The sequence below is a fragment of the Sprattus sprattus genome (assembly GCF_963457725.1).
Source record: "Sprattus sprattus genome assembly, chromosome: 6".
In the NCBI taxonomy this organism is placed as follows: Eukaryota; Metazoa; Chordata; class Actinopteri; order Clupeiformes; family Clupeidae; genus Sprattus; species Sprattus sprattus.
In genome coordinates, this window is record NC_137925.1 from 32527789 (window position 1) to 32671967 (window position 144179).

The following is a 144179-nucleotide window of genomic DNA, read 5'->3' on the forward strand; positions in this document are numbered from 1 at the left end:
AGGCTATTGGCCTAAGCAATAGTGGCCAGTATAGGCCTACTTTGTACTGAACGTTTCCATTGAATCTTTATAGTAAGATTAAAACAAAGTGCATGTAGTGGCATTTAGTCCAGTGCTTATGTGGCTTTCAGTGGTTCTCTAATGTACTTTCAGAAGATAACTCAAGTGTTAAAAAACTTTCTTTTCAATGTTTGTTCATATGATAACGCAATAATGATGAGACATTTTTTTTTTCCTATGGCCACATATAAAAATTAAAAAACGTTAACGTTACTCAATTGTAAGGAATATTATTTTGCATAATGATCAGCTAGATATCCCGATGTGTTTCAAATTTTTTGTAATAGTTATTTGCGAAGACATACAGTGCCCTCCACAATTATTGGCACCCTTAGTGAATGTGACCAAAACAGGCTATGAAGAAATATATCTTTGCTGTTTATCATCTTGGTCTTTCCCTCAAAATATTCTCAAAAATCTTACCTTTTCATCAAAGTAAAATTCCTGAAAGAAATATTTTTTTTGACATTACATAAAATATTTTTCTCCAAAACATGGGTGCACCCTTAGAAAATCCTATAATTAAAATCTAACTGAAGGATATTACCAGTCATGTTTTACATTTTTGAGTTCACCTGTTTCATTAGGAACTCTTAAGTGGTCAACCATGGCTTCCTGCTTCACTGAGGTATAAATATGAGGTGACACAGGCCAAATACCCTTAGTCATTCATCAAGATGGGAAAGACAAAAGAACTCAGTGCCAAAGTGCAACAAAAAGTTGTTAAGCTGCTGAAATCTGGATTTAGGGAAATAAGAAAATATCTAAACAGTTGGAAATACCCACTTCCACAATCAGGGCGATAGTTAAGAAGTTAAAAGCGACAGGAGATGTAAGGAATCAGCCTGGAAGAGGACCTATCTGTAAATTAACCCCACGCACCGTGAGGAGGATAGTTCGACTGGTAAAAGAATCTCCAAGGATCACACCTGGATAATTGCAGAGGTAAGTTAAGTCCTGGGGTCAGAAAGTCTCCAGAACTACCATCAGACTGCACCTACATCACCACAAGTTGTTTTTGAGGGTTATCAGAAAAAAGCCTCTGCTGTCAATCAACAACAAACTAAAGTGCCTACAGTTTGCCAAATGTAAGTCAGACTTGAGTTATATTGTCAGATGAGACCAAAATAAGGCTTCTTGGCAACAAACATCAAAGGTGGGTTTGGCGTAGACAGAAAGATAGCCATACAGAAGAGCACCCCATACCGACATTGGAGTGTGGTGGCGGATCTCTGATGTTGTTGGGCTGTTTTTCTTCCAAAGGCCCTGGACATCTTGTTAGGATACATGGTATCATGTACTCCATCAAATACCAGCAGATATTAAATAAAAACCTAACAGCCCCCCTCTAGGAAGCTTAAAATGGGCCGTGGTTGGACCTCCCAGCAGGACAATGATCCAAAGCACACCTCAAAATCAACACAAAAATGGTTCACCGACAGCAGAAAAAAGGTTTTGCCATGGCCATCACAGTCCCCAGACCTAAACCCCATAGAAAATCTGTGGGAAGAGCTGAAGCCGAATCTGCAAATGTGTTGACCTCAGAATCTGAAGGATCTGCAGAGATACTGTATGTAGGAATGGTCTCAGGTACGTGCCATGTGTTCACCAACCTCATCACGCATTATAGGAGAAGACTTGGAGCTTTTATCTTGGCAAAGGGAGGCTGCTCAAAGCATTAAATTAAGGGGTGCCAATAATTGTGGCACACCTGTTTAGGAGAATAGTATTTATTTCATGAAAAAAATTAATGTTTTCTTTCAATCATTTTATTTCAATGAAAAGGTAAGATTTTTGTAAATATTTTGAGTGAAAGACCAGCAAAGAACAGCAAACAAATATTTTTTCATAGCCTGTTTTGGGCACATTCATTTTCTGCACTGGCAGCCATTTCTTGTCAGTCGGTTACCAAGGTGTTTGCAAAGGCATCCTGGGAAATGTAATCTAATAATTCACGTCTTTCATATCATTCCGAAAGAAGTCCGGTCATTTAATGTACGCAACACCTGAAACTTTAAAGGTCTATTTGCCTGAAGAACAATTTTTTCTTAGCGGTAATCACGAAACGGCAACAAAATAGTTGAAGAGGTATTTTGGAGGAATGTCTTCTATCGTTTTGGCGAGTAACTGTATAATAAGCCGGACGATGTATAGTTTGGAGGTCATTATCTAAAAATAAATCGAGTGGAGCCAAAACGGTGGAGCCAAATCTCTCCCGGTAGACACATTTCTACCGTTGCTCGGTATATACCGGCCAGCCCTAGTTCACGTGCTGTATAGAAGGCAGCAGTAAACAGCAGCTCCATCATTAGCAGCACTCAGCCTGAGCTCGTGTTGAGCAGGGTTCTGTGCTCTAATGTTGAGCAGGGTTCTAAATGTTGGTTCTGGAGGGGGGAGTTCGGTGTTCTAATGTTGAGCAGGGTGGTTCTGGAGAGGGGAGTTCTGTGTTCTAATGTTGAGCTGAGTTCTGGCTGTGGTTCTGGAGAGGGGAGTTCTGTGTTCTAATGTTGAGCAGGATTCTGCCTGTGGTTCTGGAGAGGGGAGTTCTGCTCCAAAAGGCGTTGTGTTGGTGCAAGAAGACTGAGTTGCATACTGTTTGAGAAAGATACCTGCCAATGTGCTGTGATCTTCACTCTCTTTACCCCTTTTTCTCACCAGCTACCCCCCCCCCATCTCTCTCTCTCTCCCTCTCTCTCTCTCTCTCTGTCACTCCCTCCCTCTCTCTCTCTCTCTTTCTGTCTCTCTCTGTCTCTTTCTCCCTCTCTCTTTCTCTATCTCTCTCTCTCTGTCTCTCTCTCTCTCTCTCTCTTTCAGTCTATAGACTATAGTATAGATACATGTATTTCTCTGTGTCTCTTACTCAATGGCATCTCTCCCTGTGTCTTGTGTGTCCCTCTGTGTGCAGGAGGCAGCAGCATCAGCAGTGGTGTCCTGCAGCCAGGAGAAGGAGAGTGTTCCAGAGAAGGGCCCGCCCAGCCCTGTGCGCTCCGAGAGGGAGGCCCTGCTCGTGGGTAAGTGGCCATGGGGAGACTGGGTGGGAGGACTGGTAGTGGGTGAGGGTGGTTGATAGTTTGTTTGTTTGTGTGTTTGTTTATTTGTTTGTTTACCTATGTGTCTGGGTCCGTCTTCTGGCTGGTAGTGTGTCTGAGCCGCCCGGGGCCTGCGATTAGAATGACAGCTGTGGTGATTATTCATCTGGGAGCTTAAGCCTGCCTCCACACTCCACCAGTCTACTCAGCCAACCCTATCCAGAAACACAGGCAACCACAGAGAGGGCTGCTCACACACACACACACACACACACACACACACACACACACACACACACACACACACACGCATACATACATACATACATACATACATACATACATACATACATACATACATACATACATACATACATACATACATACAGACATACAGACACACAGACACACAGACACACAGACACACAGACACACAGACACACAGACACACAGACACAGACACGCACTCGCACAATAGGACTACAGCTTTTCTACACACCCCCTGTCTGTCTCTTAGTCTCTCCTGCCTGCCTATTGCCCAGTCTACTTGCTTCATACTTGAAGATGATTTGAATTACCAGTGTAAGAGAGGACGAACATTTCCCCTTAGCCGTCTCTTTCCAAAATGTAACCAATTTCACCTGAGAAGGCAGGAGGTCAGGTTCCTTTTTTGACAATAAGGCCGGAAAAAATAAAGCGGCGTGCCGGACCAGGCAGTGACGGCTCTGTGGTTTTGGCGGATGACAGAAAATTTAACAAAACGTTTTTAAGTCTTAAAAATCCCACAGAATTTGCCCAGATAGTCTCATGGCCTTACTTGTGTACGTGTAGACTGCTAATGAAGAGAGAGACATTGAATTTGTGATGCTCAATTTGAGGAAGACACTCAATATGGGTGGTTGATCCCAACCTTTCTCTCTCCGTGGACCTAAACAGACAATTATCTCCTAATGAGTCTCAGATTAGCCCTCATGCATGAAGACATCGCGTGGAGTGGAGACACAAATGATCTCTGGACGAGACGAGACGCATGTGTCTCTGACCAATCAGAGTCTCTCTGCACCCCTCCACGTCACAGAGCTGTTTCCTCTCGAAGGTCACCAGAGGGGAAACTAATTAGAATCTGCCAAAAGCCGGTGCTGTCTCTCTCTCTCTGAGGCACGTTTAAAAAGGAAATAAAGGAGAAACAAAGAATAGCAATAAGACGCCAGTCTTCACAGCTGTCCACAGAGCCCTCTTAGCAATGCCATGTGTTAGCAAGTTTTTGAGAAGCCCGACAACGGGACTTTTTAAGTGAATTAGGCTCAGCCAGACACCCTGTTTCATTAAGCCTGATCAAAGACTGCCAGAGCTTCCCTCTCCTCTCCTCTCCTCTCCTCTCGTCTCTTCTGTTCTCTTCTCTCCTCCTCTCGTCTCCTTTCCTCTCTCTCCTCTCCTCTCCTCTCCTCTCCTTTCTTCTCTTCCCGTGTAGCTGGCCATTATCAGATGTTATTTCATTAAAGTACAACACTAACAAACAAGTCCCACCGATGAAGAGACTTGATTAGCCTGAGAGGCATCAAAGCACCAATTGAGCCCTTGGCCTTAAAGTGTTTCTTCAACTCCAGCACTGGTGCTAATTGGCAGAAATGGTGATTGCATCAGCGGGTTTGACGGGCAGGGACTCCTCAAGTGTTCAGAACCACTCTCTTGAACCAGGAGCTGGAGTTTCACACTCATTAGAAGCTCGTGGGACGGACAGTGGGGACACCAGCAGCTGTGAGCGCTGGCCCGTAGTGCTGTGGTGTGCTGCGGTGCTGCAGGTGACGGCTGTGTTTAACACTGTGCTCTTCTGTGTGTGTGTGTGTGTGTGTGTGTGTGTGTGTGTGTGTATGTGTGTGTGTGTGTGTTTGTGTCTGCAGGTATAATATCCACCTTCCTGCACGTCCATCCGTTCGGAGCCAGCATTGAATACATCTGCTCCTACTTACAGTGCCTGAACACCAAGGTAAATACTGGCCTGCACAAACACACAGACACACACACTCACACATACGCCCAGAGATCCTAACACACAAACACACACACTCCCACATACGCCCAGAGATCCTCACACACAGACACACACACTCACACATACGCCCAGAGATCCTAACACACAAACACACACACTCACACATACGCCCAGAGATCCTCACACACAGACACACACACTCACACATACGCCCAGAGATCCTCACACACACACACACACACTCACACATACGCCCAGAGATCCTCACACACACACACACACACACACACATACGCCCAGAGATCCTCACACACAGACACACACACTTACACATACACCCAGAGATCCTCACACACAGACACACACATTCGTACATACGCCCAGAGATCCCCACACACACACACAGACACACACACTCACACATACGCCCAGAGATCCTCACACACACACGCACATACTCCCAGAGATCCTCACACACACACAGTCCTATGTCATGCCCTCCACAGCTCTGCTATTGCCCCTCTAGCTCTCCCTTGCCACGCTGGTAAAGTCAAGCAGAGTAACCTCCCTTCCCTCACACACACACACACACACAGACACACACACACACAGATGGGAAGCATATGGGTATTCCTGGATGGCAGGGCCCCCTGGTGCAGACAGAGCCCCCTCCTTGTGCCAGTTCAGACACCCGCTGACTAATGGGCCCTCTCCTGGGGATGATTGCTCAGGGTGTGTGTGTGTGTGTGTGTGTGTGTGTGTGTGTGTGTGTGTGTGTGAAAGTGTGTGTGTAAGTGTGTGTGTGTGTGTGTGTGTGTGTGTGTGTGTGTGTGTGTGAATGAGTGCTCCCACATCTGTTCACTAGACTGCATTGGGAAAGGAAAGTGACATTGGTTCCATATAACATGCATAGAATAAACCTGAATCCAGCAGAAAAAAATGGCTTCTTCTAGCCTAGAATGGGGAGCTCTCTCTACCTTTCCTAGCGGAGCTCCCTGAATCGCTCAGCACGCCCCCTGCTCCCAGCCAGCTCTCTCTCTCTCTCTCTCTCTCTCTCTCTCTCTCTCTCTCTCTCTCTCTCTCTCCACTCACAGATCACCACAGTGGTTGTCCACTAATTCAATCCTCTCCCTCTTCCTGTCAATGCTGTGACTCACTCCATCTGAGAGGAAAAAGCCAGAGAGAGAGAGAGACGGGAAGAGAGAATGAGTAAAGCGTAGTGTTGTGTTTCTCTCCTGTCCTCTCCTCTCCTCGTTATGCAGAGAGGTGGCCCTGAGGGTCTGCCTTGCTCCCACGCCTCTCCTCTCCTCTCCTCTCCTCTCCTCTCCTCTCCTCTCCTCTCCCCCTCTCCTCCTCTCCTCCTCTCCTCTCCCCCTCTCCTCTCCTCCTCCTCCTCCTCTCCTCTCCTCCTCTCCTCCTCCTCCGAGTAGCACCAGATGCCCACATGGCTTTGGCTGCATTCATCCCCTTCCACTCCAGCCCTTAGAGCCAGAGAAGCTGTATTCAGTGCTATTGATCATCCCACAGAGCTCAGTCCTTTAGCTCCAGAAGTGGTTGTTCATTGCACTCACGCTAATGTGACATGCTTCATAAAACACCACTGAAAGCTCTTTTCCACTCGCCAAAAGGTAACTTGTTCATTGATGTTAGTATTGTGTTATTGTGTATTTTACTACAACAGTTGAGGGCAGTCTGTAGATCGTTTGTGCGTCATTGAAACATGTAGGGATTAAAGTCTGTATAAACAGTGTACGCAGTTCCCAATTCCCCTCAATACAAACAGATTTGCAACAGAGGTTGTGCATCATCTGATTTCCTTGAAGTAGCGGTATCTGACATTCCTTTTCAACATACTAGCCCCATTCACTCCATCTTGATGAAGATGGCTGGCACACTCACCAACATGCAGTATCCACCCAATGGATATCTGCCCAAAGTGATGAGATTGGACATCATCCAAAATGATGAGAATGAGTGAGAAGTCACTGTAAGCACTAGTGTATTGAACTAATCACACTTGTTGCTTTGGGTCTTTCATGAACTGCAGCACAGCTAACATGCTGTCATCATCCAGAGTCAGGCTGAACATCCACCATATGTTATGTTGAGTGTGGGGGTGCGGTGGTAAGCTTAGCAAGCTGCAGACCGGGGTTCCATTCCCAACCGCTGCAGGATAAAAGCATCTGCTAAATAACTGACATTCACGTGTCCATGTTGTGGTCACTGTGCGCACCAGTGGAATGAACTGATCCCAGGGTTGCTTTGGGTGTTTGTGTTCCAGATCAGTACCACAGAGGTGGAGGTCCTGCTGGGGCGACTGCCCTGCACCTTCAGACAGGAGTTGAGTGGCGTGGGCGCCAGCCTGGAGAAACGCTGGAAGTTCTGCGGCTTCGAGGGCATCAAGACGGCGTAGAAACCCCATGGTCAACAGGAGGGTCGGAGGAGCGTTGGGGACGGGTCATAGGTGCTTTGAGTCTGCCTCTGTTCTGTTCTGTGTGTGTGTGTGTGTGTGTGTGTATGAACGGTGTGTGTGAATGGTGTGTGTGTGTGTGTGCGTGCGTGCGTGTGTGTGTGTGCGTGTGTGTGTGTGTGTGTGTGTGTGTGTGTGTGTGTGTGTGTGTGTGCACACACGAAGTGTGTCTGTGTGTGTTTCACACGGGGGTCAACCCGACACCAATGGCAGGCCGCCACCAGGCTCCGGGGGGAAAAGACTACTGCACAGGGGGGAAATCAAGGTCTACTGAGAACTGAGCAACTTTCATCCAACTTCCTGTCTTGCTGGCCTTCTCTAGTTTCCTTCCAAGACTTTGTATAAACGTATAAATACATGAATATATTTCTTTCTTTCTTTTTTCTTTTTCTGTATAGGCTGGTAACGGTGGCATAGGTTTTGTTTCCATAATCTGTAAATGCTTGAATAACAACATGATATTTTGAAATAAAACTGATGAGAACAGCTGAGTTTTTTTTCCCCCATTTATTTGGAGTGTGTATGTTTTTCGGCCCCAGTTCCTGGGTCAATCATTGAACAACCATACTGAGTGTTTGCACTGCGCAAGTTATGTCCACAAGTCCTATCTAGCGTGTGTGAGCATGGAAGTGTATACAGTACAGCCAGGGATCTCCCTCCTCACAGAGGCTCGGAGGTAAACACAGGAGCTCCAGCAGTGTGGACAGAGGAGCGGCCTGTGGTCGGACGTACACGGCATGGATGCAGAAAGCCCAGCGCAGCACTCCATCTCAGCTCTTCCTCCAGCAGCCTCTCTTTGCCTGACAACAGCAGACACGGATTTCCACTGGATTCATGTCTTATGTGTATGTGTGTGACTACGTATTTGTTTATGAGTATGTGTGTGAGCATAAATACACACACACTACCACACCACACACACACGCACACATGTAACCATCAGGCTTTATTTAATGCCATCATTTCAACCCCATTTTATCCCTGTCATCTCTATCGTGCTTGGAGTCCTGTGCGAGGCTGTATTACATGGGAATAAATTCATGTAGAGAGGGACAATTACCAGGGCTGAGGTTCGATGGCAGAGGTACATTATATATGAGTGTCGTGCCTGTCATGCAGAGGGAATTAGCACAGCAGGATGTTGTGTAAGAAAAGGAAGGTTTCATACCTCCATCGCGCTCCTCTAGGCAACACAGTCAAGCATTCCAAATGTTTCTAATGTGCTATTTGTATGTTAGTGTGTGTGTGTGTTTACGTTCTTCCGTGACTCTGAGGAAACTGAAGATTTATTACACACGGTTTGTCCCCATCAGGCTGCCTCCATCTCCTAAGGCTACATGTATGAAACATTAGTTTCAAGTCCCTGTCACAGTCTTTCCCAACCGCTGTGTATTAGTGAGATGCAATGAGCGTGTGTGTGTGTGTGTGTGTGTGTGTACACACTTATCTCTCTCACACACACACACACACATTTTGAAGTACGCTTCTATACATAAACATTTTAATGGTCGTGCATTTTTAATACCACTATTCCACAGTAAACATGCACTTAGTTAGTCACACAACATGAGCATTCAGGGAGGATCCTGAGGGTTGCCTGTAGACGGGTATGAACTGCTCCCTCAGCTTTGAGGACATGGCAGCACAGAAACATCAACATGGTGCAAACCCATACCCTTCTGTTCTCTCCTGCTGCTGGGGCCAGGTGTAGTCCATCATGTGTGAGATGTTCGTAGAAATGTCTTCTTGATGGGGTCCTTCACTTCATGTAGGCCTTGTTGTTCAGTTTAGGCCTTGTCTTTTCATTTGACTATGAAGGTGTGGGCCTATCTGCCTTAAGACTAGTGTTATTACTGTATCTTATTTTCAACCTGATCCACATAGGCTGTCCAATAACATGAAAGAGGGGCGCTGTCCTTCAAATTCTACATTTACTTGGGTTTCCCCAAGTCTTGAGAAGGTCCGTCTTTGCCTGTTACCTGAATACATGTAACAAATGATGAGCCTTTCTGATGTGAATAGAGCATTTACATAGAACACAGAATTCTACATGTTTTGCCCTTTATTTCCGCCTTCGGTAGCAAGCCAAGTGTCTCTTGACATTTGTTTTTTACCTCATAACTTAGCACACTTCAAGTCATCCATTCTGAGATTTGTGTGTGTGTATCAGAGAGGGATGTTTTTTGTATGTATACGGCACTAATTAGGTCTTCCAGTCTGCCTCCCTGAGATATGCTTCCATTTGCTGTCATCTCCTCCTCTTGAAGCCACTCAAAGATTTCTCATTTCAATTCAAGGAGGCTTCGCATTAAGCATTTTCAAAAGTTGTGATTCATGCTGCCATCACTGCTGGAGGATCAGCCCCTGCTGAAGCACTCCAGGAGTGTCCTTGAACACCTGGTCTTATGATTGCCTTCCAGCATTATCTTCAAAGAGGGGGAAAGGGCACAGATGTCAAATTCGGCTAAGCGGAGTCTCGATCCCTGTGCTAAATCCCTCGTTAGGTATGTACCTCACGCTTAAAAGAAGTAATTGGATTTGAAACGCAACTCAACAAGGTTCATTTGGGTGATGTCTTGATGCCTGAGATATTTCTAATTATCTCACTTTTACCTGAATTCCTCAATCCGGACTGAATCCCGTTAATTACAAGCTGTGCTCCCCATGGGTAATCAGATGAGTGCGTGTGTAGGCCAAGGCTACAATAAAGCCCTCTTTTCAGACTTGGGGGAAAAATAACTTGATTAACAAAAAACGACTACTTCCATCTCCACTTGTCTCGGTAAGACACAGTGACACACACCACTCATCACTTTGTGGAACAACTATAGAAACGTGTGTGAGGGGCTTCCCTTCCCACGATGCGCCGGAGAAGATAAACTAGAACATGCATTGAGGCCACAGAATTCTGAGCATGTAGTGCAGTGATTCCCTAGCTCCCCCTTCTGGATTGCACATGCATCATCAGACCGGCTGCGGATGCCACCTTGGTGAGTAAAGATTTTATTGGTGTGTGTGTAACATTAAGGGATCAGTTTACATCCTCACGCTAACTAACGTCCCAGCGAAGCTTTGCAAGCCTCATTAAGTTATGTATCTGTATAAACCTTTACAATGATGGATTTACAGAGGGAGAGACAGAATATATGAGCCGTTTGGCAGCTGGAATGGCATAAAATAACAGATAATAGACTATTACGGAAATTGAAAGCCTTACTGAGGACCTTCATTGCTCATTAGAAATAAAAGAGCCACTATCACAGGGGAGAACTGCGCCGTCTCCACATTGTTCCTAAGGAGCTGCTATAGCCTCACTATGCACAGACAAGGGGGGGAAGGGTTTCAAACTAAAAAATGTAAGGTACTTGTGTTGGCAGTGATTGTATGTTTTTAAGTGGAAAAAATGACTTTTTATACAACAATTGTGTTGGGCGTGATGGCTTTGTACAATAGTTCTTGACTTCCTTTCTGTCTTTCACAGAGGAATGTGTGCCTGAACAAAGAACAGACATCTCAGCTGAACCATTTCCACAACTAGCCTCCTTTTGAAACATGTTGTTGAGTGTTACCAAAGGAAATGTCTCTGTTATGTAAGGAAAATAAAGTGGAACACTCTCCCCCTTCATGGAGTGTCCTAGATGGACCTCAACCAACTGAAAACTTTTATGGTTATCACTTTCCCCACAATCTGCATCTAATCTCTAACAGTAGCATTTCCACACAAGGCCAAGTAGTGCACACGCATAACTACCAAACTTCCCACCTCATCATGCATGCTATTTGAGCACACAGCGGCGTCATTTTTATTCTTTGCCCTTTTTCTATTACTTGTGGCAAGATGGCTTCATTTTTACTCTGATTAATAATGAATTCAGCCGATTTCCTATTATTTGCTTGCAGTGTTGACAGACTTCTGATCTTTATCGCACACTATGTGACAAAGGGTTTTGTATAACTGTATGCTCCAGAGAGCTGAGCTGAGCACTCTGAGAGATTTGCATGCATAAAAATGTATTGTTTGGAGTTTAATAAGCGAGCCACGCGCCACAGGGTTGCTGTAGCACTTCCTGACAATGTTGCCCCGAAGTCATTCATTAAATCTGCATGGGCACATAAAGTCCCCCCCCCACACACACACACACACACACTCCTCCCTCCTAATAGCTTTTGATCTGAAGCTGTTGTGCTTAATAAAGACCCCATGGATGTAGGGAGACCAAATCAACAGTGACGGCTGGAGCGCACCCACTGAACGCATGACTGACCCCCAAATGAGTCCTGACTGATGGGCTGATAGGTGCAGCGCTCCACAAAAGGCCACTCTTCAAATTTGAGTCTTTCTCTGAATCTGAGACTAGATCCTCCCCCCTCTCTTCCAGAGGTCCAGAGAATGCCAAGAGACACTTCATCATTGGCAGGAGTGTGGTGTTGGTCCCTGCCCATCATCACAAGACAGAGATGTTGTGTTTGGAGATATTGTTTCATTTGCCTTGCAGTTGAACGTCAGCGGCCTTTTCTCTGGTGATAAGATATTGTTGCTGGCTGCTTTGTGCTGGGAGAAGGAAGATGATAACAGGATTAGCACAAACAGTGACGTGTATGCTAATGCGGCCTCTCTTGCCTAGCTCGTATCAGCTTGAATAGAATTGGATAGTGTATTGGATAGAAGTCTTTCTGCTGTGTGGAAGATTGCTACTGCAACTGTATAACTGTGAGGAATCAGTGAAGCAGGTGATGTCTTGCCATAGGGGTTGACAGTTTGTGTGTACGTATGCGTTCATCCTCTGGCTCACCCCATGGTTGGTGTCCATGGGTGGACACACTGATCAGGAGATCCATCCTGTGCTATTGGCAGGCTGGTGTAGCGGTTTAGTACTCTGTCTTGTGTTGTGATTTTGATACCGACACGGTGATTCTTTTGGCACCCAGCCGTTTATTCAGGACATCTGACACGTAATACAAAACACAGAGCAAAGTGATCACACATCCCCAGATCGACAGCCTCTCTCAGTAAGGGTAAACGCAGACTGATTATAGATACACCGGAGAGTTGCCCTCATGGTGTTCATGGTCACTGTTCTATGCTAACCTGTGCTATTCAGCAACATTGAATAGAAAACGTACTCTTATAAGAAAAATACAAACTATTTCATTTACATGGCAATGAGTTGGTTACATACCTGACACGTAATACAAAACACAGAGCAAAGTGATCACACATCCCCAGATCGACAGCCTAACATGAGAAAGAGACAATTAAGCTGAAGCAGCTTTTCATTGAGATATAACAGTAGCATAGAAGCAAAACCGCATGGTTAGCAAAGCTAGCAATCCTAAACTCTCAAATACACTTTACAAATATAGATATCAACTCCGAAATACACTATACTGTTATACTAATTATCAAATACACTAAAACACTGTTACAGCACTCAGACTCATGTTTAAGCTATACTAAAGTGTACATTATGATCCACCTGCTCTGGGTACGTACCTCTCTCAGTAAGGGTAAACGCAGACTGAGGAGAGGACGCGGCAATGCCAGGTATACTACAACTGCAGTCCCATAGAGGGAGCTCTAACACACCAAACTCACCACTACAGCTACAGCTACCAACAACAAGCAATGGCAAGTGGGAAGAATTAAACCTGTTACACTGGCACGCTATCTTGAATCTGCCAGGAAATTGATATGGAAGATTGGATCCAGGCCATCGATTGCCCTCTTTCAGCAAATTTCTCAGCTCAGTAAAGGGAGACTTCTAAAAATGTTTTATTTTTTGTCTACGTGATTTTCGAGTGTGTGTGAAGTTAATGGTTTTCTGCCAACGGTCTACTGTGAAAACATGGCAGAAGAAGAGAACATGCTGAGAAACCTTATAGCACAGCAATCGTGACCCAGAGCAGCTAGTCTATGTGAGGACACGAGCAAAAAACTAAACTCTTGTACTTTTCCTATTTTTTCCATCAGATCCGCCTGAAAAGCATAAATGGAGTCAACACAGTTATGATTTACTGAATGCACTGCATTGTGCAGATAACAACCTGCCACAACCTGCAAATCAAGAAACGTTATACAATTTTTGAGGAGTTGTTTTTGGTGAATACAATGTATAATTATGGTCAAGGCGAGATTATTTTCTGAGATAAAAAGGCAACTTTGTGTCTCTCAACACCTTGTTATCATGTTTCAAAATTGAAGTTCCCCATCCAGCAATGTGCTTCTCAAAGCGTGTATTATTCAATATCATTTTAGCATCTCAGATCAAAACAGATCTACAAACACAAATACCCCTCCCTCCTCCCCCCCCCCCCCCCCCCCCCCCCCTCCCAAAAAAAATAAATAACTCAAGGGTGCAGTCCTTGACTAAAATCAATGACATGTTTTGTCAAATGCAGCTAAATTTCCTATACGTTCCTCTGGCAAAGCGTCCAGTGTGTGTGCTCAAAAAAACTTCTGATGAATGGGAAAGGAACAAAGTGACTAAGACCAAGCAATGCATTATTCCAGCCAATCAACAACATTGATTCAGGAGCCATGAAGGGAAGCGTGTATTTGCATTTCTAAGCCCTGGGCTCACATTAAACTGGGACTAACTAAGCCAGGGCTAACTCTACATATGTAATTATTCACTTGTGGCTTCCATTAAGGCTTGTGCCAAAGATTCACAATTGAAGTACAAAGCCCAGAGTAAATGTCTTCAGAATGTGCCACTGATTTGACAATGTACGCTCCGAATTAACTAATTTGTCTGATTCTCATTTTGCCTGAGCTAGGATTAGTAAATCCAGGGCTAAAGGATACTTTTGGCAAGGTGCTAAAAACATCAAGCTTAATAAGAAGAGAAGGTTATTAAAACATCCGAGACATGTCGAAATCAAATTAAATGACAAAGGTATTGTGACCGCCTAATGTTTTTGTATCCGTTCAGGGTTGAATGTATAGTTCTCTCTCTTGTCAAGAGGTAAGCTCTTTCACAACGCTGAAATGTGTGACAACATTCTAAGGTGTTTTGACAGTCAAAGGAGTCATGAGTGAAATGCACTTTTTTTTTTTTTTTGCATTTGTTCACAGTTGTGAAACTGGTTGCTGTTTGCTGCATACCCCAAAAGCAAATCAGCACCTGTCAACACATATGTCGATACTGAGCAGGAGGCTAGCCTATTTGTCAGGACCTTGAGCGCTTTTAGGAGCACCAACAGAGGTCACTACAGTACAGTTCTGAAGCGAGCACTCGATGTCATTAAGATATAAACAGGCTTATTAGGGATTGATGCTCGATAGAAGAGAACAGGTATAAACACTCAGTTAAAAAAATCGACTTATACTGCATGCAACAGTATAACTTATACATGCAACATACACCTCTTGTATCTACATTTACCTCACTAGTTCAAGCATACGTGCCTTACTTTTGCTCTAATTTTCGTCTAAATGCACTGAATGCATTTGTTACAACTGTCCTTGTGCCCGTCAGGTTCAGCTGTAGTGGACAATTGTAACATGCCAGTTTGAAGGGGTAAAGTAAAATGAAGGGCAACAGCTTTGCATTATTCAAACCACAATATTTGTGGATAAGAGTTGTAGTCTTTACAGCTTTTCCTTTTATAATGCCAGTGAGTGCCAGTCACTTACAAATCAAGGGTGTCACATTTTCGCAGAATGGCGAGCTTATTTCACTTGCTAGCTACTCTTGCTGTTGCAACCGATTGTATGTAGGCCTAATGCAGGTTTCAATTGTCCCCTGCCAACCTCTCCTAATGTTTGATAAGAGAATATAACACATTGTATGTAGCTAATAGGCCCGCTATGTGTCTCGCCCGGGCCTCAAGTATTCTTTTTTGATTCATTTTTGTAGATAAATAAGACCCACAATAATTCTGAAGCCATTCCTAAGCAAGTATCCTGTTTTGTATTGCACATTTATGACTTTTTTTTTTACTTGTTCTATAGAATATTATTTCCCCATTAGGTTTGCATTCAAATAAATAAACAGGCACCAAGGCTTAAAATGTCAATGATGTCATAACACGTCATTGAATCGTATTTTCGGTCACTTTCAAAGATAAACCAAAAACTGCGGGGTTTTTCTGTAGGCAACGTTCCAGATTTTTTGTCTAACCTCATCAACCGATGTCATAAAATCGTTTGTCTCATGACTACATATACATATAGGGCGTAGACCCTGTGGTCTGGAGTTAGGAGAAAACAGAATGCAGTCACATGCAAGAGATCTTCGTGCACGTGCGCGGTGTCAAGCAACAACAACAGCAAATTGTCTCATCCTAAAATTTGAGGACAATCTAATGACGAATAACGGATTGAATGTTGTGCTGTCAGAGCTCTCAAGAACATTGGATTTGTCCTCTGCCGTACACCAAAAGCAACTTTCACGTCGGAGCCCTCTGCTGCTGTCTACTGCTTTGTCATTGCCAGATCTGTAACTATGGAGACGGTGCAAGCAACGCTACGGTTGGTTGAAGGCTCATGACGTAAGATGAATATGGGAATTCCGTAAGCAAAAGCCAATGTGAAACAGCTGAACTCGATAGATGTCAGGAAGGCTCTTGCGCATGTTGCGACTTCACACAAAGTTTTTGAAGCTTTACTTTTTTTTTTAACGTTTTTTGAAGAGTTTTTAATTGTACTTTCCACAATTTGTCCGAAGCGACTTTGTGTGTTTTCTGGAGTCTTCACGGAGGCAACAAATGTCAGAAGACAACATGTTGACATGTGTAGAGAGGGATTTGAAGAACACATTTTAAATGAAGACCGGAATCCAAACAAGCGCGCTTGTTTTCGTTTGTTCACTATTTGCAGGCGAAACAGTGAAGACCTTTAATTTTAGAGTGAATTTCATACGTAAGTACCCTATGTCTTGAACTGTTTTAGGATATGAAACTAAATATGGCGAATACGGGAAAGTATAGGCCACTGTTTTCGATATGTTTCTGTTATAGGTCTTGTACTACACAGGGCTACAGCAAACTGAATATTAATGCCTTTCTTAGAAAGAAGTAACACATCTTTGAATGTTGTGGGTTCATAAAAGGAAGCTTACAGAGTAATAAGGGTTTTCTCTATGCTGCAACTGAAGTGTGTTGGCCTTATTGCAGGTGTATCCTTTACTTGTTGTTCTTTAAATGGCCAAGGGCAAGTTGACCAATGACTGCTTTAAAAAAGGGAAAAGGTTGGGGCCCTCTGAAGGTGTTTTTATTTCACAATGGATGGATTTCTTTCACTGTTTTTAACAATGTCTCTGTAATTGTAACTTACAATTAGTAACTAAATATGCATGTCATAGTGGCATTGATCACAAACGGCTCAGGTAAAAACAAAATATGGTAGTAGCAAAGGATATTAACAGGTGCCTACTTCCGTGTCTGTAATGAACTCCCTTAGCTAATACAGATTCCTACTCCTTGCAGCCCTGCACTGTGTCACAATAATACGTTTATTGCTTAAAATTTTGGGCTACCTGGATTGTGCCTCTTGGTCTCAACCCCTGGGCAGATTCCTAGACCAATGTGTCTGAATGTACTGTACACAGCAACATGGTTGACCTTATCGTGGGGCTATGCTATGCCAAAGGGGGATCAGTGACACTCTATAGACGTACACCCGGCTCATGTGTCAGACCTCTCAGTGTCTCTGGGCTCTTGAAGCGGCCAGTGACCTTCTTTAAATAGACAAGCACTTCATGTTTGTACTCAGGGCCTTGGTCAAGGGGTTTTACTGTGGAGGTATGTCTCTTATTTACATGCATTTCTACATTGGGGAGGGTGTTTTGGGGGGGTAATTAGTGTGGTCCTGTTTCTGTGGAGCTTTTTGACAGAGGAAGTTGACTTTCTTATGCGCCTACTGTGTTTGCCAGAGGGCAGCCATGCACCCTGATGTCCTGGAGGTTACCAGCTGGGTGGAGGGCATGTCCATGTCCTCCCCCCCAGCATTACCAGACCCAGAGGAGGAGGAGGAGGGGGAGGCCGTGGTGCCACCAGGCCTGAAACGGAGGGGCAGATATCGCCACAGTATTCAGATGCTGAAGCCTTTCAGGATCACACACAAGTGAGTTCCCAGCGTTTAAATTACTTGTTGCAGTTCAGATATGCTTTGCCTTTTCTGCTGACTCTTATGCATGAGAGTGTGTGAGCCCATGTGTATATGCATGCTCTGTGTGTGTGTTAGGGGGGCAGGGGGAATAGAATGCAGAAGGATGGCATGATAAGGGAGGTCACTTATCCCCCAGCCACAGACATTGCATGCTGACTGATAAATTGGCCCTGAACTTACATTTTTTTTTTCGCCACTCGGCAAGATTTCTGTAAAGTACCTGCAAACTGCTGTTCAAACACCAGTGCATGATTCATCTTTCAGCAGGAGCCCAAGACAACTAAAGCCCTCTCAGTCCTGCATGCTTTTCTCCAGGCCAGAGTGTTCCCACCCTCCCCACCTGGCACTCAGGGGCCTGGTTCTTGACTCTTGCTGCTCCTCTCTCACAGGCATCAACACCCTGTGGACAATGCTGGTCTATTTTCCTTCATGACCCTGGGGTGGCTCTCCCCGTTGGCGTGGAGGGCCTACAAAGCATCCAGTCTGAGCATGGAGGACGTATGGGGCCTGTCCTGCCATGAAGCTTCTGAAGTCAACTGTCAAAGGTGAGACCCGATACACCAGCCTGAACACCGTCAATACACACACACAGACAAACACACACACATAAACACCACCACCAATTGATACGTTCTCTAAGGTTTTTTCTCACTGACTCTTGAAATAGGGTTCAAAAGACAGGCCTTAACCCAATTTCTGACCAGTTTTGTTTGACCAAGCGTGAGCAAACAGAGACTTTGAAACAGAAAGCATTGCCCCTGGCCAAGGTTGCCAGTGCAGTTCTTGTGTGGGTAATCTGAGCGACCACACGTTTTGTTGTTCATGTGGGATTCCCCTGTGTCACGTTGGGACCTCGTGGATCCACCACCTCCTGTTCTTGCCCAGGCCAGAGCGTTCTAGCAGCAGGGTGTTATTCATAGCAGGGATTAGAGATTAGAGAGAGAAAGGTGACCAGGCACAGGCTCCTGTAGAGTAGTTATGTCATTAAGCTTCTTCCACACCCACGTTTGGACATCCAGTCCACAGAGCTGCCTCTATGACTGGAGTCGATTTAAAGAGATCCTGCTAGCTCCTGGCATCCAAACACATTTGAGGAACTTAATCTGCAATCCTGCTGTTTACCCTTGACAGTGCAGGTGAGGTTCCCATGAATGGATGGCTGTGCAACGGGAGACTGCAAGGAGCAAACGTTTGCTGTGTCATCTGCTCACTTTCAAAAATATTTTTCTTCGCTCCAGGTGCTGTTCCCATAATCAGTTTTATCCCATAATAACTTACTGTTCGTTACACTTGGCTGTGGCTTATCAGACCCCCCCCACCCCCCCACCATGAAGAAGGCTGCCTTATCTTTCTCCCTCTCTTTTTCTTTCTCTCTCTGTCTCTCCCCCCCCCCCCCATCTCTCTCCATGAAAGAGCAGTGTTACTTTTCACTGCAGTGTGTCTGACTGTCTCTCACTCTCAAGTGGCTGGCTCCCTGCCAGAGTTGGCTGAGATATGTTAGGAAGGCATGTGTGTGTGTGTATGTTCGTGTGAAGCAGACATTTCTCTTTGAGTTCCAAGTTTCACTTGGAGTTTGTATGGCTAGAACAGTTATGTAACTCACCGAACCTCCTAACAAAGACTGTTAATGGGGACAGATACCCGTACGCCCATGTATGGCTGGACTGCCCTTGCTAAAAAGGTGGCTAGTCCTGTAATGCCAGATGGTTTAGCAAGAGGCTTTGAGGTATTTGAGTGTCCTGAACTCTGCAAAGACAAAATAATTTCCTGCACTTGATGTGAATATTTCAACAACTGATGTGTGAGAGATTACAACGGCTAATAACATGTTGTGTAAAGATTACTGATTCATGTGAGAAAAGCATATTTTTAATAAATATGGTATATTATAAGGTCTTTACCTTGTATCTTTTTTCTTTCGTTCTTTCATTCTTTTTTGCCTTTCTCACATCCTGTCTGTCTCTGGTCTGTTTCTCTTGAGCAGGCTGGAGACGCTGTGGCACGAGGAGCTGAACAGACAGGGGAAAGACGGTGCCTCTCTGGCGAGGGTCTTCTGGAGGTTCTGTCAGACACGCACACTGGTCGCCATCTTCTCCCTCCTCATCACCATGGTAGCTGGGTTTGTCGGACCAGTAAGTACCCACATCCACACCCCCCCAAGATGGCCCCCGAGATTACCTTGCAAAATCTGCTGACACAACATGTTCCTTATCCCGTGGACAACTATTAGACCAAATCCTGATTTCATTCAATAGATTTTATTGTCTGATTTTGAATTAATATTGGGATTGAAAAATGCAAGGCACCACATGGCTTTAGGTAATGAAAACAATTTAAGCCACACGATTATGGTTTGTGCCAAATCCGGAGGGTTATTGTTCTTTCTTATTGGCATATTTGCTCTCTTTCACCCTGCAAAATAAGTATGAATCAGAATTAATGCCAGGAAAGGCTCCTGCAGATTTTATGAACTAATGGCTTTTTTATTTTTAACCAAGCTCATTTTCATTCAGCCTCGTAGAGTATTTTCACCTGATAGAGTTTTGGAGTGCTTCAGCCCTGCTCATTTATCTTCCCTTACATTCAAGACCAAGCTTTGCATGGAGCCATACACGCTCGCAGCTTTCCGCTAATAGCATTAAGTGGATATACCTGTTACACAATAGCACACTTGTTTCACCTCACTGCCTGCCTCTGGGCCTCATTGATTTAGTTTGTATTGATTGATGCTTATCTGTCCAAATCATCGTAGAGGAAAAGATGGCTTTGGGATCGATTTGATTTACAGAAGCCTCTGATTATCGTTGTTTATTTTCTGGTCCAGTTGCTATCCAACGACGGTCTTCTCTGTGCTTTCTCACAATCCCCCTGTTTGTTCTTTTCCCCCTCTATGGCCCCATAACACGTTACTCATAACCACATGCTGAATATAACATTTCAGATCCCCCCCCCCCCCCCCCCCCAGTCCTCTTGTCCTCTCTCACTCTCACTCTCGCGCTCAAATGTTCTCGCTTTCAGCTCCATCTTTTTTTTTCTCTTCTCACACCTCACCTCTACCATTTCTTTCCCCCATCCATCTCTCCTGCTCTCTCCCCACATCTCCTCCTCTCTTCCCTCCCTGTGTGGCGTTCCCAGGCGCTCCTGATCCGGGCCTTGCTGGAGTATTCCCAGAGCACGGAGAGCTGGCTGCTCTATGGCCTGGCCCTGGTGGCTGGGATCTTTGTGACGGAGCTCATTCGCTCCTGGTCGCTGGCGTTCATGTGGGCCGTCAACTACCGCACGGCCTCCCGTCTCAGGGGGGCAGCTCTCACCTTCGCCTTCACCAAGATCTTAAACCTGCGCAACACCAGAGACATGAGCACTGGAGAGGTGAGACAGTAGTTCGGGTCTGGATACAGTGTGTCCTCAAGATGGGTCTCTCAGCCTGCCCCCTGGGACTAATGTCCTAGCTAACAGTACAATGGAAGTCAACCGTTCAATTAAATACACTGGCTTTGTTCTTTTGTGTGATTTTGCTCTTGTGCCCTCAGCTGGTGAATATTTGCTCGAGTGACGGACAGCGCATTTACGAGGCTGTCTCAGTGGGTTGTCTGCTGGCAGGAGGGCCTCTCATTGGCATCCTGGGTCTGTCCTACTCCACCTACTTCTTAGGGCCGACAGCACTTGTTGGGTCGGCTGTTTTCATCATCTTCTACCCAACTATGGTGGGTGTCTAGACAGCAGTGCTGTTCCCATTCACTGCTCATGACTCATAGTTAACACATATTACGAGAAAGCATTTATTATGGGAAAGCATTCTTAAGTGAAATGTCAAGGTAGTGGTCATGGTTATATGAATCCTGTATAAGTTTTCTTCTGTGACTCAGAACAAGCTGAGGAACCCCACTGTTGATATATATTTATATAAAGATGAAATATGCTCTTGTGTCCTGTAGATGATTGCGTCTCGGCTGACTGCGTATTTCCGGAAAAGGTGTGTGGTGGTCACCGACCAACGAGTGCGCCTCATGAATGAGATTCTGGGTTGCATCAAGTTCATCAAGATGTACTGCTGGGAGTTGGCCTTCTCCAGTAACGTTCAGAGTGAGTATAACCGCTCCTCTTTCTCACTACAGCAAGTAATGCTGCTGATTCAAACCACAGTCGGGTGGAACTCCTTTCCCGTCCTATGCCCAGGAAACGGGTGGGACAGCTTGTCCTTGTTTTTTCATTTGACTGAGTAATCGTCTCCTCTGTCTCCTGGCTGATGTCTGACTGTTGGCACGTGTTCCCTCCTCTCCGGCCTTCCAAACACCAAAGCCTCCCCTTAATCTCTCACTCCCGCACAAGGGTTCATTTTCAAAATGGCGTTTAAAGCTCTTTGATAGTGAATGCCCACGGAGGGCTGCTCCACTTAGTCAAGCATAAGATGAAAGAATTTCCTCGCAAGGTGAGCGCATAAATTGTGGATAAGGATCATTTTACACCTCGAATCACAGCTCTAATTACCTATCGCAGAAATCCATGACCTGCCAGAGAGGCTATCGCCCCGTTATTTGAATGGAACATTTAGCAATAGGGCGGGCTTGTGTCTTTCCCCAGTGCCAGCATTCTTTTGCTCCAGTTTATTTTGGTGTTCAATTATGAAGAGACTTCTGTCAGTGTATAACCACGCATAAACAGCTGCATTCTGCTGTGTAAATGTGTGTTCTGTTATGGGCAAGCACTGAACATTTGTTGGGAGTTTGCTTTTAAAAAATGTATGCATGTTTGAAAGCATAGACCTCTGGCTCCTTTATTTAGCTGCACTCACTTTAGCCCAAAAAGAACCATATTGGCTGGGAGCGACTCGGTGTGCTCTCATGCACTCAGAAGACACAAATACAGGGGGCATGGCGAGGCCAGTAATGGGGTCGAGGACTGCTGCCAGCATTTTGCCATTTCTGTCAGCTTTTTACCATGTATGGGCGCGAGGAACATGATCCCCAAACTATTTTTGTCCCGGCTCTTCACTGGCTCCAGTGTTTATGGTGGGCTGAATGGGGTGTAGGTGGATCTTCAGTGCAACAAAATACTCTGTGCATGAATCATAGAATCATGATTTCTGTTTTTCTTTTCTCTTTCTCTGTGTGTTTCGCCCATATCTCTCCTGCTGCTCCAGAGGTGCGGTCAGAGGAGAGAAAGATCCTAGAGCGCGCTAACTACGTTCAGAGCCTGACTGTGGGAGTCGCTCCCATTGTTGTGGTGATTGCGAGTGTATGTACATTCACCCTTCACATGGCCCTAGGATACGACCTCACCGCAGCACAGGTTGGTAAACAAGGCCCGCTGTTATGGTGACAAGTGGTGTTTAACCGGGTTTCTAAAGTACACACACACACACACACACACACACACACACACACACACACACACACACACACACACACACACTTACAAACATACACATTCGCCTTCTGTTATCATGATATATTCAGGCCAAGGACAGCAAACACTGGGCAATTCCATCCTCTGGGAACTGAGTTAGTAGGCCAGACTGGTGAGGCGATATGTTGCATTCATGGCACGGGCACTTGAGCTCAGAAGCCTAAATTCAGACTGACGATCAATCACTGTCCTCCCTGTCGTTCACCTCTACAGGCCTTCACTGTGGTGGCTGTGTTCAACTCAATGACGTTTGCCCTCAAAGTCACCCCACTGGCGGTCCGCTCGCTATCTGAGGGGTCAGTGGCAGCCAAACGATTTCAGGTGAATTTGAATTTCAAGAAACAGCTGACACTCTTTGGCACAATGTCTGTGGGAAACGCAGTGTATGTGAAAGAGGAATTATAGGTCATAAAGCAGAATTTAATTGTGATTGTGCAGTAAATACACTGAATTTGTTTTTTGCAAATACCTTCTGGTTTAAATCATTAAAAAAGCTTAGCAGAACCTGATGGATGGGAAGATAAACTGAGAAGTATACCATTGATCTTTACAGTAAAAAAACTCTTTAGACTTTATTTATAGATTATAGATATGTAAGGTACACTCATATTCTCCACTTGTATATTCCTCCATGTGATGCTATGCCGGTCCCACTCCCTCCCCCCACAGAGACTCTTCCTGATGGAGGAAAGAGAGCTGGTGTCGTTGAAGGTGGAGGATCAAGAGAACGTGGTGGAGTTCCGGGATGCCACCCTGGCATGGGAGAAAGCCCGCCAGCTTTCTGCCACGGCCAGTGGACACGGCACCCAGAAGCCACGGCTCAGAGGCAGTGGCATCAGGCGGTTACTACGGCGGGAGAAGCTGAGCCTTTTCATTGGCAAGGATGAGGGCAAGGGCACGGGAGGCAGTGGTGGTGGTGGTAACGGCGAGAGCCCCAACGAGGACCACCTCCTCAGCCACATGGAGCAGGAGAGCCCCCAGAGCACCATCTCCTCCACCCAAAGCATGCGCCCACCGCTGCTCAAGACCCTGCACCGCATCGACCTGCGGGTCAAGAAGGTAGGTGGCCTCTGTGACCTTTCACCCCGATGCCTTCCAGCTCTCTCAGGTCCAGGGGCTGACCTTCAATGAGACAGTTGAAACCATAGAAACAGTAGACTAGATAACCAATGGTGGTGTCAGTAACACCTTTTGTGCGATTTAGAGCATTCTATAACCATTTTATTTTTTTGCTTTATTTTTTTTAACCCAACAGGGCTCACTGGTTGGGATCTGTGGAGGTGTAGGGAGTGGGAAAAGCTCGCTCCTGTCTGCTCTCCTGGGTCAGGTGAGACGCTCCTACCAGGCAGAGATCACAGAGACAAACACATCATTCATTTGATTCTATTCATTCAGTAGGTCATCTGTAGTATGAACTGTGCTGGAAGCATTGCTGCAATGCAGAAGCATGTATTTCTCAAGGGTCAGAGCAGTTATGTTAACCACCACACCTCTCTCTCTCTCTCTCTCTCTCTCTCTCTTTCTCTCTCTGTTAGATGACCCTCCTGGAAGGCTCAGTGGCGGTCAGTGGGGGCTTTGCCTATGTGGCCCAGCAAGCCTGGATCCTGAATGACTCCTTGAGGGAGAACATTTTATTTGGGAATGAATACAATGAAGAAAAGTAAGTCAATAATGGCAGACGCTAAGGTGTCAATAAGAGTAAGTCATATGTGTATCAAAGGAGGACAAAGTGTTGTGTCTGTTCCCTCCTATCAGATACAATGCTGCTCTGAAGGCCTGCTGTCTAAACCAGGATCTCTCTGAGCTCCCCTATGGGGACATGACTGAGGTAAGTAAGGAATAGCCACTCACCATCACCATAATTATTCCCTCACTCTAAAATGTGTTGGATTACTGAAACATCGAGAACAAGTGCATACCAAATCTGGTGGAAACTCGCTTTCCATGGCCTATGCTCCACTACGGAGTGAGACGCAAACCACAACATAATGTGTTTGGCTGTAAAATGCAGAGTTCTATCTGTGGTTAAATTGTGCCCATCTGTAACTTGTTTGTGAGCACATTGCTGTGGGCCCCACTGTAATTTCATGGTAAATTCACATTGTAACTCAGCTCAAGTTCAAGTTTAGTAATAACTCAATGTTGTCCCTTAATTCATTTTGTCAAGTCACCATTTGATCCACACGAACAGAAATAAACAAAACTAATTTTCCAGTGCACTCCATGATGCTATTCTCTCAGTGGCTTAATGGAAACTCAATACCTTCTTAAACACAATATGTAATGGCATAGTGCTAAACACTGTGATTTATGTATGTATCACTCCTGCTCATGGAGTTCATTAGCTGTACTCGTGTGACTTTGGACATTTGTGGGAGGCTTTATAAGCACACGGTCTGGCTGAAGGATTCAGTTTGATTTGATTTCTTCCTCATTTTTCGCTGAAGATTGGGGAGCGTGGCGCCAATTTGAGTGGCGGGCAGCGGCAGCGGGTAAGCCTGGCCCGCGCCTTCTACAGTGGGCGCCCCATCCTCCTCCTGGACGACCCACTGAGCGCGCTGGACGCCCGCGTTGGCTCCCACCTCTTCCACAACACCATCCGCGGGGCCGCCAGGGAGAAGACCATCCTCTTCATCACCCACCAGCTGCAGGTGCGCACACACAACTATAATCATGATGAATGGAGCCCTTTTTAGTTTTTTTTGTTTTTGTCATTGGAAAGCTACATTGCAGTCATTCCATTTATTGATCTTGTGATAGATGAGTGTAGCGGAGGGTTTTGGTACAAAATAGCTGAAATGATGGTGTGGGCTGACATTGTTTTGGCAGTACCTGGCGGAGTGCGATGATGTGATCCTCATGAAGGATGGGCAAATAGCGGAGCATGGCACCCATGCCCAGCTGATGGCCAGGGAGCGAGACTACGCTAGCCTTTTCAACAGTGTCCAGCAGGAGGTAATGGGGGGCTTTCTACAGGGAAAACATGCTCTCGCTCTCTCTATCTCTTATATATACACTGTATAATATATATTTACGTATATATATATATATATATATATATATATATCACACACACACTCACATCATAGAAACACGTACTCAGACACAGAAAATAGACCACTGTATTTGTCTGAATGATTCATTAGCAGAGAGGGGTCTCTGTGAAATGTTCATTTGTACGGTCATATTAATTATTAATGCAGCCAGTGATTTAGAGTCTCTGCTCTCTCAAAGACCAGCGTCAGTGTATATTATTGAAACAACGTGATGGTTATTGTTCCTGCTGACATGGCTTTTGCTGACCTTCCTTTGTGGCCTCTCTGACTCCACAGAACCTGGTCCGCAAGAACCTTCAGAACAAGCAGAATGGCAAGAGTGAGACGACCCAGGCATCCTCACAAGCTGTCAAGGCTGCCAAACCTCCCAGCAAACCAAAAACAGGAGGTGAGGAGTCAAACCTCCATACATCATTTGGTTCTGTGGCCAATGTCAGGATACATTTCTCATGAAGCTCTCTCTCTCTTTTCTCTTTCCCACCCTATTCCCATTGTGTCATTATACTTCTCTCTCTCTGTCCTGTCACCCCTTCCTCTTTATCTTCCCATGTACAACCCTATAAATCCTCATCTTCCCATGTGTTACCACATATATCCTCATCTTCCTATGTATTACCCCATATATCCTCCTCTCTGCCATTGGCATCTCATTTAATTGGCTCCTTGAAGACCAGCTCATGCAGGCTGAGGAGAAGGGTTCTGGTGCGGTGTCCTGGTCCGTGTACGCGGCCTACATCAAGGCAGCAGGAGGGCCCCTGGCCTTCTTCCTCAACCTCCTCCTCTTCATCGGCACCACTGGCAGCATCGCCTTCAGTAACTGGTGGTTGAGCCACTGGATCAGGCAGGGCAGTGGGGTAAGCTATCCGTCAGGGTCGCCTCTAGCACTGAGCCTTACACAAATTGTTATTCTGCGACTGTCAGGCTCAGTAAATGTAATTTGACTAAACCCAAGCAATTCTGCCATAATGTAAACTGAGATTGATAAGAGTGACAGCCGGTGAGGGAGGGGGAAACAGATGTGCTGCAAACCTGTTGTGCACTAAGCCACAGTTCAGTGCAGCAGCAATGTCTCCTCACTCGCTCGCTCACGGTTCTAATCTTTCCTCTTTGTCGAGATGAACTCTCAATTCCCTCATTGTTAGTCAATTGATACGGGTGTCTTTTATCGTCTTTGCTGACAGGAGGCAATCGAATTTATGGGGAATGAAACCATTGCCAGCTCCAGCATGAGACTCAACCCTCACATTCAGTACTACTCCAGAATCTATGTGCTGTCCATGGGAGTCGCTGTCATCCTGAAGACCCTGAGAGGGCTGGCGTTTGTCAAGGTAATCAGCCTCCTGAACTGGTCATGACTGTTGCACTGTCCCTCTGTTTGTGTAGGTTTTTTTTTTTTTTTTTTTTAACTGTGCACATTTTAAAACTATTGAAGTTCATGTTTTAAGCATACAGTTCACAGTTCTGACTAAGATCATTGTAGCCGTAGGGAAGGTGTTTCTCCTAATCCATACTAGGTTGAGTTTGCTCAACTCTCCTTCCTGTATGGCACAATAAATGTCACCCTTACAGGAAGGGCCTCAATGGGGAAATGGACATAATCTCCTCGTCTCAATGTACCACTATTGTTCTGTCTCCGCGGCTCCTTCTAATTGGCTATCCTTTCAGCCTGCCTTCCTTCTTTGGGTCCTCGGTGCTGTAATTGAAAGTGCCTGTGGGCTAAATCCATTTATCTGGCCGGTGCTGTGACGCATGGCTTAGGGCTCCTCAATGTGTGTCCCTTTGGGTGTGTGTCCTCTCCTCTCCATTAAGTAGGCCTGACTGAGTTGTAAAGGAGTTAGGTCCCTCCGTAATTGTGTGCCACTTGTATTCGCTAATTTTTCAGCAATGGCTAATCTCTTTCTTTTCTTCTTTTACCCGGAGGTGAGATTAGAAAGTTGAGGGAGGGAGGCGTTCAATATTCATTAGCAAAATGAATTTGTCCTTGTGCCTTAAGCCGTTTTGTCCAAATATGATATGGCTTTTCATTGTGGGCCTGTGCACCGGTGTAACAGGCCTTAGTATACCCCCTATGTGAATATGGCCTAGGCCAATTCATACCCCCTCGGGCCAGATTATACCCCCATGATATCAGTAGTGTTCAGCTTTGTCAGGTAAGTTAAGTGAGAAAGCTAACTTACTTACATCTTAAAACTCTAAAACATAGACTTTTATTACGTCAACCAGAAAAACAGAAAAAATATTAGACTTCCACAAAGATCAAAGATTACTACGTCCCGAAACTTCAACTTCTAAGACTAGCAAGTCCTCGCTACAATATAATTGTTCAAGGTTAAACACTGAAAACAACATAAAAACATCCACAAAGATCAAAGATTACTTTAACACTTAACATAACATTGACAGTTCCTACCGTATGTGCCGTAGCATAAATTACAGGGTTGTGCGCTTTCAGGTGCCTCTCGAGGTTTTTTGTGTTCTCCAAACCTATTTTTGAAGCCACACTGTTTATCTCCCGTTATTGCAGTGCATTGTGTTTTTATTTTTTGTCAAGTTATAATAAAAGAATGTCCAGATATCTATTCTTTTTCTTCCAGTACCAGGAAATTAAGAGACCACTTTTTAATCAGTTATCACAATTATCTGTTTCTCTGGTTTTGCTATTTATTTGTTTTAAAGTAAAATTAACATTTTTGTTTTATTCTATAAACTACTGACAACATTTCCACTAAATTTAAAATACAGATATTGTCATTTAGAGCATTTATTTGCAAATAAATGACAATACGAACATGGCAGCCAAGCCTAGCCTGTCGGGCAAAACCCTCTGATACCTCTCTCTGCCCCTCTTCAGTGGATGGTAGAGTGATGGCCCTCCCCTTAGTATATTGAGATTGAAAATTAGCCTCTTGGGCACATTCCAATGCCAAGAGGGCCCAGGTAAGACGTACTGCTGGCCAGCCAAAACAGAAACTCCAGGACCATCCATGGCACCGCTCCTGGTTGAGCAGCTGCAGCAGACAGACTATGGAGGATCTGATGAGCTGGAAATCAGGGCGAGTGTCTTCCCCAGCAAAAATAATACCGGAGAAGGGGCACTTCCATGTTCAGGTTGGCATACCGTACGCCACCCTGAAATTGATGACATGTAAATAATGTTAAACAGTTGTTCATCAAAGATGTTAATTATTCATGAATTATTCCATCCATTTGACATAGACAGGGCACATTAATGAACATCACTGTAAATATCCCATAATATGTAAATGATTGTACAGTGATAATCGACATTTTACTAAAATCACGGATAGAATGAAGCTACCGTGAGCGACCACCTGCCAGTTAGACACTCTACCATGCAGGGACGTGCACAGGAATTTTGAAGGGCAGTTGCTCTGCCCTGGAAAAAAGGGGCAACACATTATTTTTTGTCACCGCCGTTGCCACGCCCTGTCATCTGATCGCAAATTTTGCCAATACCATTTCAAACTCTCTCTAACCATTGCTGCCACGCCCCCGTCATCTGATCGCAAATTTAGCCAATTTCATTTTAACCTCTCACTTACCGCCGCTGCCACGCCCCCGTCCCCTGATCGCAAATATATATATTTCCTTCAGAGGGGCAACTTCAGTCGAGGAGGGCAAAGGGCAGTTGCCCGGGCAACCTTAGCCCACTCCTGCACGTCCCTGCTACCATGCAGTATTTAACTCAGGAAGGTCGACGGTAGCTAGATGCCGCACGTGGTGAATTATGTCTCCAGGATAACTACATACTATAGCAGAATTATGTCACATACGGTGATAATTAACATTTTACTAAAATCATGGATAGTATGAAGCTACTGTGAGCGACTACGTGCCAGTTAAACACTCTACCATGATGTTTTTACCTCAGGAAGGTCGACGGTAGCTAGATGCTGCTAACAACACGATAGCCTCTACTATCCAACGGGAGAGGCTCAGATTTGACAGAGGTCTGCCATTTGCTCATGCACCGAAGCACACAAACGGCTGATCCGATTGTCTGAAGGCCCCAGTGCGCTGAAGTCCATCCCCATTGGCTCTATGCCCTCCCCCCACTCTGAGAATAGCGGAGAGTGCGTTTGGGGAAAGTTTATTCAAACACTCCTGCTCTGCTGACGCGAAGGGAGGAGGCGAAAAACTGCCAACTCAATCACCTGATTACAGAACGGGTTGCTACCACCTTAGGTGTGTACGCAGCATTAGGTTGCAAAACCACTTTGTCACCAGCGATCGAGAACTGAAGGCACGATGGGCTGACGGACAGGGCTTGCATGTCACCAACGCGCTTTGCTGACACAAGTGCCAGCAACAACAACAACAGTGCAGTCTTTAATGAAACAAATTTTATGTCTGTCGTCTCAAGGGGCTTGAATGGTGGCCCTGTAAGAGCACGTAACACAATCAGCAGATCCCATTTGGGTATAAGGTGCCTGTCAGGGTACCCTGAGACACCTCACACCAGCCATAAAGCATGACGCTAGAGGATGGCTGCCCAGGGAATTTCTATGTAAAACTAAACAAACCACGGTTAGAGGATGTACAGACTAAAGACATGAAGCTACCTTGCTGTGTGGCGTCAATGGAGGGCTGCTTGCAGTCCTGTGCAATGTGCCAGGTGGTGCCGCAGTTGTAGCATGAGATGTTGCCATTCTTCTTGTTGATGCCCCCCATGCCCGCCTTGGCCACGCCGGCACCCTGCATGGTGCCCATGGTGGTTGGGTACACCTGTGGGTAGAAGCCCCTGAAGGCCGACATTTGCTGGAACCCGTAGCTGGCAACAGCCGCGGCCTGTCCAACCAACACGTGCTCTGAGTGTGTGTGGCCGTGGCCGTGCGTGTGCGTTGATATATCTGCATAATTAATGAAAATGCATTTGATAATGTACTTATGAACATGAACATGAGAACATACAGTATTTTACCACAAGGAAGTGCACTTAGTGCACATTACTGGTATTGAGAGAGAGTATAGAGAGGTTTTGCCTTTAAGAACGATAACAAATATAAGTTGATAAGTTGATATAAAGTTGCTCAGTTGATTTAAAAGTTTGAAATTTGAGTTGACACAAACATATCTTAATAAGTAATAAAAATGCATTTGATAATGTACTTACCAATATTGCTGTCAGTGTGAACATGAGAACATACAGTATTTTACCACAAGCAAGTGCACAAAGTGCCATCTCTGTTCTTGACAATGAGAGACGAGAGCTGGTAATATTGCCAATATAAAGAGAGCGGTTAGTTCTTTTGTAATCATCACTGGTATTTAGGACAAATTCCACTCGAACCTGTATGTGCTGACTGATCTGGGAGTAGTGCTTTAATTAAAAAGAAAGCAAATATTTCAGACACAAGGAAGTTCAAAGCACGCAATAAAGTGTGTGTATGTGTGAGTGTGTGAGTGTGTGTGTGTGAGTGTGTGTGAGTGTGTGTGTGTGTGTGTGTGAGTGTGTATGTGTGTGTATGTGTGTGAGGGAGATTTTGCCTTCAAGAACGAGTACAAAAGGTATAAGTAAACTATAATATGAATTTCCTGGAGGAAATACCAGTGCATGAAATGCAAATGTTAAGAAAGGAAGAAGTAAGGAAGAATAAGACAAGAGTGGCTATGGCTAAAGACAGTAAAGAGAGAGTGAAAAGTGAAAAGTTTGAAAGAAGAAGAAAAAATGGACTGAAACAGAGAGATGGAGTGTGAGACAGAGAAGTGGGACGGGGATAGAAAAAACACTTGTATGGAAGATCTACAGAGGGAGAGAATAAGTGAAAGTAGGAAAGAGAATGGACATAAGGGAGGAAGGAGATGTTTCAATGATCGATGGATAAAGTAGAATATGTAGACATGGCACGGAGACATGAAACGGAGGAAGTAAAATAACGGAAGGGAGGATAGGGGACTGAAAGGTCAAAGAAGGCTGACAAAAAAGTTTTAAAAAAGTGTAGGAATAAAGTCAAAGAAGGCTGACAAAAAAAGTTGAAAAAGGTGTAGGAATTGATGGACAGAGTAATTGAAAGAAGAATGGATAGGAGAGTGAACCAGAGTGGCTATGGATAATGAAATAAAGAGAGAGTGAAGTGGGAAAATATTGAAAGAAGGAGAGAAACATTAAGTGTGAGAGAAAGTAGAATGAGAGGGATAGAGAGAAGTATGGAGAGAAAACAAAGTACAGTATGAAAGGTGTCTCTTAATATTCTTAATTATACAGTTGAATTGAGAGGGACAGAGAGAAGAGGAGCCTTGTAACCTTGGCCCAGGTGTCAGTGAAGCTCAGGTGCAAGCCAGATTCATGACCCTATGATGATGTCGCAATGGCACAATGTAAGCCAATGGGAACATTAAAAAATAAAAGGTAAGCCTACTACTTCTGTGCTTTCAGCCAGCTGCCTGTTGACATTTTCAGACAACAGTGAAGCTCGCTTTTTTTTTGCACATCACACCTTTTAAAAGTAAACTTTTCTATTCAGAAGCTTTTTATCATCCATTTCGCCGTATCACGCTCACCATTCACTCAAATGTAACGTTAGCCTACTACAGAGTTTGCGAGGCCAAAAAGAACATTAATCGCATGGAATTTACTGACTGATCTGGGAGAGGTGCTTTAATTCAAAACAAAGCAAATATTTGAGACACAAGGAAGTTCAAAGCACGCAATAAAGTGTGTGTATGTGTGAGTGTCTGTGTGTGTGTGTGTGTAGTTCTTTTGTAATCATCACTGGTATTTAGGACAAATTCCTCTCGAACCTAGTCTGGGAAGTCCCGCCCCACTTCTTCCGGCCAAATTGATTTTGCCTCTGCAGTGGGTCTTGCCAACTTCGGATAGCCGTTCATTTCAAGATTTCCAGAATCCTTGGAGCCAATCACAAACTGGCTTTTGGCTACCTGGCGCGCCATTGGCGGATTTAAACTTACCACGGCTACGTTACAAAATCTACTGCACGGAGAGTTTTTAAACATTGGACATGGTGGCCACCGAAGCACCGCAAAACTTCGATAAGGCAAGTTTTATTTGAAAACAGAACAGAAACTTGCCCTGGAACAATTCATACAGAAAAAATATGTGTTTGCTTTATTACCGATCGTTGTATAGTATCGTTGGTCTGATTGGTTAAAGGCGTGTCCAATTACGTGAGTGAAGTGGATCGCTAATGAGTAGTTGGCCAGACTAACTGAGCAAATGGAATGCAGTGAAGGGGCAGGGAATTCCCAGACAATCTCGAACCTGCATGTGCTGACTGATCTGGGGAGAAGTGCTTTAATTAAAAACAAAGCAAATATTTTTCAGTGTGTGATTTGAGTGGGTAAAGAAAGAAATGTGTAAATAAACACTGGAAAGTGTGTGTGTATGTGTATGTGTTTTTGTGTGTGTGAGAGAGATTTTGCATTCAAAAACAATTACAAACATTATGACAAGTATTAACTCATATGGGAAACGAGAAATAAGGACACCAGTGCAGGTGATACAAATATATCTGAATAAGTAATGAACATGCATTTGATAATGTATTTAACAAAATTGTTTACATACAGTGCACAGACAAAGCCTTTGGAAGTAGGTTTCATAACTAGTGCCTTCAAATGCATGTTAACATACTAACAGTTTATAAATAGCCTTTAACATCCAGGAAAACAATTAAGAAAACAATTTTTATGCAAATGTTTAGACAAAGAGAGCAATTAGTTCTTCTGTAATCATCACTGGTATTTAGGACAAATTCCTCTCGAACATGCATGTACTGACTGATCTGGGAGAAGTGCTTTAATTAAAAAGAAAGCAAATATTTCAGACACAAGGAAGTTCAAAGCACGCAACCCTGTAATTTATGCTACGGTAAATAAGATAGTAACTGGTCAATGATTTTGTTATGTGATGTTGTTATGTGAAGTGTTGTAGTAATCTTTGATCTTTGTGGATGTTTTGATGTTGTTATCAGTGTTTAACTTTGAACATTTATATTTTAGCGAGGACTTTCTAGTCTTAGAAGTTGAAGTATTAGGACGTAGTAATCTTCGATCTTTGTGGAAGTCTAATATTTTTTCAGTTTTTCTGGTTGAAGTAATAAAAGTCTATGTTTTAGAGTTTTAAGATTTAAGTAAGTAAGCTTTCTCACTTAACTTACTTGACAAAGCCGAACTCCGAATAAAATGTTGAAAAATTAAGTAATTCTTATGTATATCACTCAACACTACTGATATCATGGGAGTTTAATCTGGCCCGAGGGGGTATGAATTGGCCTAGGCCAATTTAAACCGCGGAGTATGAATTGGCCTAGGCCATAATATACCCGGGGTATAATCTAGCCTAGGCCCCTTTAACCCCAGGTATAGTCCGGGCCGGGGGTATACTATGGCCTGTTACACCGGGTTGCTGCGGGGCCATTTTGTGGGTTTCTGCGAGATCATCACCCATGTGTGAGAATTTTAGGACATGGCTGTCAATCACTAAATGAATATGCTCACATTTCACAACAGCTGGAGATAGTCACAGACAACAGGTTGCTTCCCAGCGCTGACAATGTGGCACATGTGCGATAGAGTGTGTACATAGATAGCTGTGCGCTCTGATTGCCATGAAGGCCTGTGTTTGCATTGCATGAACATTTGTGTTTGCTTTATGACTTTTGCTGAGAAGCAGGGCAGCGTGTTCCCAGAAAAGCTTAACCAGCATTCTTTCCGCCCTGCCCTGCCCTGTCATGTTCAGCTATTTGTTTATTTCATATTTATTACCGCTAATGAATTTACCTGTGCCGTTTCCCGTTGCATCTATTTGTTTTATCTCCCAGTGCACCGTTAAGGCCGCCTCAACCCTCCATGACAAACTGTTCCAAAAGCTGCTGCTCAGTCCCATGCGCTTCTTTGAGACCACGCCACTGGGCCGGATCCTCAACCGCTTCTCACGGGACATGGATGAAGGTAAGGCCTCAGGACTAAAGGTGACTCTTTCCATTAACTCCTAGAACACCAAACACAGGTGACCGTCAGAGATGGAAAAATGTCACGGTTCATTCCCCGGAACCTCTAGACAGGAAAGTGTGAAGTGGAAATGCAGTCAAGTATAAACTTGATTTGGTTCCTGGTCTTAGGGGATCTGTGGCAACATCACACTGTAACAGGATGGAATCAGTGTGATGTAATCAGGATAAGGGCAAATAGGATGGAGGTGGCCTCTTCTAACCCTGGGTGTCTGCCTTTGTCTGCCTCCTTTCAGTGGATGTCCGGCTGACCATGCAAGCAGAGATGGTGCTCCAGAACCTGTCCATGGTACTATTCTGCATGGGCGTTGTCAGCATGGTATTCCCCTGGTTCCTGTTATCCATCCTGCCGCTCGGTGCATTTCTCTTCGTCATCAACCTCATCTCTAGGTGAGAACCGTCTCTCTTGGTTCATCTTAAAATTTGAATTATAATTTAAAAACTTTGGATACATAAACAGCTTACTAAGGTGAGGTAAGATGTACTGTCATTTGACTGTTGTGCCGCCATGAAAGCAGCTACAGTAAGTGATGACTTTGTCCATGATGATGAATATGAATGGAACTGAATATGCGTCTCTTCTAATCGTGCTAGACTCTTGTGAAAGGCTCGCTTTGTTGTTTTCTCAGGAAATTCAGAGAATAATATGGCGTCTAAGAAGTACAGCTAAATGAATTCAGGATCTCTCCCTTTTTTATGTGACTGACATAATCTCTGCATTGAGCTGATAGAAACCACACTGGATGGCAACAATGTCTGTGATTCATCTTTTTTCTTATCAGTGAAGTTTTTTATTTTATTTTATTGAATTCAGCTTCAATGTAGGTATTGAGGCTTGTGCATAATGCACATGTGTTTTCTTTGTGTGGATGCCCACTTCACTGAGCATGGTGCCATCTGTGCTCCCACTCCCACCTCCTTCTTATTTATGAGAGGAGGGATGATTCATATTGGACTTGGCATTCTTGTGCCCCGTCCATTTGAAGTCTTGTACCTAAAAGTAGAAATCACCCCACGTTTGTCAATAAAAAGCTGTGTTTCTCAAAATCGTTGGAGCTCCAGCGTCTGGTACCCTGTCGGCTTAGCACTGAGGTGTGATGGGGGGCCCACAAAGGTCCTCATAAATCAGCCACGGTCCCAGTTATGGCTCCAGGAATGGCTCTGCCTGGAAGTGTTGGTCCTTGGCACCGCCACACGATCCCTTTGGTGTACTCAGCTCCTGGGAGCCAGGTGCTGTCAGTTTGAAAGCCGTGAGGTGTACTCAGAAGTAATCTGCTTAAAAACGTTAAGCGATAATGTGTTTTATGCCATAGCACTGTAGATTATTTGTTAGTTTTTTCTAACAGTGGTTTGATGTGAGTATTTCTGGCCGTAATTAGTAAATCAAATCATGTTGTCTTTTCAGGGTGCTGATTCGTGAACTGAAGCGTCTGGAAAACATCACGCTATCTCCATTCACCTCCCATCTGACTAGCAGCTTGCAGGGTCTCTCCACCATTCACGCCTTTGGCAGAGGTGGTGACTTCCTGCAGAGGTGAGCCCACAAATATTTAAGCCTAGTTTACGCGGAGTCGAGTTTGTCTGCGTCCAAGCTGAAACTAATACAGATAGCCCTATCATTTAGACGAACACTCTCTATCCGCACACAGTATCTGCAACGATTCGAATTGGGGGTAGAAAGTGAGTAGATTTGAATCGGTACGGGGGCTGGTGTTCGTGTGCACGGATTCACACAACCTGATGACGTCATTGTCCCACGTGATCGCATCGCGATCTCCAACCAATATATAGAACACTTGTTGTCTCTCTACATCTCACTCATGGTGTGTCTCAAATTCACTCTCATTAATCCAGCCTAATGATTTTTGTTTAGCCTCCTATCTTGATCTAATTCTTTTTATTCAGACGTTACATAACTTTCATGACCACAAATATAAATTGGCCAGCGATGTAATTTGCTTTTTTGTTCATAAATTAATATAGAATGGTCGGAGCAAAGCCTCATCGGAAATGGGATGAAGGCTATGCGGTTAGGTAAACGTTGCTAATTGTAGCTTGTCTACTGGCTGTTCTCAATCGGATGGGTTCGTCTTTACGCAAATCTCTTGTTACCAGGCTCCATCCTTACGCAATTAAAAGATTCGAGTCGTGTGAAAAATAGGCTCCGTGTAAACTTGGCTTTAGAGAACCACCACCTTAATGACTGGGGTGCTGAATTTAGAAACAACACCAAAGATAATCCAACACCTATAGCATATCCACCAGAGGCTAGCACCCTTTCAAAAGATAACTTACAGCTTAGTCATTGAACATTGATTATACTTTGTGATGTCTGTTATTATCACTTGTGTATATTGAGGCCGTCATTACATCTTCCTGGGTGACAAAAAAAGCAAGATATCAAAGATTTATTAAATAGCTGCCAACCATACACATGGACCTGTGTAATAATGTCTACAAACTGTATGATACCTAAACTAACCTAAGCTACAGTGAGTTAACTCTAATCAAAACCTCAACCTAATGATCACCTCAAACAAATCTCAACCCTTTCTTCAAGCTTGACTAGCACCATAAGTTAACCAAAACAAAGTGGTGGGCCCTTGCCATATTTGATTTTGCCCTCTCCCTTTGATTCTCCCCTTGGCCTGACTGACTCCTCTGCCCTGCAGGTATCAGGCCTTGCTGGATGCCAACCAGGCCCCCCACTTCCTCTTCAGCTGTGCCATGCGCTGGCTGGCCGTCCGCCTAGACATCATTAGCATCTTCCTCATCACCCTCACAGCGATGCTCATCGTCTTCATGCACCACCAGATCCCCCCGGCCAACGCCGGCCTTGCCATATCCTACGCCGTGCAGGTACTTGGATGACCCTAATAGTGCCCGTGGTCTAACTGTGTCTTACATGATCTTCACGGTCTAATGGTCTTCTCTATAAAGGGATGCAACCTCTACCTGTTATCAGGAACATTCTTTACATTTCTTAAAAAGTATCAGGTGATAAGCACAAGTAGCTAATTGTGCAATCCAACCTTGCTTTTCACTTCTCTTTCACCCAGCTCACTGGACTGTTTCAATTCACCGTCAGGCTCCTGGCTGAAACGGAAGCCAGATTTACCTCAGTGGAACGAATCAATCATTACATAAAGGTAAGGTAGGCCAGGGTGACAGGCCCTCTTCGTGTGTTAGGAGGAACAAATGCAGCAGGATGGGGAGGGGGTAGGGGTGACGGGAACAGAGCTCACGCTATTCAATTGACACGGCGCACGCAGGGTATCAAAACATGGCACGGCATGGGCCGAAGGGCACAGCGGTGCACTGGCAGGGCGGATACGTCAGGCATGACAATCTCTCTGACGGGGAGCGGTGGGAAACATATGGAACCCAGCGGGCAGCCGCGACTCACGGCGCAAGGCCGTCCATAAAAAGCAGAATCAGAGCGAAACACTGGGGGAAGAAGTGTCTGGGCTGTCTTTGAGCCCACCAGATTCATTTTCTTACTCATCCCTTGATTTGAATAGAAAACAAAGCATGGCAGAAACGAGCTCTGATGAGGAGGCTGAATGGCTGTGCAGGGCTGGTCTGGGCAGAGGGCTGAGGATGACTGCACAGTTAATCATATATTTGTCATGATTATACGATGATGCTGACTGTGATGATCTGCTATGATAGGCTTATTGCAAAGTATCACAATTACAGGAATCCATGCTGTTCTCTCAATCAAGCCACACCGTGTTACTAATGGCCCGGAACAGGAAATCAATCATAGGAATAACTGAAGAATAGATGAATGCACTAGTGCCACACCAGCATCTGTGCCGTTTGACCACACATGGTGTCCTGCTACCGAGCACATTCTTAAGTGTCTGACCCCCAGTGATCTTCTCTCTGTTACGGCCTAAAAGAAGTTTGGGAAGTTGTGCCTGACGTAAAATAAGTAACAATATTAGGTATTAAAGAGTAAGTAACATTATTTGCATGAAAAAGATGCTTATGTACCGAAAGACCATGAAACTGTAAGGTCAAGCACATTTGACTTTGATCCAAATAATACTGCGTGAACGCTATGAAATGAGTTGCACACCACATTCTAAAACAACAAATTTGTTCATCCAAGTAACAGTCAGTGTAAATTATAAAACACTTATGATGATTTATTTATACTTAAAACGAGAAACAAATCATTTCAGGATAGTTTGTCAGCTGTATTGGTTTCGGCACAACATTCAGAATACCGTTATTGCAATAGGGAACACAAAAATTAAAAAGATATTTATTTATAATTGAAGTAATTAGAATTGCTAACTATAATAATGGTGTCTGATAATGGCCAATAATTGTTGACATAATTGCCAGCTGTGATGTCTGTGGTGATTAAGAATTTCCGTTCTCTACAACCTGAGGTCCTGTTCATTTCTGACTGTCCCTCTTTCTCTCTCTCTGTCCTTCTGCCTCCCCCTCAGAACCTGGAGTCTGAAGCTCCCCGTCAGATTACACCCGCAACCCCGTCAGTTTCACCCACCCCAGCCACCAGCTGGCCACAGGAAGGAGACATCCATTTCCATGAGGTGGAGATGCGTTACCGTGGTGACCTGCCACTGGTCCTAAAGAAACTCTCTTTCAGAATCCTGCCGGAAGAAACAGTGGGAATAGTCGGCCGAACTGGCTCAGGCATGATGACTTTTCAGATTTATTTAGTTTTTTTGTTTGTTTCTTTATATTGCACATATATCTTTTTATTATACTCTCCTGTGGTCACCTTAGGGTGTCTCAGATGAAAAAAAACTGACAGATAAAAACAGCTCAGTGGTAAAACACTTACACGGCCAATCTTTTTGCCCCTCTGTAGGGAAGTCTTCCCTGGGCGTTGCCCTGTTTAGGCTGGTGGAGCTGAGCGGCGGCTCCATCTCCATTGACGGTGTCAACATCGCTGACATCGGCCTGGAGGACCTGAGGAGCAAGCTATCAGTCATCCCCCAAGAGCCTGTGCTTTTCATCGGCACTGTCAGGTATGCTGTGCGTCACTCGGTTTGAGCAGCCCGGCTTTATAATTAATGGCTGTCGAACAACCAGCTGACTGTTGATCTCCCTCTGCTGACAGGACCAACTTAGACCCATGGGATCAGTACACAGACGAGCAGGTCTGGGAGGCGCTGGAGAAGACTCACGTAAAGGACATGGTAAACACGGATATTAATGTCAAGCCAACAGGCATTTACTCAAATCACTCACACAAAAACTACCTGTGGAAAGGCCTGTTAAGGCATTCCGTATTTAAGGGCTGTTGTGCACATATCTTCAAATAGTCTGTGCTCTTCCTTCATGCTCTCTGTGTGTAGGTAAGCCAGTTGCCTCTCTCCCTGCACTCTGAGGTGACGGAGAACGGGGAGAACTTTTCAGTGGGGGAGAGGCAGTTGCTGTGTGTGGCCAGAGCACTTCTAAGACACAGCAAGGTATGCACTTGCATCTCTTATTTTACACCATCTGCCTTTTGCCATGCCTCCTGATTTGCCTCTTCTTAAAACAATATCAAGTCATTTTCTGGATTTTCACACATAGTTTTGCCATTTGATGATTTTGTGTATTCATTTATTTAGTCATGCTTACAAATGGCAGAATGTTGAAATAGTAGTTGCTCTTTGTGCCTTGAATGTCAGTTTTCTGCCCATGTCTGATTCGAACAGTGGCTGTTATGCTGCATTGCAACATAAACAAAATGGCTAAACATTGCCACCACATGGCTACAAATAAACACTCTTAAGGCAACCCGAATACATTGTTATAATATGATTGGAAAACATGGTCCATGTTTAGAAATAGCCAAAATATCAACTTACTGTAAAAACCCTTTTATATTTTCATATCTCAATGGATGCCTTGATCAAGTATCTATGCCACTTACTGAAGCCAGCCATGCCCTGTTGCCGTGCTCTCCCCGGAGAAGCATGTGATGCTTTAAGTGACTTTTGAAAGTGGATTCTCTTTCAGATCCTGCTGCTGGACGAGGCCACAGCAGCCATTGACACCGAGACGGACCGTCTGCTTCAAGAGACCATCCGTCACTCGTTCAAGGGCTGCACCACCCTGGTAATAGCCCACCGCCTGAACACGGTGCTGGGCTGCAATAGAATTATGGTGCTAGATCAGGGACAGGTGAGTTGTTTCATGCACTATTTCTAAAGCATTTCTCACTCTGCTCTCTGGTTCCAAATTTGGTATTAACCTCTCCTAATCTGTTTTATGTTCTTTTTTTCTCCTCTTTCCCTGAGGCAGATTCTAGAGTTCGACACCCCCTCTAACTTACTTGCCAATGCGAACTCTCGGCTGCGTGCTATGATTGAGGCAGAGGATGGGAAGATGAGTCACTCTGAAGAGAACTGAATGGCCACAGAGGACCCCTTCTTCAACACCACCCCTCCTCCCAACACACTCTCACACACTCACACACACACACACACACACACACACACACATACACACAAAGACAGAAAGAGAGGGGTTCAGTTCCCTCAGCCCCATATTTGACCAAGCTTTAATCCTCTTAAAAAGTGATATTTATTTATCTGTATCTGTTTCACTTAGCTGCTCGCATGAAAACACTGCACAAGTGTTGTGTCGCACTTCTGCTTTCCATAAGATGACCAAAAAGTGTGCAATATGTTCAGTGTTCTGTTCTGCTGTTCAAAGTGCTCAGGAGATGGTGAGGGCAGGGACAATTTTTTAAAAACACCTTGTGGCCTGGTGTTTTGTGGGCTGGTTGCGACACCTTCCTCTAAAGACAGTGTTGATGTTAAGAGCCCATTGTGTGCAATTGATGATCAAACTTATAATTCACTGAGGATATCTTTGAACTGGTTGACTGATTTTGCACGATTGTTTTTTCATTTACGACAAGCTGAACAGTGGGCGTTATGTTGCACAGACGTCATCAGAATCAGCCAAAGACTGAAGAAGTTCTATGTAAACATCCCCCCCAAAATAATCATTCCATTTTCTTCCATAAAGCTCTATTATAACCAATTCATACAGTTCATACAAATGGCCAGGTATCATTTTTTTTGGAGGTGTTGTTAAATTTATGGCAAGGTACATAGCATTGTTAGCTGTGTGCTACAACGGTTTTAAAATGTCAGTCAAAATAATATGTAATATAATTTAAAATACTTTCTGGGTGATGGATTATTTTGATTTAGAAGCTCTTATAGGAGAATTGCCAGTACCTTTGTATCTGCTTGCAAATGTTTGGAATTTCTTTCTCTTATTTTTGGTACTGTTTTTATTATTATTACACAAATTGTATTGTATCTGCGAGCTGAGCAGTTATATCCAGGATCGAGGATCAACAAGGCCTTGAGCAGAACTGATGCTTTTTAATGTTTCCTATTTCAGGTTTTTCAAGTTTGTCTTGCTTCAGAGGAATTTTATGAAAATCTCTGCTTTTACATGTGCTTCAGTCATGGAGTTTCTGTGTAATGTAGCCATTCTTCTCTGAAATACCTCTTGAGGGGTAGGGATTGCACAATGCATTGAAACCCCCTCTAGTAGAAACAGCACACTTGAAGTCAGTTTTGTCTTGGTACGGATTTTAAATGTTTTTATTGCAGCAATAGCGGTCTGTTAAAATGGTATTTCTGAAATTTGCTGCACATTTGATACGTGTTTTGTAGTTTACCATGTTGCTGTAACTGCAGTAGCAATTGGACAGCACCATGGGCTGTATGTCTTTGCTAAAATGCAAGTGATTACACTGAAAACCCTGTTAGCCAGCAATGTTGTTATTGCTTGGACCATAATGCCTTGTTAATGACCTGAGATTGTGATTTTTTTAAATTGTTTTTGAAATTGTGTTATGTTATCACTTATAAGGATGCTTCCTCAATAAAAAATATTTTCTATTAAATCAAACTCACTTGTTTATTTTCTCCAAACTTTGATTGAAAAGGCTTTTTTCACACTAACTTCCATGATATTGCAAATTGTAATGAGATTAACGCCTTTTGTTAGCTCTGACTAAGCTTATCACTTCACCATGGGACTATAGTTAGTGTGCTTGCCCGAAGGGAAGCACAGTATTGTTATCGTCAAGTTTTCTTTATTAGTGTGCTTGCCCGAAGGGAAGCACAGTATTGTTATCGTCAAGTTTTCTTTATTTATTTATTTATTCCGTACGTTTTTCTTGCAGCTAACTACTCCTCGCCCGATTGAGCTAGAGACGCCATTCAAACACCAAAACGTCCGGCCCGATCCGGTGCAAGCTGCTATGACTTTTCGTGGCGGTACCCCATGCCACTCCTTTTTTATCCCTCTTTTTCATCCCCTTTTTTCTCCATAGACTTGCATGGCAGAGGTCTCTGCCATTATGACGTCATAATAGGGTCATTAAACTGGCTTGCAGCTGTGCTTCTCACTGACACCTCCGCTCGCCAAATCCAAGGAACCGCATTTTCTCTGTCCCTCTCAATTCAACTTTGAAAAAGAATAAGAGGAACCGTATTTCTCTGTCCCTCTCAATTCAACTTTGAGAAAGAATAAGAGTAACTACAGTTTCTAACCTAGCTACCGTATTTCCACTTCGTTAAGGTGAGTTGAATGGCAGCATTTTCAGTGTAGCCTACTGACTGAAATTTTAATGGAAACTGATAGTTAGCCGTAGCAGCTAACATATAAATTAACGTTACGTTAACGTTGGAGACGACATTTTCCGTAATTCAAGTTGTGAAGTAAACCTTTGAAGTAATTCATGAATTTAGTTGTGTGGATATAGTGACCTAAGGCTTGTATTCCCACTACGGTAACGTTAGCTGTGTTAAGCAGAGCTATCCTAGCTGTGTTAAGCAGCTGTAACATCTGAGTACGGGGCTAAAGGCTAACTAACACTACGTAACGGGAGTATCCACTGGCAGTTTCAGCTAGCCGTAACGGGGGATCATTTTCCTTAATTCAAGTTGTTAAGTAAACCTGTGAAGTAATTCATGAATTTAGTTGTGTGGTCAAGTGAGCTAAGGCTCGATTCCTACTACGGTAACGTGAGCTATCCTAGCTGTGCGGGGCTATGCAAAGGTTGCTTATACTGAAAGAATGGTTAACTTGTTGTGGCCGATAGCGTGAGTTAATATTAACCCGTGTCCTGGGAGTAATGATTCATGAGAGACCTTGAATCATTAGGTTAACTGAAAAACGTTTGAGGATGTAGCTGTTGTAGTGTGCTCAGTTTTCGAAAACTAGACTGAAACTAAGAAGGATAACTATGACTAAATGTGACTAAAACTAATATGCACTGAATCTAAAATAGCTGCTGAATCTAAAATAGCTGCCAAAATGAACACTGAGATGTATTCATTTTGGCAGCTATTTTAGATTCAGTCTTAAGACAAAAATGCATATTAGTTTTAGTCACATTTAGTCATAGTTATCCTTCTTAGTTTCAGAAGAGGTTTTTCATGGTTGCTAGCTCTAATCAGATGTACTATAGGCTTATAAGAGAAGACTAACTTTTTATGCCAACGAACACCAATAACTAGAACTAATTTGACAGACTATAAACCAATGTGATACACGTGCTCTCTAGCTATACAGTAAAAGTGTTGCTTACGTTTGATACTAGACCTACAGTCTAACTCTAACTGCATTAAGTCTAACATATAGGCCTATCTTACAATAAACTTTAAGTAAAGCTGGCTATGTAACCGCATTCATTCCAATATTGTTACAGAGATGTTTCCTTTTACCAAGATAGCAATTTCAACAATTCACTTAGCTCAGTAAGTCAGTATAACGAAACTCTGAGATACCCTCATATGTCTAAACGTCAGTGGAGCCAAAATATAATGGTTGAGCTTGGTGGCTTGCTAAAATATATTGGAAGAAGGCCCCACTACACTGATTGAGTAGATGTAAATACATGTTAATTCATAGGCACTTGTTCTCTCTGTCACAGAGCAAGCACACTCTCGCAGTTCGTTCACGAAACGCATTCTAGTTTCTTTATTTATTTATTCCGTACGTTTTTCTTGCAGCTAACTACTCCTCGCCCGATTGAGCTAGAGACGCCATTCAAACACCAAAATGTCCGGCCCGATCCGGTGCAAGCTGCTATGACTTTTCGTGGCGATACTCTTTGCCACTCCTTTTTTATCCCTCTTTTTCATCCCCTTTTTCTCTCATTGACTAACATGGGGAAGGTTGAGCCATTGTGACGTCACGCACTCTAGCCAACTGACATTAGATCAGTTGACATAGGAGAAGCTCTCTTTTGCTTAAATGCCAGAAGTGGTTAGATAGAGAGTGCAAAATATTAAAACGAATGTAGTGGCAACAGTTTCAGGTACAGTTTATACACCCGCTCTGACAGTGTTAACCAGTATGTGAGTAACGTGGGTTTTATTAAGGCATAGCGTGTGTAATGTGTAGCTATTTCATTCCGTTTGTTAACCTTTCCGGCTGTCTGTATACCAGCAGCAGAGCGGAGCATTTCACTCCCCTGCAATCTCGGAATGAAATAGCTACACAATACACACGCTATGCTTTAATAAAATTCACGTTTTACGAGACACCAACAGAGGCACAACCGACAAGTCTTACCATTGAAGATCTTTGACGTTCGGTCTGAAACTTCATCCAGCCATCCAGGTTAATCCAAGTTGTTATGGAGAACGACAGTTGCATCAATCATATTTCATTAAAACGTCACACTTCTTACATTGGACATATCCACCAGCCTAATTAGAATCTGCATTGTCTACTGAGCAGAAAATTCTCCATACAGTAGATTTCCCTTCGTTTAGTATCATTTTAAACTTTCCAGATGACTGTATTGCCCTCGCTCGTCAAGTGATACGTGTCCAGAAACAAGGCTCCTTTGACTGGATAGCCAGAGCTAGCATAACTGCCATTGAAATCCAATGGTAATGCTACCTAGCTAGGTATGCTAATTGTCGGTATCCATCGTTAACTCGCTAATCGTTAACCATCATGTCACTGGCTTTAATTTAAGAATGGCATGTTAGTAGTACATTTAGTAGTACATTTAATATCAGTACACTTGATTCATTACTGCTGATGTGTTACTTATATATGTTACTTATTAGCAGCTAGCTACCTAGCTAGCCACTGTGTTCCGATGTGTTTTCAGTTAGCGTTAGCGGCAAGCTAGTTGCTGTAATAGTTGAGTTGAGCTTCAGTTAAGACGCTGCGTACCGTACTACATCATCACATTCGATTATTTATTACAAACAAATTCGAATTCAGCTGTAGGCATGAGATCTGTATCTTGGAGACTAATTGCATCCACAATGTAAGTACTGCAAGCTAGACTACTATGCAGTTGACACAACACAGGAGGTCCCTGGGCCTGAGAAGGGAAGGGAATGAGTTTAATGTGGCTATAATATGGAATTTTAAATGTGCCTAAAACTAGACTAAATTGTAATGAGTTTTCGAAAACTATACTGAAACTAAGAAGGATAACTATGACTAAATGTGACTAAAACTAATATGCATTTTTGTCTTAAGACTGAATCTAAAAATAGCTGCCAAAATGAACACTGAGATAGGGGACCCCTTAATCTGCAATTCATGGTTGCTAGCTCTAATCAGATGTACTACCTAGGCTTATAAGAGAAGACTAACTTTGTATGGCAACGAACACCAATAACTAGAACTAATTTGACAGACTATAAACCAATGTGATACACGTGCTCTCTATCTATACAGTAAAAGTGTTGCTTACGTTTGATACTACACAGACTAACTCTAACTGCATTAAGTCTAACATATAGGCCTATCTTACAATAAACTTTAAGTAAAGCTGGCTATGTAACCGCATTCATTCTAATATTGTTGCAGAGATGTTTCCTTTTACCAAGATAGCAATTTCAACAATTCACTTAGCTCAGTAAGTCAGTATAACGAAACTCTGGGATACCCTCATATGTCTAAACGTCAGTGGAGCCAAAATATAATGGTTGAGCTTGGTTGCTTGCTAAAATATATTGGAAGAAGGCCCCACTACACTGATTGAGTAGATGTAAATACATGTTAATTCATAGGCACTTGTTCTCTCTGTCACAGAGCAAGCACACTCTCGCAGTTCGTTCACGAAACGCATTCTAGTTTAAAATTGTGCTCTTCTTTTCTATCAGTCACTTAGTAGGCACCGAAAATGCCAACAGTGAGACGGGAAATCTAACGCTCCTACAAATGACGACGAAGGGTATGATGGGAAGCTTTTACGCCTGCCTGTTTCCGGCTTGCGAATCTCAAGCGGAAAGGGGAGAGGCTTGGTTGTGATGCCGCTGGGATGATGGCTGCGTTTGGGATCCTTAGTTACGAACAACGACCCTTGAAGCGGCCAAGGCTCGGGCCTCCAGACGTTTATCCTCAAGACCCAAAACAAAAAGAGGTTAGGGATTACCACATGTTTCTTAAGGGAGTGAAGATTTTATTTGTAACGCAATGCATTTGTAAGGAAATTGATCATTTGAAAGCTAGTCGGGACAAGCGTCCAGGCCTTGTCAGACTCGCTAGCAAGCAAAAACAATGAACTCACAGTTAGCTAGCTCCTGACACGAAGAGCAGAGCATCCAGCTAGTTAGCTTGTTAGCTTCCTGCGGGATGCATCATATTGATTTTCAAAACATGGCTTAACAAGACAACAAGTTTTTTGTCGTTTTTGCTCGAAACACTCAGGCGTTTGTTTGAAACTCTCACATCAAAACTACAACCCCTTATGTTTTTTTTTTTGCTTTAATAGATCACTCGATAGACCAGACGCTGAAACGGTTTAACGTTATGTGTTTTTGCATTTTAGAAATAGCTTGTTAGCTAGCCCACTTAACCAGTAATTTTGCGAGGTGGTATAAATCGTGCTTTTTTTGACAAGTAGTTAGACCATTAGCTTGTTAGCAAGTAGGTTAATGTTAACGACCTGTGGTTATAGTACTTATGACATATTTAGCCAAAAACATGATGTTAGTGACAGCTGAACTTGAGTGGTAATGCTCTAACGTCACAAGGATTTTATAGCTACTGTTTGTTACCGAATTTGCATTGCTATAACCGAGTTAGCAGCTCTGCCTGTTATCCTGAATGCGACTAACGTTAGCATAATAATTCATAGACAAGCTAAAGCGGGTACATTCCATTTTCTACAGTGAGCCCACCATGGCTATGGCAGGCTGGCTATGGTAGCTTTTACAATGAGTCAACCCAACACTGGGAAACTGATCTACAAAACGTTAAACCATTTAACTACCTGAGGCAGACTTTCTACGTGTAGCCAATTGATGTAATTTAGTCAGCTGTTGAGAAAAGATAGTGGTTTAAGCATTAGTCGTATGCAGTGTTGTAATATTACATATGTACGACAACTGAGCACCTAGCTTCACAAGCACGGCTATATCCAGCATACACTTAAATAACTATTTCTATGCTATCCCCTCTATCTCAAAACTAAACGTGTTATAACGTGGCTTAGTGTGTGAACGTGTCACTTGGCATCAACGCAAACCGGTTTTCGCCTTATTGTTATTGCGTTGTGTTTATACCCCAGGATGAATTGACTGCATTGAATGTGAAGCAGGGATTCAATAACCAACCAGCAGTATCAGGCGATGAACATGGCAGTGCAAAGAATGTCAATTTCAACCCCTCTAAGGTATGTTAGATCATGAAGGATACGCGTTTGTTTCCGTTGTTACTTGTTCATGTATCACTTCACAAAGATATACACTTGACTTGACCTTGTGTTTTGTATAATGACACTTTCTATTTGTAGTTCAACATACTCAATTGCATGGTCTTTGTGTTCATTGCAGATTAGTTCAAATTTCAGCAGCATCATTGCAGAGAAGCTGCGATGCAACACATTCCCCGACACAGGCAAGCGGAAGCCACAGGTTAATCAGAAGGACAATTTTTGGCTCGTCACAGCAAGATCTCAGAGCTCCATTAACAACTGGTTCACAGACCTGGCGGGAACCAAGCCTCTCGTACAGCTGGCAAAAAAGGTTGGATTCTGCCCATTTATATAGTTCTAAATTCATAAAATTGTCAGGGTCAGGCTGTGTCAGGGGATGAGTAATGTTTTCCATCACGATCACACCTACAGAATATATCTGCAAATTGTTACCCTAAGGGTACATGAAATGCCTTATGTTGCATACAACTACTGCTGTAGGTCTTATATTGTTTTAATTTGTCATGGTTGCAATTCAGCCCTTTTTAAACTGTTTATTTTCCCCAGGTTCCCATCTTTAGTAAAAAAGAGGAAGTGTTTGGCTATTTGGCCAAGTACACAGTGCCAGTGATGCGTGCCGCATGGATGATCAAAATGACGTGTGCATACCATGCAGCCATCACGGAGACGAAAGTGAAGAAACGCCACGTGATCGACCCTTGCATCGGTACAGCCTCCTTTCATTGGTTACCGTCATTGTGGGCTAAGCCCATATCACTGTCAGTGAGCCAGGTCCATAATGTATGATCATAATCTTATTAAAATGATCAGGCTTATGGTTCCATTGATGTGCAGAAAGGCTGTGTTATACAACACCTGAAGCTTTGCAGTTTATGTTTTAGCCAACAGGGGAAAAGTAAACGTTTTTATTTCCATAAACAGGCCCCTGCCCTTGGGATTATTCAGGAATAGGTTGTGCCTTCAGAGAGTGTGCGCAGTTATGTGGCCCCTGCCATTTTGGGGTTTCAGTTCTCAGTTCCTCTTTGTGTTTCTCATCTCCACACCGCCCCACCTGTCTGCAGAGTGGACTCAGATAATTACTAAGTACCTGTGGGAGCAGCTGCAGAAGGTTGCAGAGTTTTACCGGCAATCCCCCAACCAGCCGTGCGGCTCCCCTCCCCCGCCCCCCCCTGCCGAGGTGGAGACAGCCATGAAACAGTGGGAGTACAACGAGAAGCTGGCCATGTTCATGTTCCAGGTGAGCCTGCTCTGGCTCTCTCTCATCATGTGGAGATCTAGTCTGTTTGGGAATACATACTTGGGAACACAATGATGGCTATATCAAAACAGCTTGATTGAACTTCCAATGACGATATGGGTTTTTTGCTATCAGGCTAATGGAAGCTCAGTGGAAGATTGGGAGTCTGATGTTGGTGTTTGTGTTTGTCTGTAGGATGGCATGCTAGACAGACATGAGTTTCTGACATGGGTGCTGGAGTGTTTTGAGAAGATCAGACCTGGTGAAGATGAGCTCCTCAAACTGCTGCTGCCGCTCCTGCTTCAGGTCCGTGGGCACCACACAGCTCACCCATAGTGAAGGATCGAACAGGTCCTGTGTTACCAAAACAGTGACCAACTGGTGATGCTGGTCTCCTCTGTTTCCTCCCAACAGTACTCGGGAGAGTTCGTGCAGTCGGCCTACTTGTCCCGGCGGCTGGCGTACTTCTGCACGCGCCGACTCAACCTGCTTCTGAGTGACGGGAGCCTTGGGCCCAGCGCCGGAGGGCATCCTGCCCACGGGATCTCCGGCCAATCAGGAAACGCTCTGCCCCCCACCCCCACCTCCCAGCCGGCTGGGGGCACCCAGCCCCAGACTCCATTCACAGACTTCTACATCTGCCCCCAGCACAGGCCGGTGGTGTTTGGCCTGAGCTGTATGCTACAGGTATGACCTTTTATTTACTGCAGCCTAGTTATTATTCAGTAGATGGTGAAGAAGTCTGGTCGCTTGCTATCATTAATCATTTGGAATTGTAACGGTACATGTTGTATGTAGTCCGGTGGAGAATACACGGTTGCCTATGTGCAAAGATTGCTGGAAATAACACAGAAACAAATTCCATAAGCACAAGTTCCGCCCGAAAATCCGCTGCAAGGTGGGTCACGCCTGTGTTCAAAGTGACATTAGGACTTATATGCTAAAGGAGAAGGGCCCTTCGAGAGCGCAGACCTCCAAGGCCAAATGCCGTATCTCGCAACGTTAGCGAAAGTGAAACTAAATTCTTGGATCACCTCTGATTCTGATTCTCTCGAGAACATGATTGGTTGGTTCTTGCTACACCTTTCACCAAGTGTCATGAAAATCAGACTGGTAGTTTTTGTGTAATCCTGCTAACAGATAAACAAACCTCACCAAAAACAAGCTCTTTGGAGGAGGTCATAAAGTGAAGGATAAACATATTGGCAATGTAACATATTGGCTCTTCTCCATTTTGCAATTTGCACCGTGCACCTCTTTACCAGAGAATGAAATAATATTGGCTGTTGCGATACAATGTTTATAAATCTCGTGGTGGAGACAAAATCATTTGTGAATTGATTTTTTATTTTTTTTTAAATTCATCACAGAGATCATCCTCTCTTGCTGCATGTATTTGGATATGTGTAGGCCTACAGTCAATTAGACAGATTGCACTGTGAAAACCTGACAATTGATAGTTTTCAGTGACGTCACTACAATTGTACAGTGGAAAACTTCGAGCAGTGCCTACTCAACTACGATTGCCATCAACCACAGACTATACCACTATAGCCAGACAGAAATATTCAGAAGGGAAAACAAATTAGGAATTTGTCATACATTTACTGCAGCTGTCCTTACATTTTATTTCGTTAACGTCCCCGGAAGTCCCTGTCTGAGCTCCAGTGTGGAGATATTTACATCTATCTAATAGGAAATCCATCCACATGTCAAAAACTGAAAGCCTACGAAAGCACAGATAGTTATTTCATTTTCAGAAGTGGTTGGGTTCACAACGATATCGTCTGGAAGGTGAAAACTAAAAGCCACCTTCATAATCAGCGTAAAGATGAGTGCCATTTAATAGAGGTACCAGCTAGCGAGGTACCTGCTGTAAGCTAGCAGCCGTTAGCCTACCCAACGATGTTCTTTATTATTTGTCACAACTCCCTGGTTTAAACAAGTACGAAAACCTTGTCTGGTAAATGAGAACTTTAAATTATCTTCCCATTTATTTTCTACTGACAGTGTAGTAGGTCTATTACTAGTTGAATGACAAAATACACTAGCCTAGCCTACTTGCTTGCTTAGGTACTTAGGTAGATCAGCAGCTGGGTAATTCACTTTGAATTGTTTTGATGCTTTGTTTTTTTGTCTTTATTACTATTACTATCTATTCCCATTTTAGGTTGTTATTCTGATAAATTAGGCGACCAGAACAGGGTGACTGCTTTTATTTCCAGCTCCAAAAGTAAGGCTACTTTGCTGTGTGTCCGAGAAAAGTTGACCCAGAAGGCGTCTATGTACAATCAGCTGGCGGCCACGGCGAAATACAAATTATTTGTATCATCTGGCAGGAGCGGTAGCGGGTTTTAAATGCGATAAAAACTAAATCTGGGCTTGTTTCCTCACCGATTTAAACAGCCAACCGAGCAACAACTGTCTGGCATTTTACTAACTTATATTAGATAAGATATAAGAGCTTGAAAGGTGAGTGGTCCATGTATTAACTCCCGTGTAAAACAGCTGTGGAACGTCTTTTTTGCCCGCCAGCTGGTCATTCTGACGTCAGCTGAAAACTATCAATGCTGGCCTTCGCACTGTTTAACATACCTTGAAGTGAACCAAGTGGTCCCTTCTCCTACGATTGGCATGATGGCTGTGTTGACCGTTGAGTTACAGGCAGTACACAATTAACAATACAGCTTTTTGTTGAAAAGGGAGAAGGGCTTAAGCTTTGAATGTTTTAGTATAAAACAAATTGAAACACTCCTCCTGATGCACATGTTTAAATTACAATGTTTACATACAAGATGCTTTTACATGTGACATGGCAAGGATGGATGCTCACTTTTCCAATTGATATGTTTCTGCCCAATGCATCAGTAGTTCAGCTGCTCTGGCCTTGAAACCGACAATTTCCCATGGGCATTAACTTGCGACCCAAAATTGATAGAATTCACATTTCACATTAGCCTTAAGTTAGCCATAAGTCTGACCTTAGATAGGTCAAAAAAAATGTGGAGGTATCTGGGGACAACTTGTTTCACTCTTGCACAACTTAATGATTCAAATGTCATACTTTATTCATCAAAACAGCCCATTATACAAACATACATGTTGATTTCTTTACACCAAACAAAACTGTATAGGCTATAACATAGCTAATCTCAGTCACATGCGAAGTGCAAATTATGAGCGAATACATTACCCAGCAATATAACTACAGTAATTCAAGTGTTTTACTTTCTAATAGAATTATGAATTCTCACACAAAGATTCACTAGCACACCAGTAGACCTTTTAGTCCTTGTGGATAGCTAGTACCTCGAAGCTCTCCCCGCTCACAGTGGTGCACTACTCTAGCGGACGCTTCAGACTGTCACCCTGTATGCTATGCATCTGCCGCTAATGCACACCTGTCTCTGTCTGAGACCAAGAACTCTCTTTTCCCTTTGTGATTGAGACATGAGAACCGCAAACACTCCGCTTTTTCCATTTCAAAATTAAAGCTACTGTTCATATATTTCCTACAAAAGTCATTCAAGTTCTGATGGAAGACAGACACTCCGTGACTCATTCAGAATGATTCCTTGACCTACTTTTTTGGGTCACGACCGACCAGTTGGAGGTCTGTCACATGCATTGTCCTCAGACTGTCAGTTGAGTAATTGCTGTGTTCGTTCTCTTTCTCCTCTGGTCCACTGTAGAGCATCGTGCTGTGTTGTCCCAGTGCCCTGGTGTGGCACTACTCTCTGACAGACAGCCGTAACAAGACGGGCTCTCCGCTGGACCTCCTGCACATTGCCCCGTCAAACCTCCCCATGCCTGGGGGCAACACAACCTTCACCCAACAGGTATGGCCCGCCAGAGATGAGGCAACTACAATCACTGATGTCACACTTCCTGAGCAGCTTATTTTGATTCAGTGTCATTGTTATTAATATGTGAGGGGGAAAAATGTGCCTGGCTGTTCAGAAAATAAGACCTTTTAGGCAAACAGTAAGGCCGATGTTTGAAAGGAGTGATCCCTTCAGTTTGCTAAAGTGTGGTTCCTTCTGTGATGTTCTCAGGTGCGAGTTAAATTACGAGAGATTGAGGATCAAATTAAAGAGAGAGGCCAGGCGGTGGAGTTTCGATGGTCGTTTGACAAGTGCCAAGAAACCACAGCAGGTGAGGACACTCAACCCTTAAGAGTGCTTTGACCTGGACAACTTACATGTCACCATTTTCGTTTAATGCTAATTCGTTCTGTCTCTTATTCCGCCAGGTTTTACGATTGGCCGAGTATTGCACACTCTAGAGGTCCTAGACAACCACAGCTTTGAAAAGTCGGACTTCAGTAACTCGCTGGACTCTCTCTACAACCGAATCTTTGGCTCCGGACAGAGCAAAGACGGCCACGAGGTGAAACCATTGGAACAGTTCCCTTTTATCCATTTGCTTCCAACCATTTGTTACGTTTATAAAGCTAATTAATTATAGATCAGACATGCTCCAAAAATGAGTCAATTTAGATTTTTTTTAGTTTTTCTTTGTTTCCTGCTTTTGAGGTATTTTCTAGCTTTAAGGAAGATAGATGTGGACTCAATACTTCTTGTGCCTGTGTGAATGAACAGTTCAGTGACTCTGGTGCCTGTGTGTTGTTTCGGGAGCAGATCACTCCAGACGACGATGCAGTGGTCACTTTGCTGTGTGAGTGGGCTGTGGTCAGCAAGCGGTCTGGCCGACACAGGGCCATGGTGGTGGCCAAGCTGCTGGAGAAGCGACAGACGGAGATCGAGGCCGAGGTGAGTTAGATCGCCCCTGGAACCCTGCTCTCCCTTTCGCTCATCGACTCCCACACGCACAATCTTGCTCATTCCCTGTCAGGAACGGGAACATTTTTACAGTAGCGTGAAATAAAACAAGGCCTCTGGCATTCATTTAAGACATTTGTATTTGGTGTCACTTAACATACCACAAAATGATCATGATATTGTGCTGCATTCACTATGAGTCTTTGGTCTTATGATGATCACACAGATTTCAGATATGCTTTACTGATGTTTAAATATGCAAATCTGTCATCAAACCATCGCAACACACTCACTTTGTTAATCTAACCAATGTAACCTCAGACAGCTGCACTGCTGTAGTTAAGCACAAATGAAGGCATTCTAAAGGAAGCCCACTCTGTCTGTCTGGCTCTCTCAGCGCTGTGGGGAGTCGGAGGTGGTAGATGAAAAGGGCTCCGTGTCCTCAGGGTCCCTCTCGGCCGCCACCATGCCTGTCTTCCAAGACGTCCTCCTCCAGTTCCTAGACACGCAGGCCCCAATTCTCAGTGAGTCAACCACAGGGCTCAGCACCAATCGGCCCGGCTGTCACCGCACTCGTCCTCTCCCTCTGTCTCCTTCTTCCTCCCTTTCTCTCTCTCTCTCTGTCCCTTTCTTCTATCATTAGTCATTTGGAGACACTGGGAGCCTTGAAAAAGTTTGACATGTCATTATTGTCTCGGATAAAGTTGAAGTCGTTAAAAAACGAGCCAGTATAATTGCTTCTGGAATGCTTTGAAAGAATCTTGGCCCTGACGGAATGGGTTTTTAATGAAAGTACCATTTGGGGGTTTTCTCAGCTGATCCAGCCAACGACAGCGAGCGTGTGGAGTTCTCCAATCTGGTGCTGCTCTTCTGCGAGCTCATCCGCCACGATGTGTTCTCCCACAACATCTACATGTGCACCCTCATCTCCCGCGGCGATCTGGCCAGCGACTCGCACCTACCCCGCCCCCGCTCACCCAGCGATGAACCGTCGGACGACTCGGAGCGCAAAGAGCAGGACGCCGGCAGTAACGTCAAAATGGAGGTTTGTGCATGTGTACGGTATTCCGGTTGGTGCTGTGCATTTTGGTTCGGAAGTTGATTCTCGCATGGGCAGGGTGGCAAAAGTTAATCTCCATGTGTATTCCATATCTGTTTCATTTCTAGGACACTGGCTTGTCGGAGTCGATGGAGATCGATCACAACTCCAGCGCTAACTTTGACGAGGTAGGAAGAATTTCTCACACTCCTCCATCTAATGCCATTTTAATACTACAAGGAAGTCAGCATGCCTGCGGAGCTGTGAGCATAGTGATGTTGGTGTGACTGACCTCACCTCTTCCTGCCGCTGCAGATGTTCTCTCCTCCAATGCACGAGTCCAAGGGGAGCCCCTCCCCAGAGAAGCCTTCAGAGGGCCACGGGGCCCCAGAGCAGGAGGGCAAGAGCACAGGCAAGGACAAGGGCCTGGACCCCGCCTTCCCCCAGGTTTACGACCAGCCCCGCCACATCCAGTACGCCACACACTTCCCCATTCCACAGGTGGGTCAACATCCAGCCGCCTTCAGGAGTTCCTACTTTCAGTATTAATGCACTGTGTGTGTGAGGGGGGAGACATTCAGTGACATTTAAGAAGTTCTTTCATTTACAGCATTTCATTTTCTATCTCTAACACTGGATTCACAAACATTATAGAGAGCCCGAATGTGCTGCTTACCACATGTGGGCTTACATTTGAGAGCACAGGTGAACCTTAAAGCCACATCCTGGAAAACACACCATAGTATGCAGAGGCCGTGGTTTATAATGGCCTACATCTATTCTGTAAACTGGCTTTTCAGACGTTGTTTTACTTGCACATGCTTTTGTTAAAGTTGAAAATGTTTTCTCTCTTTCCTGTGGTGTGTGTGTGTGTGTGTGTGTGTGTGTGTGTGTGTGTGTGTGTGTGTGTGTGTGTGTGTGTGTGTCCATCTGTCTCTCAGGAGGAGAGCGCCAGTCATGAGTGCAACCAGCGGCTGGTGGTTCTGTACGGTGTGGGGAAGCAGCGTGACGAGGCACGGCACGCCATCAAGAAAATCACCAAAGACATCCTGAAAGTGCTCAACCGCAAAAGCACCGCAGAGACGGGTAATGACCGCCATCACTCTTGCCCACCAGCCCATCTCCTGGCGCCAGGCATAGTGTGTCCTCTCGCTGGTGACATTAGCCCTTCGCGCTCCCAAGACACAGTCCCTCCTTCGGCTCATAGGCTTGGTGCTTAAGCGCTCTGAGGGACCTTTCAGTCGCTGGTAGGAAATTAGTTGTCAGTGACGAATGGGATTTCCGTCATTTCGCACGCGGTGTGGGTTCAGATGGACGCGTGCCCAGCATGAGTGTGGAATGAGCCTTAGATCCTTACATGTTTTATTGCATGTAGATATTTATATATATATATAAGTTTCTCCGCGCACACAGGAGATGCAGCTTCTGATGTTCCGGACATTTTGAAAATGCTCCTCTCCTTTTTGGTGCCTCGGGCCCCGTGGAACAGTAACTGCCGTCATCGCTCAGCCCAAGCCATCAGTCTTCCATTAGCAGCCTTTAATAACCGGCGACACGCTCGCTCGCGACGACCTTTGCCCCCGCCCGCATTGAATATTCATACCTTCCGGCCCCATTCCTATTCTAATTGCAGCCTTCAGCTCATTATGTTGGCGTGGCGGCGACCTCTCCCGGGGGTCAGCCGCCAAACGCTGGAGATTAATGGTGCTCTAATTGAACAACTTTAATATTTCACTTCTGCCAGATTTAGCCATGGCACCGCCATCCCTTTCGCCTGCAGTCGGTAGCTTCCTGCTGACGGGCACGTTATCGCCCAGTGACAGTTCCTCATCACTGGAAGTGGCATGTGTTCTAACCCATCATGAAGATCAGTAGCAGAAGGAATTTAACATATTTTCTACAACCAAACCAATGTATCAGCATCATAGACGTGTGATTTGCTTTGTCTGTGTGTTTCAGGAGGAGAGGAAGGGCAGAAGAGGAAGAGGAGTAAACCCGAGGCCTTCCCCACTGCCGAAGACATTTTCTCCAAATTCCAGCACCTTTCACACTTTGACCAGCACCAGGTCACCTCTCAGGTATGGCCCCGCGGATCCTTCTGGAACTTGTTTGCATCTTGTTTTGGCTCTTCCAACAAGTTGTCTTTCCATCTATGTTATCCTATATATACGGAACAAAATATAACCGCAACATGGAACAAAAAGACAAACTGGAAACTGCAGACATGAATTTTTACACAGAATTTGATGGAATGAGCGTGGAGAATTTACAGGGTGTATTAGTTCATTTCATAAAAAATGGCACCCAAATTCAATATTCATTAAGTTATTATTTGTGTTCAGTGTGTTTAGCTTCAAATGCCCAAATGCATAGTTTGGTGCCACTCAGATAATATTTCTTTAGTAATAATGCATTATCAACAGTCAGTGTTACAATTTTCCGTCTTTCAAACTGACAGGTGTCCAGGAACGTTCTGGAACAGATCACCAGCTTTGCCTTAGGGATGTCCTATCATCTGCCCCTCGTCCAGCACATCCAGTTCATCTTTGACCTCATGGAGTATTCGCTCAACATTAGTGGCCTCATTGACTTTGCCATTCAGGTACAGAGGACCTTAGTCTTGAGTCTATGCTGGGGTTACTCATGCGTTGATGGGGTACTTCTATAATATGGGCATTTCATTAGTCCTGGTTTCATATACTCTAGAAATGAGTTACAATGGCCACTGTCTCTCAGTTTGCTCTCATAATAATATATATTTTAATTCCTCCCCCCCTCATATCACTCTCTCCATCCCCCCCTCATATCACTCTCTCCATCCCCCCCCCCATATCATTCTCTCCATCCCCCCCTCATGTCACTCTCTCCATCCCCTCCTTCCCGGTCGGTGTGCGGTGTGCAGCTGCTGAATGAGCTGAGTCTGGTGGAGGCTGAGCTGCTGCTGAAGTCGTCCAGCCTGGTGGGCAGCTACACCACGGGCCTGTGTCTGGGCATCGTGGCTGTGCTGCGGCGCTACCACTCCTGCCTCATCCTCAACCCTGACCAGACCGCGCAGGTCTTCGACGGGTGCGTGACCCGAGGCTCTCAACTCCACACTCTGGTTGTTGTTATATGTCTGATAGGCAATGTGTCTGCAGTATAGGAAGGGATCTAGTTTGAATTTTTAATCTTGGGTGCTACATGGCCGCCACCCTCATGACTTTCTAATCAGGCTTGCTTGCTTAATCACTTGTTTGCAATAATGACTGTGCCAAGCGGTGTGGTCTTAAACAGCCGTGTTTGAGATTCTAGGCCCAGAGCACCTTGGGGTTAATTTCACGTGCTCTTGTCTTTGTTAGTTGCTGTTACTCCTCATGGTGGTTATTGTGCTGACTGGTTTCCTCTGGTACTGACTGACAGGTTGCGTATCGTGGTGAAGTCTGGTGTGAACCCAGCGGACTGCTCCTCAGCGGAGCGATGCATTCTGGCCTACCTGTACGACCTCTACACCTCCTGTAGTCATCTCAAGAGCAAGTTTGGGGAGATCTTCAGGTGAGGCTTTCAAACAGCTGCTAAAGGAATGACATTCTTCCACTTACTTTTCCCCTTTTCATAATAGTTAACAAGAGTTACATTTGAAATTGGTTAGGATCAGCAATTTTATCTTTTAGTAATGAAAGTCAGCTCGCTAATTTAAGTGTTGTTTGTCCTTCTTTCTCTCTCTTTCTTTCTGTATGGCAGCGAGTTCTGCTCCAAAGTGAAGAACTCCATCTACTACAACATCGACCCGTCCGACTCCAACATGCTTTGGGACCAGGCCTTCATGATCGAAGCCATCGCCAACCCGTCAGCCCACAACCTCAACCACTCCATGGTGGGCCAGCTGCTCAACGACAGCGCCGCCAACCGCTACAGCTTCGTGTGCAACGTGCTGATGGACGTGTGTGTGGACCACCGCGACCCCGAGAGGCAGGCTCTCCCTCTCTTCTTCTTCTTTATAGCTCTCTCTTTTTTCTTCTTCTTTTTATCCCTTTTTTCCCCGAACGCCCTGAATTACACCCTGTGACATTGCATTGGTCACAGCTGAACAATTTGTCCTGCCAAAGAAGTGACAAATATTTTGCATTTTGGCTGATTTAAATGCTCCTTTTGATGGCAGTCTCCCCGTTTTAAAGCACTTTCCATCTGAGGCGGTAAATTAATAGGGAGTCGTCACCATGACTGCTGCGTTTGCTGTATGAGGAAAGGCAGAGCGATGCAGAATGATCCGTGCTAAATGAGCTTTGATTCCTCCTGAGCTGTGAGAGTGTAACCCTGGCTGTTTCTCTCTCGTGTGTGTGTGTGTGTGCTGACGCTGTGCTGTGCTCCGTCTGCAGGGTGAATGACATTGGCATCCTGTGCGCCGAGCTGACGGCCTACTGTCGCTCCCTGAGTGCTGAGTGGCTGGGCGTCCTCAAAGCCCTCTGCTGCTCCTCCAACAACGGCAACTGTGGCTTCAACGACCTGCTGTGCAACGTCGATGTGAGTCAAGCCCCCACGTCTCTCTGTTGTATGTGTGTGTGTGTGTGTGTGTGTGTGTGTGTTTTGTGGCGTGTGTGTTGTGCGTGTGTGTCTGTGTGCGTTTTTTGTTGTGTGTGTGAGTGTTGTGCTGTGTGTGTGTGTGTGTGTGTGTCTTTTGTGCTGTGTGTGTGTGTGTCTTTTGTGCTGTGTGTTTGTGTGTTTTTTGCTTTTTGATGTGTGTTTTTTGCTGTGTATACTGTCTCTTTTGTGTGCCTTAGGTGACCTTGTGTGTTTTTCTGATGCCTACAGGTGAGTGACCTGTCCTTCCACGACTCCCTGGCGACCTTCGTGGCCATTCTGATCGCCCGCCAGTGTCTCCTTTTAGAAGATCTTGTGCGCTGTGTGGCCATCCCCTCGCTGTTAAACGCAGGTGAGCCAACACACTCATGGATGCACTCTCACCCTCCGTCCACCTTACTCCTCAGAGGTCCTTTTTTAATAGCGAGTCGGGTCCCAAAATAGCTGGTCAGGTTTCTGTTGTGGTGTGCCCAGAAGCAAGCGCCCCTCTGACCACATGTCAGTTCCACAACCCCGCTCCCCCTCGCATCCCATCAGGCACTGCAGCAAGTGGTTGACAGAAGCCCTCTTTGATCTGGCCCTCTGGGCTCCTCTGTGTTCTTCCCTGGTGTAGAGATTGACAGCCGTGGCCAGGGGCCCTCCAGGTACACAAGGAGCCTTTCAGGCCCCTCACTCCTCAGCCCTGTGCCACATTCTCCTGCTAATGATGAGATTTCACAGCCACAGTGCCAAACTGCACTGCCTCCCCGCCCGCTCTGAAGGACCTCTTGAAATGGGCCCGCCCCTGCCCCTGTCACACGTTCCTGAGTCTTTAAAGCTGGGGAGACATACCGTCACTCTATTAATATTCTCTTCACGTTCTAATGTTCTCCCCAGGTGCAGACTTATGACCGCAAAGATGGTGCCTAGAGAAGCGGCAGTCTGAATATCTCAGTTTAAAGAGTGTGATGTTTGTATACTTGTATATATTTGTATAGTTGTATAACATGTTTGTGTGTGTGTGTGTGTGTGTGTGTGTGTGTTAGCTTGCAGTGAACAGGACTCAGAACCTGGTGCTCGGCTCACCTGCAGGATTCTGCTGCATCTGTTCAGAACGCCTCAACGCAACCCCTGCCCGCAGGATGGCAAGTCAGGTAGAGAAAATAAAAGTGTGTGTGTGTGTGTGTGTACACAGCCTCCTTCTGCATCGTGTTTTCTGAACTCATTGAATTGATGAACAGTATGTGTGGTATGGTTTTCATGTGCTTGTTCAATCATCCACCATCATGGGTTGTCAATAGTACCACATTTGGCTCTCGTTCTCCCAGACAAGTCCTCTGTTGGGATCCGGTCGTCGTGTGATCGCCACCTCCTTGCTGCGTCTCAGAACAGCATCGTGGTTGGAGCTGTCTTTGCTGTGCTGAAGGCTGTCTTCATGCTGGGTAAGGCCCCTTTACTGGTCTAGGATGGACAATCATACAACAATACAAAGGTGGAAGACCAAAGCCTGAAAAATAGAAAATAGTTGGATTTCCACTCTTGGAAATGTGGAATAATGTGTGTGTGTGTGTGCTGATGGTGTGTATGTGGTGATGGTGTGTGAATGTGTGTGTGCGGTGATGGTGTGTGAATGAGTGTGTGCTGATGGTGTGTGTGGTGATGATGATGATGATGTGTGCGGTGATGCGTGTGTCTGTGTTTGTGTGTGTGTGCTGATGGTGTGTATGTGCTGATGGTGTGTATGTGCTGATGGTGTGTGTGGTGATGATATTTGTGTGTGTTAATTCACCAGGTGACGCTGAACTGAAAGGCTCAGGCTTCTCACACCCCACTGGGCTAGACGACATCGGAGATGACGACATTGGCTCCAAGAAATCTGGTGGTCGAAACGTTTCCATTGAAACTGCCAGCTTGGATGTGTACGCCAAGTACGTGCTGAAGAGCATTTGTCAACAGGTGAGTTCTGGCCAGGGCGAACGGCACTCACCACTGTCTGAGCTGCCATTAACCAGCACTCTCACATACACAGGTTGTCTGAGCTGCCATTAACCAGCACTCTCACATACACAGGTTGTCTGAGCTGCCATTAACTAGCACTCTCACATACACAGGTTGTCTGAGCTGCCATTAACCAGCACTCTCACACACACAGGTTGTCTGAGCTGCCATTAACCAGCACTCTCACATACACAGGTTGTCTGAGCTGCCATTAACCAGCACTCTCACATACACAGGTTGTCTGAGCTGCCATTAACCAGCACTCTCACACACACAGGTTGTCTGAGCTGCCATTAACCAGCACTCTCACACAGGTTGTCTGAGCTGCCATTAACCAGCACTCTCACATACACAGGTTGTCTGAGCTGCCATTAACCAGCACTCTCACATACACAGGTTGTCTGAGCTGCCATTAAAGGTGCAGTGCTCAATTATAATCCAGCAATCTATGTCAAAATCACTAAAGTGGCCTCTATGTCAAATTCACTGAAGCTGTCATTCCTGTGTGCTCAAAAGAACTCATGTGTTTGTGTCCCATTTATGGAGTTGTGAATGTTGACAAAGTGACATCAATGCACTGTTCCAGCCAATCAACAACATTGATTCAGGAGCACTGAAGGCAAGGGTGTATTTGATTGACTGTTCAAATGTCACCCATCTTTTTCTTGTCTCTTTAAATGTAATGTTAATTGTAGAGGCAGTGTTGGTCTCAAAGTGATCACATCCACCTGTGGTTAAATGGCTCCTCAAAGACCGTAAACAATCCACTTCCACTATAACAAAAGTGTCCTTTTTAAAGACCTGAATCATGCTGCTTCTATTCTCACTTAAGCCATGATCATCATTGTTACTAGGTTGCCAGGGGGGAGAATGATTGGACGACTTTGTCTGAACGACATTCGCTCCTGTTCCCACATGATGCCAATATTAAGATTAAAAAAATTACTCTCAGTATAGGAGGGAATGGCCTCTAAGTCGCCTCCTCTTTCACCGCCCGAAGGAATGTGTCAAATTAAGGGTTTTCTTAATTCTCACACGGATTGACTAGACTATTTTATGGAGGTGCTTATTTTCTGAGATTGGTGGAGAGCCATTGCTAAGAAATTGTTGCCATAAAAATGTGTCCTTGAAATAGATGGCAATGTACTTTTTCTCTCTTGTGGAATCTGTGTGTCCCTCTCACACACGCACACACACACACACACGGACACATGCACACAATCCTTTTTCTTTGCTCACTGTTTCTGATCAACACTTAATTAATCCTCTTTTGGCCTATTTTTGTATTTTTTTTTCTTGCTCTTTTTTTTTTTGGGTCTCTCTCTCTCTCTCTCTCTCTCTCTCTCTCTGTCTCTGTCTCTGTCTCTTTCTCAGGAGTGGGTTGGCGAGCGCTGTCTGAAGTCTCTGTCTGAGGACAGCAGTGCGCTGCAGGATCCGGTGCTGGTCAACATCCAGGCCCAGAGGCTCCTGCAGCTCATCTGCTACCCGCACCGGCAGCTGGACAGTGAGGAGGGGGACAACCCCCAGCGCCAGCGCATCAAACGCATCCTCCAGGTGGGCGCTCCTCCCTGCCCCTCTCCCCCCTACCACCCCACCCCACCCAACCCCTCAATCAGAGCTCCAGGTGGGCGCTCCTCCCTGCCCCTCTCCCCCCTACCACCCCACCCCACCCAACCCCTCAATCAGAGCTCCAGGTGGGCGCTCCTCCCTGCCCCTCTCCCCCCTACCACCCCACCCCACCCAACCCCTCAATCAGAGCTCCAGGTGGGCGCTCCTCCCTGCCCCTCTCCCCCCTACCACCCCAACCCACCCCACCCCTCAATCAGAGCTCCAGGTGGGCGCTCCTCCCTGCCCCTCTCCCCCTACCACCCCACCCCTCAATCAGAGCTCCAGGTGGGCGCTCCTCCCTGCCCCTCTCCCCCTACCACCCCACCCCACCCCACCCCTCAATCAGAGCTCCAGGTTAGGAGGCCAAACAAGGTGCCTTTCGTGGAGGCTAATTAAGTTCCTCCCATGTCCTGGAAATTAGATTGTAAATGAATAAGGAGCGTTTCCAGTTAAAGCTAGAAGTTTAGTCAGAGGGGGCCCACCACGATATGTCCAGTAGTGTGCTGAACTCTCACTGAACTGCTCCGCTAGGACCACACCAGATCTGATTAACGTGCCCTGATGACTAGCAGCTGCAAGTGGAGAGCGTTGGAGTATTTGGTTTCTTTTGTGTGAGATACAAGCTGCTCCTTTTTACCTTCTCAAGGCAAGATGGCTTCATTGGGACGCTCGGCGGTTTAAGGCCAAGCAATCCCAGTTGAATGAGCTAATGGATTGGTTTGGATCTAGCTTTCACACATGTGGCTTTAAGCACATTTTAATCAAGGAGAGTTGGTAGAATGTCAGAAATGCTCTAGAGCTGACAATAGAGTATGTCCTTACTGTGCCAGATGGTGCTGCTCCAGTGTGGTGTCAGTTCAGACCACCTTTGCTTCATTTCTGTCTCTGGCCACTAAAGCTTCAGCTATACAGCTATTAGAAAGCCCAAGTCCACTATGAGGTGAAGTGTAGCTACAAGGATTGTTGGGTATGTGGGTTTGTGTTTGTGTACAAATTCCTCATATGGTACTGTTTCCACCCCCTTAGAACATGGATCAGTGGACCATGAGGCAGTCCTGCCTGGAGCTGCAGCTCATGATCAAGCAAAGCACAAACAATGTGAGTAAACAACCCTGTCTCTCTCCGGTCACAGCCATAGTGTTTGCTTTGGCCTCAGACGAAAGGTAAGCTGATGATTTGTCCTGCGCAGCCTGGGTGGTATACACCAGCTGTGTAATCAAATCTGGTTCAATCCGGCTGATGTTCCCCATGTCATTCTCCCCAGGAACTCTACTCCCTGCTAGAGAACATCGCCAAGGCAACCATCGAGGTGTTCCAGAAGTCGGCGGAGATGAACTCCAGTAACCTCTCAGGGAACGGCTCCGCCATCTCAGGCAGCTCTGTTTCCAACAGCAACAACACCAGCAAGCTCAAACCTGTCCTCAGGTGAGAGGCCCTGGCATGACCCGCCATCACCCTGATATCACAACACACAAACCTCTGTGATCTCCTTTGCAAAACACTGGAGGTCTGGAAAACATAGCCGCCTCATTCTCATGGCTGGTGTAGAACTGTGTTTGTGGGGGGTTGTGCTATTTGTGTGTTGCTATGAGCCATCAACAACAAATCACAGAAACCACTGTCCCAAACACTTGACATCTTGAAACAATCAATATGTTAAATATAAATCTAGACTAAATAGAAGCATAGATGTAGACTAAATAGAAAAAGCTATAGACCACCAATAATTGTGGATATAAATGTTGACTGAGTGTGTGGTGTCGTGTCCCTTGTCCTCCCCCAGTTCATCGGAGCGCTCGGGCGTGTGGCTGGTGGCTCCCCTGATAGCCAAGCTGCCCACCTCGGTGCAGGGCCACGTGCTGAAGGCGGCCGGGGAGGAGCTGGAGAAGGGCCAGCACCTAGGATCGTCTTCGCGCAAGGAGAGGGACCGGCAGAAGCAGAAGAGGTAAGGACAGAGCCTCTGTGTCCATCTGCCGGAAGCACAGCTCCATTCACTTTATGGCTTATTGAATCTGACTGCACAGGCAGTGCGGCCATTTTGACTTGGACTTGAAGAAGTAAGCTGGTTCTGTTATCCTTAATCCAAGGTTCGGTTGCAGAGAGTCAGGAAACTCGGGAAAGATGTATTATAATACTTTATTCCAACGCATCACACAATCAACTCGCAAGTCGCGGTAAACGATAGAATTCTTTCAATGACATTATGGAGGGTTGTGGCCCTTATAGTACATAATTAACATGCAAACAATAAAGGTGTGTCAATAAATGAGAGTAGGAAGTTACCTTATTTGGTCTTACCCAATTAAGTCTAAGTTAATGAAATGTCTGTCTGGGGTCCTGACAACCATTGATCTCCTGCTGTCTTTAAGACAAAAGACAGGATATTCTTTGATATACCATTACCAAATGGTCAGGCAGGAAACAGGTCTGACGACCGTCTGTGTGGCCCACATGCATATTCACAGGAAGGGCCATTGCTATGAGGCATATGAAATAAACTAAAACCTTTATATCTACCTGAATCTAACAACCCCTCCCTTTGATCATCAATCATTCTTACATCATGATCATAATAAAAAAAAATGATAAACAAATAACAAAGAAAACGTAACAAACACATATATCTCCATAGTGTAGTGGCTAATCATTAGTGTAGTGGTATCTGCTGTGTTTGTTTTCTAAAATGGATATCAAATTCCTTATCTTGCAGGTGAGAGCGAAAAACCTCCTTTTGGGAAAATTCTCACACGATCCTATAAATATGTAGCAACCCTTGCCGTCGGCAAGCTGCAAGTGGCAATTAGATATCATCCTTGTTATTCATATGCGATTGAATATGTGACTCTTGTAGTATCGATGGGACACATTTAAAAACACATTTAAAAACTGACAGTTGCATACATGCTTGGAATGTGATATCATTATCTGAGTATTCCCGGAGTAGTCTCCCCATGGATCTGTCCATCCATTCGTGTATATGTCCTGCAAGTACATGGAAATGTTCTTGGTGGGAAGAAATGTGTTGTCCTTAGGTGCGTCATGGAGGATGCCGTATAAGGCAGATGCGACTGGGGTGAGGCATGGCCGCCATCCACTGGATGCACATTGAAGACGTCGCTCTCATGTTGTTGGCTGTTGTCGTCGAAAATAGCCGTTCCGGGGTCATTGGTCATGGGCCAAATGTTGTTACTGAAACACATAATCAGAAAACAAGCGGCAGTATCACAAAATCCCAAGAATGTGGTATCTCATTCATATGAAAAACATAACATTGAACATTAAAACATTAGGGTTCTGACTGTTGTCATCAACCCGTAACTCATTGTTGTGTCCATAATCAAGTCATTATCTAAATTCCCATCCACTCATCATATTATTGCTAAAAGTAATGATATGATGAACATAGTAGGACTTGGCGTTTATCCATAGTCATATTTCCAGAGATTCAATTAACCGCAGACATTATGGCCTGTCTCTGATAGTCAGTCAATTTTGCAAACTTGGTGAATAAGTTATCATCATCACTCTCCTTGTCATCCTCTTTATGGTGGTAGGAATGAGTAGCATGGTGGCTTCTGCTCTGAGACCTGCATTGTTTTTCCCAGTGGCCATGTTTACCGCATTTCCGGCATGTATCATGTGATCTAGCATGTATGTGCCTCAGCATGTGTTCTGGTTCTGAATCTGAATCTGAATCCCAAGTGCTGACATATCTGATTTTGTGCTCAACACTACGTTCTGCCCTTCTTGCCGCGCTTACTAGGCTGTCAAAGGTAAAACCAGTGTCTTCCCAAGTAATTGTGGTCAGCTTAACAGCCTGTTTCAACTCTGGGTTCAAGCCTTGCAACATATTTGCCTTTAAAGCTCCATGATCGCTAGCACCAATATTTTCCTCTGTAAAACCACTTATACCAGAATGTCTTAAAAATGTTTCAATGAATTTCTGGACAAAATCATCCACAGTCTCAGTAGCCTTCTGTTTACAGGCGGCTATCTTTGACCAATCAGTACTTGCATCGGTGCAAGTTTGAATAAAGTCACGTAAAGCTTGCCAGCCATCATCTACCTTCTGTTGGTTTTCTCCTAAACCACCTTCAACAGCTCGTCTAAGCTTGTTTGCTTCGGAAACGTTCAGAACAGTACATATCATGGCTACGCCATCCAGCGGATGTAATTGGTATATGTTGCGCAGCCTGTTTATTTTGGACCACGCCTCCATCCCCGATTTACGGGGATGTAGTACATTTTTTGACCACGCGTCGATGTCCTGGGGTTTAGCAGGTTTATAGCTGTACACTAGATCCTCCCCGGCATGCCTAGTGGTTAATGGTCTCAATTTGGCTAGGCCGTTCAAACTCGTCACGTCATCATTGTCCTCACTCACATCACCGTCGCTATGGGGACCTATAGTTGATTGTAAGGTCTGTCGCATTTCTGTCTGCGCCGCCTCCCTCATTTCATTAAAAGGGTATAAGGTCTCGCTAGGTAGGCCTACAGTAAGTTTATCACAAACACGTATGCCTTTCTCAAACTCAGCAACCTGCGCCATTTTCGTTTTCTCCGCCTTCATTAATCTCACGTCCTCCGCCAAAGCTCGGACCTTATTTTTTTCAACAAGTAGTTGCCTATCCAGTTCAGACTTTTCATATTTTAACTGGGACAACGCTTTCTCAAATTTCTCATTTTCCTCACGACAATTTGTTTCAAATTCGACCTTTTGAATGGCCTTATTCTTACGCGTAACTTGACTCAGGATCACCAACGCGTATGGTATTTTATCCTTATCAGACAAACGTTGCATCTTTCCCCACGCACGTTTCACGTCATCCATAGGCCACAAATTATCATTGTCAGTCACAATCTCATATTTTGTCTCTAGTTTCCTTTGAACGTTGTCTACCTTCAAATGATTATTCAGGAAACCTTTCACTGAGGTGGTTATGGTTTCAGAATCGATCTCAGGTACAGCCCGCCCACCTTTCTTAGAAGTGGGAATTAGTTTGGTCTTTGTATTCTTTACAGTCATTTTGTTTCTTTCACAACCCGGAAGCTATATAACAAACAATGTAATTTTGAACCTCCCACTTAAATTAGTCAAAACGAAAGTTTATCAATCCAAAAATGCCACGCTACGCAAATACCGACAACTGCATTCTACTTAGCGTTAACTTCAGTAGGCCTGCTGGAAATATCTGCGCCTGGGCCTTATTCCCAAATAGTGAATCAAACGTTAGTTCAATATTAGTTCGAGAACTTGTATGGTTTTCCCGGGAGAGGTATCAAATGTATCCGTATAAACAGAGTAAATTCAGGTATCTCAAACACATACACTACAACACGGAAACGACGTCCGTTAATATAAGATGTCTACAATTATGAAATAACTGTAACATCACTTACAAGTGATCGTCTCGGGAATCAAATAATCACTCGTAGGCCCTCTTAGTTCCACAATATAAACCCGCCACGGAATCTCAATCCGTCAATATAAAAGATGTCTACAATTATGAAATAGCTGTAACATCACTTACAAGTGATCGTCTCGGGAATCAAATAATCACTCGTAGGCCCTCTTAGTTCCACAATATAAACCCGCCACGGAATCTCAATCCGTCAATATAAAAGATGTCTACAATTATGAAATAGCTGTAACATCACTTACAAGTGATCGTCTCGGGAATCAAATAATCACTCGTAGGCCCTCTTAAAAGTTCCACAATATAAATCCGACACGGAATCTCAGTCCGTCAATATAAAAATGTTCACCAAAATGGTAACATTACGCACCAAATGATCTGCCTCGGAATAACACGATCATAAAGTGGGCCCTCTTACGAGTCCTGGTTTCCTGCAAAACGGTCCTGGGTTATACAGTACTCTTCTGTTCTTTTTTTTCAGCGATAAATAAGAGATGCACTCACCGTTTGAATTGCTTTTCTCCTGGTAATTTCTTCCTTTATCGTGAAACTGGGTGGATCAACACCAATTGAAGAAGTAAGCTGGTTCTGTTATCCTTAATCCAAGGTTCGGTTGCAGAGAGTCAGGAAACTCGGGAAAGATGTATTATAATACTTTATTCCAACGCATCACACAATCAACTCGCAAGTCGCGGTAAACGATAGAATTCTTTCAATGACATTATGGAGGGTTGTGGCCCTTATAGTACATAATTAACATGCAAACAATAAAGGTGTGTCAATAAATGAGAGTAGGAAGTTACCTTATTTGGTCTTACCCAATTAAGTCTAAGTTAATGAAATGTCTGTCTGGGGTCCTGACAACCATTGATCTCCTGCTGTCTTTAAGACAAAAGACAGGATATTCTTTGATATACCATTACCAAATGGTCAGGCAGGAAACAGGTCTGACGACCGTCTGTGTGGCCCACATGCATATTCACAGGAAGGGCCATTGCTATGAGGCATATGAAATAAACTAAAACCTTTATATCTACCTGAATCTAACAGACTAATACAAATTAATGTTAAGGTTACTGTTGTTTAAAACCAAGTGTAATTCTCTCATGGCACTTATGCATCAAAGAAGAGCAGCTGTTTATTTTGACGCGACAGATCTTATTAGACTTATTTCATTTTTCATCTCTTGTTTTAAATGCTCAAGCACTTTAAGCTTAATTCTGTCTATGAAAGGTGCTTTGCAAACAAAGTTTATTATTATTATCTGGTATTTACTGTGTGTGTGTGTGTGTGTGTGTGTGTGTGTGTGTGTGTGTGTGTGTGTGTGTGTGCGCCAGCATGTCTCTCCTGAGCCAGCAGCCCTTCCTGTCTCTGGTGCTGACGTGTCTGAAGGGTCAGGATGAGCAGAGGGAGGGCCTTCTCACCTCCCTCTACAGTCAGGTGCAGCAGGTAAGAGCGCACCCGTTACCCTCCTCACGCACTGTAGTCTGGCTCCTGCCCTAGGTGACCCTCCTCACTGTGCTGTAGTCTGGCTCCTGCCCTAGCTGACCTCTGCTTCTCCTCCTCCAGATCGTCCACAACTGGCGTGAAGACCAGTATCAGGACGACTGCAAGGCCAAGCAGATGATGCACGAGGCGCTTAAGCTCCGGCTCAACCTGGTGAGGCAACATGAGCATCGGTGCTCTCCAGAGAAGATCCACACTCACGTCCATCTGTAGTTTCTCTAACGTGCAGTCATGAAACACGCATTGATTCACTCTCATCATGTAACCTCTTGAGCCCAAATTATGCCTAGTCTCTCGAGACTTTTGAAACCTTCGACTACAGAAATTACGTCTTGGTCGACACTAGGGATGCAAATGATTAATCGACTTTAGATTAATTGTCGATTAAGAGGTTGCTCGATCAAAATGTATTAATCACGATTAATCGCTAGAGGGCGCTAGCGCGAGAGACCGGTTGAAAACAAAATGAAGCGAGCGAAAAGAACTGCGGTGTGGGACCACTTCAACATTGTTAATTCAGGCAAAGAAGTCAAATGTTCTCTGTGTAATGCGGTATTGAAATACAATAGTTCCACTAGCTCACTCAGTTATCATTTGAGCACTGTGCATGCTGCTGTCCTGCATGGCACCACCAGTTCACTTGGTTACTGCCGCGAGTTCAGGCTGTAGTCTTAAAACTCAGGTTAGCTATTAGTTCGTTAGCGGGCTAGCTCACCTAGACTTCATAGAGTTAGCTACCTAGCTCGTTAGCGGGCTAGCTCACCTTGCTATGAATATGAATATCTCTGTCTACTCCCGCGCTAACGTGTGCCCGCGAGTTTGGCTCATGAGAGTTAGTAAGTAAGTAAGAGTTGAGTTGGCTATTTAGCTTGATAGCGGACTAGCTCACTCAGGCTTAATGATATTAGATACCTAGCTCGTTAGCGGGCTAGCTTACCTTTGCCTGATGGCTTGCCATTAAGAATGTAACTACTCTATCCCTCACTAACGTGAGCGCGAGTTAAACTTCAGAGAGTTGTGTTGGCTATTAAGCTTGTAATAGCCTAGATGCAGTTTCTTCATAATCTATCCACAAGTTAGATACAAGATTACATATATAGTTACAAGATAGGCTCAATAATATTCTGTTTGGCTCTCTATTTAATTTCTTCTATTCTTTTTTTTTTTTATGTCTGTTTCAAATGCAAGAACTGAGCCAGTCCATAATTTATTTCTTTGTTTTAAATTAAAGAATGTATTTTGTTACACCATAAAAAAAACTTTTCTGCTTTCTTTTCCTAATGCATAATTACTTGAGGGATGTATAATAGAATAGAATTATCATAATGTAATGTAATATAATAACTCAACTATTTAGCTGATATTTGTAAAGGCCCTATTGAAGCACTGAAACTCAGGTGAAAAACGCCGCTTATCAATTAATCGAAAGTCGATCGATAACATTATCAACTAATGATTAATGAATTATTCGATAATTTGCATCCCTAGTCGACACTTTTAACCGTTGCCTGGGAGTGTTAGCTACCAAGAGAAAATGAGTGACACTTTTTTTTTTTGTTGGCGACCAAGTATAAATTAAGCTTTAAATTCCCACTCATACAAGAAAAAGACTTCTGGTGTGGTTTGACCTGATAAGCAGATGATGCCAGTTGGAGAATGCTGAAGGGATGGCATTTTTGGAGGTGTTGCTTCTCAAGCGTCATGTGGTGTGTTACAGGTGGGTGGGATGTTCGACACGGTCCAGCGCAGCACACAGCAGACCACAGAGTGGGCGGTGCTTCTGCTTGACATCATCAGCAGTGGAACAGTTGACATGCAGTCCAACAAGTGAGACACCAACTATGACTCATACCTCAACACTGATGCCACACTGTGTACACTATAAAGCAGATACCAGTGACTGTCTGTCTGCCTGTCTGTGTCTGTCTGTCTGTCTGTCTGTCTGTCTGTCTCTGTGTCTGTCTGTCTGTCTGTCTGTTTATATGTCTTTGTCTATCTATCTCTCTCTGTCTATATGACTTTGTCTGTCTGTCTATCTCTCTGTCTATATGACTTTGTCTGTCTAGCTCTCTCTGTCTTTATGACTGTGTCTGTCTGCCTATTGGTGTATTTGTCCTTGTATTCATCTGCCCTCCATGAGTCTCTAACCCATCCCTCCTGTCTCTTGCCCTCTCAGTGAGTTGTTCACCACAGTGCTGGACATGCTGAGTGTGCTGATCAACGGCACTCTGGCGGCCGACATGTCCAGCATCTCTCAGGGCAGCATGGAGGAGAACAAGAGGGCCTACATGAACCTGGTCAAGAAACTCAGGGTACAAACCACAGCCCACTTATACAGAACCCACAGCCCACTTATACAGAACCCACAGTCCATTTATACAGAACCCACAGCCCATTTATACAGAACCCACAGCCCATTTATACAGAACCCACAGCACATTTATACAGAACCCAGAGCACATTTATACAGAACCCACAGCCCATGTATACAGAACCCACAGCACGTTTATACAGAACCCAGAGCACATTTATACAGAACCCACAGCCCATTTATACAACCCACAGCACATGTATACACCCCACAGCACATGTATACACCCCACAGTCTATGGCAGATATGTTCTATAATGCAATGTAGTGAGAAAGGCTAGTCTTCATTTGATCAAGATGGATTCCAGGTATGGATGTTCTATTTTGCATGATCTGCATGGATTAGTGTTTGAAAGTCACCTTACCTGATATCCTGTCTGTGAGGTGTACATTAGATATCTGTGAGGTGTACATTAGATATCTGTCTGTGAGGTATACATTAGATATCTGTCTGTGAGGTGTACATTAGATATCTGTCTGTGAGGTATACATTAGATATCTGTCTGTGAGGTGTACATTAGATATCTGTCTGTGAGGTGTACATTAGATATCTGTCTGTGAGGTGTACATTAGATATCTGTCTGTGAGGTATACATTAGATATCTGTCTGTGAGGTGTACATTAGATATCTGTCTGTGAGGTATACAATAGATATCTGTCTGTGAGGTGTACATTAGATATCTGTCTTTGAGGTGTACATTAGATATCTGTCTGTGAGGTATACATTAGATATCTGTGAGGTGTACATTAGATATCTGTCTGTGAGGTGTACATTAGATATCTGTGACCTGTACATTAGATATCTGTCTGTGAGGTGTACATTAGATATCTGTGACCTGTACATTAGATATCTGTCTGTGAGGTATACATTAGATATCTGTGACCTGTACATTAGATATCTGTCTGTGAGGTGTACATTAGATATCTGTGACCTGTACATTAGATATCTGTCTGTGAGGTGTACATTAGAAATCTGTCTGTGAGGTATACAATAGATATCTGTCTGTGAGGTGTACATTAGATATCTGTCTGTGAGGTGTACATTAGATATCTGTCTGTGAGGTATACAATAGATATCTGTCTGTGAGGTGTACATTAGATATCTGTCTTTGAGGTGTACATTAGATATCTGTCTGTGAGGTATACATTAGATATCTGTGGCCTGTACATTAGATATCTGTCTGTGAGGTACATTAGATATCTGTCTGTGAGGTACATTAGATATCTGTCTGTGAGGTACATTAGATATCTGTCTGTGAGGTCAGTGTCTGAACTCCATGCTGTGTGCGCTGCGCGGCTCTGTCCGTCCGTGCAGAAAGAGTTGGGGGATCGTCAGTCGGAGAGCCTGGAGAAAGTGCGTCAGCTGCTGCCCCTGCCCAAGCAGACCCGTGATGTCATTACATGTGAACCCCAGGGCTCGCTCATCGACACCAAAGGCAACAAGATCGCCGGCTTCGAGAAAGAGGTATGGAAACCCCCCCCCCCGGTCTCCTGAGTAACAATTAAATGAGCTTGTGGACATTTGGGGACAGATTAAATGGCTTTAAGCTACGAGGTCCCTGGAGGTGAAAGTGTTACACTCCATGGAAACAGAGGCAATTTCCTCTTGCTCAATTAAACTAAAGGCAATCATTTTGGGCCAATTTATAACTCCTGAGGCAGAGATGGCTTTTGGGCTTTTACTTATCAATGTTCGCATGATCAGATTTCATCCTGGAACTGCTGAAAAATAGTTCTTACACTTGGATACACTCAAATGTCTATGAATATTTCTTTTGCATTTGAATGCATAAGATAGCCATTTGAATGGCCAACTAGCTACACCTAGTGTTACATATCAGTCACAACTGAGCTTGAGAGGTTTGCAAGGGAGGCTAAGAACTAGTTTGGAGATCGGATGCCTAACAACCCTATTAGGTAGAAGAGTTCTGTTTTAATGCTATTGATGGTTTCAGACTATGTGAAGCGTATGGAGAAGGCTTTAGGGAATAATGCCATATTCACATACACAATGACGCAGTACACGTCTTTCTGATCCCTCTCTATCCTTCTTGTCTCTACCCAAACAGGGTCTTCAGGTTTCCACCAAGCAGAAGATCTCCCCGTGGGATGTGTTTGAGGGCCTCAAGCACACGGCTCCGCTCTCCTGGGGCTGGTTCGGCACGGTGCGCGTGGACCGCAAGGTCACCAAGTTCGAGGAGCAGCAGCGGCTGCTGCTCTACCACACGCACGTGAAGCCCAAGCCACGCAGCTACTACCTGGAGCCCCTCAACCTGCCGCCTGAGGAGGAGGAGCCGCCCACGCCCGTGCCCCAGGAACCCGAGAAGAAGATGGCCGAAGCCGTCAAGGCCGAGAAGAACGTCTCCACTGTTCCGGCCGAGCCCAACAAGAAGAAGTCCAAGAAGAAGAAGCAGCCGCCCGCCCCTAAAGTGGAGGTAGGTCTACACAGGCAGGCTTTGCACTGTGCAGCAGCTAACCACACTGAAGTGTCTGAACAGTCACACCCACTTTGCTCATTCTCAGTGTTCATAAGGTTATTTTTAGAGTCTACTAGAATAGATTTCCATGCTTTAATGTTTCCACCATCTGTCTGAAACACCCTGTTTTTGAAGCAGGACTATGGCCGCAACCCAGCAGTGGTCCCCTATCCAGGAGGAATGTCTCAGGACGTGATGATGAGCCAGCAGCCTCTCTACAACCGCATGGGTTACAATCAAGCCTCCATGAGCATGTATGCTCAGAACCAGCCCCTGCCACCAGGTCAGTCTGCCCGCTCCTTCCCATCCTCATGAAGGCTATTCCAGCTAGAATTAATTAGAAAGATGTCAGATTTGAAATGGCTATATACAGTGGGTACGGAAAGTATTCAGACCCCTTTACATTTTTCACTCTTTGTTTCATTACAGCCATTTGCTAAAATCGAAAAGGTTCTTTTTTCCCCCCGCATTAATGTACACTCAGCAACCCATCTTGACAGAAAAAAACTAAAAAAAGAAAAAATGAAATATCACATGGTCATAAGTATTCAGACCCTTTGCTGTGACACTCATATTTAACTCACATGCTGTCCATTTCTTCTGATCCTCCTTGAGATGGTTCTACTCCTTCATTGGAGTCCAGCTGTGTATAATTAAACTGATTGGACTTCATTAGGAAAGGCACACACCTGTCTATATTAGACCTTACAGCTCACAGTGCATGTCAGAACAAATGAGAATCATGAGGTCGAAGGAACTGCCCAAGGAGCTCAGAGACAGAATTGTGGCAAGGCACAGATCTGGCCAAGGTTACAAAAGAATTTCTGCAGCACTCAAGGTTCCTAAGAGCACAGTGGCCTCCATAATCCTTAAATGGAAGAAGTATGGGATGACGAGAACTCTTCCTAGACCTGGACGTCCAGCCAAACTGAGCAATCGTGGGAGAAGAGCCTTGGTGAGAGAGGTAAAGAAGAACCCAAAGATCACTGTGGCTTAGCTCCAGAGATGCAGTAGGGAGATGGGAGATCACTGCAGCCCTCCACCAGTCGGGGCTTTATGGCAGAGTGGCCCGATGGAAGCCTCTCCTCAGTGCAAGACATATGAAAGCCTGCATAGAGTTTGCCAAAAAACACATGGAGGACTCTAAAACTATGAGAAATAAGATTCTCTGGTCTGATGAGACCAAGATTTAACTTTTTGGCGTTAATTCTAAGCGGTATGTGTGGAGAAAACCGGGCACTGCTCATCACCTGCCCATTACAATCCCAACAGTGAAACATGGTGGTGGCAGCATCATGCTATGGGGTTGTTTTTCAGCTGCAGGGACAGGACGACTGGTTGCAATTGAAGGAAAGATGTATGCGGCCAAGTACATAGATATCCTGAAAGAAAACCTCCACCAGAGTGCTCAGGACCTCAGACTAGGCCGAAGGTTCACCTTCCAACAAGACAATGAACTGCTAAAATAACAAAGGAGTGGCTTCGGAACAAGTCTGTGACCATTCTTGACTGGCCCGGCCAGAGCCCTGACCTAAACCCAATTGAGCATCTCTGGAGAGACCTGAAAATGGCTGTCCACCAACGTTCACCATCCAACAGGACAGAACTGGAGAGGATCTGTAAGGAAGAATGGCAGAGGATCCCCAAATCCAGGTGTGAGAAACCCAAGAAGACTCATGGCTGTACTAGCTCAAAAGGGTGCTTCTACTCAATACTGAGCAAAGGGTCTGACCATGTGATATTTCAGTTTTTCTTTTTTAATAAATTTGCAAAAATGTCTACATTTCTGTTTTTTTCTGTCAAGATGGGTTGCTGAGTGTACATTAATGCGAAAAAAAACTAAACTTTTTCTATTTTAGCAAATTGCTGTAATGAAACGAAGAGTGAAAAATGTAAAGGGGTCTGAATACTTTCCGTACCCACTGTATATGAACTGAACTGAGGGTGCAGCAGACACCGCAGAGAGTGAGGTTGTTGATGCCAAGTGAGATATTACTGTTAAGGCTTGACATATTGTTTTTGTGCACACAAACTGACGTCAACATAGCGCCATTGCCTCTAATACCTTAGAGGTGCGTTTGACTCGCCACTGTTCTATACTATAGTTGTTGCTGCTGAGAAACCTACCATCTTAGAGGTGCCTTAGAGAGGCCCTGCTCACAGCCTCCTTCCTATAGAAATGCCTATAGAGAGGCCCTGCTCACAGCCTCCTGCCTTAGAGAGGCCCTGCTCACAGCCTCCTGCCTTAGAGAAGCCTATAGAGAGGCCCTGCCCACAGCTTCCTGCCTTAGAGAAGCCCTGCCCACAGCCTTCTGCCTATAGAGAGGCCCTGCCCACAGCCTCCTGCCTATAGAGAGGCCCTGCTCACAGCCTCCTGCCTTAGAGAGGCCTATAGAGAGGCCCTGCCCACAGCCTTCTGCCTATAGAGAGGCCCTGCCCACAGCCTCCTTCCTATAGAAATGCCTATAGAGAGGCCCTGCTCACAGCCTCCTGCCTTAGAGAGGCCCTGCTCACAGCCTCCTGCCTATAGAGAGGCCCTGCCCACAGCCTCCTTCCTATAGAAATGCCTATAGAGAGGCCCTGCTCACAGCCTCCTGCCTTAGAGAGGCCCTGCTCACAGCCTCCTGCCTATAGAGAGGCCCTGCCCACAGCCTTCTGCCTATAGAGAGGCCCTGCCCACAGCTTCCTGCCTTAGAGAGGCCTATAGAGAGGCCCTGCTCACAGCCTCCTGCCTTAGAGAAGCCTATAGAGAGGCCCTGCTCACAGCCTCCTGCCTTAGAGAGGCCTATAGAGAGGCCCTGCCCACAGCCTTCTGCCTATAGAGAGGCCCTGCCCACAGCTTCCTGCCTTAGAGAGGCCTATAGAGAGGCCCTGCTCACAGCCTCCTGCCTTAGAGAAGCCTATAGAGAGGCCCTGCTCACAGCCTCCTGCCTTAGAGAGGCCTATAGAGAGGCCCTGCCCACAGCCTTCTGCCTATAGAGAGGCCCTGCCCACAGCTTCCTGCCTTAGAGAGGCCTATAGAGAGGCCCTGCTCACAGCCTCCTGCCTTAGAGAAGCCTATAGAGAGGCCCTGCCCACAGCTTCCTGCCTATAGAGATGCCTTAGAGAGGCCCTGCTCACAGCCTCCTGCCTTAGAGAGGCCCTGCTCACAGCCTCCTGCCTTAGAGAGGCCCTGCTCACAGCCTCCTGCCTTAGAGAGGCCCTGCTCACAGCCTCCTTCCTATAGAAATGCCTATAGAGAGGCCCTGCTCACAGCCTCCTGCCTTAGAGAGGCCCTGCTCACAGCCTCCTGCCTTAGAGAGGCCCTGCCCACAGCCTCCTGCCTATAGAGAGGCCCTGCTCACAGCCTCCTGCCTTAGAGAGGCCCTGCTCACAGCCTCCTTCCTATAGAAATGCCTATAGAGAGGCCCTGCTCACAGCCTCCTGCCTTAGAGAGGCCCTGCTCACAGCCTCCTGCCTATAGAGAGGCCCTGCTCACAGCCTCCTGCCTTAGAGAAGCCTATAGAGAGGCCCTGCTCACAGCCTCCTGCCTTAGAGAAGCCTATAGAGAGGGCTTGCTTACAGCCTTGTGCCTCCTGTCTATTTTGAATGCTTGCCAGCTGCACCATGTGACCAAGTCAAAAAAAGCGTGCCACATGCCAGCAGTGGCGACAATTGGCATGGCAACAGCGACAGTAAAATCCCCCTTTTTGTCTGAAGACTCTTTTAACCTGTGTGGTAAAGCTGACTGGCTGTGTGTCTTTCTGCAGGAGGACCCGGGTTGGACAGCCCTTACAGGCCGCGCAACATGCAACCAAACAAGCTGATGCCCACGCGGCCCGCCTACCCTGGCATGGTGCAGATGCCGGGCAGTATGCCGGGGATGATGCCGGGGATGCAGAAGGATCAGTTCCCGATGGGCTACAAGCCACAGGCGCCCATGGCTCACAACCAGATGCTGCGGCAGCAACTCCAGGTCAGATTGGTGAGTCTCATGCGACTCGGACGCGTGTAAGACAGCCCATTTCGAGCGCCAGGGATGATGGGATTGATGTTGGGGTAAAAATGTTCGAGTTTGGCTTGTAGTGATGCCAGCACTATTTTTTGATGGTCCACTTTAGTCAACAACTTCTCAGTCCCAAAAATGTAAAGCTATTAGATGATTGGTTGAATCATGTTTGCTGTTATTCAGTAATACAATCTAAGCTGTTGGGAGGACCTGAAGCACTGAATGTGTGTTTTTTTTTTTTTTTTTTTTAAATGCCTTCTAAATAAGTTGCCAACTGATAACTAGTGTGACTCTCACAACGAGGAAACACTATTTGACACCATCGAGAGATGAATGTTTATTTGACACCATCAAGAGATGAATGTTTATTTGACACCATCAAGAGATGAAGGTTTATTTGACACCATCAAGAGATGAATGTTTATTTGAGACCATCGAGAGATGAATGTTTATTTGAGACCATCGAGAGATGAATGTTTATTTGACACCATCGAGAGATGAATGTTTATTTGACACCATCAAGAGATTAATGTTTATTTGACACCATCAAAAGATTAATGTTTATTTGACACCATCAAAAGATGAAGGTTTATTTGAGACCATCAAGAGATTAATGTTTATTTGACACCATCAAAAGATTAATGTTTATTTGACACCATCAAAAGATGAAGGTTTATTTGAGACCATCAAGAGATGAATGTTTATTTGACACCATCAAGAGATGAATGTTTATCGGGTCTCTTCTTCAGAACCAAATGCAGATGAGACAGATGCCCTCCAATCCACAGTATTCATCCATGCAGCAGTCACAGGCAAGAGACATGAGACATATGACATCAGCATGTTCTAGTGTAATATTGGCATTCAGATATTATTTAATTAAGAAACATATTGAAATAGTTTGGGGCATTTCTTTTTCTCTCCAAAAGTTTAACAGCTATTCTGCTTCCTAAACAGGGCATCTCCCAGGGCTACACCAGCTATGGGGCTCTGATGGGGGGGATGCAGTCGCACCCCTCGCAGCCAGGGGGTATAGTCCCTCCCTCATACAACCAGAACTTTCAGGGCAACCACCCTGGCACTAACCCGGGGGGGATGGACACCCTGAGACAAATGCCACAGAGACCCAGCGGCTATGTGCACCAACAGGCACCAGGAGGCTACCCACACCCCATGCAGAACCCCCAGAGGTGAGGGTGGCCATCAGCACCATCACACCACTCATGTTGGGCTAACCTGAGTGATCACCGCTGATTTATATCCTGCAGCGTGTTGATCAGATGAATCAATGTCTATCCCTATTGCAGCTGGAAGGCTAAAAGTCATAGGCCACTGCTGTTAGCGAAGGTAGCATAGTTCATGCAGAGATTAAGTCAAGCGCCTCATGAAAACAACCAACCCAGGACTAATCAAGTTCAATTTTAAGGATTTTTGTGGATTGTCAGACTTAACAAGTGATTCCAGTTCTGTCCAGTTAAGGCTAATATATAATGTTGTGTAATATGTCTTGAGTATTTATAGTTATATTGTATATATTTTTATTGTTTTTTACTTTTCAATTGCACTTTGCAATTGTCTGAGAGCTGCCACCTCAATTTCGTTGCACTTGTGCAATGCCAAATAAATCTATTCTATTCTAATGTAGTACATGTGCTTCCATGCGCTTTTGTCGCGGCCCAGGTTCCAGCACCAGGCCATGCAGCAGTCGCAGCTCATGCACGGCGGCCACTTGGGCGGTCAGGGCGTGCACCCCACCATGCGACCCAACCAGATGCTTGAGCAGCAGCAGGTGCAGCAGCAGGCCGCCCAGGCACAACAGCAGGCAGCCCAGCAGCAGCAGCAGCAGCAACAACAACAACAACAACAACAACAACAGGCGCAGGTGCAGCAGCAACAGGCGCAGCAACAGCAGCAGCAAGCACAGCAGCAAGCACAGCAGCAGCAGTTCCTGCGACAGCAGCAGGCTCTCCGGGTAAATGCAACATGATGCAGCCATTCACCTCTCAGTCACTGCTGTATAGCCTTTTGACCAGTTGAGTTTATCTAAACAAGAGGCCATTGCTGAGGTTATTTCTGATTGCTGTGTGTGTGTGTCTCTGTGTGTGTGTGTGTGTGTGTGTGTGTGTGTGTGTGTGTGTGTGTGTGTGTCTCTGTCTCTGTCTCTGTCTCTGTTGATGTTTCCTTTGCAGGTCCAGCAAGCTCAGCAGCAACAGCAGCAGGTCCAGCAGCAGGTCCAGCAGCAACAGCAGGTCCAGCAGCAGCAGCAGCAGCAACAACAACAACAACAACAACAACAACAACAACAGCAGCAGGTCCAGCAGCAGGTCCAGCAGCAGCAGCAGCAGGTGCAGCCACAGCAGGTACAGCCGCAGCAGGTCTCTGCAGCGCAGGCACCCGCACAGGTGCAGCAGAACCAGGCCCTGGGCATGCAGGCGCTGCCGCCGCAACAACCCATGGTAAGCCATTCCAGCTCCACTCCACTGGAGAGACCACTGTGGGTTTGTTCAAATAGAATGTAGACAGTCTGACACGGTCAGTCACGCTGTTCTCAAGAGCATATGGGTCAGTTCATCACTGATGCTAGGGTTTTCATATGATTTTGAATCATCTTAATTTACTGACTGTGTCTGTGTGTGTGTCTGGGTATGTGTCTGGATGTGTGTGTGTGTGTGTGTGTGTGTGTGTGTGTGTGTGTGTGTCTGGGTGTATGTGTGTGTATGTTGCAGTTTCCACGGCAGGGGATGCAGCAGACTCAGCAACAGCAACAGACAGCAGCCCTGGTCAGGCAGCTCCAGCAGCAGCTGTCAAGTAAGACCACACACTCAGCCTCTCCGCCTCTCCAAACACTGAGCACACTGGCTGGTTTGGATGATGCCTTCTACAGTAATGATGATATACTTACGATTGGAGACAGGAATTAGTGTTCAAACATCTCCCTTCACTGTTTTTTAATATGGTTGTGTTTTCTTTCCTCATCCAACCAGATACACAACCTGGACAGAACACAGCCCCCTATTACTGAGAGAAAGCAAGACTGTGTTTCTTCATCCAACCAGATACACAACATGGACAGAACATAGCACCCTATTACTGATAGAAAGCAAGACTGTGTGTGTGAGAGTGTTTAACGTGTGAGTGTGTAACGTGTGTGTGTGTGTGTGTATGCATGTATGTTTCTGTCAAGAGGAGAGAGGTGCAGATGTGGATATGCCCAAGCAAACATTCCCTTTGCAGAGGCAGTTTGCTCAGACCATGCAGAGGTCTGCGTTTGAGAGGACTGTGACGGTGGTTCACTGAATGCTATAATGACCTGTAGCCTGTGTACAGCGCTCCGATATGGGCTGAAATCAAGCTGACTTCACAGACATAAGACATGTAATAACGATATCCAGGAAAGGCCCTCTGCTGTGAAATAGTGATCATGGAATATACAATGGAAGAGTTTATGTAAAAAAGAAGTGCAAGAAATTATAAGAATAATGCAATTTTTATTTTATTTCAATTTGTACAATTTTTTCAGTTTGGTGTATTTCTCATTAAAAAAAAAATCATGTCTGTTTTATGCCTTGGTCTATGATGTGTACGTGTTATGGTTTTATTTTGTGCTCTGCCACATACTTTGTACTTATGGCTGAAAACTGTCGCTTCTTGGAGATAATGTGTGGATCACTGCAGGGCTTGATTCAGTAGTGTGCAGCCCAGGACTGAATGCAGTGGAGGTCATTCAGCCAGCCATGGGCAGTTGGTACTGGGACAGGAAAGATTGGGAAACTCCTGCTGACCAAAAATAAAAACTTTTCCATCAAAATAGTTTCCTTGTTGCATGAAGGGCATTTGACAACTATGACAACCAATTTTTTTCAACTGGCACCCACAGACCTACCAGAACACCACCAAGGGAATCATATTCCATTTAATGGTTGATAAGTGGTTTCCGTTCTCAAAACATCAAGTTATAATCATAAACTTTTTATATTCCATTCACTCCATCATTTCTCAACTGTTGTTAAGATAACAAAGCCAAATGTAAACTAATGCAAGAATCATGAAATGCAGAAGACCATCCTGTTTGGCTTGGGTGGCTCTTGTTTATTTGGTGGCTGCATGGAAATATTAAGTGTAAATCTAATACACCTGCTTAATGTCTCACCTTAGCCAAGGGTAATTCTGTTAGTATGTGCATCTATCTAGAGGGTCACAGTGAAATTAGCTTATTGTGTCAAACCGCAACACAAGCTTTAAAAATGAGGCAAATCTGCATTTAACAAACTTTATTGGTGGCAACCACAAAAGAAGCAGCCTGAGGTAATCACTTATTGAGAGTTTAGTTTATTTTTCTTGCCCTTTTTGGGCTTCTCATTCACTATGTCTCTTTCAAGGCGGGTAAAAAGTACCCCACTGTCAGGGCCCAGCGTCCGCCCTTCAAAAGGACACTTCCTCCCGTGGTACTTCTCCAGAAAGTGGACTGCCTCCCAGGTGCGCTCCTCCGGCCTCACCCCAAGCCTGCAGAGCAACTTATCAGCCAGTCCTGGCACCACAGGCTGAAGGAGAGTCCCATAAACCCTCAGACATTCCATGGACACATGGAGGATGGTGTCATGCCACTGTTTGTCACAGGCTTCAGTGCAATCAAGCTTCCATGGTGCGTGCCTCTGGACAAAGCCATTTGTCTGCCGCACACATGCACTGATGGCCTCCAGAGCCTTGTAGATGTGAAGGCTCTCAAAGTGTTCCTGCACCACTGTTGGAAGTTCAGTGACTGACTCGACCATTTTGTAATCTTCTGGCTTGGCCCTCCCTTTGGGTTGTTTGGTGCAGCCCTTGGGGAAGGAGCTGGAACAGAAATAGGGATACACTTGTGCGGGATTCAGGGTAGGAGCTGTGCATCGGTTAAGCAGTCCTCCAAGAGCGTCTGCTAGCTCGCTGTTCAGCAGCTTGACCAGTTTGGTATCGTCATAGTCACAGTCATGCTCTGGTACCCCTTGTCTAAGAAGGAAATATCTCAGGCCGTCCACGGTGTATCTCTCCGATGTGTCAAAAGGGTCCACCACATTCCCCAGGCTCTTTGACATCTTCTTACCCTGTACAGTCCAGTGAGAGTGCACATTTACAACTTGTGGAAGTGGCAATCCCGCTGCCATAAGAAAAGCTGGCCAGTATATAGCATGGAATTTCAGGATGTCCTTTCCTACAATATGGTGGGCAGCACTCCACCACAAACTGTGGCTCTCTGGGTAGCCAACTACTGTGAGGTAGTTCACCAAGGCGTCTAACCACACATAAATCGTTTGCTCTGGGTCGCCTGGGACAGCAATTCCCCACTGAAGTCGGCTTTTCTGTCGGGAGACAGACAAGTCTGGCAGGTCGTCGTCTAGCCACTGGAGGGCAATGTGGCGAAACTTCTCTGGCTGCACTGCACTTGGATTCTCCTTCAGCCACTGCCGTAGAAGGGAACGGAACCCAGAGAGTCGGAACATGTAGTTTTCCTCTTTCATCCACTCCACCTAAGGCAAGAAAAGAGTGAGTTAAGAGACACTATGATGGAAAGTGTCATCAATGATGACAATACCATTCCCCTACATAATTGGCGTGTCATAACCATTCATTATTAGAGAACATCATAAACCAGACCTTGTGACCACTCTCAATGGAAATTTTGATTTCATTGCCATTGACATCGGTGGCTTCGGTGACCTGAGTTGGTGTGAGAAAGCTTTCATCCTGTGTGGAGTACCAGCCTTCGTAAGTCCCTTTGTAGAGGAACCCTTTTTCATGAAGTACTGTCCAGAAATGCTCCACTGTGCGGTGGTGTCTATCTTCTGTAGTTCTGATGAAATCAGTACATGAAATGTTGCTTCTTTCAAAGAGGTGTTTAAATCTGTCAGATACTTCATTGCAGAATCTGAGGGGATCCTTATTTACAGACTCTGCTGCTTGTTGAATCTTCAGACCATGTTCGTCAGTGCCTGAAAGACGTTTGCAACTTTGTGAAAACATCAGAATCAGAATGTTTAATTTAAAACACACACACACATTCAGTGTCCTTTCACTTACCAGTTGCAAATCTTGAGTTAAATCCTCGCAAGACCCTGGACCTATGCAAACAATCAGCTATTGCGGCTGAATAAAGGTGGCCAATGTGGGGAGCTGCATTTACATAGAAAATGGGGGTTGTTATATAAAATACTTTTCTAGAGATATCTGTGTGGGTTAATCGCGATGAGATCCACTTGGAAAGTACATTTGAGGAGACCTGACTCCGTGATCTTACTGAATCAAAACAACGTGCCAGGACAGTAAGATGTGGTTTCACCTTCATGTCGACCCTTTGAGACTTCCTAGACAAGGCTGTGTCGGTGAGTTGATCTTTCTATAACACCTAAATTAACCACGCATTTCATTGTTTCTATTCCAAGGCTTAATCTGCGGGTTTCCCCAAAACTCGATCACACAAGAGAGACTGCATAACCTATGCATGCCTCAATGTTACACTAGCCTCACACTTCCGGGAAGTGCGTAATACGAGCTGACGTCAAATTGTCAAACCCTTTCGCCACCAGGAGGCACTAGCTACTAACCTCACCTCATATCTCATATAGGCTATCAACAGTTTGTCGTTTACAGTTGTCATTTATTAAAATCATCGACTTGCAACGCAGTAATGTATACGACGATTTGCATTGTGGAACATTCTCAATTTAATTTCCATTTTCTCATGATGAAAGATTAGCTGACGTATACATGCTATAGGCAACTAACATTAACAAAGTTTAAATTCCTACCGTCTAGAAAGACTTGATATTCTCAGACTTGTTAACGCTAATATGCGGATCCTTTCACAATCACACCAGCAGCAGTGACAACACCTAAATAAAGATTACAGCAAGAGGGGAGAAAACGGATCTATTTTCACACCAAAAGACTCGACTCCAGGAAGTTTGGTTTCTATACGGCTGTGTGAACAGACATTGGTTTAAAGCGAAGGGATTAAGCGAGAAGTTAGCTAAAGGTTTGTAAATACGGACTCTTTTTTCATTATACTTATCGCCTTTAATTGGTCATTTGATTGGTAATCTGCATTTCCATAAGAGATTCAAAAATATATCTTCTAAGTTTTACATCACGAGTTAACCTGACACTTTAGTTAGGCGCTGATTGTGTAATAATAGTACAGAAAGGTAACTGTACCGTTGATATTAAACAAAATATTGTTATGTCTGTGGTTCATACAATGACACGATTTATTAAACGTTTTAACTAGAGTAGCCTCGGCGCGCAACACTTGAAGCACAAGCGCGTGTGTGAATCACATGATTCGGGGATAGCTGGAATCAGCGACCTAATGCACTTATCAAAGAAAATTCAGAATGGCGGTAGTGTCTAATGAACGTTATTCGATATTAACCGAATGTCTTAATGCTTGAAATTATATTTGCTCTTGTAGATGGATACTGATGTTGTGACTCGGTTTGACTTCTACATTGGATTGTCTTTGGCTGTCAGTTCCTGTCTCTTCATTGGAGGAAGCTTTATTTTGAAGAAAAAGGGGTTGTTACGCTTGTCAACCAAAGGGTCTATGAGAGCGGGTAGGCCTATGTGATGTTTTTCTACATGCTGCTAGGATACCAGTCAATCAACCTATGAAATTGCATGTCAAATGTATTTCAAGTAGACGACACTCCTGATTCTGACCAAGACCATTCTGATGCCCCTCTATTCCTGTTTAGGTCAGGGGGGATATGCTTACCTGAAGGAGTGGTTATGGTGGGCTGGACTAATAACAAGTAAGGTGCTAACCCAGTTGTTGCTGCTTTGATCTTATGCAGTCTTACACAATGATCATCTTATTTCTCTTGAACATTGTGGTCTTTGTTTTCACATAGTCAAGGGAAAGTCACTGTGGGGGTCAGTATTGTTACGAAATCTGACACAAAGAAACACTCATGAAATCAGATCAAAATTGGTGTAGAGCATCCATAGCTTCCTGTTGGTGGATAGACAGAAATACAGCTTTTAGTGGTAAAATGCTGTTTTTAATTTACATTCCAAAATAGATCAAATAATGTTTACTCTCCTCTGATCTTTACCGTTTGCCAGTGGGAGTAGGAGAAGCTGCCAATTTTGCCGCATATGCCTTTGCCCCGGCCACACTAGTGACACCACTTGGAGCACTGAGTGTTTTAGTGAGGTATGTGATTTCACATAAAGCTGAAGTGCCTCTTCTATTCTTTGAGATACATACATGTGTGTTGGTTTGTTACGTATCGTTCTGTTTTGTCAAGCTTCCAAGGTGGCTTTTTCTTATCGTGTGCCATAGTGCCGTATTGTCGTCCTACTTCCTTGATGAACGGCTGAATGTTCACGGGAAGATCGGCTGTCTGCTTTGCATCCTGGGCACCACAGTGATGGTGATCCACGCACCTCAAGAGGAGGAGGTGGGCTCTTTGAATGCCATGGCAGAGAAGCTCAAAGACCCAGGTACACTAACTTATAAAGCTGCTCATGCTTTGCTCCTCATATATACACATGAGTTTATGAACACGGTTCAGAAATGATACTGTTCTAAACATATGCATTGTTTCTGACAGGGTTCATTGTATTCGCCGTGTGTATTGTGGCAAGCAGCTTGGTGCTGATCTTCTTTGTGGCTCCGCGATACGGCCAGAAGAACGTCCTCGTCTACATTCTCATCTGCTCCGTCATCGGCTCCCTGTCTGTGTCCTGTGTCAAGGGCCTTGGGATTGGGATCAAAGAACTGTTTGCAGGCACTGCCGTGCTGAAGGAGCCTCTGTTTTGGTGTTTACTGGTGTGCCTGGTGCTCTGCATCAGTATCCAGATCAGCTACTTGAACAAAGCCCTAGACATTTTCAACACATCCATAGTCACACCCATCTACTACGTGTTTTTCACCACATCCGTCATGGCCTGTTCAGCCATCCTGTTCAAGGAGTGGCTGCGGATGACTGCGGACGGGGCCTTGGGCACCATCAGTGGCTTTCTCACCATCATCTTGGGCATCTTTCTCCTTCACGCGTTTAAGGACATCACCTTCACATGGGATTCATTACCTCTGTACCTGCGTCAGGCACCTCAGAGTTCCCCATGGGCTCAGCCATATGAGCCACTGCCTAATCAGGACGTCCCAGAGAACAGAAAGGCACCCCGGGACCCTGGCACGGACAGGAGAAACAATGGTACACTCACAATCTAACACAAAAGACAGAACCAAAGCATTTACGTATTCCCAGCAGTGAGTGGCAGGAATTGTGCTCCAAAACACTCGTAGAACACTGTAATAATTTTGGCCTCAGTTTGCCTTTTTACGCCAGTAGTGCTGAAAATGCAGCTTTCCCTTAGTTGGTGGTGCATTAAGTACTGTATGCAATGTTTTAATAGCATGCCTCGCTGCAACTTCTTTTTCTGTTTGACTTCATGTGTGATGTAGCTGGTACTTTTTTAACACATTCCAGAAAAGCCTTACATTAACTTATGTATATTTATTTCCAAAGCTAGAAATGAAGGTATGCCACCTGATTAGAATTTCATCTGAAGGGTACTGAAAACAAACAATGATTGTGTGCCATTGCACACTTATTTATTTGACCAAGCTGTGTACTAGTATTTTGTGTAGAAAATATTGCTATGATTGAAATCAGTCACATTAGATTGCTGTCTAATTTCAGACTACTAACTAAAAATGTGTGTGTGGCATGTCACTAATGTAATAAACATTGCTCAAGAATACTGTTTATAAGTAGAATAGTGACCTTATTGGTAGTGACAGAATATTAAATTAACCTATACACTGTCCAACTTCATCTGGTCTTTTAAAAGGCTTTTACCTTATGCCTAATCATTTTCACAAAAATTACAAAACAATGGCACATTTTCTTTTTTTTTTATTGCCAATGTACAATTACATGACTCATCTGAGAAGACATATTCCATCATTCCCCACAACAAACATGAAACAAACCCAAGTGTCCAAGTGATACTCGTGGCTTAGAGGTAAATGTCCCGCAGAAGTCCTAATTTTTCCAGAACAAGTAAGACAGAACCATGTGTGAGAGGATACCTCCAAGTGAAATGATTGCAGAAATGGCACCTTCTCTGCTTCACTACTAAGAGGTCAACGATGACAGATCCTCTCACAGAAATGTTGCTTCACAATTTTCCCCAATGAGTAACAGTGGTTTGAGGACATAATGCAGAATATGAGGCACTTTGTCTTCAAAATGTCACAATTGATTAGATTATTGGGTCTCACCTCACAGTATACACGCAAGCTTGGAGTGATCCAAGTCAAACTTGGTGGCCGGACGCTGATTTGTGTCGTTAGTCCATTTAGCGTTCATGCTGCTATTCGGACATCGACTCTGAGAAGGACCCTCTACTCCTTTGGGTTTGCTCAAGTCTGTTAAGAATAAACTGGCTTGTGTCAATGAAGCGTTCGACACAGTTCACAAAGCAGACCTCCGTCCTTGAGTCTAGCTTGGGCCCCGGTTTTTCCATACATTTTTCCTAGAACAGCAAGACAACACAAACCTGTTAGTTGCGTTTTTCAATAGTCACGGACATAATGAGTCTGTAAATGAATGTTGTGCTAGTTAATGTATTAACCAGTTCCTAAATGTCCTTTATAAAGTATTTATCAAAAGAGGGGGAGGCCCAAATGTTAGCAATAGCTAGCCTTGTGCAACACGTATCGTATAATTTTGTTATTAATGTTACATTGAAAAACCTAAATGCTATAATGTTGAGACCCTTATTTACCTTTATCCGTCTTCCGTTTCCCAAGCTCGCGTGTCTACAACTAAGTTAATCGCTACAAATGGGTAAGATAGCGTTAGCTGGGTAATAGCCAACCCCACACTGCCCACTTCACTTACCCAACACACTTCAGTCATTTGATGAACCAGCTGCTGAAACCTCTGCTTTTGTGACTCGATTTCGATGAAATGCTGTAGCTGTGGATCTGCTGTTACTCCTTGACCTTCCATCGCCACTTTCTTAAAACACTGGCTTCGCTACAAACGTCTTAAATATGTAAATAAAACAATTGTGCGCGATTATTACTGCAGAATAGATCCTGACCTTCACGTGTCTCGATGGTCTGCCTACATCACAGGAAACGGAAAGTAGTTTGACCAATCACATCGCACATGTGTTCATTAGAATTCAACGAGTGGACAACGGAGTTCTGCATGGTTCTGGATCGTACAACTTCTTATTAGCTGTCATCATTCCTGAGTGGCCTAAATCTAAAATGTTTAGTCTTCTCTTACATAAATCATAAGAGGACCAGCAGTTAACTAGGCTCACAAGGTTATTGCATGTGGCAGATCGGTAAAAACGTATTTTTTCACAAAGGCCGTTTTGTTCAAAGATAAAAGGAAGATATGTCTAAGAATTGATATGCATAAATATTGGTATGTATAAACATATATTTAAAGGAATTCAGATGATAAGTAGGCCTATCCCCAGATTATTTACTTTTTGTTTTTACAAATATGTAACATGCCAGGGAGTCTTCTACTTGAAGCAATGAAATATAGAAATAACAGTAGGCTAAGCGTATTAATTAATATTTATTCAAATCTCAGGAATAACATACAAATCAATCACAACCCCCATGACAGTAATGATGTAATACAAATAATAATAATAATAATAACTAGACGTAACGCAAAGCGTTACAAAATATGACCGCCGAACTGTTCAGTATAGGTTTTGGCACAGAATGAGTCATGGTTGTCAGTGGGTTTGTGTGTTTTTATGTGTTTTGTGTGTGTAAATTGGTTTGTGTTTCATTTTTATGTATTAAAGGAATTATTTGTGATAGATTTTGATGATTTGGTTATGTAATGTTTTGTGTTCTACTTTTTTTGTGGATTGTTTTGGTATATTTTTCTTTTGCAATGTAGTTTGTTAAAACAGGTGTCATAAAGAGGTGTGGAAACAAAGTGAAGTTTCCAACCACCAACAGATGGCGCTATAGGTGATATCAGTCAGGTATATGTATGCGTTCGGGCCAGATCCAGCTAGCCTGGTGACACCAGCCTACATATTTCCGCCTGAATTGATTTCAAGCTCATACTCAGTCTGGCCCAACCCCATTGACAATCGTCTCCAGAACTCAAAATTTTGCAGGACCAATCAGCGAACAGTTCAGAGCTGTGACGCAAAACTCGCCTTGGAGGAAAAGACACGAAAAGCTATCGGAAAAGTTGTCTCAACTCTCGAGAACATCAGAAAATTAAAAGGAGAACAAGAGTATTTTCTTGTAAGTTTTATGATTGGAAAGGACGTCGTAGCTCTTCTCCCAACTGGCTTTGGGAAGAGTTTAATCTACCGAATGCTTACTAAACGTTTCTGATTGGTTAAGGGAACTCCAATGATTTTAAACCTCAAGATAAGCACCCGCCCATCTCGGAAACCAAAATGCATTGGGTTGGCCCAGACTGAAAGACGGATTGAAATGGAGTCACAGGCTGGTAATGGCCAGGCTAAGATCCAGCGTCCACCCTAAGACATTTTCTCTGGATCTAACAATGTACGCAAGAGTTATAAGAGACCTGGGGCCGTATTCACAAAGCCTTTTATCTTACCACTAGGAGTGCTCCTAACTCGCGCTAAAACCTTTTACGTAGGAGTAATTTCTTAAAAGTGATTCATAACGCCTCTGAGACCTACTCATACTAAGGATAATACCAACTCCTAAGCTTAAGATAAAAACTCCGTTGCTATGGATGACGTCGGTTCTCATGCACGAGTTTAGAAGGGGTGGACGGTGATTGGTTGTTGACAGGCTCTCTCATTAAAAACTCATTCGTGACGTCCCTCTAACAATCCCACTATATCAACTGAAAATAAGAGAATAACCTAGGCTTCAAATTAAGTCATATTAAATAGTTATGGACAGTGCAGTTAGCAGAATGCACACGCATGATGACAAGTTTGTGCATCCAACGGGAATGACACTTTGCACGATATGAGAAATAGAAAGCGATCAATATATAATATGGCAATTGCATGTAATCAAGGCAGTAATAATTAAAGCACCCAGCAAACTGTTAGGCTATTATATTTCCAGCCCTTGACCACTTCAAATATCAGCACATACGGCCCTTCAAGCCCTCCAATCTTAATTGATCAAAGTGAAACGAACGTGAAACGTCGTAGCCTAGGCGAAAGCCTACTGGTCCCAGGACCAATAGCCACTGTCACCCCAGCGGCATCCAGCTGGTAAGTTCTCAAAAACCTGCGACCGCTCTCCGTTGAAATGCACGAGTCATCGGTACATCCAGGCCACGGTGGACGAATGATTGTAATGTGTGTCCCGTCACTGGACATTCCTGCGATCGCCATGGAATTTTGTTTGGATATTGTGTAATAGGCGATTGTCCAAAAGCAACTGGATAAACTGTTGGATGATGTGGGGTCTACAGTGCGTTGATAGTTTGATGAATTAAACGGCTGACTGATGATTCCCAGTGTCGTCATTTGCGTTTTCTGCGAAGCCAAATAGGCTATCTTTATGTTTCCAAACATTTCACTTCGGGACACATCGTTGTTTAAAGGCGTCATTGCATCCTGCGCTAATTCTACGACAATATTAATACCTTCACGGTTTAAGCAATGTCTTTTATCAATTCCAAGTCGGCTGCAGCCATCTTACGATTTTTTTGTGAATAGGTCTTAGTGATTTAGGAGTCCTCATGAGGAGTTTTAAGCTGTCCTAGACTTAGGTGCTACTTTTAGGGATAAAATATTTTGTGAATTGCTCTTAGTAAAAAAAATTAGGAGTCCTACATTTAAGACTGACACGCCCATTATTTTTAGGAGTTTCTCCTAAATTCGCCACTTATGAGCTACTTTTAGCCCTAAGATTCTTTGTGAATACGGCCCCTTGTGTTTTGTGGCAAGCACTCGCACGTTGGTCTGCCACGCCCACACCTTCCGACTAATGAGAAAATCTTCTATAACTTTTAGTCGCCCATGGCTGAAGAGTAACCTGACCACATTTCAAGGCTTACCATTAAATTTGTCGGAGGAGTTCGATCAGATGCGAGTTGTGCAAACACTGTCAAAACGCATCTTCCACTCAAAATGGCCGACTTCCTGTGGACCTGCCACCATGGCGTCGAGAGACTTTTTGGTGCATCCAAGCATGATAAAGACGTGTACCGAATTCCGTCAAGCTACGCTAAAATAACCCCAATGCGCAGGGTTTTTTGCAATGTTCTAGGGGGCGCTACAGAGCCATTTTGCTCCATCCATGGACAAAAACTCTACCGAAGATGGACGGTTACAGGCTTGATGTCCCTGGCAAATGTGGTAATTTTTCAAGCACTTTGACATATATGCGATTGAGTTATAAGAGACTTTGTGTTTTGTGGCAAACAAGTTGGCAAAGTTTGAGGGTCTGCCACGCCCACACCTTCCGACTAATGAGAAAATCCAATTAGGCGTATTCAGTCACGTGACCAAATATCCATGACAACAACCTTTGGCGGCCATGTTGGGGTCCATGTACGGCATTGTTTTGAAGCTCTTATTTTCTCTTCTCTACTCTTCAAGTCTAACTCCACGTTTCCATTGGGACGAATTATTGGCAGGCGGTATTTCGCCTAGGAGTCGTGGTCAGAAAAAACATGTCTGGCTGCCATGTAGCGAGTGTCAAGTAGCAAGCTCGGCTGCAGTGCAGCGCTTATAGCATTTTAGCAGCTAGCTTCTACATTGATCTTCAATTAAAGTGTTAGCAGCAAGCTAACCATAACGGTTGAGAGCTTAATTTAAGACCTACAATATTCTGTTTGCCCTGACAGTGTTCTTATAGTATATTAACAACAAACCGAGTCGATGTCGACATATAAAAGTTGAGTAAACCCCCTTAATTCACATACAAATATTTCCAGTTAAACAGACTCCCGAGACCCAGGATTAGCAGCTAGCTTCTACTTTGATCTTCAATTAAAGCGTTAGCACCCAGCTTGTACGGTCTTCGGCACTTCCTCTGCGATACATTTTTCTAGAGAACAACTTATTGTTTTGCACTGTTGTATTATATTGTTTTGCACTGTTGTATTGTTTTGTGTTATGTTGTATATTTTGAGGAATATGTGTAAGCACAGTGACACTTAACTTCCCCGCAACCTTGACCACAGCAGTCTCAACTACAAACGAAATCCGGAGTAGCATGTAAGAATTCATTAACTGCATGTTTTTCATGTGTGCATCCATGTTCGGTGGCAGGTGAGGTGAAGTTGAAAAGCTTTGGGTTACAAATATTTCTGATAAGGGACTGTGAAGGCTGGGCAGGTTTTGAAGAACTGTCCTGTTTAGCGATCGAAGCCCCAATTCTCCCAGCTATGTGTTTGAAAAATGAACCACCCTTTGCCTGGTCTCTTGTGTCCTCCTCAATTACTTTCATGTCAGTGACAGAAAATTGTATGTTCATTTTTGATTAAAAGATGATTACTTGGCCCAAAAAAGCTGATTCTGATTCTTCTGACATTTAATACATGGACCCCAAGATGGCTGCGATTGAGCCTGTGACGTCAGATGCATATGCCGGATATAACTTTTAGTCGCCCATGGCTGAAGAGTAGCCTGACCACATTTCAAGGCCTTACCGTTAAATCTGTCGGAGGAGTTCGATCAGATGCGAGGTGTGCAAACGACGTCAAAACGCATCTTCCACTCAAAATGGCCGACTACCTGTGGACCTGCCACCATGGCGTCGAGAGACTTTTTGGTGCATCCAAGCATAATGAAGACGTGTACCGAATTCCGTCAAGCTACGCCAAAATAACCCCAATGCGCAGGGGTTTTTGCAATGTTCTAGGGGGCGCTACAGAGCCATTTTGCTTCATCCATGGACAAAAACTCTACCGAAGATGGACGGTTACATGCTTGATGTCCCTGGCAAATTTGATAATTTTTCGAGCACTTTGACATATATTCGATTAAAACACCTCATTTTTGCTTTTTAATTTTTAACTAGGTGGCGCTATACATGTAATGACTGGTTATGGTATGGGTTGACATGGCCCCTTAACACAAACATACAAGAACAATTTGGCCCTCCAAGGCCCTACGGTTCTCGGGATATTCGAAGAAAACTGTGTCGCGCCACCTACAGGCCAGTTGGTGTATAATCATATAAATCAATTTACTGCATGCCCCCCCCCCCCGTGAACGGAAGTCCACGAAACTTAACGTGCAGTCAGAAGGTGTCATAATGATCCCACACCTCCGATTTCATGCAGTTCTGACCTTGTCAACTTACAATTATGTTTTACAACACTTTTTCATTTGTAACTAGGTGGCGCTATACATGAAATAAGTGGTAGTGGAATGGTTGACGTGGCCTCTTAAGACCAACATACAAAAAAAATGTGGTCCTCCTAAGCCCTACGTTTTTCGATTTATTCACAGAAAACTGAATCGCCCCACCCTCTTTAAAAGGGGTCCAGTCCGACGGGGGTGCAACGGATCAAAACGAAAATCAGTGGTTCCACGCTAATCTAGTAAGGCTACATGCCCACCAAATTTCGTGCACCCCGGTGTTTCAGTGTCCCGGAAATCGTTGACAGAAAATCTGCAAACAGAAAAAAATAAAAAATAAAAATAACCAGAAAAAAACTCCAACTAAACCTAAGCTCTCGTGCAGCGGTCATAATAATATCATACACTTACAGTCCCACTCACTATTATTGGCACCCCTAGTGAATATGAGCAAACAGGCTATGAAAAAATACGTATGTCTTTGCTGTTTTTCCTCTTAGTCTTTCACTCAAAATATTCACAAAAATCTTACCTTTTCATTGAAGTAAAAAAACTGTTGAGATTAAATAAATATTTTCCCCAAAAACATGTGTGCCACTATTATTGGCACCCCTAGAACAATCTTATAATTTAAATCTAACTGAAGTATATTTCCAGTCATGTTTTACATTTTTAAGTTCACCTGTTTAATTATGAACTCTTAAGAGGTTAACCATGACTTCCTGTTCCACTGGCGTACAAATATGAGGTGACACAGGCCAAATTTCATTAGTCATTCATCACAATGGGAAATACCCAAGAAGACAGTGACGATGTGCGATGAAAAGTTGTTGAGCTGCACAAATCAAGAAATGAACACAAGAAAATCTCTGAACAGTTGAAAATACCCATTTCCACTATCATGGAAATAATAAAGAAGTTTAAAGCGTCAGGAGATGTTAAGAATCAGCCTGAAAAATGACGTGTGTGTACATAGACCCCTCGCACCGCGAGGAGGATGGTTCGACTGGCAAAATATTCTTCAAGGATCACAGCTGGAGAATTGCAGACATTAGTTGAGTCTTGGGGTCAGAAAGTCTCCAAAACTACCATCAGACGCCACCTACATCACCACAGGTTGTTTTGGAGGGTTGCCAGAAAAAAGCCTCTGCTGTCAATCAACAACAAACTAAAGTGCCTACAGTTTGCCAAATGTAAGTCAGACTTTCAATGGGACCGAGTAAAATGGTCAGATGAGCCCAAAATAACAAACAACAAAGGTGGGTTTGGCGTAGACAGAAAGATAGCCATACAGAAAAGCACCCCATACCCACTGTGAAGTATGGTGGCGGATCTTTGATGTTGTGGGGCTGATTTTCTTCCAAAGGCCCTGGACATCTTGTTAGGATACATGGTATCATGGACTCCATCAAATACCAGCAGATATTAAATGAAAACCCAACAGCCCCCTCCAGTAAGCTTAAAATGGGCCGTGGTTGGACCTTCCAGCAGGACAATGATCCAAAGCATTCCTCAAAATCGACACAAAAATGGTTCACCAACCGCAGAATATAGGTTTTGCCATGGCCATCACAGTCCCCCGACCTAAACCCCATAGAAAATCTGTGGGATGAGCTGAAGCCGAGTCTACAAGCGTTGACCTCAGAATCTGGACAGATACTGTATGTAGGAATGGTGACAGATCCCGTGCCATGTGTTCACCAACCTCATCACGCATTATAGGAGAAGACTCAGAGCTGTTATCTTGGCAAAGGGAGGCTGCACAAAACATTTAATTAAGGGGTGCCAATAACTGTGGCACACATGTTTTGGAGAAAAATATGTATTTAATGTAAAAAAAAAAAAAATTCTTTCAATAATTTTACCTCAATGAAAAGGTAAGATTTTTGTGAATATTTTGAGTGGAAGACCAAGAGGATAAACAGCAGACATATTTTTTCATAGCCTGTTTGCTCATATTCACTAGGGGTGCCAATAATGGTGAGCAGGACTGTACATCAACAATAATAAACTATTGCAATTAATGATCTAATTGTCAAAAATATAGATTGGTGTAAAAACCACAGGCCTGGTCAACACACATGCACAGTATTTGGGTTCCTAGAGGAACATTGAGGGTGAATGTTTGTCTGTACATCTGGCTTAGTTCTTCACAGTAGTCTCTCTGATTTTGTGAACCCAATCCTCACAATGTCCATTTGTGGGATTTACTCAGTTCCACTTCTTCTTCAGTGGGGGGAAAAGAGACTGGAATTGCCATATCTTACTGCCATATAGTCATCTACTGCATCTCATGCAGTAAGTCTTGGATATTTGACACTAGCTCTTGTCCTTCTATTTTCTATGGATGGATCCCAGAAAGAGAACTGAGATTAGACTGAGCAGTGCACATGCTGAAAATAAATCAGATATTCTTGCTAATATTCTTATTAATAAAATGTATACAACGCCAGCAAGTGCTCATGATTGTGTAGACTCTCTCATTGGCCAGTTGGGGGCGGTACAGGCACACACCAGTTGACACTTTCGCCACTATTTCTGAGTTATTCAACATTTCGTAAGGCATTTCCCCAAAGTGTATATCTGCCACATTAGGACAAACATCCCATGATTTCATACATCTTTGTTTTTTATTATTACACTCAGATAAGAGAAAATATGTTGATGATCTAGAATGATTACTGGAGTGTGACTATGATATGATATATGACTATAATGACCGACCATATGCCCAGATATCAGACTTGCTACTGAACTTGCAGTACAGCAGAACATCAGGAGGAGACCAACACACTGGGAACTATGTTCCCGCAAAACAAGTGTACTCATCATCCAGCAAATACCTAAATGGAAAACAGATCAAACCATTACATTAACTCACCAAGCAGATGGTTTTATTAAAGCAACATACAGTGCCGTGCAGGTATGCATTTAATCTGTATGTATGCTCCCTGGATATGGAGCTCATGAACTTGGTGTTGATAGCACCATGATAGTTGATAGGAATCAGACATATCTGATCACAGATCAGATACCAAAGGATTATAAATATTCAATATCCCTTTGTTGGGCGTTTCCTTGTTGTGAACATACTGAATGCAATTCTCAGTCATAACCACTCATCACAGCACAGACAAATTGCAGTACATTGACAGACCAAAGTCAGTCCCTTTGATGGCTCAATTGGCAGCTACCAAAACAATTCCTTGCAGCCTGAAAAAAGTGAATCAAATTACTTTGTGTTCCAGATGCAGTGGCGGTCCGTCAGGGCCTTCAAGGCCTTCTCTGCTGGCCTAAACATCATCAGAAAATAAATGTAATAAAATAAATTTAATTTTAATATTTTCTTTTCATAAATATGTATTAAATGATTCCCCATAGTCCATTATCTTCATTTCATGCTTCCAGCGTTGTTCATTTATGTTAGAGCTTTCATCCAATCATATTTCCGCTATCATGTGTTGCCACGCTCCTTGAAATCTTCCCAGAGAACAGAAATCTTCCCTGAGGCCTTCAGAATTCACATTGAAGGCCCGTGTACATCTGATTGGCTATCACAACTTGCTGTTTTCAGTTCATTTAAGTTGAATGAACTGAAACAGACAGTTGTGACAACCAATCAGATTTCGAGTTGGCGACACTGGGCCTTCTAGAAGGCCCGGAAGATTTCTTTCCTCGTGTTGAACGTGACACGTAAACGTCCTTTGATTGGATACTGAGGCAGACCGGTGCAGTGCGTCAGTGCTCAGTTTAGCTGGCTAAAACGACGTACATCGGTTTCAATGCTTATTCTTCTAGTTGTTTCAATTGGTAAGACTAAATATAATTACATTAACCAACTCAAATAAATTAGTTTACACAAACTTGATAATTCCAGTTTTTGATACAATTACAACGCCATTTTCAAGACGGAACTTTCAAGAAAAACTGGATATCGTGAGGATGGGAAGTTTAATGAAACTGCTTTGCAGGTGGGACAATGCGATGTTACTTGTTAAACTTGTTAAACTTAACATTGAGTCACATAGGCTACTTTTGGTGGACTTAATAAAACTTTGTAGACTAATCCCTGAAAATCGCCTTTTATTTTTAAGTTGTGACAGTAATATCCAAGCGATCATATAACTTAGAGTTTACTACTCTTAATGTATTGTTAATACGGGTGTATTGATTTGAAATGCTCCGGAAATATTAATAAAGTCTGTTGTACTCGACTATGTAAAGGTGATGCAATGCTCACTTATACTGCCTTTCTGTATAAAATATACTGGTTCGAGAGCCATGGCGTCATAATGATGGTATTAGGAGGTGGATTCACTCAGTTTAACATCGTGTAGGACATCGCTGAAGGCCTAGTCGTGAAATGCACGGACCGCCACTGTCCAGATGAATAGGTGCTAGTCTTGGTGGCACTTACAAAGTCTGTCTGCAACACTTCTGTGGATGAACACATCTCTGGGATGAACTGTTGAGACTCCAGATAAGATATTCCTTCAGTCACATCCTTGAAGGGTGAATAGGGGTAGAATTTTTCAGGGTTTCCCCGAAGATAAGTCCACAAACATCCGTTTGAGAGGTCCTCTGTGATAATATAAATGAGTCTTTGAGTTGTAAAAACACCATATAGTTGAACCAGGTTTTGATGATGGAGCTTCCTGGTTTTGTTGAGAGACAAAAATGAAATGCTCAGCTTTTGCACAGTCTTTGTGTAATACTCACCACATCTAAGGCCCAAAAGGGACGGTGCACTATCCGCTCGGTTGGACACAATATTCTTCAGCCTACTTATTAAACCTACGATGGAAAGTAGGCAAGTTAAGGTTTATAGTTAAAATAATATGCAGTACAAAACAACTCACTGTTAACTCACAGTTTTTTGAGCTTTTTTGAGCGGGATTGAGCTGAAATTGTAGCCTGGATACCAGACCGAACCCCGCCCACAACATTTTTGGTCTGGAAGTTCGGTCTGGCACTGCTCCGTTGGGGAGAAATTATCAGAGATCCGAAACGGATCTAGCTAATCAAATTGTCAGGGCGGGCTTTATACGATGAGGGACAGATGGCTTGAGTTGAATTAACGGTAGATTCGAACTCGTACCAAGATGGCGGCGAAATATTTTATGTGAATTAAGCTATCTTCACGACTTTTTTATGTCTACATTGACTCGGTTAGTTGTGTATGTGCAACACGAATGTTGCAGAGTATTGTAGGTCTTAACTGAAGCTCTCTAGACCATTATTGTTAGGTAACGCTTAGACCAAAAATCCATTGAAACACAAAGTAGCTAGCTAGCCTCGCTGCTAATAAGTATAACATGAGCATGCATACCTCACAGATATTGACAGCGCATACATTTTGAAAGAGGAACAGAGAAACGCGATTAAGGCATTTGTCGATCGAAAAGATGTTTTTGCAGTCCTTCCTAATGGGTCCGGTAAAAGTTTAATGTATAAGATGGTCATACTACATTGCTCTGATTGGTTCTAGGTATCCAATTAAGCAAAGAGGCATTTTCTTTCCTGGTTCGTTGAAACACACCCCATAATCACAGCTTAATGGAGCAGTATCAGACTCATATTCTGACTAGAATTATGAGGATGACATCGTCAGGCTACTGAAATTGTGTGACTGTGCCAGATAAAACTGGTGCAAAAAAAGTGGTGCAAATATTGCATGCCAAAAATCTCTCTGGAATTAATTTTAAATGTATTTGGTCAGTAAGAGAAAGTATAGCTGAAAGGTACAGAGATATGTGCATTAAGTAGTTTTAGATGGTAGCTCGAACAGTGTCATTGTGAGGACAAGCACAGTCCCGCAGTGGACTCAAGCTCACAACTTTGGGCATTGGAGGCGGACCTGCGCGCTAGCAAGAAGGCTAAAAAACTGTCCATGCTGGCTATTGTTACATCTGGACAGGAGACTTTATATCTGCCCTCTCCTATCTGCTTTTATTTTGACTTTGGCTGTTTTTTTCTTTAATTGTATGTTCTCCTCTCTGTTAATTTACTGACACTCTCGATCAGTACTCCAGAACCCCCCCCCCCCCCCCCCCACAACTAAGAATCAACGATCTTTGTACATATTTTTTGTTTTCCCCAGCACAAATTAACAGAATAGACATTTCTCATGTTTTGGTCATGATTCTCATGTGTCTCGTGGTTGAATAGTTACCTTCATTTAATGTTCTGCCTGGCTTCTACTCATATTCTTGCTGTACTAGCTGTGCACACATACATCATGTTAGTATTTATTCATTTTGAGATTCATTTGGGGCTTTTTATGTCTTTATTTGGATAGGACAGTGAAGTTGTATGACAGGAAGTGAGGCGGAGAACAGGTGGGGAAAGGACCAGGAAACGACATCAAGCCAGACTTGAACTTGTGTCCCCACAGTGCCCCCCATCATGTTAGTATTTGACAACTGTGGGTAGGTGCTCATAGGTCATAGAGATACATTCAGTTGTGGTATCACTGTGGTTACACTCCATGAAACTTCTTGTTTCTTGAGTAGATGCAAACCCTGAGAGAGTGTGCTCTCATCTTAAGGGTCAAGGTGAAAGCTAGTGCTTATACTCACTCAAACATTTCCAGTCCGCTCATTGCCTCTGTGACATAATTACTTGGAATATACCCTTCCCTCCTATAAACAGACAAAAAAATGGATTAATGAATTAATAATTAATGAATTTGATAAAACCTACAATCTATAGCTTGCAAGATATGTCTGCTCCTCACGTACGACAGCAGACCTTCTCTTAGATAAATAAGCGTGAATTAGAAGTACTGACATAAAGACCCTCCACCAGTTGGGTTAGCTCTTTTCCAGCTCCAGGGGTGCCATTGGTGCAAATTGGTACTCAGCTGTTACAGTGCTGCATGGGCAGGGGCCGTGCTGTGGGGCTGGGGGCTGCGGCGGGAGCGGTCTGGAGGGCATATCATGTTGGGGACACACAGGTAGGAAAAACTACTACTGTTAATTGACTACCTAAAAGTATCTCCTTATGTGTTTTCCAAATTGATGTCTACTAACAAAAATGTTGTCTCTCCCTTATAGCATGATTCAATTGCTGATGGGTGTGGAAACATTGCTCCTCACCACCACTACTCCTCATCTACACATATGGCAGCCAAACTCTACCCACTCACTCTGTCTTTTTTTTCTCTCCTAGCCTAGACTATCTTCGCTATGAGACGCTGCTGTAGTCTCTCCACCTGATTTACCTGTAGAAACCCTCGACCCACATGCACCCATCACCACATACTGCCGTAAACGTACTCGACCCTGTAGCATTTATATGCAATATATATCACTGCCACCACCGACATGTTTTTCTGTTCCTACTCTCCTTACCCTTGTAACAGTAACCCTGAGCACAGTGTATACCCACTATAAGCTGTTTTTGTATGCATCATCTACCATATGATATTTGTATATATATTATGTACAATGAATGCTGTGTTCAACACTTGTTGTTTCCCTTCCCCTTCTGCCACACAACCTTCCCCCATCCCCCCCTCCTATCTCATCCTAGTCAACCTCAAGCAGATGGGTTCCCCCTTTTGTGCTGTGGTTCTGCTTAAGGTTCCTTCCTTACTAACAGGGAGTTTTTCTGTTGCCATTGTGCTTGGACTAAGGGGGTCCAGGCCCTGGGCTCTGTAAAGCACCTTGAGACAATTGTATTGTTTTGGCGCTATATAAATTAAATTGAAGTAAAATGAATTTAATTAATGTCACGTTAGACATCCACTATGCTGTATGCATTTGTGATCTGATTGGTGAGAGCGGCAGGTTGAAGTCCCTTGCCCACTAGTCCCTAGTCCCCGCCCACTGACAATTTACTGAATGTTTACTGCATGTCACAGTTGCAGAACAAACCTACACTAGGCTTAATAAAGCATTAGCCATCTCTCTTACAATAAATTCAAATTCCTATTTAGGTTATTATTTGTATTATTATTATTAATAATACTAGGCTACTAATAATAATGAATTGGGTAGCCTATGTAGTCCTAAACAATTGCTTTTTACATGGTGGACCTGTGAATCCATTCATTTGTAGGCTTGATAGAATATCAGGCTAATTTTGGCGTTGCTCACTTCACCTGCAAGCTATTTGTGTAACTTGATCCAAATCCAATGGATGTCCATTTTCTGGATGTAGCATAGATGGCGTAAAATAATTTTCGAATGTTAGGCAAATAAAGACGTATCCCACACATCTGGGAGTGCATTTGTCTCTGCTCTCCACCCCTCCCTTTCACATCCTCATCATTGATAGCTTGCATCATAGCTTCGTTATGGCAAAAGTGGTGAATAGTGAAGACGTGACAAATTCTGATCTCACATCATCTGTAAAATTGAGTTCATCTTTAGTTAATAGTGTCAGGACGCGAATTATCAAAATTATTGTAATAGGGGATTCAAATGTCGGCAAGACGTGTCTAACCTTCCGATTCACTGGCGGTAGCTTTCCCGAAAAAACGGAGGCCACGATCGGTGTGGATTTCAGAGAGAAAGCTGTGGAGATTGACGGTGAGATCATCAAGGTGAGAACAAGATAGTGCTGCAGCCTATTTGTTAATCTGTGAGTCCCTTCGTTTGTAAAAGGTGATCCGATCTTTCAAAAAGATGGGCAAAACCAAGGCGGAGCGGACTGACTACTCAGCGAGTTTACTGTTGCTATCTGAAACTACATAAAGCTTGTGTTGTGTTGATTAAGTAGCCAGTATGTCTATTATTTAGCCTAAATAGGCATGACGTTCTACGGGCTAACATATGTTCGTTTTGCTCGAATTTGTGTCTGCTGGGGTGGGAAGTCACACTGGGCAAACACTCCCCTTGTTTTCGAGTCCTCAGGTCAAAACAGGACATTCTAACCTTAGTCTGTCTGCACAACATCCTTCTATGTCCTTTTCACAGACAGTCTATTAAAGGTTCATTCCGCGATTCTGGGGAAATAGGTTGATATTTAAACTCGGCAGTCAATCAAATAACCTTTCTCCTCCGTGCTCCTGAAATAACGTGTTTATGGTCTGGAACAGTAGGCTATATGAGTCCGAACCACCAAATCCAATTTACAGAACTAGGATTAATACCGGAGCTTTGTCCGAGCATAGGCTACATTGTGGATGAACATCTAAAAACGAACGTCAGCGGACCCTAAGTGGATTCGCACATAAAGCAGCAGCTCATCCAGCCCGGATCCAATTTGGACCTGTTTATCAAGCAGCGCCTCTGGCCAAGATCCAATTTACACCTGCTCATGATGCAGCTCATCTGGCTCTGATCAGACTGAGGTCCGTCCCGGAAATCGTACTCAAAATGGCTTATCTCGCCAAAACTAGATAGCCTACCTACAGAAGTATCTAAAAAAAAATAGCTGACATAGGCTATAGATTGCACAGCCTGTAACAATGAGATCCTCTATGAAAATGAGGTCATAACAGACTGTAGCCTAAATACATTGCATACACATTACTGGAAAATAAAATGTGACCATAAAGAGTATCATATTTTTAGTTTGGTTTAATTTAATGAACTTTAAGAACACGTTTCAAGACAGACACCCTCATGGGAACTAAAACTAGGCTGATCTTCTTGGGTAGGGATGCTGGGATGCTTTAGGATGTCTTCATCAGTGGTCCACTCCTAGGAAACATGACTCTCACGGCATCTGTAATCACTCAAGCAGATGTCATGACCCCAATTGAAACCACCAGTTTTAATGTTTTAAAAGAATACACATTTCTACTAGCTTTTAAGCTGAAAGTCTGCTGTCTGACTTTTAAAGGAGAAGGTCAACATTTTGGGAAATCTGTTATTTGCATTCTTGCCAGTTAGATTCTAAAATCTCTCACGTCTGAACAGTAATCAGCCTATAAAGCTACAGCTACAGACTTGAAACAGGTGAAAACAGCCAAATCTAAAAAAAAAAAAAATCCACATAACTTCACCTCCAAAGCTCACCAATCAACACTGTATGTTTGATACGGACAAAAATCTAATAATGTGTAATGAGGTTATGTATTGGACTATATTTTGGTTAAGACGTCTCTTACAATAAATTAATGTTAATTCATCAATTGAAAAAAAGAGAACCATCAGCTTTTAGCATTTAATTCACAGTATTTACAATGTAAGTCATGAAATTGGATTTATGTAGCCTAAATGTTGAACACCATTCTCTTCTAGGTACAGGTATGGGACACGGCTGGACAAGAGCGTTTCAGGAAGAGTATGGTGGAGCATTATTATCGCAATGTTCACGCAGTCGTCTTCGTCTATGATGTCACCAAAATGGCCTCCTTCCAGAATCTGAAGTTATGGATCCAGGAATGCAATGGCCACCACGTCTCACTAAAGGTTCCCCGGGTTTTGGTGGGCAACAAGTGTGATTTGGTGAGCCAGATTCAGGTGCCTTCCAACACAGCTCTCAAGTTTGCAGACGCTCACAACATGCTGCTGTTTGAAACCTCTGCCAAGGACCCCATAGAGAGCCAGAATGTGGACTCTATATTTATGTGCTTGGTTCGTCGGCTCAAAGTTCAGAAATCCCTGAGATACAGGGATGAGGAGAGGGAAGATGACAGAGTGAAGCTGTCACAGGAAACTGAAACAAAGAACAACTGCTCATGTTGATGTTTTTTTTTAATCAATACCAGAAAATAAAAAACACAACTTAAACCAACTAAATGCATCCTGCATTTTCACTTGCCTTTTTTATGTCAAATGAAATGCCTACACCTGTGTCCCCCACAACATTGCTAAGTGAAACAGATAAACCAAAAAGTCTGTGCTGTGAATGAATGAGGTCTCGAGTTATGTAATATCCAAGTGGGGGTCACAAGCCAAAAAAGGATTGGTAAACAGTTGAGCTCTTGGGCATTATTTCAGTCAAGTAAATCCAAACCCTTAGTGAATGTAAAACAGACATTTCCATAACATTTCAAGTGAAAAGTAGAATCTGACAGATGATCCATTTAGTTTGTTCCTATTTCATGAGTGGTCTGTCTCTTCTGTTTATGGTCTGTCCTGTTTTAGGAACTGACAGACAGAAGTCGAAAACATTTGTCTCAAAAATGTCACAAAAATGTCTCAAAAATGTCACTGGATGCAGATGTTTGAAGGAAAAGTCACATTCATGGTTATTGCATGAGTGATGGCATCAAGTGGCAGTCTGGAAGTAAAATGCTGATTGTGTTGCTGGTGTGCTGATATTAACCCCTTTTGGAAGATCAAAACTCGGAAAAAATTGGAAAATGTCAAGATGTTTAGTGAAATCCTGGTAAAAGTGCTTTTATGCTAATCGATAAATGGTAGGTCTACTACAGTGGGTGGATCATTTTTTTTGTTATAAACAGGAAAAGAGGGGGTCTTACCCCAGTGGCCATTCCAAATCACAGCCCTGGGGTCTTCGTGGGCTCTCCGTCATTTCAACGTATAGTTTTGGGAAAATTTGGGAGGTTCATGTCAGGCCATGGAGAGGTGCTCAGAGAGGGTTTGCAACGACAGAGAGGTCTTTGTGTCTGCGTAAACGCACAACCATAAGATAGATTATTTCTTTGTTTTAACAATGCTTCTTCGCAATCAATCTTATACCGTTGGAAAGCCTGTTTATTTCCCTTTTAAATGGTGCCACATTTGTAAGGAACATGCATTTGGGGGATGAGCAGCAGAGCTGAGTATATGGGTTGCGCCCATGAAACATTTGCCAAATCTTCTCTGCCTGGTCACACACGGCTTGACATCCAACGTGTATGATTTAAGAAATAATGTAAGCCTACATTTATGACCCATCAACTCAAATACAGTGCCTATTATTATTGGCAAAGACCAATGGGAAACTCCTTAGAGTACCACAAAATCAGTGGTTCCACAAAAAAAGGAATCAGACTCTCAGTGTGTTGAAAGTATTTCCCCATGCCTAGGTTCATTTCAAACCATGTGTATAGTTTAAAACAGCCCAACCCATATGTGTTGCATTAGTTGCAGTAGGTTTTTCTTTGGTAAAAAAGCACTGTAGTAAAATAACCTGCTGAAAGGAGTTAAGTTTAAATTAAGATGTTTACTCAGATTTAATTAAATCTTAAATAACCTTTGATCACGTTTGTTTGTCGTTAGTCAACGACTGAGCTGATCTGACACAAACACAAAGTATAGCATGTACAGAATATGTAGGGATTATTCTCTGTGTCAGTTTCCTGCACTCTGGCTTTACATGGCTCTTGCCCTGTTTACTCTTTAAGGCAGCAAGCCATAAGAACCATGCATCATTGAGGATACCCTGTGAGTAGGCTCTCTGGTCTTTTTGTCTGTGTACAGGTACTTCACAAATACAAATGTTTCCAGTCAAGTTTAATTGAAATAAGTAAATTGCCCAATAAACTTACAAGCTTGTGAATTCAACTAAAATTGTGTGTCAAGTGTATGTTGGATGCCCCTCGATATTTTAACCATTACATAAGCACTAACAAAAATAATAACAAAACCCCGGCAGCTGCTGTAATTGCGTTAATTATTTGAGCATGTCCCACAGTCACGCTGGGAAAATATGCTCACTGCTCCTAGTGAGGCCTGTAGTGGCTAATGGCTATTTGATCCACTCTGATTACTAGTCGAGAGAGCAGAAAGGGTTCCATGGGTCTGCAGCTTCACCAAGCTGGTCACTGGTCCATGCTCTCCTGAGAAAGGGCAGAAGGACACCTCAATTGACAGTGCATGGTGTGGGTTTTTTGAGTTCGTGTCTGAATCAGGGCATTTCCCAGAATGAGGAGCAAGAATGTGATTGGGCACCGTCTGCTGCAGCTGCATGACAGTGGAGGAGGAACTTTGTTCTGTGGGAAGATCAGGTGTGGGTCCTTGTTGAAGCTGGAAGCCAAAAGGTTGGTCTGAGGTTCTTGCTGCTTTGACAGCCGTTGTTGGGTGGGGTTGTGGAGATTTGTTCGCCTGATCAGACTTCTTCTTGTCTGACCTGGGACTGACTCCTGAGGTGGATTTGCAGTGGATGGTGTGGTGCCTACGGAGGACAGCAGAGCGTGTGAAGCTTTTCCCACACATCTCACAGGAATAGGGTTTCTCACCTGAGTGGGAGCGAATGTGTCGCCGTAGATCACCTGTACTTCCAAAGCTCCTCCCTATGGAGACACAGACAAACACAACTTCTAATTACCTGTTCAATATAGGTTTCATGGCAAAACAATATACCCGCATACAGTATGCCATATTTCATGGTCATATGGTTTGATAAGACACACAGACCAAACTCTCACCCCTTTTTCAAGACATGGGATTCCATAGCGACTTAGGGTGTAAGTAGAAAGCTACAATGGGGCATCATAGAATTGGTTTGTGGCAAATGCATAGAAACAGGTTCCAATTTACACAATCAGTGCCTTCTGTCCTGGAAAATTATCTGAGAGTGTTTGGTAACATTGAATATTGTTACAGTTCATATCATTTCAGTCAGATTTATAACTTTCTCACAATGTCTACCTTTCTTATGCACAGTGCCTATGCTACCACTACGCACTATGCCTAGGGGACAGGAGGAGGAGGCACCAAAATAGCCTAATGATCATCGTTATAATCATAATGATGAGTCATTTAAATTTAAGATGACGCTCAACTTCAATAGCCACCATCAGACCATTATAGACAACACAAGATATTCAACTTTGCGTGAAATAATATTTTGATAACGCTCAGTTAGGTTTTTAGGCTAATCACAACACTGACATAGCTCTTATAAAGGCTTTAAATGTCTCAATACAGATCCAGGCAACACACCAATTCTAGTATTGTTGGACTTTAGTCTTTGGAAAAAGTGAGGAGAGACTTAGGATTGCTAATTTCTCTTCCTTGTCTAGACTGTCTCTGCCGCGGGATGTTGCTGTAGTCTTTCCACCTGATCTACTGACCTACCCACCCTGACCAGACTGTCACGCATACTACTTTTAATTGCCAGCGTTGACATAGTTCAGCTCTACTTATAATATTTTGATAACGCTCAGTTAGGTTTTTAGGCTAATCACAACACTGACATAGCTCTTATAAAGGCTTTAAATGTCTCAATACAGATCCAGGCAACACACCAATTCTAGTATTATTGGACTTTAGTCTTTGGAAAAAGTGAGGAGAGACTTAGGATTGCTAATTTCTCTTGTAATAATATCATTACAAACACTGTATACCCTCTAAGCTGCTCTACATTACTTGAATGCTCTCTCCCCATTTCATCCACTATTAATTGTATATGCATCATCGTATGTTTGTATGCTTCAAGTTCATTTGCCACATGTGTGCTAGCATGCTTATCCTCATATGTGTATGAATTCATCTGCCTCTACTCTCCCTCCAGTTTCCAATCTAGACTTAAGACCTCACTGTTTTCAGATGCTTTTTGTCAACTGATCAAATGGACTCTACTTTCTATGTATTAACTTTTTTTGTTTATTCTGTTTTTCTATATTTAGGCTCTTTTCACAGGCTAAGGTCTATTTTGGGCCTTTCTCTGGAAAGGGCTCTATTGAGCTGTATTGCGGATATTATTCCGGCTAATGGTTCTCTATTCCGTGTTCTGAAAGAGATTGGCTGGCCTATTTAGAGGCTCTAGTTGGGCTGAGCTCCGTGTCCATACAAACTTTATTGTGTATCTTCTAAAGCAGTGGCTTCTTTTTGCCACCCTCCCATAGAGGCCAGTTTTATGGATTTAATTGGAATTGTGGACTACACCAATTTAAGCCACTGAACTTTGTAGATTTATTAGGTCTGATGACGGTACTGTGGTGACCTCAGGTAATATCTTCATTGGATGCTTGGTTTTGGGGGGCAGGCTTTTTTTTTTACAGGCATCTGAGTGGTGTGGTGCAGCTTCCACTTTCTTCTTATGGATGCAATAGTGCTTCATTGGACTTCAAAACACTATATTTTCTCAGAGTCTTTCCTCAATTACGCAGAAGGATGACCAAAATCAGCATAGGTCCTCCAGTGTGGTACAGTGCACCCATGAGTATGGTTTTGAGAGTGTGATGTACTGTAACAGACCAGTGAGTGTAAAAGGGGTATGTGTACTTCACAGACAGCACAGTACAGCATCCTGGGTCCCATTACATAAATATCCAACTGCTGTAGTTTTGTATGGTCTTAATGAATGCACAGACCAAAAAAAGACATCAGTTCCATTTGTTTTGGAAAGACCAAGATTACTTACCACAGGTTTGGCAGCTGTGAGGTCTGTCTCCGATGTGACGGATTTTATGCTTTTGCAACTTTCTGTGCATGTTGAAAGACTTGCCACACTGGTCACAAATAAATTCTTTATCAGTTGAGTGTGTCTTTTTATGTTCCTTCAAGTTACTAAAGTTACTGAACCCTGTAGAGTAAAAAAATCACAAAGAATTAAAACACAGCCCCTGTGAGGTGTTACATATGCAGTTCTGGTAGTAAAGGATTTAAAACTCAATATGGTAATCTATGCAACTCATCTATGTTAAAACATATATGATTTTACTTATACTGCTATACTGTATATTATATATCAGTATAAGTAAAATAATGTTAACAGAAAAACATAGAGTCTTTAAATACACTCTCTATTTCGCCCTCTCAGACACAAAGGCCAACACATAACATTACCATGTGGATTTACATAGTAAAGTAACCACATGTACGGCCATACTACTGTTTAAATGTTTGAGAAAACACTGAGAAAAAGACCAATTACCTCGTCCACAAACATCACACAGATGAGGCCTTTGTCCTGTGTGGATGACAATGTGACGCTGCACATCCCCTGAGGCAGCAAAGCTATCAAGAATCAACTCACAGTAGTCATTATTCTTTGCCATAGTTTGCCCTGTGACATTCAAGCCAACATACAGCTACAATTAAAACTAGATTTTGCTGAGCAAATTCAAATGTACAGTATGTAAAGCAATTTAAAGTGTTTTCAGTACCTTTTCCCACAGAGTTCACATATGTAAGGTTTTTCTCCTGAATGCCGGCGTAAGTGTGTCTGCAAATTACCTGACTGTGCAAGAAGAAAAAACAAAATCATGTTTAATAGAATCATAACTAAAGACTTGGTTTCAAACATATCCTAAAACACACAATCTAATTGCTAGCTGGTTCATTCCAAACCAAATCCCCTAGAGGTCCCCAAATGACCACCTTAATTTTTTTCCTGATTTGTATCATACCCATACTCATGAGCACAGGCAAAGTTTCAGAGCCCAATATCAAAAGTGAACAAAATGATGGCAATTTGAATGCAAATTTTCCCACTCGCATTCTCTAAAGTGTGCTATAGCATTTATGGACACAGACATCTGTAACACCATTGAGGATATCAGGGAGAAATGTTCTACTCACCATTTATAGAACCTGAATCTAGATTAGATTTTAATATACCTTTGTACTTGTGTAGGCGAGTCCAACAAAAGACTTCATTACCCACAATTCCCTTATCACTCTGACTTTCTTATCTGACATTTCACAGAGACAGTATTGGCTGAAAACAAGGTGTTAAAATCGTGACGTACTTTTGCTTATAAACTGCGTTGAAATGATACATTCTTTCTCTCTCCCCACTGGCTTTGGCCAGGCCCACATCTCCTTCCACTCACCTCCAAGGGTGAAGAACAACTTTCCTTTGTTCTCTCAAAACGGAAGAGAACAGACTAAGCTCTCACCTTTGCCCACGGCAAACAATTGCCTAAGATCTCTCGTTAGCTAAACACTGGCCGCTAACTGAGACGAAGTAAGTTTAGCAAAGCAGCTAACATTAGACCTGCAGCTATCTATCTCTGCAACGGGAACAACGAAGCACAAGAGAACTCGCAGAAACTGCAACATTCCGAGCGATCAACTCCTCCGAAATTAACTGCAGTGAAACAAAGACTTCGCAGCAAGGACAACTTTCTCCATCTCCGGACAGCATCATCTCTTCTCTGCCTCCTCAGCGTAGGATACGCCAGCACGACTCTTTCCAAGGGACTGGTAACATCGACTGGGCAGCTAGCTATTTAGCTATTCACAACCTGGCTAAGCATAGGACTGTTTACATATGTCATTGTTCATGTATTGTATCTGTTTGTTTACCGAACATAACTGTTATATACTTTCATTGTTAGTTGGTAGTTGGCTTCGCCACACCATCTAAGGGTAAACGTTATGATTGCTTCTCATATACATTGGGACTTGCATGCTTTACTAACCATTTCCCTCTTCTAACATGGCATCTTAAATCACATACGATTACAAATACATTGGCCTTCATATAGCCACACACGCGAAGCACATACTCGAACTTCGCGGTGCATAGGCTCGTCCTCTTTCACCACACATTTATGTTCACGAACGTGCACACATGCACGCGGAACTGCGGTGGTCAGACAAAGGGACACACACGCACACATATTTTCAGGCGCGCTCCTAACAGCGCAACTATGAGCTTACAAGCTCGCTCACACACACCCACTCCCACTCCCTTACACATACATATACTTCTTCAATTAATAAGTTAGATACATTTAGCTAGATTACATATTGTGTCTTATTTCTTTATCATTGTGTAAATAAATACTTTGATTTATATACGCTGGTTTATTTAATGTTACACAAGAATGGACGTTGTCAACCTCTTCTATTCAGAACTCCAATGACCTTCAACCATACTATTAATAAGGTAACTTTGTTTGTAGTTATTAATTTAATTATTAATCAGAGTTCCAAATTGATAGTATAATATATTTTATGAGACTGATATATTTAATGAGACTGATTTGTGGATTATCAACTTTGTGTTGAATGGTTGATCCCTGTCCAATCGGGTGAGATTACCAACATATTGTTGCTGTTGCAAGGACAGTACCAGTGTGTCTTGGTGGCCCTCGTGAAGTCAATATCACAATTCATACACAATTGCACCCACATTCACCCGGCGCCTGCTCACTGGGTAAGATATCTACATAATCTGGTACTTTCATATGAGAATGGTACCCATTTTACCTACACTAGGAATTCCTTCCACTGACAGACTTATATTGGAAGACAAATATAGTGAAATGTAAGCTGAGGTAGTTTGAGGAATGATGTGTCTGCTTTTTCTTGATGGAAAAACTTAAGATTACTTAGATGCACAGCTGTTAAGTATGATTCTATTGAAACATGTATGAGTATGATGTGTAACTGAGTATGATTTCACTGAAACATGTATGTGTATGATGTGTAACTCTGAGTATGATTCCATTTGAACATGTATGTGTTTTAATGTATAACTCTGAGTATGATTCAGTTGAAACTTGTATGTGTATGATGTGTAACTCTGAGAATGATTCAGTTGAAACATATATGTGTATGATGTGTAACTCTGAGTATGATTCCATTTGAACATGTATGTGTTTTAATGTATAACTCTGAGTATGATTCAGTTGAAACATATATGTGTATGATGTGTAACTCTGAGTATGATTCAGTTGAAACTTGTATGTGTATGATGTGTAACTCTGAGAATGATTCCATTGAAACATGTGTGTGTATGATGTGTTACTCTGAGAATGTTTTACAGCTCAACACTCTGAAATGTTATGGAATAACTCCACAGGAACTCTTCATACCTGTGAAAAATGTTTCCCACAAATGTTACACTGGAATGGCTTCTCACCTGTTCAGTGGGGAAAAAACATGACCTTGTTCATTAGGGCCTTCATCCACACACATAATCATACCATGTTTTATTCCATGCTCTGTGTTAATTATTCATGTTGGTTAACTATAATAGCAGCATAATCACTGCTGCACTACAGAAAAAAAATGGTTATTCCATTACATATCTCTGATGATTAGGCCTACTTTATTAGATTATGTGCCCTCGAGATAACAAACCCAGATTAGGGTAAGGGAAGATACCAGGATACAAACCCCGGTCACCTTAGATGCTCAAAGAGAAAGAAAAGTAATATGGCCACTTCATAGTAAATATGGCCACTTCATAGAAAATATCTTTCATTCCTTGTGCTATTTATTGGACATTTCCCGGGCTCGGGTTTGATTTCGTTTCCTGGGCTTGGGTTGAGACTGTGCTCCAACCGCTCCTTAACCTGGCTGCTGAATGAGTGTCGATGCCAGTAGATATGGGGCTTTAATCACTACACTGACCTTTCCTATGAGAAAGAGGTGCGAAGCATGTGGGGCAAGCCTGTCTGGGGAGACATCTCCAAAAAGTCTGTCTGTTGTATCAAAGTGATAAAGAGCTACATTTAGTTATAATTACAATCATTTAATTATTGTTATTGTGATTTGATTGTGTTATATTATAATAGTCTACACTTGCCTCCGCCAAGGAGGTTATGTTTTTGGTCTGTCTGTTGGTATTTAAGCAGGATTACGCAAAAACTAGCAGGCTAATGACTTAATGAAGCGGGTGTAGCATGGGAATAGGATTCCATTTTGAAGTGGATCCGAACCACGGGGTTGATTTACAAATTATTTTCCCCTTTTGTTAACATTGCGTAAGAGGGTTTGTGGCTTTGGCGGAGGTCTGCGCTTCTTGTTAATGTTGTTATTGTTACTATTCTAATATATTCTGTCAGTTACTTTGGATAGAAACGCCGTTGCAAAGGTGTAATTGGGGGTTCTGGTTACTGGAGGGGTGAATGGGGTATACAAATTAGGGATGCACCAATCCGATATTTGTATCGGTATCGGTACCGATGTTGAAGACATTTCTAGATCGGGTATCGGTGACAACTAAAAAAAAAAAGATATTTTTTTTTTTATGTTTATGTATATAGGTAGTGTATTATGAGTGCACGTTGCTATTAGTAGCGATTAGCATGCTAAGCGGAGATTTAGTTATGTCCTGATGTTGATTCGCTCTAATAAAGATGGGTTCATCCTGTTAAGATTTCGACTGGATGAGCTATGAATGAGATTCATGTTGCCTTGTGTAATGTCCACAATTATATGTATCGAGTTATATTAGTTGTGTAATTGTTATCGTGTAGCAATAACTCATGTTAAAGTGCTTATTAGTCCCCATTCTCATTGCAGACACTCACATATGTAGGATCACATGCATCGTCATTTAATGGAAATTGATGAATGCACATTAAAGGGAGATAAAGAATACTGCTTTGGTAATCGTGGGTCTTTTAACAGACTAGAACCAGCAAATACATTAACAGGTCACCATGCTGAGCCTCTTCAATGTAACGTAAAAGTTGGCGCTAGCGGATATATGATTGCTAACTAATATGAACACTAGCGCTAGTTAGAACGTACATTATTTGTGATTATTTTTAGCCTATGTTATGAATTGATAGTGATGACTTGACATGATGTCAAGTAGCAAATGAGCAAAAAAATACAACAAGATCTCATTTTATGCACTCCTCATTTCTCCCTCTCGCACGTGTGGTCACACACACACAGTTACCAGTTTCGCGCTGTTTTTTTTTATATCGGATCGGTATCGGCCGATGCTAAACCTCAGATATCGGTATCGGAGGTGAAAAAAGTGGATCGGTGCATCCCTAATACAAATATAGGAATATGGGAGTGCCCCTACATGGGACTACATACCAGTATGTGAGCGCTTGTGGAGCTCCAGGTTGCTGGGGTGTTTAAATGTTTTCCTGCATATTTCACAGCAGTAATTCTTATTTCCTGTTTCTCCTGGAGGGCCCCTGTTTAATTCTGAGCATGTCTCCACAGCATTGAGTGTTGGAGACATGGGGACTGGCTGACTCGGGCCTAACTCTGAGTATTCCACGTGTTCTAGCCCGACCCGCTCATCCAAACTGTCAGTCAGCTGACTTTGCCCCGCCTCTTCTTGCGGACCCTCATTCACACAGTGGTCAGTGAATTGACTCTTTGAAATGTCCATTTTTACCACAGTTCTCTCAGAGCAGAGGTAGTTATACTTTTTCAGGTACAATGCTTTCTTGGGACAAGAAGAAGGATACGTGGGATCCGGTGCTACTGAACTGGAGCCTCGAGGTGTTGGCATTGAGCTATCCTGGCCCACTGGTATGGCACTTCTCTGGCAGGTGGGGGTAGAGTCAAAGGTGTCATTTGTGTTTTCGGTTGAAAATGTTCCTTCCACTAGAGCATGATTCTGATTTGGCATACTTGGAGAGTAGCATGTCTCTGCTTCTCTTTCTTTAAAATATTGCTTGCTGTAGAAACTACGCAGCTTGTAGCCAGGCAATGGTTGTTTTATTGGTGCTGTAGACATGTTGGTGACCACATCGATAGGAATGTTTCTCTGAATGTGTGAATCCTCTCTGGACTTACCGTCCTCAGTGGAACAGTTCAGAGATTTCTGGGTGTGTGTGGGCAGAGTATCGATCTCAGGGGGCAGGTTCCCACCCAACATGCAGCCCTGCTCATGCCCCAGAACACCAGGCATGGAGATGGTGGAGGCATCGACAGTGGGGGCACAAGACTTTGGGAAACTGTTGCACATGCTCAGTATGTTGGGCATCTGAAGATACAGGGCGATATCTAGCAAGGCTTGAACATTGTCCTGATTCAACTCCAGGTGAGATGTATACATGTAGTCCAACACCTGCCCCATTCCTCCAACATCCTGAATGACTAAATGGAAAACATCGTTTCTCTGACCTGTTGTGTCCTGGAAAATAGACCTTAAAAGATAAGACAAATGTTCATGTAAGACAAATATAATCACAACAAAGTAATGAAAATATCTTTTTTTTTGGAAAACATGAATTCAAGTACAAGTACCTACAATTTAATGAAGGCTAAAAGTACTGCAAGGTGAAAAAGATAAATAGTAACTTAATGTGCAGTGAAATGTCCCCTGTTTATAGGCTTTTGTACAACATAAGATGTCTAAAAAAAATTGAACAGTTGCGGCAACTTAATGTAAAAATTGGAATTGTCATTATATTACCTGAAATATGAGCTGAAAGCAGCTAGAACATTTTTATGGGCTTTGAAGCGCACACCCTTAACAACCAGCATGCAGTCACAGAGCATGCCCTGGATTCGCTGCTCCTGTAGCTGCTGGAGGAGGTAGGAGCTGTGGCTCGAGAGGCTCTCCATGGCTCCAGCTGTGTAGGTTTGCTTGAATGCACAACACCTATATTTGAACAGAAAAAGAAAATAGACACTTGTGATGCAATCTTGAAATGAACTTCTAAGAAACATTGAAGTAACAAACATTTATCAATAAACAGCAGTCTTTCACTGTAGAATTCTGATTGTTGTATGTCTAGTAAATGTATGGCTAGTTAGAACACATTATATGAATATGAATATTAGAATATGGATTTTCTATTAAGAACTACGTTATAGATACATTATGTATATATAGTATATGTAACACCTGTCAGAACCTACTAACCCTACTTTTTTAAACTTTGTGGTTAACTATTGTGTCGAAACCATACGTATACGCTGCATAGCGATAAAAAACTTAAATCTCATCACGTAATCACCATTTTTACAAGGCTTGAAATTAAAGAACGCCTTTAACACAGGTAGTGTTTAGGATTTAGTGGCATCTAGTGGTGAAGTTTGTGAATTGCAACCAACTGATTACCCCTTCCTTTCCAAGCATGTGCAAGAATCTACATTGGTCCTCAAATGCCATGAAAACGCAAAAGGCCCTCTCTAGAGCCAGTGTTTTGGTTTTTATGGGCTACTGTAGAAACATGATGGCACGACACGACAAACTCTTTGGAAGAGGAGATGAAAACACGATTATGAAAACTACATTCCATTTCTGCTAATAGATGCCCTTAAATCCTCCACCTTTAACATAAAGTGAGATAGTCCAGGGTAAACACAGAATCCAAATTCATCACAGCATCACATTTAAAATGTATCCACAGTGCGCAAATCAACCCAAGCATTCTTAAAAGTACACTGCATACCCCAGAGGTAATTATGGCAGGGTTCAACAAAAAGTGTTTTTGCTACTTGCCTGGTCAGGCAGGTGGACTCAAAATTCACTGTCCCAAAACTAACTTCCACTATCTCAAACAAACAAAAAGGTTTATTTTCTGTGTCTATGTACACCTACATAAGTCCTCTGGTTTGGAGAAGAATTGTTATTAATAACCTACAATTCACCAATTGTCAAAACAAGATTGACAAGACGATCCACCATTCGTTTCGCTAACATTGACCAGAGCTTGTCGGAGTAGGAACAATAACACCTAGGCCTAATTTCTAAAGTTTTATTTGGTGTCCGTTATTCTGTTTAATATACACAATATGCCATCTAGTGTTCAACACAAGGAAATTAATTTCTTTACGGATGGCCTCACTGAAAAAGAGTGACTTCAGTGTTTCAATTGCTCACTCATGCCATTTACATGGCATGAATGTAACAGTGAAGCAACCTCTATTTAGACATCAAAAGAGCAGCAATATAAAGGACAGAAAATGCAGAAAGGGAGGGATATCACATTTTAAAATACAAATAAAAATACAGTTAACTTGTAGCACTAGACCCATTTAGGACTAAAACTTTATTTCAAACTCCTCCAGCCCGCATGGTAAAATGAATAAGCGAATCTCAGTCATGACCTTGTCCAGTTTTGTTCTACTATTTTGTTTTTGATGCAAAATATCTTTTAGTATAAATGGCATGTTTGTGGTCCTGTGCCTTGACTGAATCGTCTGGTGAGTGCGTTTTTACAGAAACTGTAGAAAATTACTTTTGGTACCAACAGTTTTGTATCTGTTTCTTTTGTTTTTGCCTCTGATGTAGCAAACCAGTGCCTGTAGTCATAACTTCTCCTTTTGTAAATTTGAATTTTGAAAACAGCCCACACCATGATAATCGACTGCAGGCACTGACTGGTCAGAGGCCGGCACTAGAGAAATGTAAACCACAGACTGTAGAAACATTTTCATTTACTACCGTTTCTTTACAGTTATTGAAGTAAACAGACACACAGGTGTATATCTTATTTTGTAGGGATCCATTCCATTTAGTCAGAGCCTTATAATAACCTTTATGAGCCTGTCAGTGGCGACATTTAGGGGTTTACTTGGCATGTTGGCTTCTCAAAAGATTCCATTGTATAGTTGTTTTGCTGTTATTACGTTCCAGCAAAAGGGGCGAGGGTTGAGGGCAAAAAAAGTAATGAAAATCCAAAAGAACCAACCACTGGTTGCATTAAAGAGTAAGTGCACTGTAAAAAAAAAAAAATAATGCAAACGGTAAATTAAATGATATGGCTGAACTGTGATGAATGCTGGTGTTGACAAAATTCACATTTTTATAATGGCTCAACGTACCATCTACTGTCAGTCAGAACCATACAAGACAGATGCTAACAAAGGGATTTTTTTTTTCTCATTGTAAAATGGGGGCCTGCCATGAAAACATTGGTAAACTGATGAGGGCCTATTTATTTATCAGGTGTGCTACGGAAGACCAGAATGCACGTTTTAGCCACATGTGTACACCTGGTCCCCCCTGAAGAGATGACTGATGTTCATGCCTGTTCTTGTATATTTGTTCAACACAATTCAGTCAATTTCCTATACCCTGCTGTCAATCCCGTGTTGGATCCGTGCAGTTACAGTGATCGTGGCGAGCAATTACAGTTCGCATTTTCTAGCAGAAATATATTTTTAACTCTTAAAAGAAAAACTGGCGGTGCTACTCAGGAAATGGAAACTGTGCTTTGCAGCACTGTGTCTGATCTGTGGGTGCTTTATCACTACACCATCTCAAGTGCTGTTTATACGAAGTCTAGTTTGTTTGCGTCCGATCTGTTCATAATACAGATAGCCCTATCATAAAGACGAACACTCTCTATCCGCACACGGTATCCGCAACGATAGAAGTCTGGGGTAGAAAGTGAGAAGATTTGAATCGGTACGGGAGCTGGTGTTCGTCTGCACGGTTTCACGCAACCTGATGACGTCATTGCCCCACGTGATCGTTTCGCAATCTCCAACCTCTATGTATACAACTTGTTCTCCCTTTAAATCTCACTCGTGGTGGGCCTCGAATTCATTAACATTAACCCAGCCTTCTGATTTTTGATTAGCCTCCTATCTTGGGAAATGGGATGACAGACATGTCATGTTGTACTGTTCCAAACTCTTTATTATCAATAGAAAAAATAATTTATTTTCGCATATCCTTTAGTCTGACCACTGATTTTATTAACCATCATAATGTAATGTTGTTAATTGGAGCTTGAATGTCTTGTGTAATGTGTTTATCCGTGTGCTGTGCTATTTTACCTTGTGCTGTTCAGTTTCTTCTAGGTTTTTCAAGTTTTTTCAGTTGTGTAAATAAAGCGCTAACCCACAGGCACCACCCACAGGCGTGGGGTATGTACTACAGCCCGTTCAATACAATCTGGTGGCTCCGTTTCTACGCAAATCTATCGTTACCAGGCTCTGTCTTTACGAAATTAAAAGATTCGATAGGTGTGAAAAATGAACCAGATTCAGTGAATCTAGGCTCCGTGTAAATTCAGCCTCAGTAGTAACCAGGCTATGTTTCCCAGCAAGCAAGCCTCCACGGGCCCCATGCGGGCCCCCTCTGGGCTGGCACAAGGGCCCTGTGAGGGCTGCCCGCGCAGGGCCAGTAAGACTTTGCTCATTGGCAAAACGTTGGCCCCGCTGTGTTGGCCCTGCGTGGGCAGCACTCACATAGCCCACAGAGCCCTCACATAGCCCGCACATAGCCCACACAGAGCCCTCACAGAGCCCACACAGAGCCCTCACAGAGCACTCACATAGCCCACACAGAGCCCACACAGAGCCTGCACTAATTTTTCACTTATTTATAGTGAATATTTTTATATTTTATAGTATATATATATATATATATATATATATATTCTTTTTAGGAAAAATATATTTATTCTGCAAATCCAAAATGGATGCATTTACAGCATTACTAACACTTGTCAGAAAATGTACAATAGACAAAAGGAATTCAAATGAATGACTTTATTAGATGCAAGTGTGTGTGTGTGTGTGTGTGTGTGTGTCTCTATTCATCTTCTCCCCTCCTTGTGAGTTGCCTCTGGAAGCGCTCCTTCCGTCCTCCTCCTCTGTCTCGTGCATTTCTTAGCCATACCTTTATTTCCTCCTCTACCTCTATATTCTTTGGGTTCTGCGGGCAACTTTTTCTAACAGCTTCTGCAAAGCAAAGAGCAAATAGGTATGAAACAACTAGAATGGTGTTGGGCAGAACGGTGTCTTTTTATATTTAGTGTAATGTTTGTAATACTATAAAAGGTAGCTTACCTGTTACGATGTGCCTTAATTTTGATGTTTGAAATGGCCACTTCCCATGAGTGCCACTCCAATTCATTAAGAGGGCCAAACCCTGCCCAAGCAGTGTGACCAGAATTCGCCTTGTTGCGACTTGGGCGTTGTGCCCACCAATGGTCACCAGGTAATTGGTCTAACAGGAAGGGAATCAAAAACAGGAATCGAAAATAAATAATAATAACAATAATACGAATAATAATGACATGCACTGTTAAAAAGATTGGGTTCACGACAAAAGATTGTTTCAATGGCTCACTCTCTCTGACTATTGACATTGACATACCAAATTTCGTCCTCCATTTTGCCCTCCAGCATCTCCAGGTCCTGTGGGGTTTGGAGGGGTAAATTTAAGCCCTCAGGCAAAGTGGCATCCCTTCCTGTTGGTCGCGTAATGGCTGCCACTGATCTCTCTAGATTTGTGAGCCTCTCCTTTATCTCCTCCAAAGTGTTAACAATGTATCTTTCAATACCTGAAAAAAAAAATGAACAGGGTTTTACCTCGTAGTCTACATATTATATAACGGCATGCAAACTCTTCTGACCTGCCATCTCCACCACTTTTATGCCGCTCTACAAATGTTTGGCATTTGCATGTAGTTTTAAGATTATGGCGTTACAGCGTTATGGCAGGTGTAGATTTTTACAGGCTACTAAACATACCTGTTGATGGAGTTGGCCTCATCATAGAGGGGTAGGGTGCTGGTGGGGGCTGTGTTGCTGATACGGCAAGGGGATGATACGTAAATGATGGAGGGGCCTGAATCACAGGTGAAGGGCAATATGGTGGTGGAGACTGCGGAGAAGGTGGAGTACTAATTTGTCTCATCATTGGGGAAGGCTGGCTAAAATTAGGATAAGCCTTGGGTGGTGGTGGCACTGGTGGCTGGTGCACGGTAATGTGAGTCTGCGGATGATGCTGCCGTTTTCTTGGCACAGGGCCAGGCTCCAGATCGGCAAATCGTCTGGCAGGCCTGCATCAAATGAGGAACAACAATCCAAGAATGCTTATAACACACATTTATAGAATATCTGCCACATTGACAATAGTCATTTGTCAGAATGATGTTCTTCACATTTGGAATTAAGGGATGTGGCGTTCACCAAAATAAAATGGATAACTTAAGACACGTCACATGTGTGCAGGCAGGGATATCAATTGCAGTGGCTTGAGTACATTATAGTATTTGAAGCAGTAAATACCTGGACATATTCAGACTAAAAAAAACAATACTACCAAAAAAGAGATTAAGATCACTTACTGTCTTGAGCGCTGTCTCCTGTCCAGCTCCTCTGGCTCGCTTAAAACGAATACATTTGTTTCAGCCATTCTGGCCTTATACCTGGCCTTTTCATAATCCACTGTGAGAAACAAAATATGTTGTATAAGTTCACATTTTCCTTGACACTATGCATGCTAAGTGAACTCGCAACAATTTCAGGGTGAAAACATACCTGCTGTGCCTAATACAACGATTTGGTGGGCTTTCCAGGTCTCGCCTGGACCTTCGTGTTGCAACAATGCTGCCTTGTATTTGGCTGAATCAGAATAAGGCGGCCACATGGTTGCAGAGGCATCGTTGTTCAGCCACTTGTTGCTGACAATCCCAACGGAATTGTCAGGGAATTCAACAATGGTAAACACCATGGCTGTAACCTGGAAGAAGTGAACATACATGTATATTTAATATTTAATAATTCAATATTGTACATATAGGCAAAGTAAACACAGCAGCAATAAATGGAGTCTGTCAACAGTGTGGCTGGTGGATCAGTAGGTTGATTAATTTAAGATGTGTTTATAAAAAAACACATTTCCTTTATTTCTGCCAATGTTGATATTTGATTTGTACTGTTTTTAGAAGAAAAATGTGTGTGTGTTTTGTATGTCGGCGAAGCTTCTTGGCTTCCTCTAAAACACAGCAGCAATGAATGGAGTCTTTCGACAGTGTGGCTGGTGGATCATTAAGTTGATTTATTTAGAAAAGAACAAGAAGGCAAGAAGATAGGAAAACATTTAAATCCTTATTATCCTTATATTTGGAGGGCAACAGTGTTGCCAATATCGTTGAGAGACGTTGATGTCTGAAGGTGTGTGAGGATGCCAAAATGCACATATTCACCTCCTTTGATCTGCCTGATATTTGCAGCTATTTTTGCTGTTTGTAACAGGGTGCGAGCTTGCTTTGGTAAATTAGGATGGAACTCCTGTAGCACACAAAGAAGATCTGAAAGGGTGTTATGTGGCACACAATTCTTCAGAGCCCACTCACACAACACCTTCGACAGTTTTGCACAATCATCTTGATCTGTGGCACCCTCATCACCCCAATCACTTTCTTCCTCATCACCCTCATCACTACCGTCTGCATTTTCACCATCTTCACCTTCAAGGCTATTACGATCAGCCTTACTGTCACCCCAATCATCCAATGTACTATGGCAGTCCATGAAAACAGCATCATCATCCTCATCAAGATGGAAATTAGAGTCAGGATCAACTTCTGCCACAATTTCACCTCCATTACTGTCCTGAACTAAATCAAGAGAGTTTAGGATTCTTATTGTGCTCCTGCGCTTAGTCCAGTAACTCCTTGAAGCCATATCCCTGTAAGAGGCCAGATCTGTCTGTAAGGGATACAATTACGAAAATCAATTTTTGATACCTTTCTATTAGCCAAGTTTTGATGGCAAAGTGTAGCCACAATGAACAGTTGCATTAAATGATTACATTTTAATCTTTTCACATCCCTTCATACATATACACTTTGAAGTGTAGAAGGCTCTATAGCTGTAATGACAATTTCACAGCGATTGCTGCAGCTATAAGGCCTCATATCCCAAAAGAGTTCCAGAGAAAGTCAAGAAGCCTAGCTGACATTGACAGATGGAAAGCAACAGAATTCCGCTAATTTCTACTGTATACTGGCCCGGTAGTATTACAAGGCATCCTTTCCCCTTCCCATTACACTAGTCATTACACTAGTTTTAAAGTAAGACAAAACTAAGCAATTTTTGAGATACTTATAGCCTAGTACAAGCGTTATCGTTGTTGTTTTTTTTTTTTTTTTTTTTCAAATTTGTGGCAGCTAAAGATAAAATATATCGTCCTGGATTCAAACTAGGCTAGCAGCTACCGTAACGCGACCTATTATCCCGCGGGCCACCAAAAAATCCGCTTAACAAATGTTTTTATCAATATAAATATGGTTTAATGAATCAACCTTACATATTTCAGAAGTGACAGGTGTGTAGACAATGCACGAAGTCTTGTTTGACTCTCAGCAGGAACATTTCTTACCGTATTTTCCGATTTGATTTGTACAGTCTCGAAATGGCAACAAAGTTGGCGACGACCTATTATCCCGCATTGATTAAAAATGCTGTTGGAAATAAAGCTCAACAAGAAAAAGAATTTACACCGAATGTCGCAAAATCAAAATTCTACTATTTGTATCAGGCTGGTTTGTACACGCGGTATTACAACACTCTCTTATACACTTCAATACGCTGTATATGTGCCATTTTTGTTACAAAGCTAATTTAAATACCCTTCTTGGGCAGGGACTTAAGTTTTCCGAAATCCGCGATCCTGGATGACACCGAAATCAATATTAAGTATAATAGGTCGGGCTACGATATGGTTCCAAAATCAGAAAAGCACCTTACCTCCGTGCCCTATTTCTGCCTTTTATGTGTACATATAAAATTGTACAGAAATCAAGGCGGCGGATTCCTAAATAAACGCAAGCATCCACACCATAAGTGTATCTGAATGAGCTATTTATACCAAAAATGACATTGTACGGTAATATAGTCTATGTGCAGAGTGAACAGAAATGGGGAACCCCTGCCAGCCCAGCACAGCACAGAACTGCAGCACGATAAAGAGAATTACGGGGGGTTTTTTTAGGCAGCTAATGCTCCCGTTAAGAACCAAAACAAATTTAATTCAAATCAAATCTACACACCTATCGCTGCTGAACGATGTATGATAAGGTTCATTTACCAAATGTTATTTCGAAGTATTACGAAACATTCTTTTATTCAGAGTACTTGAACGGAAGGGGCTGTTGTGCCTGTAGCTAGCATGCTAGGATAGCAGCGAAGTGAAGATTTTGTGAACGTTATCGTTAGTCATTTTAACCGTTAGCTACTAAATACAACTTCACCTACCTTGGATGCCGGGATTTCTTGAATTGAAGATACAAAACAACGAAAACACAAACGAACTACATATACGCTATAAAATATTATTTACACTAAATATAAAACTTACTATAAAACTTAATATACTATCTAATACACTTATAAAACAATCACTAATGATACTACTAATAAACTAATACACTTAACTAATATTAAACTAAAACTTAACTATTGAAACTACACTTAAAATACTAATACTAAGAAACTAAATAAATACTATAGATACTATTATACTAAATGCTAGAATCGCGCTTTCTTCTCTGTTCTTCTCTGTTCACTCGCCTGTCTTAACACCAACAAAGGCAACCTTGGTAGAACTGGCTATTATAACGGACTTTATTGCGCGAGACATCCAATGCCTGGTTCAAAACGGCCACAACAATGGAAGGGTCAGTGAAGTAGGCTCTTTCTCCGCGCTCTCTCTCGCTCCTATGTCTGTTAAGAGAATGGTGGGTCCACTCAGAAATATTCAAGCAGCACGGCATGTTTTACCATTCTTACCAATGAACATTTACAAATTAAATGTATTATTATTATTATTATTAACATGTCTGGAAAAGAGTTAAGTCTGGCTCGTTATGACGTGTTTCCAAGCAATATCATGCATTTAAAAATGTGAAATCTGATGTATTTATTGTACTATGGTTACATAACATAAAAACAAGGGGTTACTTCTACAATCACATTTAGTGCCAAACTGAATATGTACCACAATTGGGTAAAATTAGTTGTGTACCAGCCCTGTCAATCACATAACATGTCGTGTCCATGTTCTCTGGCTTCAGATTTCCCTAACCTAAACCAATCAAATTGGTGCTTAGTGTCTACCTCACAACTCTTAGCCCGCCAGGTTAATTGTCACTCCCCACATCTTGTGCAGCTGTGAACTACAGGCATTAAAACAAGACCGATCTGTCAAACTCAGCTAGCTAGACACAAGTCTTCTTGTATAACTGTCCTTTTTCATTTCGCTTGGTATTTTATTCAACTGTTTCTCAGCATATGAACAGAAACAAAAAAAAGTTTTAAGAAATTCTTACCTTTTCCTTTTCCAGGGACTGAGCTGAAGATGCAAGGATCCATCATTTTGGAGATCATTGGAGGCAACAGGCCATCTTGAAAACCCTGACTCAGCAGCGACAGCCTCTCTGTGGCTTAAGGACAACTTCAGCTGGATAGAAAACTAATCTGGTGTTTTTAAGGTGAATTAGTTAGTGGTTTAATTAATGTATTGAAGCAAGACAACTCATGATCACAGGGTTGTAACTTGCACCTCTTGACGTCAACCTTGAGGTTGCAGCCAAACATCGCACTTGTGAATATATCATTACCCAACCCCATTCTCAATAATGTTGTGTCCATGCAAGTGGAAGTTTTCAGCGAAATTGTAGTTTCTCTGTTGTGTCCATGCAAGTGGAAGTTCAGCGAAATTGTAGTTTCTCTTTAAAAAAATCGTAAACGAAATTGTAGTTTTTCTTTAAAAAATCATAAACATATCCATCACCTTTCAGTATGACAATGTGACTGCAGTGTACCCAATGGGCCATCATGACTTGGATCGCATTTCTGTTGTTCAGGGGGACATCACTTTACCCTCACCTCCATCCTGGCCACTTCTGCCTCCACCACCGTTGACTCAGGCAAAGTCATATGGTGTTTTACATAGACACCCTCTTGTGTGCCCCTTGATTTTTTTTCAGAAACTATCTGGCTGGAGCATCACAAATGAAGCAGTCAATCTCCAATGTCAACTTTTTCCCTGACAGCTCAAAGCCTCTCTGCAGACTATTCACTTCCTGAACAAAGTCGGACAAATACTCTACTCTAATACGCTTGCTATGGCCACAAAATATCCCAATGATAAAGGGTTCTTCAGAAGATACTTTGCCTAATATTGGCCACAACTGCAAAGCAGAGCACTTATACAATGGCAACCCATCAATGTTAATTTGGAGGGCAACAGTGTTGCCAATATCGTTGAGAGACGTTGATGTCTGAAGGTGTGTGAGGATGCCAAAATGCACATATTCACCTCCTTTGATCTGCCTGATATTTGCAGCTATTTTTGCTGTTTGTAACAGGGTCCGAGCTTGCTTTGGTAAATTAGGATGGAACTCCTGTAGCACACAAAGAAGATCTGAAAGGGTGTTATGTGGCACACAATTCTTCAGAGCCCACTCACACAACACCTTCGACAGTTTTGCACAATCATCTTGATCTGTGGCACCCTCATCACCCCAATCACTATTATAAGTTATTAAGTTTTAGTTATTACGTTATTATTATTATTGTGTTGTAATTAATGTTAGTATTAGCCTTAGTTTTAGTTATTACGTTTGTTATTGTTAGTATTATTACTATTATTATTAGTGTGTTGTAATAAGTGTTAGTATTAGCCTTAGTTTTAGTTATTACGTTATTGTTAGTATTATTACCTAGAAGACTAAAACATGTCTGTATTTGAACCCATGTAGGCTGATTGCTCCCTTTGTAATTAACCCATTTGCAGTGCTAAGGGAGCATATTTTAATAAAATGTGATTTCTTACCTTTACAATGTAATTTATTTCATGTTTCTATGTGCTACAGAGGCTTAGATATTAGGGTTTTGGTAGACGTTGAGAATTCTTAGTATTTTCTCATAAAACCCTCAGGAAATAAGGATATTTATCCTAGACGTTTTAGGAGTAAATGGGTAGCAGGACATTGGCCACCCTCTACCCTCCATGTGTGTCTTACTTATCAGTCTGTCTTATCTTGTTAACTTTCATACCCCTGACTAAGACATTGAGTCAACATTTGTACTTCCTCTGTAGAGGCAACCTCATTTGTCATCCACAGTACCCTATAAACAGCTTCACACATCTCATCATGGCTTTAACAGGGACACCACTAAGCTCTGCCTCCAGGAATCCTGTCTTTGCACCCTAACCCCCAGCAGCAAGACACTGGCCCACAGTGCCGCTCTATGCCCAAAAGAGCTGGCTGAAAATGTCTTCCCCCCCCCCCTTTGATTCGTTTTTACTCCATGTGCTGTATGTGATTGACATTACAATGCCAAAAGAGTTATAATTTGCATTTTCGCAGTGTATTTGAATGTCATGCATTAATGGTTGGCACAAGTAAGCCAGCTCCAGTTTCAAAATCCACTGAAATGGTACATGAAAACTTGAGGGGGAGAAAAGCTGTGATTATACACAATCATAAGGGAGCTGTCTTTCATGAGCATGGTTCACAGCAGCACTGAAATGCTGGTTGGTAAACGAGACAAAAGACCGAATGCGAACGCCCTGCAGAGTTTGTCTATTCATTAACACAAGTTGTTTTCAAGAACACATTTTGATGGGTATTAAAACATTGATCTTTGTCAAACCAAACTCTTGAGTAATTATATGTAGAAATGAAGGCGTGGAAATTCATGAGGTATGGAGAGTGGACTTTGTAACATAACACCATTTTAATGGGGTCTTGAGAAGATACTTTCTTTTTACATGTATGCGCCTCCTAACATTGATGGGTATCGCTACAAGACACGCATGTCATGTGATCAAATACTCGTAACGTTCTTTTTTTATCCTGTGGGCTGCCCGTGCGGGGCCATAGGCAGAAAACCTATACCCCGAATGTGGCAGCCCGCACGGGGCCAGCATAGGTTTTCTGGGCAGTTTTAGAATTTAGAATCTCTCCGGCGAGAGCCCGCAGTGAGCCCGCAGTGAACCCAAAGCCCATACCGGGCCTGTGTGGGATTGGTGTGGGCTAGCCCTAGCCCACAGTGCCCACAGAATGCCCGCATGGGGCCCGTGGAGGCTTGCTTGCTGGGTTAGGATGTTCTGCAACTTTATATCTATCATACACAACATTCCATAAGTAATACATTTGTGGGGATGAATGTTCTCTATTTCTTTAGGCTAATCAGACAAATACCCAAACAGATATTATATCAGATATGAAGCTTGTGAACTATTGGGAACAAATCGTTTAGGCAGCAAAAGGGATCAGTAACGTTACTGAATTGGTCATATCATGGCTGTTTGTTCATGACCGTTCTGTTCATTAAAAAGTGTCAGAAAATGGGCGATTTATCGCAGATTTTATTTGACATACCAAAGAGTCGGTAACTATAAAACATTAACAGCATACTGCATTGAGGGTTAAGTTAATGGAGTTAAATTACTGCCTACATTCAGCTAACTGACGTTGGTCAGCTAACGTTAGCCTTCTTGAAATATTGAATGTAGCCTATGACCAACGTAGCTATCGAGCGTAAGCACAATCAAACACAATCAAAGTTCTCTGCTGACTGTAAGCTTATTTTATTTCACTTCACTTTGTTTAGTTATTACCCCATAGCATCAACTGTAAACTAATGTTAGCTTCCTAGCTTAGTCGCCTAACTTCCCTTGCTCATTGCGTTACACTTTTACACTTACGATACTTAACGTTATATATGGAAACTGCAATTACAGTGACCCGTGTCTCCTACTAGTCTTTTTTGACTCAGCCATCAACAAACTTCGTAAAAACAGAAAACACTAGGCTCACCTGCTTCACTTGCGAGTTTATCTTCTTCTTCTGTGATTCATTAGCACCTTGCAATCTCATTTCATTACCGCCATCTGCTGTACTGAGGTATTAATACTTTTAGGGATATGAAAATATATTAAAGGAATCTAGGAGCAGAGGTGGTTAGAGTAAGCAAAAGCTATAGGCTACTCAAGTTAAAATAGAATTACGTTATAATAGTAGTCAATCAAGTAGAAGAAAAAGTACACACCAAAATATTGGGTAGAGTAAGCAAAAGCTATACTCAAGTTAAAATTGAGTAAGTAAAAATGTATCTCATAAAATGAGTACTCAAATAATGAGTAGCAGTAGCTTCATATGATTATACGTTTGTGTACTTGTGTACTACTTTTTACATTTAATTCAAATTTGATCACATGTCCACTGTAGTGGACAACGGGACTTCCTTGTTTGAATCATGTGGAATGTCAAGCATTTGAGGCAAATTGCCCCATATTTCCTTATGCTCTCATCTTGGTGGGGCCTTCTGGAGAGCATTCCAGGATTTATTGTCATCTTCTTGATATGCCTGTGTCTGGGATATCAGTTCTTCAGCCAAGAAGCTGGTATTGGAAGGTTCTCTTTGCAGGTTGTTACTGTCTTGTCGTTACGGAATCCATGAGTTGGTGATTGCCAAATCAGTAAGGTGAAGCATGCTATGGACAGTCCACTTCTTCGTGCGGCGGGACATTCTGTAGAAGCTGAGCATTCGATCACTCATTGTTGTTAAATTTAGTTAAAAACTGAAGTATGGGGAACTGTAACCTGAAACACATCTCAGTAGGTAATGATTTTAGCAACCCGTGGGACGTCCGGGCCTATAGCTGGGGTCAAAGATGTACATACCAGCGTTTCCGTTGTCCGGTAATTACCGGACTTTGTCCGAAAAAAAATGAAATGACCGAAAATATTACATCTCACCGGTCAAAATGTCTGATTGGAATTTCTTAAAAATCCCGTCCCTCAAACACAATCTGAATTTGACAACAATCCTAATATTTAGGCCTATAAAGCAAACGTGCACTGCCCTTATTATGTTTTAAAGCAGTCATTCTCAAAGTGTGGTCCGCCAGTGCCCCATAATGGTCCGCGACGGCCAAAAGCAAATTATTGCGACATTTCTAACATACAACTCAGAACGAAGAGAACACATCCAGTTGCCTAATCTATTAACAAGGTCATGTATTTGGTGGCTTAAGACAGGGACTATGAAAAGAAAATTAAATGAGAAAGCCTCTGACAGGCACAGACAAGGAGAAGGTGCAACGATGAGATGTTTCAGCCTTATTATGCCGCCGCGGAGCTGAATTCAAACAGCGTTTTTTTCTCCCGCTGCGGAGACAACAAGATGATATCTATATTCTGTGTTGTGTGACGTTGGATAATGACAGCTCTTAATTCCGAAATGATGTCTACTAGGATGCATGTATTAATTCCAGTGGGCTAGCCTTCTGTTGGTAGTAGGCTACTAAATTAGTGTGGTCGGTTTGCACATCGTTGTGTTTTGTGATACATTGGCCTGTCTGAGTGTGTGAAGGATGGGAGTATGAGGCTGTGAGCGAACTATAGTTTGTAACATAACCAAGTCAAGCTTGGAGCAGGGTTCCAAATGCTTTGCCTTGCATATTGTCATATCTATGACCAGCCTACCGGTAGCCTACGTAAAAAAAGGAGAGCCCACCCGTGAAATTCATGTGCCGCTAACAATTGTCTGGCGCCAGGTCTGTGTAGGCATGTTGTTCCGGGGATTTTCTATTTAGTTAGATGGTCCGCGAGTTTTTTTTTTATTGGCTAAGTGGACCTTGGTCTGAAAAAGTTTGAGAAACACTGTTTTAAAGGAACAGGCTATTCTGACGTTGGAAAGTTATTAAACAACACGTAGCCTATGCTGCATTTTAAATAGCAAACCGTCGGTTGCAAACAAGGAGCGAAATGAGTGAGAATGATCAAACATGGCCAAGCAGACAAGCCTTAAAAGCTTTTTTCAGAGGCTAAACGCAACTGATGAGGGTAACCGTCTGACGGGGATGAACCTGTAACAGGCCCGGCGCCACGGGGGGGGGTGAAAGGGGGCGGAGCCCCCTCTAGGCTACATCCCCGCCCCCTCTACTGAGACTCAGTGATCACTCCAATTTTTAATTTTTTTTAATGATTTATTGCTTATTAGACACATTTATAATTCGTTATTTCATGTGAAATATTAACAGGTATCCATACTTCTACATTGGCATGGTATTCTTGGCTACATTTCAAATCTGATTGGTTGTCTCAGTCAGCGGGAGCGAGCTGTCATAACGTTCGATTGTTGTGTTGCACATTGTTACTCTTGTTGTGCACACTGCACAGGCTAACATTTTTTTCCGGGAGAGTGTTAGCTAGTAGCTAGTCTGTATCCTACTTTAAAATGGACATCAGAAAATGGATTGTCTCAAAACACACTGTGGAGAAGGACCCAGGGCCCAGCACATCAGCCACCACAAGAGACAAGGATGACTCAGACGAGCCGTTGAGAAGAGCTGAGAGTGTGGGTAATGTGACGCTTCCACCAAGCGACCTCGGTGAAGTGTCCCGCTCAGCCATCGCTTAAACAGTTCCCAAAAATGCTATGGAGCAGAAATGATTATCGTTCATTTTCAGCCTCTTGGTACAGAGAGAGAGTTTGGCTCGAATATTCTATTGAGAAAGACTCTGCATTTTGTTTTCCGTGTAGGAAATTTGGAGGCAGTGATTCCGCATTCACTACTTCAGGCTTTAGCAATTGGAAACATGCCACAGACAAGGCTAAAGGGTTCAGCAGACATGCTAACAGCAAAGAGCATCTGACATGCTTGGTTGCTTGGAAAGAAAAAAAGTTGCGACGTTCAACAGGGAACGAAATTTCAACACTGGTCAATTCTGCTCAGCTGTCCCGAAACCACATTTATATATCTGGAATTGTAGACATAATAGAATTCCTTGTTTCAAACGAACTGCCATTGAGGGGGTCTATTGATTCTATCGACAGCAGGAGGGAAAGTGGATGTGGACATTTTCTGTCCTTATTTGATTACACTTTGAGGCAGAATAAAGAGTTCGCACAGGCATTTAGCACCATTCCAAAAAACGCCACTTATACCTCACACGACATACAAAATGAAATAATCAAACTGATGGCTACTATGATAACTGAGGAGATAGTGAAGGATATAGGAGAGTCGTGGTTTACCAACAAGGTTGATGGAACGAAGGATCCAACTGGGCAGGAGAATGTCTCTTGTATCATTCGTTATGTGGACCATGAATGCACAGTTAAAGAGCAACTGCTTTCAATGTTGACCACTGACAAGTGTGATGCTCAGTCACTCACTGATTTGGTACTTGACGAGTTCTTAAGAGTTGGTCTGGACGCAAGCAAGATACTTAGTCAGTGTTACGACGGGGCCAGTGTGATGTCAGGGAGGGAAGGGGGCATGCAGAAACGGATTCAAAATAGGCTACACAGAGATCCCCTATATTCATTGTTTCAATCATCAACTCCACTTAGTAATCGTTCACGCTCTGTCAACAGAGAACGCAGTCACTGACTTTTTTGACGTTTGTGATTCGCTGTACAAATTCCTGAAAAAACCTACAGTGGCCGCACAGTACAAAGGAGAGAGGCTTAAAAGACTACTGGATCAACGGTGGACTGGGCACTTTGACACCGTGTCTGTCATTCTGAAATCGTACACGACAATTGTGGAGTTCTTGACAGACATTGGGAAAACAAGGGTAAGCGCTGATGTGAAGATCGAGGCCACAGGCCTTCACAAGGCTGCAACAGAACCAACTTTCAAGTTCCTCGCGTGTGTGATCAACAAAGTTTTGGGGCAGTTAGACCCACCGAACAAACTACTGCAAGCTGAGGATACTGACCTAATCACTGCGGTACAGCTCATTAAATGTGCCTCTGACTGCCTGCAAAATATAAGATCTGACGAAGAATTTGAGAAGATTTGGACTGAGAGCTTCAGTGATTATCAACCCGCACCCCCAAAACGGCAGCGCCAGACACCCAAGGCACTTCAAAATTACGTGGTGGAGGAGAGTCTTGGGCAGCAAGAACAAAACATTGAGCAGGAATGTAAAAGACTGTTTTTTGGCATAATTGATTCGGTTCTTAGTGAAATGGATGCGCGTTTCAGCGAGCGCAATCATAAATACATGAAAGCCCTGAGAGCTTTAGACCCTGGCAGTGATTATTGTAGAGAATTAACATTACTTATTACTTAAATCTGAGTTCGATAATCAGGAGAGTCGAAAGCCAAGGTTTGAAGAATACTGGAGCTGGGTTTATTATTGCCAAGGCAACAAGAGAAGGATTCCGGTCATCGTTCTAACAAATACAGACTACAAACTGTTCTTATACCCATCAGAAATCCCAGAATAGTATGTAATTGTGCCTCCACATATGAATTGTCTCTAACACTACCCAAATAGGGAAACAACCCCTTTTAGCCAGAGTCTGAGGGCCTGATTTACTAACAGGATTGCGCCCATTTCTGGCGTAAAATAGCGGTCGTAAACATAAAACGGTATTTACTAAGGGGCCACAGCGCATATTAACGCCTGTGGGGGAGGTAACGTGGAGGTGGGTGGTAACGTAGGCGTGAGGCGCAATTTACGTGGGAGGAGACAAGGTAAGTGCGCCTAATGATGTCATGCGTGGTATTTACTAAACTGCCTGTCGAGCGCACGTCTCCAATTTGCAGGATAATTCTCCGCCTCATAAAAGCACGTCTTAACCAGTAAGCGCATTTCCACTGAGTCTGAATACGTTGATATGGCAGCAGTAATAAGAGCAAGGCGAAGACATAGACAGAGGCAGCGCACAGAAAGAATTTTTTCAACTCGTATAACAATTGTTCAATTAAGCGAACCAGAAATCATTAGACGGTACAGGTTAACCAGCCACGCAATACTTCAATTACTGGACCAGATCAGAGACGACATCTAACCCTCCAACCGGAGATCACATTCCATTCAATCAGTTGGTAAACATTGCAAATATTGGCACCGGATCATTTCAAACAGTTATAGTATCAGCAGTTGATATATCTCAGCCTTCACAAATATTCACACAGGTAGGCTACTCGAAGCATTGCTATGGCGCACTGGTCAATACATTTCCCCACTGCCACAGCTGAAATTATAGACATCAAACAGGACTTTTTTTGAAATCGCAAACTTTCCGAACGTAATATGAACCATTGATTGCACCCACGTCCATATATATTGTAGTGAACCCATGTCCCTTGTAGAAATAATTAATCTCGCCATGTACACATCTATATTGTTATAATAGACAGTTTATGCATTAATGCCACCAATAGCATATTCTTTATAATCGTGTTATTTTAAACATCTTGCTGTATGGCGGGCAGAACAACAATATAGCAGCACATTGAATCAGGTTCAGTGATTGAGCGAACGTGAACCAATATCTATCTCCAATTCGCTGAAGCTTCATTTTCTCGTCCTAAATAAATACCACGGAAAATGCGGAAAAACACCGTGCGTTAATGTGCGAACGCAGTTTAAGCAGCGGTCGCAATGTTAGTAAATCAGGCCCTATATAGGGCGGAGTAAACACAGTTTGCCCAGCGCAGATCTGGTTTGATAAATACCAAGTAAAATGCGCAAAAACACCGTGCGTTAATTTGCGAACGCAGATTAAGAAGCGCTCGCATATTAGTAAATCAGGCCCTGAGTGTCTGACTAGGTACAGCTGCCATTCTGCTAGATTTACATTTAAGTTACAGAAAGTAAAAACTCTCTGTCTAGCCGTTAGGCCTAAAATACAGTGAACTCTGAACTCTGCTTTACCATTTAAGGTACACTGGAGCACCCAAGAGCCACACTTATTAATAAAGAAAGAGGAGATGCTTGGTTTAACTTAAACTGATAATTCAGGCCTACATACTCGCCCCTTTGTGAATTCATTCACACCTTATCCTAACACATGTCATAATCTAAACATTTACTCCTACATTACACAGCCACCGAGCACAGTTTTACTTCTACAGCAAAGCCTATAACTAACCTAATACTAAACATCACATTACTCTAAACATCCAATACAGCTATGTCACCAACTTCCAGTAGTTTGCATCACAGAACAATAATGCCTCCCTAGGGTACGCCTAGGAGAGTTTCACAACACACAGACCATGGAACATTCCCATATGGCCTGTCATATGAAAAATAAAAAATACACAAGTATGGAAATATAGCTTTGTCTAAAAAGCTACAAGCACATTTATCTATTTTACTAAGGCACTCTCTGTTTATCTAAACCACTACACACATAATTGTAATATAGACGTTAACTTCACTATGGATATTCAATTTCTTTTTACCCAGTATACTTTAACATTACGCTTACATTCATCTCTAGGAGGTGTAGTTCCTTGAGAGGCCTTTCTGTATATGAGGGAAAATCCTCTAAATAATAATAATACCACCCCCCTTTGTTCACCTCATACATTATTACATTTTCCCTGAGTTATGACATTATACTCATCAGTAAATTAACTACTGCATTATACTTTTGATACATAACACATGAATGCTGGTGTTGTGATTCTTCAACTTCCTTTGAGTCTGCCGTAGAATCAGAGGTTGCGATAGTGGTAAACCACTTATCGCTCTGCTCATAACCTGTAACATTTCAAGTACTTCATCGTTACCATAAGACATTGTTAACCCCACTCGGCTTTCACTTTTATCAACCAACACTGTCATCTGGGTAAATTGAGAAGCTATTGCTCTGACTGCAAGTGACCTGCAACAAGGAATAACACAACATACAATTAGACTGAACACCAATACGATTAATGCAATGATACCAAGTACTGAAGCAAACCAGGTCCCCCATCCCCCGAAGATGCTCTTGAACCAGTCTGATAATACAGAACCCATCTCAGGGGGGCCTGCATTCTGCTTCAGCTCTGTCCGTAACTTAAACAGTTTATTCATTGCTATTGTGAAATTCCCACCAGGTGCTGTGTCCACGTTAATAACTTTTGTTCGTTGCATTATGGCTACTCCAGCACATTTCCCTGTCCAATCATGAGGTAGAGTGTTTCTTAAGCCAAATTCTTTTCCACACGCCCACCATATATCAGCTAATGGAGCATCCTGCGGAGAATGGGGGAAATGATATGCATACATAAATGTTCTTTGACCGTCTAAGAATCTATCCATATCAGTACAATTAGTCATGCCTGGTTTACATCTGATAGGAACAAGTCCTCGTAGCTCCCATGCTTGCCTGTATAACATGGATTTCTTATTTGAAGTGTTAAAAGGACCACTGGTAACCAGTGTCCAAGTTCTATTACAATTTCCTTCAAAAATACCCACATCTTCCCCACCATGCACTTTATCAGTCATGTCAAAACATTCGTAATTGAAATAATCTTCTACAGTGTACTCACGGATTTCCGCTAAATCAGTTTCTGGCCAATTGTGATTCTAATTTACAATGGTCTCGTAATGTGTATGCAACAACCTTTTCAACATGAAATGTCCTATTTCTATGTGAATGACTTCCCATGTATATCATACAACAGTTCTTTCCTGTAATGACATGAAACATTCATTCACTGCAACATTTCCATGACCTTCACAGCCTCTCGTCCAGGTCGAGCTGCTGCAACAGAATGCTTCCCATGCTAACCCTAATACATTAAATTGTAGTAGTCCCATCACCTTGTGGTCCTGAAATTCCACAAAAAGTTAGTACAATATTAGACACTAGAACCTTGACATCACCATAGGCTGGAAGCTCTTTTTGTTCAAAATCTTCACCTATACCCAGTCTCCTGAGTGGATCAGTCCATATGCGTCCACCTGTGTATATATAATCTCCAAAAATTAGAAATGACAGATACACATATGATTTCTACATGCCCTCTAGACATGCTCTAAAAGTGTAATATGATTGATGATTTGTAGTACTTGTATTCCATGCTTCCCATACATTCTTATTGTTATACTAAAAGCATTGCTGTAATGCTAAAAACAAAATAATATCACATATTTAAAAAGTATACTTACCCTCTTTTAATTTTGGTCCTGTCCTTAGACATTCCTCAATCAATCATATAAATCACTCCATATCTCCAATACCTTTTCATATCTATGTAGTACATAACTACCTATACGATTACACCTTTTATTGTAAAGTATTACCCAAAAGTTTTATCCGCACTCCTTTTCTCTGATTAAAGATGCTACAAACATAGCATTATACAACTTGTAATCCCAAACCTCCCATAAATAGGGTGACCATAACCCCAAATTCAAAATGATTGTCCTATACCCCCCTTACGCACTTAAAATCAAAGTGCGTACAAAACAACAGGGCTAATAACATGTATGAAGTTACCATGTGGCCATCATAGTACATTCATATTTTATCATGCCCGCAGTTAATCCCCTTTTTTATCCAATGGTCTTATCCACTAAACTAGTTTCATCACATATTTCTCAGTATGTTCTCTAGTACTAAGTTTACTGCAAAGTAATTATTGAATCCTATGTGGCAAACAACCAAAGCCCACATGGCTTATCAAATATATAATGGCTAACCCCCCTTGGTAACATAATAATAACCAAAAGGCTTACAATGATGTTCACAATCTGCATACTACATCAACCCTACTCAATACCAAGATATATCACTAGTAAACTAATACTTCACAGGCATGGCATTCCTTCCTCATGCCCCTCACCCACTGAAAGTACAATTACCCGTGGCATACCTTCCCTTTTTTTTTATTACTTTTTTTTTTTTTTTTTTACCAGACATACAAAGAGACATCACGTACATTGATTGTCAGACAGAGAGCCATAGATGGGGTGTGGGGAAAAAGACAAAACAACCCCAAACAACGACCACAACAAAAACAAGCAAAACAAAAGAAAAGGCAGCTTCACCAACATCATCGAGTGGGCATGTGTGTATGTGTGTGTGTGTATGTGCGTGTGTGTATGTGCGTACATATGTAAGGCGTGTGGCTACATGCATTTAAGTATTACCTAAGGAAATCTCTAATTTTTATAATTATATAGTATTCACAAAGCCTTTTATCTTACCACTAGGAGTGCTCCTAACTCGCGCTAAAACCTTTTACGTAGGAGTAATTTCTTAAAAGTGATTCACAACGGCTCTGAGACCTACTCATACTAAGGATAATACCAACTCCTAAGCTTAAGATAAAAACTCCGTTGCTATGGATGACGTCGCTTCTCATGCACGAGTTTAGAAGGGGTGAGGACGGTGATTGGTTGTTGACAGGCTCTCTCATTAAAAACTCAGTCCTAACATCCCCCTAACGATCCCACTAAATAAACAGAAAATAAGAGAATAACCTAGGCTTCAAATGAAGTCATATTAAATAGTTATGGACAGTGCACTTAGCAGAATGCACACGCATGATGACAAGTTTGTGCATCCAACGAGAATGACGCTTTGCACGTTAAGAGAAAGAGAAATTGCCGAAAAAAACACGGAAATTGCATGAAATCAAAGAAGTAATAATTAAAGCACCCTGCAAACTATGCGTGAGGCATGGGAGGACATATGTCTTAACATAAATGCTTCATTGCCTGCCGTGTGTCGCTCTGTCGATGACTGCGAGAAGCGGTGGTATGCGCTCCAGTCACAATGTAGGATGGAGATTGCGGAGTGGACTTTAAAAGAGCCGTCGCGGCTACAGGTATTGTGTCACCAAAATAGGCCTCATGCGTATACTTGCCTGTTGTAGTTCAACTGTGCTCCCGGTTGTGGATTGAGGAAGGGTGTCAAAAGCCATGTCTTGCATGGATGGCCACTGTCACCCAACAAGTGGCATCAAGCAGGTACATGGTGCCGCTCAAAAAGCTGGCGCAGACCGCGCTCTCCATTAAAATGCGCGAATCGTGAGTAGATCCAGGCCATTTCGCAACAATATCCATGATTGTGAAATTTGGATCAAACACTATCTGTGTATTAATTGAATGTACCTTTTTGCGGTTTACAAAGACGTCCTCATCTCTGGATGGAGCAATTATTTTAATGTGTGTTCCATCGATTGCACCCACGACACCGGGCATTCCTGCAAACGCCAAAAATCGCCAACAATCGTAATGTTATCAAACATTTAACTTCCGGACTGATTGGGTTGTTTCGGATAGTTGGAGACGTGATTGCATCCCGCACTAATTCTAGTAAAATGTTGATGCCTTCACGGTTTAAACGATATCTTCTCAACAATTCAGAGTCGTTCATTGTCTCCAACACGTTACGTCTGGCTTCAGCCATTTTAAGACTTTTTGTGAATAGGTCTTAGTGACTTAGGAGTCCTCATGAGGAGTTTTAAGCTGTCCTAGACTTAGGTGCTACTTTTAGGGATAAAATATTTTGTGAATTGCTCTTAGTAAAAAAAAATAGGAGTCTTAAATTTAAGACTGACACGCCCATTATTTTTAGGAGTTTCTCCTAAATTCGCCACTTATGAGCTACTTTTAGCCCTAAGATTCTTTGTGAATACGGCCCTTGATTTCTAATACTTAAAGTCATTTTTTCCATTTCCAATGTTTGCTCTATTGTCTTATACCATGCTTGGGTATTTGGTGCTTTGGCTTGTTTCCAGAGTCTGGTGACCTGTTTCATTGCTGTTAAGCAAAGTAATTTAAATATATGTCTATCCCTGCTATTCATTTTTAAATCTATATTAAATCCCAAGATATTTCCATGGGTGAGTGTACCTGTTATGTCAAGTAAGTATTTAATGTCAATCATTACTTTTTGCCAGAACTCCTGGATTGCTGAACAAGTAAAGAATATGTGCACTTGGTTTGCTTTTTTCTCTCCACATTCTCTCCAGCAGCTTGTTCCTTCTGTTACTGACTTGCATCTATCTGGAGTAATAAAATATCTTTGACTTACTTTCCAGGCATATTCCTTCCAATATTTAGAATGTGTTATTTTAAAATTTTGCTTTAGAGATTCTCCCCATTCTTCGTCTGAAATATCTATACATAACTCTTTCTTCCATTGTTCTTTTACCCTAATTTCCATAGCCATTGCATTTTGTAGAGTTGAATAAATGTTTGCTAATTTTGCAGTATTTCTAGGCCTACTTCTATGTTCTGCTATAAACCTTAAAATATAACTATCTAGCTCCGTCTCTTTATTCTGTTTAAGGTAACTCCTTATTTGTAGATATTTGAAAAACTGTTTTTGTTCTAACCCAAACCTAACTACCAGAGTTTCATATGATTCTATAGAATTATTATTTAATAATTGTATGTATAATTTCAATCCCTTGTTTGCCCATTGATCCAAAATCGTATCTGATTTGTTTGGTTTAAAATCTGGATCATGTACTATTTCTCTAAGGAGCACATTCTCCCGCTGCACTTTCAGTTTTTTACACATTTGATTCCAGTTTTTAATTGTATTTCCAATGCAGAAAGTCTGTAGATAGTGCTTTTGTTTGTCTGTGCTTAGGTATGGTAAAGTCCCAACTAATCCATTTGTTACTTCTTTCTCCATGTGGATCCATTTTTCTGTAGAGTCCGACCTCATCCATTTCATTATTGTCAATATCTGAGTTGCATAATAATAATTTCTTAAGTTAGGGGCCCCTAAACCTCCTTTTTCCGTTGCTTGCATTAATGTTTTATATTTAACTCTATGTTTTCTACCATTCCAAACAGCAACCCTCTTATTCCATAATGTAAAAAAACTATCTGGTAATGTGACTGGTATTGCCTGAAATAAAAAGAGGAATCTTGGGAGAAGCATCATTTTAGTTATTTGTACTCTGCTATATATTCCATTTGGAATTATTGACCATCTCTTTAAATCCTCTATGATTTCCTTTTCCAACTTACCGTATTATTATCATATAAGTCTTCTAATTTTTTACTAATATATATACCTAGATACTTTATCTCTTTTATATCCCACTTGAAATTATGCCATTCTTTAATTCTACAACTTATTTGTGCACCAATAGACAGAGATTCACATTTATCTTCATTTATTTATTATGATACTAAACTATAGTCCTTAATTGTATCCATCAAATTATTAATTGATTTCTCAGGAGAAGTTAAATAAATAATAATATCATCTGCATAGAATGCCAGCTTATGTTCTTTTTTCCCAATTCGTAGTCCTCTAATGTCTGAATTGTGCCTTATTGCTATTGCTAAGACTTCGATATAAATGGCAAACAAAAGTGGGGAAAGAGGGTCCCCTTGTCTAGTACCTCGATGTATATGGAATGTTCTTGATAATGTACCATTTGCTTTTACTCTAGAAACAGGTTTACTATAAAGAGCTTGTATCCATTGACAAAATGTCTCATTTATTCCAAAATTTTTCATTGTCTCAAACATAAAGGTCCAGTTCACTAAATCAAAAGCCTTTTCTGCATCTAACGTCAATAAAAGAAGGTCTGTCTGTTCTATTTGTGCATGATCGATTACATTGAGCGTTCTTCTTATGTTATCAGCCAAGATTCTTCCTGGCATGAATCCACATTGGTCAGATGCTATTATATCTGTTATAGTATCTTTTAATCTATTAGCTAAAATTGAAGATATTATCTTGTGATCAGTGTTGAGTAATGAAATAGGCCGGTAGGATTCACACTTTGTTGCATCTTTCCCTTCTTTATGTATAAGTGTAATAATTGATGAAGCCCATGTTTGTGCCCATACACCTGTGTCTAGTGCTAAGTTATATGCTTTAACTAGTAGTGGACTTATTTCTTCACTAAAAGTTCTGTAGAATTCATTTGTAAATCCATCGTCCCCTGGGGCCATTCCTCTTTTAAGGGCTTGTATTTGTTTCTTTACTTCTTGTAGTGTAATTATTTTTGTTAGTTTGACATTATTTTCTTGACTTACTTTAGGTAGCTCAAGTTTCCCTAAATATGCCTGTATACCTGTTTTATCCTTGTTGATCTCTCGCTTATATAGTTTTTCATAGTAGCTAGCAAATTCCTCTACGATTCGATCCTTATCAGTTATTATTTCAGAATGGTTGACCTT

The 144179-nt window shown here is 43.0% G+C and overlaps 9 protein-coding genes across 16 annotated transcripts in view; 5 read left to right on the forward strand and 4 right to left on the reverse strand.

The window, feature by feature from the left end:
- LOC308367225 (ecto-NOX disulfide-thiol exchanger 2-like) overlaps window positions 1-8038 on the forward strand; it is a 295423-nt gene extending 287385 nt beyond the window's left edge. For 5 of the 6 annotated variants that reach the window (XM_080841064.1, XM_080841068.1, XM_080841065.1 and 2 more), the window contains 2 exons: window positions 2966-3071; window positions 7364-8038. In XM_080841064.1, coding sequence (XP_080697190.1) covers window positions 2966-3071; window positions 7364-7833 — 576 coding nt within the window. In that variant the 3' untranslated portion in view covers window positions 7834-8038. Of the gene's footprint in view, window positions 1-2965; window positions 3072-4990; window positions 5077-7363 lie in introns of all 6 variants that reach the window. The other variant, XM_080841069.1, reaches the window with a different exon arrangement.
- Window positions 8039-16096: 8058 nt separating this feature from the next.
- On the forward strand, window positions 16097-43009 carry LOC308367224 (ATP-binding cassette sub-family C member 5). The gene is made up of 29 exons (XM_080841063.1): window positions 16097-16415; window positions 17428-17618; window positions 18053-18208; window positions 19648-19795; window positions 20799-21032; window positions 21194-21367; window positions 21599-21746; window positions 22804-22952; window positions 23283-23390; window positions 23739-24128; window positions 24325-24396; window positions 24605-24729; window positions 24825-24897; window positions 25517-25720; window positions 25899-26024; window positions 26402-26513; window positions 26795-26979; window positions 27307-27453; window positions 34927-35056; window positions 35352-35505; window positions 36521-36649; window positions 37788-37974; window positions 38175-38264; window positions 39579-39786; window positions 39965-40124; window positions 40217-40295; window positions 40455-40568; window positions 41104-41268; window positions 41389-43009. The coding sequence occupies exons 2-29, from the start codon at window positions 17437-17439 to the stop codon at window positions 41494-41496; spliced, it is 4257 nt and encodes a 1418-aa protein (XP_080697189.1). The 5' UTR covers window positions 16097-16415; window positions 17428-17436; the 3' UTR covers window positions 41497-43009.
- Window positions 43010-47390: 4381 nt separating this feature from the next.
- Window positions 47391-83625, forward strand: med12 (mediator complex subunit 12). Of its 3 annotated transcripts, none has more exons than XM_080841061.1 (44): window positions 47391-47515; window positions 48665-48769; window positions 48930-49121; window positions 49358-49517; window positions 49873-50048; window positions 50244-50354; window positions 50463-50735; window positions 53741-53887; window positions 54104-54203; window positions 54301-54437; window positions 54689-54820; window positions 55227-55353; window positions 55645-55874; window positions 55997-56056; window positions 56184-56369; window positions 56810-56954; window positions 57828-57946; window positions 58327-58470; window positions 58771-58934; window positions 59268-59399; window positions 59589-59816; window positions 60224-60368; window positions 60657-60777; window positions 61451-61558; window positions 61733-61846; window positions 62197-62360; window positions 63777-63956; window positions 65037-65108; window positions 65275-65435; window positions 65794-65955; window positions 70765-70876; window positions 70997-71086; window positions 72651-72760; window positions 73110-73245; window positions 74619-74768; window positions 75373-75738; window positions 75919-76063; window positions 79530-79744; window positions 80518-80580; window positions 80726-80958; window positions 81449-81740; window positions 81958-82224; window positions 82495-82576; window positions 82753-83625. In XM_080841061.1, exons 1-44 carry the CDS (start codon window positions 47414-47416, stop codon window positions 82788-82790), a joined length of 6696 nt encoding a protein of 2231 aa, XP_080697187.1. In that variant the 5' UTR covers window positions 47391-47413; the 3' UTR covers window positions 82791-83625. The 3 variants fall into 3 exon arrangements, with proteins under 3 accessions (XP_080697187.1, XP_080697186.1, XP_080697188.1); XM_080841060.1 differs by having other exon boundaries at window positions 75916-76063; window positions 82753-83624; XM_080841062.1 differs by having other exon boundaries at window positions 75916-76063; window positions 79530-79735; window positions 82753-83624.
- Window positions 83626-84065: 440 nt separating this feature from the next.
- mars2 (methionyl-tRNA synthetase 2, mitochondrial) lies at window positions 84066-86225 on the reverse strand. The gene is made up of 3 exons (XM_080841073.1): window positions 85823-86225; window positions 85400-85734; window positions 84066-85272 (listed from the first exon to the last, which is right to left on the reverse strand). Exons 1-3 carry the CDS (start codon window positions 86085-86087, stop codon window positions 84082-84084), a joined length of 1791 nt encoding a protein of 596 aa, XP_080697199.1. The 5' UTR covers window positions 86088-86225; the 3' UTR covers window positions 84066-84081.
- A 987-nt stretch (window positions 86226-87212) lies between these two features.
- On the forward strand, window positions 87213-89206 carry LOC308367236 (magnesium transporter NIPA2; the record flags this gene model as incomplete). The annotated part of the gene is made up of 5 exons (XM_080841085.1): window positions 87213-87354; window positions 87496-87552; window positions 87866-87956; window positions 88086-88246; window positions 88357-89206. The coding sequence occupies 5 exons, from the start codon at window positions 87213-87215 to the stop codon at window positions 88977-88979; spliced, it is 1074 nt and encodes a 357-aa protein (XP_080697211.1). The 3' UTR covers window positions 88980-89206.
- Window positions 89207-89694: 488 nt separating this feature from the next.
- On the reverse strand, window positions 89695-90868 carry timm8a (translocase of inner mitochondrial membrane 8 homolog A (yeast)). The gene is made up of 2 exons (XM_080841092.1): window positions 90658-90868; window positions 89695-90289 (listed from the first exon to the last, which is right to left on the reverse strand). Exons 1-2 carry the CDS (start codon window positions 90766-90768, stop codon window positions 90128-90130), a joined length of 273 nt encoding a protein of 90 aa, XP_080697218.1. The 5' UTR covers window positions 90769-90868; the 3' UTR covers window positions 89695-90127.
- Window positions 90869-102996: 12128 nt separating this feature from the next.
- On the forward strand, window positions 102997-106698 carry rab33a (RAB33A, member RAS oncogene family; the record flags this gene model as incomplete). Its single annotated transcript, XM_080840941.1, has 3 exons — window positions 102997-103013; window positions 104255-104606; window positions 106252-106698. 3 exons carry the CDS (start codon window positions 102997-102999, stop codon window positions 106696-106698), a joined length of 816 nt encoding a protein of 271 aa, XP_080697067.1.
- Window positions 106699-111260: 4562 nt separating this feature from the next.
- Window positions 111261-118128, reverse strand: zbtb49 (zinc finger and BTB domain containing 49; the record flags this gene model as incomplete). Its single annotated transcript, XM_080841074.1, has 6 exons — window positions 111261-111430; window positions 111782-111864; window positions 112014-112087; window positions 114675-114721; window positions 116641-117707; window positions 117977-118128. The coding sequence occupies 6 exons, from the start codon at window positions 118126-118128 to the stop codon at window positions 111261-111263; spliced, it is 1593 nt and encodes a 530-aa protein (XP_080697200.1).
- A 3942-nt stretch (window positions 118129-122070) lies between these two features.
- On the reverse strand, window positions 122071-131115 carry LOC308367239 (uncharacterized protein). Its single transcript, XM_080841088.1, has 7 exons — window positions 131088-131115; window positions 123793-123994; window positions 123600-123699; window positions 123001-123311; window positions 122624-122810; window positions 122314-122473; window positions 122071-122205 (listed from the first exon to the last, which is right to left on the reverse strand). Coding segments are annotated over exons 2-6 (792 nt in total). The 5' UTR covers window positions 123986-123994; window positions 131088-131115; the 3' UTR covers window positions 122071-122205; window positions 122314-122472.
- Between the last annotated feature and the right edge of the window lie 13064 nt (window positions 131116-144179).

Coding starts and splice junctions, on each gene's coding strand:
- LOC308367224 (XM_080841063.1), top strand. CDS start 17,437: ATGCACCCTGATGTCCTGGAGGTTACCAGCTGGGTGGAGGGCATGTCC. Junction 26,980..27,306: donor GGATCAGGCAGGGCAGTGGG/GTAAGCTATCCG, acceptor CTTTGCTGACAG/GAGGCAATCGAATTTATGGG. Junction 38,265..39,578: donor GAATCAATCATTACATAAAG/GTAAGGTAGGCC, acceptor CCTCCCCCTCAG/AACCTGGAGTCTGAAGCTCC.
- med12 (XM_080841060.1), top strand. CDS start 47,414: ATGATGGCTGCGTTTGGGATCCTTAGTTACGAACAACGACCCTTGAAG. Junction 50,736..53,740: donor GCCTGAGCTGTATGCTACAG/GTATGACCTTTT, acceptor GGTCCACTGTAG/AGCATCGTGCTGTGTTGTCC. Junction 60,778..61,450: donor CCCCTCGCTGTTAAACGCAG/GTGAGCCAACAC, acceptor TGTGTGTGTTAG/CTTGCAGTGAACAGGACTCA.
- mars2 (XM_080841073.1), bottom strand. CDS start 86,087: ATGAAGGTGAAACCACATCTTACTGTCCTGGCACGTTGTTTTGATTCA. Junction 85,735..85,822: donor TAACTCAAGATTTGCAACTG/GTAAGTGAAAGG, acceptor AACGTCTTTCAG/GCACTGACGAACATGGTCTG. Junction 85,273..85,399: donor CCATTGAGAGTGGTCACAAG/GTCTGGTTTATG, acceptor TTCTTGCCTTAG/GTGGAGTGGATGAAAGAGGA.
- timm8a (XM_080841092.1), bottom strand. CDS start 90,768: ATGGAAGGTCAAGGAGTAACAGCAGATCCACAGCTACAGCATTTCATC. Junction 90,290..90,657: donor AAATGACTGAAGTGTGTTGG/GTAAGTGAAGTG, acceptor TTGCTGTTCTAG/GAAAAATGTATGGAAAAACC.
- LOC308367239 (XM_080841088.1), bottom strand. CDS start 123,985: ATGGTGTTTACCATTGTTGAATTCCCTGACAATTCCGTTGGGATTGTC. Junction 123,700..123,792: donor CGTTGTATTAGGCACAGCAG/GTATGTTTTCAC, acceptor TGTTTCTCACAG/TGGATTATGAAAAGGCCAGG. Junction 122,811..123,000: donor GAGGCCAACTCCATCAACAG/GTATGTTTAGTA, acceptor TTTTTTTTTCAG/GTATTGAAAGATACATTGTT.